The following is a 142,245-nucleotide window of genomic DNA, read 5'->3' as shown; positions in this document are numbered from 1 at the left end:
ACTCTACTGAGATATAACAGCCATTGCACACACTGGACTGAGATCTAACAGTCAGTGCACACACTGGACTGAGATATAACAGTCAGTGCACACACTGGACTGAGATATAACAGTCAGTGCACACACTGGACTGAGAAATAACAGTCAGTGCACACACTCTACTGAGATATAACAGTAGGTGCACACACCCTACTGAGATATAACAGTTGGTGAATACACACACTCTACTGAGATATAACAGTCAGTGCACACACTGGACTGAGATCTAACAGTCAGTGCACACACACACTCTACTGAGATATAACAGTCAGTGCACACACTGGACTGAGAAATAACAGTCAGTGCACACACTCCACTGAGATATAACAGTCAGTGCACACACTCTACTGAGATATAACAGTCAGTGCACACACCGGACTGAGATATAACAGTCAGTACACACACTCTACTGAGATATAACAGTCAGTGCACACACACACTCTACTGAGATATAACAGTCAGTGCACTCACTGGACTGAGAAATAACAGTCAGTGCACACACTGGACTGAGATATAACAGTCAGTGCACACACTGGACTGAGAAACAACAGTCAGTGCACACACTCTCCTGAGATCTAACTGTCAGTGCACACACTGTTCTGAGATATAACAGTCAGTAACACACACACTCTACTGAGATATAACAGTCAGTGCACACACTGTTCTGAGATATAACAGTCAGTAACACACACACTCTACTGAGATATAACAGTCAGTGCACACACTGGACGGAGATATAACAGTCAGTGCACACACACACTCTACTGAGATATAACAGTCAGTGCACACACACACTCTACTGAGATATAACATTCATTGCACACACTGGACTGAGATCTAACAGTCAGTGCACACACTGGACTGAGATATAACAGTCAGTGCACACACTGGACTGAGATGTAACAGTCAGTGCACACACTGGACTGAGAAATAACAGTCAGTGCACACACTCTACTGAGATATAACAGTAGGTGCACACACCCTACTGAGATATAACAGTTGGTGAATACACACACTCTACTGAGATATAACAGTCAGTGCACACACTGGACTGAGATCTAACAGTCAGTGCACACACACACTCTACTGAGATATAACAGTCAGTGCACACACTGGACTGAGAAATAACAGTCAGTGCACACACTCCACTGAGATATAACAGTCAGTGCACACACTCTACTGAGATATAACAGTCAGTGCACACACCGGACTGAGATATAACAGTCAGTACACACACTCTACTGAGATATAACAGTCAGTGCACACACACACTCTACTGAGATATAACAGTCAGTGCACTCACTGGACTGAGAAATAACAGTCAGTGCACACACTGGACTGAGATATAACAGTCAGTGCACACACTGGACTGAGAAACAACAGTCAGTGCACACACTCTCCTGAGATCTAACTGTCAGTGCACACACTGTTCTGAGATATAACAGTCAGTAACACACACACTCTACTGAGATATAACAGTCAGTGCACACACTGTTCTGAGATATAACAGTCAGTAACACACACACTCTACTGAGATATAACAGTCAGTGCACACACTGGACGGAGATATAACAGTCAGTGCACACACACACTCTACTGAGATATAACAGTCAGTGCACACACACACTCTACTGAGATATAACATTCATTGCACACACTGGACTGAGATCTAACAGTCAGTGCACACACTGGACTGAGATATAACAGTCAGTGCACACACTGGACTGAGATGTAACAGTCAGTGCACACACTGGACTGAGAAATAACAGTCAGTGCACACACTCTACTGAGATATAACAGTAGGTGCACACACCCTACTGAGATATAACAGTTGGTGAATACACACACTCTACTGAGATATAACAGTCAGTGCACACACTGGACTGAGATCTAACAGTCAGTGCACACACACACTCTACTGAGATATAACAGTCAGTGCACACACTGGACTGAGAAATAACAGTCAGTGCACACACTCCACTGAGATATAACAGTCAGTGCACACACTCTACTGAGATATAACAGTCAGTGCACACACCGGACTGAGATATAACAGTCAGTACACACACTCTACTGAGATATAACAGTCAGTGCACACACACACTCTACTGAGATATAACAGTCAGTGCACTCACTGGACTGAGAAATAACAGTCAGTGCACACACTGGACTGAGATATAACAGTCAGTGCACACACTGGACTGAGAAACAACAGTCAGTGCACACACTCTCCTGAGATCTAACTGTCAGTGCACACACTGTTCTGAGATATAACAGTCAGTAACACACACACTCTACTGAGATATAACAGTCAGTGCACACACTGTTCTGAGATATAACAGTCAGTAACACACACACTCTACTGAGATATAACAGTCAGTGCACACACTGGACGGAGATATAACAGTCAGTGCACACACACACTCTACTGAGATATAACAGTCAGTGCACACACTGGACGGAGATATAACAGTCAGTGCACACACTCTACTGAGATATAACAGTCAGTAGCACACACACTCTACTGAGATATAACAGTCAGTGCACACACACACTCTACTGAGATATAACAGTAAGTGCACACAATGGACTGAGAAATAGGTCAGTGCACACATTCTACTGAGATATAACAGTCAGTGCACACACTGGACGGAGATATAACAGTCAGTGCACACACACACTCTGCTGAGATATAACAGTCAGTGCACACACTCTACTGAGATATAACAGTCAGTGCACACACACACTCTACTGAGATATAACAGTCAGTGCACACACACACTCTACTGAGATATAACAGTCAGTGCACACACACACTCTGCTGAGATATAACAGTCAGTGCACACACTCTACTGAGATATAACAGTCAGTGCACACACTCTACTGAGATATAACAGTCAGTGCACACACATACTGTGTAGAGATATTACTGTAGGTGCAACCACACGGTGCTGAGATTTATGTGTCATCGGATGAGAAGCTGTCTTCAGAGGATTTGGGAAGTAAGCTTCATTGATCGGTTATTTGTTACTCCGTCCGAGTGTGGTTTTTTTAAAGTATTATTTTGCTTAAGGAGATCCTGACAATATTTTGTCTTGATGAGGAAGTTAAACAGTCTATCAGACTCAGGGCACATCAAAGTCACCAGCTCATTGATATAAACTATTCATTGTCGGACTAAGAGAGGATTGGAACAATCTGTTCCTGGGGCTGGGGACTGGAGATGGTCATTGGAAAACTCTTTGTGGAATGAGATTGAAGACCTCGAGAACTCGAACTGTTCCCATGGTGTGAGGGGAGCTGAGAGTGGAAGGGAGGCTTAGAGTGAGGGGCTGAGTGTGCGAGGCTGCGGACAGGTCCGGGGCTCCAGCGAGTTTCACCTGACAATGTCGAGACAGTGCGGACTGTTGGTTAAAAACGCTGCGCAGATGGTTCTGGTTTGTGATAATGGAGCAGAATACATGAGCAAAGGAGATATGCAGAACATTGCAGTCATTGCCGATGGAAGTATTGTGATTGGAAGGTAAGTGTTCAAAGCCTTGTGTCAAATAACGTGTTTGGAGTCAGATAATCTGAGTTACTTGGGAATGTAACTTATTTAAAACTCCTTCTGTCAGATCATTGTCTGTACCTGTCGCCTCTCCTCCCCACTGTCTTTCTTCCTTTTTCCCAGGACAGTTTAAACTGAGGCCCCTGTGGAGGTAAAAGATCCCAAAACTCTATTGCGGAGAAGAGCATATAATTTCCCCACCCCTGTCCGATAGTTATCCATCATCATTGAAACAGATTACCTGATCATTATCTCATTGCTGTTTGTGGGATCTTACTATGCATAAATTGGCTGCAGCATTTGTTATATTGCAACATCTTTCACCACCTTAGAATGAATTTAGAATTAGAACATAACAGCGCAGTACAGGCCCTTCGGCCCTCGATGTTGCGCCGACCTGTGAAACCATCTGACCTACACTATTCCATTTTCATCCATATGTCTATCCAATGACCACTTAAATGCCCTTAAAGTTGGCGAGTCTACTACTGTTGCAGGCAGGGCGTTCCACGCCCCTACTACTCTCTGAGTAAAGAAACTACCTCTAACATCTGTCCTATATCTATCACCCCTCAACTTAAAGCTATGTCCCCTTGTGTTTGCCATCACCATCCGAGGAAAAAGACTCTCACTATCCACCCTATCTAACCCACTGATTATCTTATATGTCTCTATTAAGTCACCTCTCCTCCTCCTCCTCTCCAACGAAAACAACCTCAAGTCCCTCAGCCTTTCCTCGTGAGACCTTCCCTCCATACCAGGCAACATCCTAGTAAATCTCCTCTGCACCCTTTCCAAAGCTTCCACATCCTTCCTATAATGCGGTGACCAGAACTGCACGCAATACTCCAGGTGCGGTCTCACCAGAGTTTTGTAAAGCTGCAGCATGACCTCGTGGCTCCGAAACTCGACCCCCCTACTAATAAAAGCTAACACACCATATGCCTTCTTAACAGCCCTATTAACCTGGGTAGCAACTTTCAGGGATTTATGTACCTGGACACCAAGATCTCTCTGTTCATCTACACTACCAAGAATCTTCCCATTAGCCCAGTACTCTGCATTCCTGTTACTCCTTCCAAAGTGAATCACCTCACACTTTTCCGCATTAAACTCCATTTGCCATCTCTCAGCCCAGCTCTGCAGCCTATCTATGTCCCTCTGTACCCTACAACATCCTTCGGCACTATCCACAACTCCACCGACCTTCGTGTCATCCGCAAATTTACTAACCCACCCTTCTACACCCTCTTCCAGGTCATTTATAAAAATGACAAACAGCAGTGGCCCCAAAACAGATCCTTGCGGTACACCACTAGTAACTAAACTCCAGGATGAACATTTGCCATCAACCACCACCCTCTGTCTTCTTTCAGCTAGCCAATTTCTGATCCAAAGCTCTAAATCACCTTCAACCCCATACTTCCGTATTTTCTGCAATAGCCTACTGTGGGGAACCTTATCAAACGCCTTACTGAAATCCATATACACCACATCCACTGCTTTACCCTCATCCACCTGTTTGGTCACCTTCTCGAAAAACTCAATAAGGTTTGTGAGGCACGACCTACCCTTCACAAAACCGTGCTGACTATCGCTAATGAACTTATTCTTTTCAAGATGATTATAAATCCTGTCTCTTATAACCTTTTCCAACATTTTACCCACAACCGAAGTAAGGCTGACAGGTCTATAATTACCAGGGCTGTCTCTACTCCCCTTCTTGAACAAGGGGACAACATTTGCTATCCTCCAGTCTTCCGGCACTATTCCTGTCGACAATGACGACATAAAGATCAAGGACAAAGGCTCTGCAATCTCCTCCCTAGCTTCCCAGAGAATCCTAGGATAAATCCCATCTGGCCCAGGGGACTTATCTATTTTCACACTTTCCAAAATCGCTAACACCTCCTCCTTGTGAACCTCAATCCCATCTAGCCTAGTAGTCTGAATCTCAGTATTCTCCTTGACAACATTTTCTTTCTCTACTGTAAATATTGACGAAAAATATTCATTTAACACTTCCCCTATCTCCTCTGATTCCACACACAACTTCCCACTACTATCCTTGATTGGCCCTAATCTAACTCTAGTCATTCTTTTATTCCTGATATACCTATAGAAAGCCTTAGGGTTTTCCCTGATCCTATCCGCCAATGACCTCTCGTGTCCTCTCCTTGCTCTTCTTAGCTCTCCCTTTAGATCCTTCCTGGCTAGCTTGTAACTCTCAAGTGCCCTAACTGAGCCTTCACGTCTCATCCTAACATAAGCCTTCTTCTTCCTCTTGACAAGCGCTTCAACTTCTTTAGTAAACCACGGCTCCCTCGCTCGATAACTTCCTCCCTGCCTGACAGGTACATACTTATCAAGGGCGGCACAGTGGCGCAGTGGTTAGCACCGCAGCCTCACAGCTCCAGGGACCTGGGTTCGATTCTGGGTACTGCCTGTGCGGAGTTTGCAAGTTCTCCCTGTGTCTGCGTGGGTTTTCGCCGGGTGCTCCGGTTTCCTCCCACAGCCAAAGACTTGCAGGTGATAGGTAAATTGGCCGTTGTAAATTGCCCCTAGTATAGGTATGTGATGGGGAATATGGGATTACTGTAGGGTTAGTATAAATGGGTGGTTGTTGGTCGGCACAGACTCGGTGGGCCAAAGCGCCTGTTTCAGTGCTGTATCTCTAAATAAAAATAAATAAAGGACACGCAGTAGCTGCTCCTTGAATAAGCTCCACATTTCGATTGTTCCCATCCCCTGCAGTTTCCTTCCCCATCCTACGCATCCTAAATCTTGCCTAATCGCATCATAATTTCCTTTCCCCCAGCTATAATTCTTGCCCTGCGGTATATACCTGTCCCTGCCCATCGCTAAGGTAAACCTAACCGAATTGTGATCACTATCACCAAAGTGCTCACCTACATCTAAATCTAACACCTGGCCGGGTTCATTACCCAGTACCAAATCCAATGTGGCATCGCCCCTGGTTGGCCTGTCTACATACTGTGTCAGAAAACCCTCCTGCACACACTGGACAAAAACTGACCCATCTAAAGTACTCGAACTATAGTATTTCCAGTCAATATTTGGAAAGTTAAAGTCCCCCATAACAACTACCCTGTTACTCTCGCCCCTGTCGAGAATCATCTTCGCTATCCTTTCCTCTACATCTCTGGAACTATTCGGAGGTCTATCGAAGACTCCCAACAGGGTGACCTCTCCTCTCCTGTTACTAACCTCGGCCCATACTACCTCAGTAGACGTGTCCTCAAACGTCCTTTCTGTCGCTGTAATACTCTCCTTGATTAACAATGCCACACCCCCCCCCCCTCTTTTACCATCTTCTCTGTTCTTACTGAAACATCTAAATCCCGGAACCTGCAACATCCATTCCTGCCCCTGCTCTACCCATGTCTCCGAAATGGCCACTACATCGAGATCCCAACCCATGCTGCAAGCTCACCCACCTTATTCCGGATGCTCCTGGCGTTGAAGTAGACACACTTTAAACCAGGTTCTTGCTTGCCAGTGCCCTCTTGTGTCCTTGTAACCTTATCCCTGACCTCACTACTTTCAACATCCTGTACACTGGAAGTACAATTTAGGTTCCCATTCCCCTGCTGAATTAGTTTAAACCCCCCCGAAGAGCACTAGCAAATCTCCCCCCCAGGATATTGGTACCCCTCTGGTTCAGGTGAAGACCATCCTGTTTGTAGAGGTCCCACCTACCCCAGAAAGAGCCCCAATGTCCCAATGAAGTACCTTAGACACCAATGACATAAAGGGATATGAGGATACTGTGGGAAAAAGACATTGAAGTGGGTAATCAGCCACGATGGTATTGAATGGCGGGGCAGACTCGATGGGCTGAATGGTTGACTCCTGTTCCTATGAGGTTCAGTCACTGTTGTAATATTGGTCTTTCTTTCTGCTTGCATCAACTGACGGCGGTTTTTTAACCTTGATTTACAGAGATGGGCGGATTGAGGCAGTGGGGCCCACAGAAGTTATCCAGTCTAAGTATCAGGGAGTTATCTTTGACCAGGAAATCAATGCTTGTGGAATGTGTGTCCTGCCAGGTTAGTTTCTCAGGGTAATCTTAATTAATCGTAACCTTTGGGGCAAAGACAATTCTGCACTGACTTGTGTTTTTTGTGCCATTGTAATTTTTCCTTTCTAGGTCTGGTGGATGCACATTCCCATCCCGTGTGGGCTGGAGACAGGGTCCATGAATTTGCGATGAAGGTAAGTCCGTGCAGATGAGAAGAGAGCGTGGGGCCTAGAAGAGAGCTCAAGGCCTGATCAGTAACCGCACAACGTTACTAAAATAAACAAAAACTTTCCCCCTGTTGACAGATTAACCAGTTTTTAAGTAAGCTGCACAGTAAGAGCTTTAAAAAGTCTACACGATGTTTAAAAATGTGTTCCTGGGCTGTGGGCCCATACCTGGTAGCCCTGGAGAAGGGGGTGGTGAACTGCCTGCTGGAACTGCTGCACTTCGTGTGGTGTAGCTACACCCACAGTTAGTTCCAAGATTTTGAACCAGTGACAAATGAAGGAACAATGATATATTTCCAAGTCAGGATGGTGTGTGACTTTGAGGGAAATTTGGAGGTGGTGGTGTTCCCATGCATCTGCTGCCCTTGTCCTTCTTCGTGATAAAGGTTGCGGATTTGGGTGGATTGCTAACTTTATAGAAAAAGCAGCTTGTCAAATGAGGCGAGTGACAGGGGAGAGGGAGAGACCTGGGGCAGTGCTCAGGGATCGGGGATTGGGGAGGTTGGGCAAATAATAAGCAAAGGGTGTTTTGCCATGGTGGCATGCTGGCTGGGCTAGGCCTGTCTAGCTATGCCTCACCTGTCACTGGCTGAACTTAACATGAAATATTGAGCCACTTAGGCTGAAGCCTAATATTGATAAGGGTCATTGAGAAAGGGAGGTTGAGCTGCACAATAATTGAATATATTTTTTAATTTCATGCCCTAGCTGGCAGGGGCATCATACATGGAGATTCACACTGCTGGAGGAGGGATTCATTTTACTGTGGAACACACCAGGAAGGCATCAGAGGAGGAGCTGTTTAATAGTTTGAAACACCGACTGCTGTGTATGATGAGAGCAGGGACCACTCTGGCCGAATGCAAAAGTGGATATGGTCTGAATCTGGAAAGTGAAGCGAAAATGCTTCGGGTGATCGAGCGAGCTCGAAGGGAACTCAACCTCAGCATCTCTTCCACTTACTGTGGTGCTCATTCTGTCCCGAGGTAATGTCACCTGTTGCTGAAATGGTCTTGGTTTATACCATGCTTGTAGTTTTATTTCCCACCCACAACTGGTCTGCAGGCACTGCAGTGCAATGATTGCTTTGCCAGCGTCGCTATCTTTCGGATGAGATTTTAAACTGAAGCCTCGGTTGTTCAAGAGATGTAAAAGCTCCCCTGGGTCTTGCTGTAGAAGAGGAGGGAGTTCTCTTGTCATGTGCACAGGCCAACCTTTCCTCCCTGAACCACCCCCATCAAAATGAGATTAACTTGTCAGTCATTCAGTTGCTGTTTGTGGGACCTTATTATGTGCAAATTAACTGCTGCATAAGTGACTGCACTTGGTTTGTTGTACTGGAGTACTATGTTCAGTTCCGGGCACTGCACCTTAGGAAAGATATATTGTCCCTCGAGGGGGTGCAGCACAAGTTCACCAGAATGGCACTGGGGCTAAAAGGGTTAAATTGTGAAGACAAGTTGCATAAACTTGGCTTGTGTTCCCTTGAGTATAGAAGATTAAGGGGTGATTTCATTCAGGTGTTTAACGTGATAAAAGGGATTTGATAGAGTTGATAAAGAGAACCTATTTTCTCCAGTGGGAGAATTCAGAACAAGGGGACATAATCTTAATACTAGAGTTAGGCAGTTGAGGAGTGAAATCAGAAAGCAATTCTTCGTACAAAGAGTGGTGTAAATCTGGAACTCTTGACCCAAAAGGCTGTGGATACAGACGGTCAATTGAAGCTTTCGGGACTGACAGTGATAGATTTTTATTGGTTAAGCACATCTATTTTATGCATCCAGATATCTCCTTCTTTGGCTCAGTATCCATTTCTCCTTATGTCTGTGAAACACTTTAGGACAATTTTCTAAGTTAAAGGTGCGATTATAAATGAAAGTTGTTGTCGACTTCTGTAACTGAGCCCTTCAAGTTATGCATTTATCTTGTGAGGTTGGTCTGCACTTGCTGTTCATGCTGGGTTATATGTGTAGTATACCAGTCTTCAGCTAGCTCTTTCCAATTAGTAGACTGAAACCAACAACAACGTCTACTTGTAGACCAAGAGGAAGGAGTGCTTGTTCAGCTACTGATGAATAATTGGTCTTGAATCTGTAGATGTCACTGGTGCTGAATGATCAGGTTTTCTTTCCCATGTGGCGATTGCCAGGTTTTTTGTTCAGTATGTGGATAAGATGCAATTAAAACTAACCACCCTGTCTGTAACTTCTTTATCCTTTTAGATCTTTATACATAGTTAGCATTTCCCTACCACTTCTGCAGAAATAGTAAAAGCATTTAGGGTGTGAAATTTGTGTGGTTCCCGGAGCCCATCAGGGAGTGGGTGGTGCAATTGGAATGTGCAGTTGATGATATTGGCCCCTAGCTCACTGGAAATTGGGCATGGCCTTGTCTGCATAAAACCAGTGAGCCGTGGTTGCCAGCAGGCTTCCCAATGCAACTGTCTGCCCAAGTCTTTGGGAATATCAGCTGGCTCTGACTCCAAACTGACCCCAAGGTAGGACTGGGGGTGGGGGAGTTACGAGAGGCAAATGGGACTAGTTAAGCTCAGACCGGCAGTACTGCTGTTGAGCTGGGCAGCACGTTCCTGCTCCTCCTGGTGCTGCATTAATGTAACTAAAATAAAAGAAAGACTTGCATTTCTGTAGCACCTTTCATGACCTCAGGACGTCCAAAGTGCTTTACAGCCAATGAAGTACTTCTGAAGTGTAGTCTCTTTTTTCCTGTAGGGAACACAGCCAATTTGTGCACCGCAAGATCCCACCAGCAGCAATGAAATAATGACTAGATAATTTGCTCTTTTTGTTTAGTACAGTTGAGATGTTTGGTGATGAAATAAATTCAACTATTGTGCAAGTCGAGCTTCCTTCCAAAATCACCCCATCAAAGCCTGGTGTCAGCTATGTAATCCATTGGTAACAGCCATGCTTCTGCATGGTGAATTGAAGTTCCATTCCAGAGACATGAGCACGTAATCCAGGCTGATACTCCAGCACAGTACTGAGGGAGTGCTGTACTGTCAGAGGGCCATCCTTCCAAGGAGATGTTAAACAGAGGCCCCGTCTATCCTCTCAGGTGTAGGTAAAAGATCGCACAGCACTATTCGAAGAAGAGCAGGGCCGTTCTCCCTGGTGGCCTGATCAGTATTTATCCCTCACCAACATCACCAAAGCAGATTATTTGATCATTTATTTCATTGCTGTAATTTGCTGGGAGCTTACAAATTAGTTGCTTCATTTGCTACAATACAGCAGTGACGACAATTCAAAACTTCTTAATTAGCTGTTCACTGCTTTGGAACATTCTGAAGTTATGAAAGGAGTTATATCATAGAGTCATAGACTGATACAACACAGAAGGAGGGTTCCGAAGAAGGGTCACTGACCCGAAACGTTAACTCTGCTTCTCTTTCCACAGATGCTGCCAGACCTGCTGAGTGAATCCAGCATTTCTTGTTTTTGTTACAGAAGGAGGCCTGTGCTGACTCTTTGGTAGAGCTTTCCAATTAGTTCCACACCCCTGCTCTTTCTCCTTAGCCCTGTAAATTTTTTCTCTTCAAGTATTTATCTGATTCCCCTTTTAAAATTATTACTGAACCTTCTTCTGCCACCCTTTCAGGCTGTGCATTCCAGATCAAAACAACTCTCTGCATTAAAAAAAGTCCTCACGTCACCTCAGGTTCTTTTGTCATTCACCTTAATCTGTGTCCTCTGGTTCTCAACCCTACTGCCAATTGAACACTTTCTATCTACACTGTCTGGACCCCTCATGATTTTGAACACCTCTATCAAATCTCCTCTCAACCTTCTCTTTAAGGTGAACAGCCCCAGCTTTTCCAGTCTATCCACGTAACTGAAGTCCTCATCCCTGGAACCATACTTGTAAATCTTTTCTGCACCCTCTCTATAGCCTTCACATCCTTCCTAAAGTGTGGTACCCAAAATTGGACACAATACTCCAGTTGAGACTGAACCAGTGTTTTATAAAGGTTCATCATAACTTCCTTGCTTTTGTACTCTGTGCCTCTATTTATAAAAACCCAGGATCCTAGATGTTTTATTAACCACTTTCTCAACCTGCGCTGCAAACGTCAACAATTTGTGCACATATACCCCCTTTAGAATTGTATCTTTTAGTTTAAATTGCTTCTCTTCTTACCAAGATGTAACATTTCACACTTCTCTGCATTACATTTCATCTGCCATGTGTCTGTCCATTTCACCAGTCTGTCTATATCCTCCTAAAGTCTGTTACTATCCTTATTGTTTACTATATTCTGAATGTTGTGATATCTGCAAACTTTGGAGTTACGCCCTGTATACCCAAGTCCAGGTCATTAATTTTTATCCAAAAATATAAAAGCTCCTTGGGAAATAAATGCAAGTCTTGTTTTTTTTTTCCATGACAAGATTTTGAAATGACTAAAAGCTTTTCTCATCCAAAGGCTTTAATTTTAAAATATTTAGAAGAACATGGGACCATACGATGCTTGAAATAAAGGTAACTGCTGTAAATGTGATTTTCGTACACCAGAGGGAAGACAGCCAGAGAAACAGTGGATGAAGTCATTAATGTTCAGCTCCCTAAACTGAAGGAGATGATGATGAAAGGTGAATTTCACATCGATAACATTGATGTTTTCTGTGAAAGAGGAGTCTTTGATCTGGATTCCACCAGGGCTATATTACAGGCCGGAAAAGAGATGAAACTCCACATTAATTTTCATGGCGATGAGCTTCATCCAATGCATGCAGCAGAGGTAAGGGTGGGATATATTAACATATAATTCAAATGAAAAAATTACACACCACAGCATCTGCTATATTTACATATTGTCAAATCGATGAGATTTTATGCAATAGCATTTAATTAATCTGTGATAACAACAATTTAAATCAAACTGTAAGCACAAAAACAAATGATCCAACTTGCATTTGTATAGCACCTTTAATTTAGTAAGACGTCCCAAGGCATCTCACAAATCAGACAAAATTGAACACCAAGCCACATAAAGAGATATTAGGCCTGTATAAGGGGCTCCATTCCTGTTGTGCTCTTTAGTTTATGCACATATGTTCATTTGACCCTCTATTGCCTTGAGTGTTCTAAATTGATGGTGCTATGAATTAATGTAGGGCAGCACATTCTAATGCAGCAAGGTCTGTAGCTGCCTCTCACTGTTCATCTTTTCTAATAAACAGCTCGGTGCTGAACTTGGCGCTCTTGCTATAAGTCACTTGGAGGAAGTGAGTGATGCTGGAATTGCCGCCATGGCAACTGCAAAATCATCTGCTGTGCTTCTTCCGAGCACTGCTTACATACTGAGGTATTCTACTTTACTTAAGTGTCTAAATGGGATAGTGGAGAAAAAGAGATCTGAGAGTACAGATTCACAAATAATGTAAAGTCGTAATGTAGATTAATAAGGTGATATAAAAGGGAACAAAGCACTGGGGTTCATTTCTAGAGCGGTAGAGTTGAAAAGCAGTGAAGTTATGTTAAACTTATAAAGGACCTTGGTTAGACCACACTTGGATTAGTTCTGGTCTTGATAAAGGATGTAGAGGCATTGGAGAAGGTGCAAAAAAGATGTACAAGGATTATAACAGAACTGAGAGGTTATACCTTTCAGGAAAGATTAAACAGGCTGGGATCCTTTTCCATATAAAAGGTAAGACTGAGGGGTAACCTGATAGAGGTCTGCAAAATTATGAAAGGGTTTGATAGGGTAGACATAGACAAGATGTGTCCACTTGTGTGGGAGACCAGAACTAGGTGCCATAAAGATAAGATAAGCACTAATAAACCCGACAGGGAAATCAGGAGAAACTTCTTTACCCAGAGAGTGGTGAGACTGTGGAACTCACTACCACAGGGAGTAGTTGAAGGGAATAGTATAGATGCATTTAAAGGGAAGCTAGATAAGCACATGAGGGTGGAAGGAATAGAAGGAGATACTGATAGGATGAGATGAAAAGGGGGTGGGAGGAGTCTCTTGTGGAACACAAACAACGACATAGTCCTGTTGGGCCAAATGCTCTGATATCTGTGCTGTAAAATGCTATGTAATTCTATATAAGACATGTTGCCCAGTGCATTCTGCTGCGAAGTACACACCTGTAGACATCAGGTAAAGAAAAGATCAGGCTCACTTGATTCAATAGCCCGCTGGAAGTAGTACATAGCACAGAGTCCTGCTCGACAGAGTACTACTTTGACACAGTATTTAACTCGGTGAATCTGGCGCAGTGAGGGAAGAGGTGCTGAGCTAGTCTTTTACAAAAAAGAAGCCGTCCTAGTGACTGAGCAGGAGACAGTGGGACCTGAGAGCTGAAGTCTGGAGGAATTAATTGGGAAAGCAGGGAGGTGTTTATCTGTATCACAGAGAGACTTGCTGGCAGCAGCAGCGGTGGTGGACCTGGATGTCACCATTGCTTCTATTGCCAATTACCTTAAATTTGTACCTTCCTGTTCTCGATCCTTCCACCAATGCGAACAGTTTCGCACTATCTGATCTGTCCAGACACCTCATCATTTTGAATACCTCTATTAAATCTCCTCTTACACTTCTCTTCTCCAAGAAAAACTCTCCCAACTTCTCTAATCTATCTTCATAACTGAAGTTCCTCATCTCTGGAACTATTTTTGTGAATCTTTTCTGCATTTTTTCTAACACCTTCACATCTTTCCTAAAGTGCGGTGCCCAGAACTGGACACAATAGTCCAGTTGAGGCCGAACCAGTACTTTATACAAGTTTAACATAACTTCCTTGCTTTCATACTCTATGCCTCTATTGATAAAGCCTAGGATGCTGTATACTTTATTAACTTCTCTCTCAACTTGTCCTTCCACCTTCAATGACTTATGCACATGTACACCCAGGTCCGTCTGCCCCTGCACACCCTTTAGCGTTGTACCCTTTATTTTATATTGTCTCTCCATGTTCTTTCTACCAAAATGAATCATGTCACACTTCCCTGCATTAAATTTCACCTGCCACTTGCCCGCCCATTCCACCAATCCCCTGTGTCCTTTTGAAGTTCTACACTGTCCTCCTCACAGTTCACAATGCTTCCAAGTTTTGCAACATCCACAAATTTTGAAATTGTGCCTTGTACACCAAGGTTGAGGTCATTAATATATATCAGGAAGAACAGAGGTCCTAACAGCGACCCCCTGGGGAACTCCACTATAAACCTTCCTCCAGTCCAAAAAACAACCATTAATAACTACTCTGTTTCCTGACACTTGGCCAATTTTATATGGGAAATATAAATATAAATATGGGAAATCCTGGGCACTTGGTGTGGCCTGACCATCACGTGTGCAGGAAGTGCCGTCAGCTAGAGCCGCTCGAGCTCTGGGTTTCGGAGCTTGATCGGCAGCTGGAGTCACTACAGGGCATCCGTGAGGCCAAGAGCTTTGTGGATCTTTGAATGTTTCTGGAGGTGGTCACCCTGCAGCTTAAAAATGTATGGGAGAGAGGGACTGGGTGACCACCAGAATGACAAGGAGGATCAGGCAGGTAGGGCAGAGATCCCCTGATTGCATCTCGCTCACCAGTTCTGAATACTGGTGAGAGTGATGGATCCTCTCAGGAGTGCAGGCAGAGCTAAGTCCATGACACCATGGGTGGCTCTGCTGCAGAGGGGGGAAGGAAGCAAAGTAGAAGAGTAATAGTGGTAGGGGTCCAATAGTGAGGAGAACAGACAGGTGCTTCTGTGGCCACAGACCTGACTCCAGGATGGTATGTTGCCTCACTGGTGCCAGGGTCAAGGATGTCACTGAGTGGCTGCAGTTCTGAAGGGGGAAGGTGAACAGCCAGAGGTCATGGTCCATATCGGCACCAATGGTATAGGCAGAACAGGGATGAGGTCCTGAGGCAGTGTTTATAGCTAGGAGAGAGATTGAAAAGCAGGAATTCAAAGGTAGTAATCTCTATAGGAGTATAGGTATAGGAAGTTGGAGCGAATGATTATGTGGCTGGAGAGATGGTGTAGGAGGGAGGGCTTCAGAGTCCTGAGGCATTGGGACCGCTTCTGGGGGAGAAGGAACCTGTACAAGCCGGATGGGTTGCTCCTTAACAGGACCGGGGCCAATATCCTCGCAGGAGATTTTGCTAGTGCTGTTGCGAAGGTTTTTAACTAGCTTAACCGGGGGATGGGAACCTGAGGGTAAATTCAGAAGGGAGAGAAGAAAAGTTGGAAATGAAAGGCAGAAATTTAGTAAGCATGTTTAGAAGACAGAGGAAACAAAGGCTAGAAAATACAGTTTGGCAGTGCGAAATGATCTATACTTCAATGCAGGAAGTTTAGGGAATAAGGCAGATGAGCTGAAAGCACAGATTGACACATGGGAATATGATATTATAGCTATTACCGAGACATGACTGAAAGAGGGGCAGGAATGGCAGCTCAACATTCCCAATTACAGGTTTTGAAATGAGATGGGGGATAAAAAAGGAGGGGAGGGTGTCACAATATTAAAGAAACAGTTATAGCTGTGAGGAGGGATGATGTGGTAGAAAGATCATCAAACAAGGACATATGAGTTGAACTGAAGAACAAAGAGGGGATAATCACACCACTGGGAGTGTGCTTTGAACCCCCAAATAGTCAGAACAAATATATTCCCATGAAGAAAATGGGTGAGACTCCCAAATCTAGAGCTGCTTGCATATCCAGGAGCAGACAGGGTAGGATAAAGCGAAAAGGGAAGCTTATGTCAGATACCGAGAGCTCAATACTGTATTAAATGTGTCGGGGTGAAATTAAGAAGCAAATTAAGAAAGCAAAGAGAGGGCATGAAAAGGTATTGGCAAGTAAAATCAAGGAAAGACTTTTTATAAATACATAAATATCAAGAGGATAACTAAAGAAAGAGTAGGGCCTATTAGGGACCATAAGGGTAACCTATGTGTTGAGGCGGAGGATGTTGGTATGGTTCTTAATGAATACTTTGAGCCTGTTTTCACAAAAGAGAGGGACGATACAAACATTGCAATCGGGAAAGAGCAGAGTAAAATATTAGATGCAATTGACATAGTGAGAGAGGAAATATTACAGGGTTTAACATCTTTGAAAGTGGACAAATCCCCAGGCCCAGACGAAATGTATCGTAAGCTGTTAAAGGAAATGAGAAGAAATAGCAGAAGCTCTGGCTATTATTTTCCAATCCCTTCTGGCTACAGGTGTGGTGCCAGAGGACAGGAGGACAGCTAACATTGTACCATTGTTTAAAAAGGGAAAAAGGAATAGACCATGTAATTACAGGCCAGTCAGCCTAACCTCAGTGGTGGAAAAATTATTGGAAAACATTCTGAGGGACAGGATAAATCTTCATTTAGAAAGACATGGATTAATCAAAGACAGTCAGCACTGATTTGTTTAGGGAAGGTCATGTCTGACTAACATGATTGAAGTTTTTGAAGAGGTAGCAAGCAGGGTCGATAAGAATAGTGCATTTGATGTAGTCTAATGGATTTTAGCAAGGCTTTTGATAAGGTCCCACATGGCAGACTGGTCATGAAATAAAAGCCCATGGGATCCAAGGCAAAGTGGCAAGTTGGGTTCCAAAATTGGCTCAGAGTCAGGAAGCAAGTGGCAATGGTGGGGCGTTTGATTGGTGATTTTGTGATTGGAAGGTTGTTTCCAGTGGGGTTCCACAGGGCTCAGTACTAGGTCATAGAGAGATACAGCACTGAAACGGGCCCTTTGGCCTACCATCAACCACCCATTTATACTAATCCTGCATTAATCCCATGTTCCCTACCACATCCCCTCAATTCTCCTACCACCTACCGACACTAAGGGCAATTTACAATGGCCAATTTACCTATCAACCTGCAAGTCTTTGGCTGTGGGAAGAAACCGGAGCACCCGGCAGAAACCCACGCAGTCACAGGGAGAACTTGCAAACTCCGCACAGACAGTACCCAGAACTGAATCCGGGTCGCTGGAGCTGTGAGGTTGCGGTGCTAACCACTGCCCTACCTCTTGCTTTTTGTGATATATATCAAAGGTTTGGACCTGAATGTATGGGGTATGATTCAGAAGTTTGCAGGTGATGCAAAAATTGACCATGTAGTTGCAAATGATGAAGAAAGCTGTAGACGGCAGGAATATATTAATGGAAAAATTGAGTGAGGAGGTATTGGAAAGGCTGTCTATGCTTAGGGTAGATAAGTCACCTGGTCCGGATGGTTTGCATCCCAGGTTGCTAAAGGTGATGGGGGTGGAGATAGCGGAAGGGATTGGCATAATCTTCCAATCTTCCCTAGATATGGGGAAGGTGCCAGAGAATTGGAGAGTGAAAAATGTGACACCCTTATTCAAGAAAGGCTGTAAGGACAGTCCTAGTCAGTTAGTTTAGCATCGGTGGTGGGTAAAGTTTTACAAACCATAATCAGGGAAAAAAAATCAACAAGCACTTGGAGAGGTTTGAATTAATTAAGGATAATTGAATTTTCTGATGAAGCAACAGAAAGGGTTGATGAAGGGAATGCAGTGGGTATTGTCCATATGGATTTGAAGAAAGTGTTCAATAAAGTACCACATGAAAGGCTGATGAACAAAATTGAGGCTCGTGGAATAGGAGAATCAGTGTCCATTTACACAAATGAGTAGCGCAGTGGTTAGCACTGCAGCCTCACAGCTCCAGTGACCCGGGTTCAATTCTGGGTACTGCTTGTGTGGAGTTTGCAAGTTCTCCCTGTGACTGTGTGGGTTTTCTCCGGGTGCTCCGGTTTCCTCCCACAGCCAAAGACTTGCAGGTTGGTAGGTAAATTGGCCATTATAAATTGCCCCTAGTATAGGTAGGGGAATATAGGGACAGGTGGGGATGTGGTAGGAATATGGGATTAGTGTAGGGTTAGTATAAAAATGGGTGGTTGATGGTCGGCACAGACTCGGTGGGCTGAAGGGCCTGTTTCAGTGCTGTATCTGTAAGTAAATAAAATAATTTGCTGAAGGACAGAAAACAGTGAGTTGTGGTAAATAGTCATTTTTCAGACTGGAGGATGGTAGACAGTGGTGTACCCTAAGGGTCAGTGCTGGGACCACTGTTTTTTTTTGCTATGTATAAATGACTTGAATCTTGTACTACAGAATAGAATCTCAAAATTTGCCAATGACACCAAACCTGGAGGAGTTGCAAATAGTGAGCATGATACAAACTGCCTGCAACAGGACATAGGTAGGCTAGCAAAATGCGCAGACAAGTGGCAGATAGAATTTAATACAGACAAGTGTGAAGTGATGTATTTTGGCAGAAGGGATAAGGTGAGGCAATATAGACAATGGTGCAGTTCTAAAGAGTGTGCAGGGACAGAAGGATCTGGGGGTGAATGTGTATCAATTTTGGAAGGTGGCAAGACATATTGAGAGAGTGGTTAGTAAAGCATATGGGATCTTGGGCTTCATAAATAGAGGCATTGAGTACAAAAACAGGGAAGTTATGCTGAAACTTTATAAAGCTCTGGTTAGGCCCCAACTAGATTACTGCATCCAGTTCTGGTCACCACACTTTAGAAAAGATGTGAAGGTCCCTGAGATGGTGCAGAGGAGATTTATCAGAATGGTTCCAGGGATGGGGGATTTCAGCTCCACGGTTAGGTTGGAAAAGCTGGGGTCGTTCTCCCTGGAGCAAAGGAGATTGAGGGGAGATTTGATAGAGGTGTACAAGAATATGACAGGCTTAGATAAGTTAGAGAAGGAAAAACTGTTCCCATGAACTGATGGTACAAGGACTAGGGGGACACAGATTAAAGGTTTTGGGCAAGAAGTGCAGTGGAGATGTGAGGAAGAACTTTTTTACATAGTGAGTGGGAACGACCTGGAACTTGTTGCTCACGAGGGTGAAAGCAGAGATAATCAATGATTTCAAAAGGAAATTGGGTGGGCACTTGCAGGGCTGTGGGGATCCTGCGGGGGAGTGGGACTGATTGGATTGCTCCTAGGACAGATGGCATGGACTCGATGGCCAAATAGCTTCCTTCTATGCCATAAGTAAATGATTCTATGACTTGTCAGGTGGGTGGAACAGTGGCAAATGGAGTTCAATCTGGAGAAGTGTGAGGTAATGGATTTGGGGAAGGCTAACAAGGCGAAGAGAATACACAATAAATGATAGGATATAGAATAATGTAGAGGAACAGAGGGACCTTGGAGTGCATGTCCACAGATCCCTGAAGGTGGCTGGACAGGTAGATATGGTGGTCAAGAAGGCATATGGGATACTTCCCTTTATTAGCCGAGGCATACATTGTAACAGCTGGGAGTTTATGCTGGAATTATATATAACACTAGTTAGGCCACAGATGCATCCAGTTCTGGTCACTGCACTGTAAGAAAGATTTCACTGGAGAGGGTACAGAGACGATTTACGAGGATGTTGCCTGAACTGGAGAATATTGGTTATGAGGAAAGATTGGATAGAATAGGGTTACTTTCCTTGGAAAAGAGGAGGCTGAGGGGAGACCTAATTGAAGTGTATAAAATTATGAGGGGTCTAGATAGAGTGGATAGAAAGGCTTTATTTCCCTTGATTGAGAGATTTAGGGTAAAAGGTAGGAGGTTTAGAGGGAATTTGAGGGGATTTATTTTTACCCAGAGAGTAGTAGGAATCTGGAACTCACTGCCTGAAAGGGTGGTAGCTGCAGAAACCCTCATAACATTTAAAAAGTACTTGGATATGTACTTGAAGTGCCATAACCTACAAGGGTATGGAAAGTGGAATGAGGCTGGATGGCTAATGTCGGCCAGTATGGACACAACGAGCTGAATGTAAATTTCTATGATTCTACGGAACTTACTGCTCATACTGCTTTTATTTTCAGTTTCTCTGTTCCCACAGGTCCTATACATTGTGTAAGGTATCCTTCCTTATTGAGAAGCCAGGCAGGAACCTTAATCTCAGGCCCTACTTAGACAACTAACCTGTGTGCAAGACTAGCCCAGGGTGACCCATTCTCAGATAGTCCCTCCTCTTGGAAGGAATTCTGAGCATTCACTCAGTGCCTCCTGATGTGGAGAGTCATGACCTTGTGCCACCATTCAGGTGTCAGCATCGCTGATTCAACCTCAGGGACCCCAGGCTGTACAGGAATTGAGTTCAGAATCATTCTCACAGAGATTGCCTGCTCTACCTCTTGGGTATCATGAATAGAGCATTGAGTTAATTCAGCTAAATGGTTAATCAACCCAAGGAAAACAGTGAAAGTTGCACTTAATGCTTATGGGATTAGGCTGACTGGCTTTCAGTTGTTTTCCCTTAAATATTTCATTTTTCTAACATTAATCATTCAATCCTTCTTGGTCTTCCTTTAATCCTTTTCATAATTCTTGCAACGCATTAACTTGGAGCAATGAGGAAGAAAAACAGACTCATTTATATAACAATTTTCAGGAGCTCAGGACATTCTGAAACGCTTTACAGCCAATGAAGTATTTTTGAAGTGTAGTCACTGATCTATTGTGGTAAACGTTGCAAACAATTTTCCCACAGCAAGCTCCCACAGACAGGAATGTGATCATGACCAGATAATTGAGAGACAAATATTGGCCAAGACACAGGGGACACTCCCCTGCTTTACTTTGAATAGAACCATGGGATCTTTTATATCCTGCTGAGTGGGCAGACGGGGTTTTGTTTGATTGTCTCATCCAAAAGATTGCACAACCTCTGTACTGCACTTGAGAGTCAGCCAAGATTTTATGCTTAAGTCTCTGGTGTGGGGCTTGAATATACAGCCGTCTGACTCAGATGTGAGTGCTACCACTGAGCCAAAGAGTGTGTCAGCCTTTGCTTTCTAAGTCAGCTACATTGACTTCCCTTCATATTAACCAGTCCACAGTGATTCAGTGGGTAAAGGCAGTGCTCAGATGAGCCATATAGACCAGGAGAGTCCAGGTTCAATCCTTGCATTTTGCTGGGTTAGCTGATCTCAGTGGAGATGGAATTTTGGGAGCACTACAATTGACCTTAGAGCTCATGAAAGGAGAGCAGAGGACAGGAGATCAGTAATGGTTCCCAGGTGAAGACAGAATTGAGCTCGAGTGCAATCAAAGGGCTCACCCAAAAATAGCTACTTGAACAAGATGTCAGGGGGCAGCAACAGTTGTCCCTCAACATTTTCCAATCCATTCACGGGATATATGTGTCGCTAGCAAGGCCAGCATTTATTGCACATCCCTAATTGCCCTATGAGAAGGTGGGGGTGAACTACCTCTTGAACTACTCTGTCTGTGTGGTGAAGGCGCTCCCATAGTGGGCGACACAGTGGCGTAGTGGTTAGCACCGCAGCCTCACAGTTCCAGTGACCCGGGTTCGGTTCTGGGTACTGCCTGTGCGGAGTTTGCAAGTTCTCCCTGTGACCGCGTGGGTTTCCGCCGGGTGCTCCGGTTTCCTCCCACAGCCAAAGACTTGCAGATTGATAGGTAAATTGGCCATTATAAATTGCCCCTAGTGTAGGTAGGTGGTAGGAGAATTGTGGGGATGTGGTAGGGAATATGTGGTTAATGTAGGATTAGTATAAATGGGTGGTTGATGATTGGCACAGACACGGTGGGCCGAAGGGCCTATTTCAGTGCTGTATGACTCTATAACAATGCTGGTAGGGAGTTCCAGGATTTTGATCCAGCAATGATGCAAGAACAATCAATATAGTCAGGATGGTTTGTGACTTGAAAGGAAACTTGGGGATGATGGTGTTTCCTTGCCCTTCGAGGGAGTAGTGATGGAAGGTTTGAGAGGTGCTGTTGAAAAAGCCTTGGTGAGTTGCTGCAGTGCATCTTGTAGATAGTACACAACAATGTTCCCTGTAAGCTGCATGCACGTGGAAGGTATCGTGCAGGCTGCTGACAAGTTGTCCCCTTTTAAGATACCGCGTGCATGCTGCTGCTCAAAAAAAAATTAAAGGTACCGTGCATTCAAATGAGCAGGCTGCACACAACAAAAGAGAGAGAACATTGGTACACAGTGCAGCCATGTTGCACCGGTGGTGGAAGGAGTGAATGTTTAAGGTGGATGAGCTGCCTATCAAGTGAATAGGACCTGCTATGTCCTGGATGGTGTTGAGCTTCTTAAGTGTTGTTGTAATGTCATGAGTTAGTGTCGTTGGATGCAGGAAGTGGGGGAGAGCGGTGCGGTTTGGGGGTGGATGGTTTCAGGAGCAAAAGCAGAATGAACACATAGCACCATTTACTTTTGATGGAGTATGAATAAAACCATAAGAAATAGGAGCTGGAGTAGGCCATTCAGCCCTTTGTGCCTGCTGCACCATTCAGTACGATTATGGTTGATCTACCTCCACTCCACATCCTCACCCTATCCCCATATCCCTTAAGCCCTTCAGTACACAAAAGTGATGTGAGGTTGATTGCTTGCTTACCCCAGAACATATACGAGGGAGTCCAAAACGCTAATAACAAGAGTAAAATAATCTCTGCACACAGTCCACAGTCCTAAGGATGCTGGTATTCCCATTCCATTGAATAAACAGCAACTAGCATTGTATAACTTGAAGGGCCTTATGCATGTGTGTGCCACTTGTGAAATCAGCCTTTCTTACTGCTGAAAGAATTGCCATGGGTCGCTGAGATACATTTCATTAACTCTGGCACTGTTTGCATGAGATAATAATTTATCAGGAGTTTATCAGTGTTGCCGTTTTTAAAGGCCATAATGGTTATAGGTGAGTCATTCAGTCAATGTTAGTTGGAATGACAAACATGTTTTGCTAACGTTGGCCATTTTTTGGGGCTATAATGGATATTGAATTGCTCACAGGATTAACTAATGTAAATAGGTTAGGCATTGGAGAGCAATCCTCCAGTCTGGGTAAAGCTCACTGACCTTGATGTACATATGGAAGCTTCTAGTTTGTTCCATGTGATTTTTTTGTATTGTAGGTAAATGCAGTGGGTAAATAATCACCCGAAGCTCCGTGGGTCACAATGATGGAAGGTTGCAACAGAATAGTTAAATTGGTGAGATTAAGAACAGATTGCCTAATTTGCAAGAGGCTGGCGGGCACCTATGTGGGTGCAATCCCAACACTGCCTGCCCCACTTTAGTCACAAAATCCAGCGACCACCTATAACTTCCCCAGCCCCATTGATTGCCAGTCTGTAGGGCCCAGGTTGCTTCTCTGTTCTAGACTACCCACCTCCTGGGTGATTCCCACGTGGAGACCAGTATGCCTTATCTATCTCAAACATAGCAGCTCACGGTCCTAAATTAGATAATAGGGAAGCAGAGTGTAGGGAGTCTCCACCCCCGGATTGATGCCTCACCTCCACCCCTTCCCCACCCCCCCAAACCCTGCATCATTGGCCACCTAAGGCATGGGAGGAAAGCCCCAGAAACAGTGATCCGGCACGTCTGGGTCCCTGTCATCTTCCAGTAGTTTCTACCGGAGTTACCTAGGAGTCTGGCTGACCCATCCGAGGATCTTGAATTCAATTCCTGCTTCCAGAGAATTTTGGAAGATTGCATAGTTATTAGCATTGCTTTTTCATTGCCAACCTTACTTGGTATCCTAGAGTGGGGACCATCAGTGCCCCACTTAACTAAGTCCCTGGATCCATTTAATATTTATGTACCTTGTTCCTGAATACCAGCCACTGCTACTGCTATAGCTAGGATTGTAATGTAGGTATATTGCGGAAGGTTACATCATATGACCTATTGTTTCCAACTGCCCCGCTCCCACACTTCCACCATTGGTCACTTCTCACATCCATCACCATGGCCAACAGGCTCATAGTCATCCAGTCTTGACCATCAGCCAAACAGCCTTTTTCCTATCTCCAATATTTTTATAATTAATAAATGAAAGGGTTCAAAGAAAATGAAAATAGATAACAATTTATTTTTTCATGCCTCTACGATTTTTCTCCCTGGTTGCTCCCAGGAATTACTGAAGACTCTGTGACAATCCTGGAGGTGGAGGATTAGGGACTCCCAGCTATAGCCTTTCCTTCACTATTCTCTTTTATTAGAAGTTCCTTTTCCATTCTCCCTATAAGGTAGCGGTACAGAGCCCTCACATGGTAATTATAATTCGATGTTATGGTACTGGACGAGCAACCCTGAGGTTGTGAGTCCAAATCCCACCATGGTAAGTAGAATGTAATTCAATAAAGCTGTCAGTTTGCGGGCTGCACCATGAAAACTGCCAGATTGTTGTAAAAACCCGTACTTAACCAGTTTGGCCTGCATGTGACTCCAGACCTACACCAACATGCTTGACTGAATGCCCTATGAAGTGGCCGAGCAAGCGATTCAGTCGTTAAAACCAATCACCAAGAAGGCCCACCACCATCACCTTCTCAGGGCATCTAGGGATGGGCAATAAATTCTGGCCTTGCCAACGATGCCCACATCTCAAGAAAGATTGTTTTCCTGTGGAAAATAGGATATGGATCAATTGAAGTGGGCTGTTCGCCACAGCTAATCATGAAAATACCTCTCAAGTAGAGTGAGTGGGGAGAGGAAGTGTTGTTTAAAAAGCTGAAAACACTGACAGAGGATATACAGGTACACAGCCGAGAATTCATAGAACATGAGGAAACTGGAGAATGGAGACTTTGGCTGAAGTATTTAACTGTTTATTGAGGACTAAACTGATTCATTAGTTGTATGAGAATGAAAATTGGCCCTTATTAATACAAAAGGATGTGGCACGATGTAAAAAATAGCTAACCTGAGTAACTTCACAACACTGGGAGAAACTTTACAACAACAAGCTTACATTTGTATAATGCCTTTGACAAGGAAAGGCAATCAGGCAAAAATGGAGGCCGAGCCAAAGAAGGCAATATTGGGAGGGAAGACTGAAAATTGTTCCGAGGTAGATTTAAGGAGGACCGTAAAAGAGAAATGGGACATGGAGAGGCAGAGAGGTTTAGGGAGGGACTTCCAAAGCTTAGGGGCTAGATGGCTGAAGGCACAGCCACCAATGGTGGGGAGAAGAGATGGGGATATGTGAGGCCTAAGTCGGAGAAAACTGAAGAATACATTAGAGTATTACTGGCAAATGATCTAAAACTTATATCGTTTGAAATAATGCTGATAGTTGCATTTTTAAAACATTTTTAGGCTTAAAACCCCACGAGCTCGAGACATGCTTGATGCTGGAGTGATTGTTGCTCTTGGTAGTGATTTTAACCCTAATGCATATTGCTTCTCTATGGTAAGTAAATCCATTCTTCCAGTGTTTTTGTAATTGTTTGGTAAATGGAATGATGTATTTAATGGAGAGAACAAATGAGTTCATATTTTGGATGTGGAACCTTTGAAAAGAAAGAACTTGCATTTATACACAACTGTTTACAATGGCAGGACGTTACAAAGCACTTTACATCCAATGAAGTGCAGTCAATGTTATAATGTAAGCAACCAGACAGACAGTTTGCACACAGCAAGGTCCCACAAATGACCAGATCATCTGTTTTTGTAAAGTTGATTGAAGGATAACTATTGTCCATTGTGCATTACCTGACGGCAATAATTAAATAGAAAAGTTTATTTTAAAGCCAATTTCTACATTTAAATAATAGCAGTGACTGAATAAAGGTTATGTTGTCATTGTCAAAGTTTCAGTTACGTCTGGTACTTCAAAAATAAAATGTACAGAGGACAGATCACAATATACAGAGGACAGATCACAATATACAATCACCTCCTTCAATAAACTATGACAACCAACGTTAGTTTGGAGATTTGGCAAAGCATGGTGTATCCATCTGGCCGAATTCAGCCCCTGTCACTTCAATGTGGATGGGAGTGGGAAGGAAGGTGGGTTATCCAACCAGCATTGGTTAGGTTACCAGGAGCTGGTATTAAACAGCACTGAAATCGCTTCTTCCACCATTGAACCAGGCATATAAAATTGACAGGGAGGAAAAGACCAACTAGTCCATCAAGCCTGTCCCATATGATGATGGCTTGAGCATCATGGCTAAACATTTTATCCCTCCCCCACATTCTCCTTTCCCCTCCGCTCTCCTGGGAGAAGCAGAAAAAGAGAAAAAAAACAGGGCCAATGAGGGAAAAATACTCTGGAAAAATTCCTCTCTGACTCCCTCATGCAATGGAACCATTTCAGGAGATTGCATTGTGAGGAAAACCACACCTGCCAAGAATGAGGCATATTAATTTCGTCATATGAAACATTAATTTTTCAAGTCTTACTGGGATGAAATATGGCTGTACCTACATTTTAAAAGGACAAGGGCTGGAAACATTTGCATTCTAAGTGACAGTTGCCTGGAGAAGACAATGGAACTGCTCCCTGATTCAATTAACCCAAATAGATTTTGATCAACAGACATTGAATGTGTAAAAAGCCATCATTCCATTCCCCTCCCTTCCCCCCAAGGCGGGTGTCTGCTAAGATGGAAATCCATAAACCGCAGGAGCGTTTGTCTCAAATAAAGGGTTAATCGCATGTCTAACCTGCTGGCCAACTTGGAGTTTTGAATTGTGCTCACAGAACAGTTTGGGTCAGACTGCAACTGAACTTGAAGAGGGAGCATCTCCCTGTGTCCCTGTCCCTCCCATTGAAGAAGCTAAGCCAAGACAGAAAACCATCAAAACAAGTTTGAAAGAGTGTACTGGGCCCCAACGAGACAGCAAAATCGAACTGCAATCAAAGACTTTACATCAAACGAAAAGACAGCAAATGAACTCGTTGCTTCAAACCTTTCCCTTGATACTTTCCCCTTTTCTGGCTCTATCTGCATGTTTATCGTGTATGCATGCTAACGTGGTCACATCTGGTATTTTTAGTAGTTTAACTGAATTAGAGTTTTAAGGTTAATAAACTTACATCGTTCTTGTTTAAATCTGAGAAAACCTGTCTGGTTGATTTCTTTGCCATTACAATTAGAGAGCAGTGAGCAAGGACTCACTGAGGGGAAGCTAAAAACACGGTGTTTTAAAAATTAAACCCTGTTACGGCAAAACCAGGAAAAGGCTGAGAGGAAACCCCTAGACCCCTTTCTCACCTAGTTGTAACAGCATGGACTATGTGTTATCTTTAAAGACACTTAGCTTCTATATGATGTGATCTCTGGCCCAGTCAGGAAGCATTCCAGCTCCCTCCTGAAAGCAGAGTTAACACCCACTAGCAACACATTCCAGGGGCTCATCACTCATGGGGAATAGAAGAACTGCCCACCATCCAGTCTATTCCTGCTCTTCCACAGTTTGCCTCATGTTCTCTGGTCCTCCCCAATCTGTTAAACTGGAATAATCTATCAATCGACACATAATCCAGCACTTTTGTGATTTTATCGATCTCTGTCAGGTCTCCTCTAAATTTATGCTGGTCTAAAGTAAGTGTACCAAGGTCCTTGATCCTATCTGAGTAGCTGAGTTTCATGAAGCTGGAAATCATTCTTGTAGCTCTCCACTGGACCTCTTCCAAGGCCACTATATGGCCCACTATGTGGGGGAACCAATACTGGACCTAGACTTTTAGACGCAGTTTGACCAGTACCTGTACAGTGTCAAAATGCTTTTTTAAAAACATTTTATATTGAATAATTCTATTAGTCCCACCTAAATATTCTGTTAGCTTTAGCTACAGTTTCTCTATACTCGCCATGAGCCTTCAGTGATCTCTGCATAATAACAGCAACCTCTTTTTCTCTCTGAATCTCACTGTTTTATTCCCTGCCAACCAACCAACCAACATGCCTGACTCTATATATTTATCGAAATTAAATACCATTTGCCATTGTGTTGCCCACCACCCCAATTCCCAATCCAGCGTTTCAAATTCCTGCTGATATCATAAGTCTCCATCTCGCGGTGAGACCTAGTGTGAGGAACCATATCAGAGGCTTCTGAAAGTTCAGGTGGACAATATCTACCAGATTTCCCTCATCCAATACCCCAGTGACTTTCTCAAAAAACTCATCAAATTTGTACAGCATGACCTATATTTCAGAAACCATGTTGTGAATTTCTAAATTAACATTCCCACTGATTCTTGGCTGTGGCCTCATGCTTCCCAAATTCCCACTTCCACCTGCTGCCCAGGTAGTGGATCTGGTATCGACATCTCTGGACTTCCTGGAATTGCTGTCTGCTTCAGGACTCATGCAGACCATACCCTCCCCCCTTTAATGTCAGGGCTATTGATTTTTAGCATTTAAGTAGTCTGAGGAGAGGCCTGATGGCTTCTTCCACCTTTCCTTGACAGAGTAATGCAATCACTGAGACAAAGTGCACTGAATCCCACCAATACAATTTATTCCTCTTTTAGCCATCCAGGTCCCAAGCTCTGGAATCTGCTCCCTGAACCTCTCAGCCTCTCCACCTGCCTCTCCTACTTTAAGACCCTGTTGGAAAACAAGCTTTTGGTTGCCACTCCTAATATCGCCTCTTTTGGCTCAACATCCTCTTCTATTGCCTCTGTGAAGCACCTTGGGACATTTTTCTGCATTAAAGGCACTATATTGCAAGTTGTCTTGAAAATTGCACTTTCGACAACCTTCAAATTCTGTGTCAGACATGCACAGACTGAGCTGTGGGTTAGGATAGTTGTGTCACCCACATTCAGATCGGTCTTGCAGTTTAAAGGGAATTTACAACTGTAAAGAAGAGTGAGGGCTGTGTACTATATGGATATTTCATTGATAACTTTGCTTCTCTGGTTTCCATAAACCTCAATGTTCACCTTCATTGTTACTTCCCCTGTAGCCAATGATCATGCACATGGCATGTGTAAATATGAAGATGACAATGGCTGAGAGTCTGGCAGCTGCCACCATCAATGCTGCTTATGCCCTTGGAAAATCTCAGTCTCATGGCTCCTTGGAGGTAGGAAAGCAAGGAGATATCCTCATCATTAATGCACCAAGGTATGTCATGCATTAAAATCATAAAGATATGGCTGTTAAAAATAAAAGCACAAATCATTACAAATAGTTGTTAATTGTATTTCTTATGTGTTTAATTATATGCAAGCGGAGGGCATTAATTGGTGTTTCACTTGAGCACATATAAAGAGACATTTACTGAAAATGGTAGATGGTTGAGTTAGGAGGTGCATGCTTGTAATGTTTAACTCTGTAATAAATGTAAGACTGAGTAAAGATTGGCTCCAGTACTATCCTTCATCAATTAGTTTTCCGGAGTAGTACAATTTGGAGTGGAAATTTTAGTAGCTGTTAAAGGAAAATGCAAAATTCCTCACTAATAGATTCCACACTAACAGATTCCTCACTCATTGCTTTCTCTTCACCAGGACTCTTGGGTATTGCTATTTATTTTTTCCTCTCCGCTGCTATGGACTTTGGAACTTATGCTCCTTTGCCACATTCTATGCAACTAATTCTAAACAGTTTAGACTTCAATTTAATGAATGTTTGCTGATGGAATTAAAAGAAGTAGAGGAACTCTTAATTAAAATTTGATTCATTTAAATGATCCACTAATTTAATTGTGTTAGCTCTAAATTCCCACTTTGCTGTACTATGCTCCGGAATTCGCTCCCTAATCCTCTCTGCTTTTCTACTTCATTTCCTCCTTTAATACGTTCCTTAAATCTACCTCTTTGGCTAAACCTTTGGCCATCTGCCCTATGTGACTGATGTCAAATTTTGCTTTATAATCACTCCTGTCAAGCGCCCTGAGATGTTTTATTACATTAAAGGTGCTATATAAATATAAGTTGCTATTATTGTTATTGACAGTGCTTAATTTAAACAAAGTGACTCTTGACAACGCAGTCCAGTGCCAACGTCATCAGATCTCTCCCAACTTCACACATGAGCAGAATGGACTCTTGCTGTCAGTATGGTGCTGCGCATGCACAGCCTACATCAGCACCTGGCTTTCCAGGACTAATTCGTGTCTTGCAGCGTCTGCTCACCTCTTATTCCCCATCTCGCCACTTCTCCCCCCTCAGCCACTCGCTCTTTGCTCCACAGCCCCCACCACCGCCCCACCCCCCTGCCCGTACCACCTGTCGGCCACTTGCTCCCCGCGATTGCCGCCTCTCTTCCCCACATGGGGGAAGTGGGGAGAGAGGGAGAGTGACAACATAGGCAGTGGAGGGGAGGGGAGGGGGCGGGGAGCAGAGGCAGAGCAGAGGGGAGGAAGCGGTGTGGTGAAGCAGGGAGCAAGTGGGCGGGGGGAGAAGTGGCAAGGCGGGGAGCGAGTAGACGGGTGCGGGAGGCAGCAGTGAAGAGAGTGCGATGGTAGGAGGGAGTGGGATATTGTTGGGGGTGGGACGGAAGCAGCGAGCACAGCCACTCGAAGAGGGGGCATGAAAAAACACTGGCGGGCAAGATAAAGGAAAATCCCAAGGCGTTTTATAAGTATATTAAGGGTAAAAGGATAACCAGGGAAAGAGTGGGGCCCATTATGAACCAAAGTGGCAATCTGTGTGTGGAGCCGGAGAACATAGGTGAGGTTTTAAATGATTACTTTTCATCTGTGTTCACTATGGAGAAGGACGATGTAGGTGTGGAGATCAGGGAGGGGGATTGTGATATACTTGAACATATTAGCATTGAAAGGGAGGAAGTATTAGCTGTTTTAGCAGACTTAAAAGTGGATAAATCCTCAGGCCGTGATGAGATGTATCCCAGACTGTTATGTGAGGCAAGGGAGGAGATAGCAGGGGCTTTGACACAAATTTTCAAATCCTCTCTGGCCACAGGAGAGGTGCCAGAGGACTGGAGGACAGCAAATGTGGTACCATTATTCAAGAAGGGTAGTAGGGATAAACCTGGTAATTACAGGCCGGTGAGTCCAACATAGTGGTTGGGAAAATATTGGAAAAAATTCTGAGGGACAGGATTAATCTCCATTTGGAGAGGCAGGGATTAATCAGGGATAGTAGCATGGCTTTGTCAGGGGAGATCGTGTCTAACTAACTTGATTGAATTTTTCGAGGCGGTGACTAGATGTGTTGGTGAGGGTAAAGCAGTACATGTGGTATACATCGATTTCAGTAAGACTTTTGATAACGTCCCGCATGGGAGATTGATTAAGAAGGTAAAAGCCCATGGGATCCAGGGCAATTTGGCAAATTGGATCCAAAATTGGCTTAGTGGCAGGAGGCAGAGGGTAATGGTCGAGGGTTGTTTTTGCGATTGGAAGCCTGTGACCAGCGGTGTGCCACAGGGATCGGTGCTGGGACCCTTGCTGTTTGTACTGTATATTAATGATTTAGACATGAATATAGGAGGTATGATCAGTAAGTTCGCAGATGACATGAAAATTGGTGGTGTCGTAAATAGTGAGGAGGAAGGCCTTAGATTACAGGGAGATATAGATGGGCTGGTAAGATGGGCGGAGCTGTGGCAAATGGAATTTAATCCTGAAAAGTGTGAGGTAATGAATTTTGGGAGGACTAACAAGACAAGGGAATACACAATGGATGGTAGGACCCTAGGAAGTACAGAAAGTCAGAGGGACCTTGGTGTACTTGTCCATAGATCATTGAAGGCAGCAGCACAGGTAGATAAGGTCGTTAGGAAGGCATATGGGATACTTGCCTTTATAAGCCGAGGCATAGAATATAAGAACAGGGAGGTTATGATGGAGCTATATAAAACGCTAGTTAGGCCACAGCTGGAGTACTGTGTACAGTTCTGGTCACCACACTATAAGAAGGATGTGATTGCACTGGAGAGGGTGCAGAGGAGATTCACCAGGATGTTGCCTGGGCTGGAACATTTCAGCTATGAAGAGAGACTGGATAGGCTAGGGTTGTTTTCCTTAGAGCAGAGAAGGCTGAGGGGGGACCTGATTGAGGTGTACAAGATTATGAGGGGCATTGATAGGTTAGATAGGAGGAAACTTTTTCCCTTAGCGGAGGGGTCAATAACCAGGGGGCATAGAATTAGGGTAAGGGGCAGGAGGTTGAGGGGAGATTTGAGGAAACATTTTTTCACCCAGAGAGTGGTTGGAATCTAGAACGCACTACCTGAAGAGGTGGTAGAGGCAGGAACCCTCACAAGATTTAAGAAGTATTTAGGTGACCACTTGAAACGCCATAGCATACAGGGCTATGGGCCAAGTGCAGGAATATGGGATTAGAATAGTTGGATGCTTGATGGCCAGCACAGACACGATGGGCCGAAGGGCCTGTTTCTATGCTGTATGACTCTATTGGATAATCCAGTTTTTTAATGCAAGACTTTGTCTAATGTTTTTTGCGTTAGTGTAATGGTTAGTATTCCTGCTTGTTATGTGGAAGACTGGGGTTCAGTTCCTTGATGGGAGTGTTTATAATTTTGAATTTGTCAACTGTGACTCAGAGGTCGCACTTTTTCCTCTGAGTCAGAAGGTAGGTTGTGGATTGAAGTCCCACTCCAGAAACCTGAGCACATAATCCAGGCTGTCACTCTTATGTAATATTGAGGGAATTGGCATTGTCGTCAATTTTTAGCTTTGAATTTTAATAAATTTATTTATTTCATATTCTGGATCTATATACCATTACTGACTTTAATACAAGACCACGAAAGATAAAGTTCAAAAGATGGACAGCCATTAACTGAATTGATTTTTCAATTAAAATAGTGCCAGTCATTTTCTTTTTCTTTGTCTAAATAGTAAGAAAAAACTTGCATTTCGAGAGCACCGTTCACATTCTCAGGATGGCCCCAAATGCTTTACAGCAAACAAAGTACTTCTTAAGTGTAGTCACAGTAGGCACCTTCAGGAGATAATTATCGTACAGCAAGATTCCACAAGCAGCAATGAGATGAATGACCAGTTCATATGTTTTGGTGATAGTAACTGAGAATTGAATGTTAGCCCGAACACTAGGAAAATTCCCTTGGTCTTCTCTAAACACTGCTGTGCAATCTTTAACATTCGTAATTCTGCTTGTGTTATTTTATTCTGTATCTTTTCACTGCAAAATAAAGCAGCTCATTGGTTCCTGTCAGGCCTCACCTCACCAAATGATTGCTTCAGCGAAGCTGAATCAGTACACACGAGAAAGACATGATGATCCAGTTTAGGTGAAAAGGGGGTTCCGTTGTTACGCCTGACAATCGTTCAAGGCGATACAGGCCAGTATGAGTCATGCCTACAAGAGAGTCACACCACATATGAGAGTGACTGACCCCACTGAACCTGAGAAGGTATCTATGTCAGACTAAAATAAAAGCAAAATACTGCTGATGCTGGAAATCTGAAATAAAAACAGAACGTATTGGGAATACTCAGCAGGTCTGGCAGCATCTGTGAAGAGAGAAAGAGTTAACGTTTCAGGTCTGTGACCTTTCCACCTCCCAGTGCAGTACTTGAGTACAAAATGAAGGCTGACACTCCAGTGCAATACTGGGGGAGTGCTGCACTGTCAGAGGTGCAGAGTTTCCTACATTACAACAGTAACTACAGGACTTCATGGGCTGTAAAGTGCTTTGGGGCACCTTATAGTTATTAAAGATGCTATATAAAGCATGTCTTTCTTTATAATTTGCAAAACCTACAATATTTATGCAAATGTTTTTTTCCCATTTAGACAGTGCAATATCTTAAATTCTAAAAGATGATACAATTTATACGCAATCCTTTTTTGATTTGCTTGCAGTTAACCTATTTACACTTTGCTACAACATCCACAAAGTCATTTGACATTCCCAAACTGAAGATCCAAATAAAATTCCTTTATATAGCTACACTGAGATTCATATATCTGCTGCACTAAATCCTTCTCTCTTTTTTAAAGGTGGGAGCACTTGATTTATCAGTTTGGAGGCCATCGGGAACTAATCAAGTATGTAATTACAAAAGGAAAGATTGCATATCAAAATGAAAATTGTCTGGGTTATTAACTGCTTAGGAGTCCAGTTCCTCATCTGAAGTGACGGCTGAGCTGTTCTGAAGGACGTTCATCAGGAAGATGAGCACCGAAAATAGACTTATCACCAATTTTGTTTCAAGTTTAAGAATGGTCTATGTAGAAAGACAGGCACCAGAATAAGATGAAGATTGATTGGCCTCCTGTCTCACGAGGAATACTCTAATGATTATTTATTAATTCAAATATATGTATCATTACTAGTGAGGTCTTTATTCAATATAAACCAGTAAGAAATTGTATCTAAATAAACTACCTGTATGGCAGCCGTACAGATTTCACTAGGTGAATATTTGCCTCAAGAACTTGCCAATGTTTTGTCTCAATTGTCTATTGGCTGTCTGCATTTCCATAATCACCTACAAGTGTGAGAGGCTCTGATCATACAACCAATCACACCTGGCTTCACCATCACCAACACCATTGGTTGATTCGAGTTTGTGGGTTTGGTGGGTTCCTTGGCAGGAAGTGCAGTTCAAATGTTGAAGAATGCCCCATTGGGGACTGGGCTCGCATTAGTGTTGCCAACTCTGGTTGGATGTATTTCTGGATGTTTCATCACATGACCTCCTGCCTCTAAGTGACCCATCCTGTCCAACAGCCTTTGCCCCATTTCCGATCTCTTAATCACTGCTAAAGCGTTCAAAGCAAATGAGATTTGATTGAGTTTTTTGAGGAAATGACGAAGATGATTGATGAGGGAAGGGCGGTGGATGTTGTCCATATGGACTTTAGTAAAGCCTTTGACAAGGTCCCGCATGGCAGACTGGTGCAAAAGGTGAAGTCACACGGGATCAGAGGTGAGCTGGCAAGATGGATACAGAACTGGCTCAGTCACAGAAGACAGAGGGTAACAGTGGATGGGTGTTTTTCAGAATGGAGGGATGTGACTAGTGGTGTTCCGCAGGGGTCAGTGCTGGGACCTTTGCTGTTTGTAGTATATATAAATGATTTGGAGGAAAATGTAGCTGGTCTGATTAGTAAGTTTGCGGACGACACAAAGGTTGGTGGAGTTGCGGATAATGATGAGGATTGTCAGAGGATACAGCAGGATATAGATTGGTTGGAGACTTGGGCGGAGAAATGGCAGATGGAGTTTAATCCGGACAAATGTGAGGTAATGCATTTTGGAAGGTCTAATGCAGGTGGGAGGTATACAGTAAATGGCAGAACCCTTAGGAGTATTGACAGGCAGAGAGATCTGGGCGTACAGGTCCACAGGTCACTGAAAGTGGCAACACAGGTGGATAAGGTAGTCAAGAAGGCAGACGGCATGCTTGCCTTCATCGGTCGGGGCATAGAGTATAAAAATTGACAAGTCATGCTGCAGTTGTACAGAACCTTAGTTAGGCCACACTTAGAATATTGCGTGCAATTCTGGTCGCCACGCTACCAGAAGGACGTGGAGGCTTTGGAGAGGGTACAGAGGAGGTTTACCAGGATGTTGCCTGGTCTGGAGGGCATTAGCTATGAGGAGAGGTTGGAAAAACTCGGATTGTTTTCACTGGAACGACGGAGGTGGAGGGGCGACATGATAGAGGTTTACAAAGTTATGAGCGGCATGGACAGAGTGGATAGTCAGAAGCTTTTTCCCAGGGTGGAAGAGTCAGTTACTAGGGGACATAGGTTTAAGGTGCGAGGGGCAAAGTTTAGAGGGGATGCGCGAGGCAAGTTTTTTACACAGAGAGTGGTGAGTGCCTGGAACTTGCTGCCAGGGGAGGTGGTGGAAGCAGATACGATAGCGACGTTTAAGAGACATCTTGACAAATATATGAATAGGATGGGAATAGAGGGATATGGGCCCCGGAAGTGCAGAAGGTGTTAGTTTAGGCAGGCATCAAGATCGGCACAGGCTTGGAGGGCCGAATGGCCTGTTCCTGTGCTGTACTGTTCTTTGTTCTTCGTTGAGAAAAACACTTTTTTTTTAATGCTCCTTCAGTTTCTTGCGGCAGTGTCCAAGAAATTAATCTTTGATTCCTGGAGACTCCAGGGCAAGCCTGGAGGGTTGGCAACCCTAGTAGGGTAGGAATCTCCAAATGGCAGCTCACGTGCCACACCCAGCCTCGGAAACATAGCACAATTTTTGCTCATATTTCCAATTTGTTGGTTTGTATTCAAATTCATTTTCCTAGAAATTTGGTATTGGCTGTTGATTTTAAAATCTTAACCCAGAGCAACCAATTCTATTATTAGTCACAAGGTAAAGATATGCAAAGGAATGGGAATATTTGTGAAACTCTCTGTGTTATCTTTCACTCCACGGGATGCATTAAATGTTATGCCCTCCGTCAGCTGTTGAATCAGTACTCCATGTTGAACACCATTTGGATGAACCATTAAAGGTAACAAGGGCACAGAATGTACTATGCGGAGGGAACTTCAATGTGCTTCACAAAGAGATGCTCAGTTACACCGTCACTGACCGAGTTGGTCAGTTCCTAAAGGACATAGCTGCCAGGCTGGGCTTGAGGGAGCTGGTGAGAGAATCAACACAAAGGTATAAGCTACTTGACTTTGTCCTCACCAATTTGCCCGTCACAGATGTGTCTGTCCATGACAGTAATGATAGGACTGACCACTGCACAGTTCTTGTGAAGACAAAATCCTGTTTTCACACTGAGAACACCCTCCATTGTGTTGAGTGGCAGTACCAACTCTGTGTTAAATAGGATTGATTCAGAACAAATCTAACAGCTCAGAACTGGGCATGCATGAGGCGCAGTGGGCCATCAGCAGCAACAGAATTGTAGTCCACCACAATCTGTAACCTCATAGCCCAGCATAACCCACAATCAAGCATCAGACCAACACTGGTTCAATGAGGAGTCCAGGAGAGCAAGCCAAGAGCTTACTTCAAAAGAAGGTGCCAACCCGGTGAGACTAAAACTGTGGAAGCAGCATGCTATAGACAAAGCTAAGCAATCCCACAGCCAACAGATCAGATCTAAGCTCTACAGTTCCGCCACATCCAGGCGTGAATGGTGGTGGACAATTAAACAACTAACAGGAGGAGGAGGCTTCACAATCATCCCCATCCCCAATGATGGGGGAGCCCAGCACATGATTGCAAAAGACAAGGCTGAGCTGTTCACAAATCAGCCAGGAAGGCCGAGTAGATGACCATCGCGGCCTCCTCCGGAGGTCCCCACCATCACAGATACCAGTCTTCAGCCAATTTGATTGCATTGGACACCAAGAAAAGGCTGAGCACACTGGACACAGCAATGGCTACAGGTCATAGAGATACAGCACTGAAACAGGCCCTTCAACCCACCAAGTCTGTGCCGACCAACAACAACCCATTTATACTAATCCTACATTAATCCCATATTCCCTACCACATCCCCACCATTCTCCTACCACCTACCTACACTAGGGTCAATTTACAATGGCCAATTTACCTATCAATCTGCAGTGCTTTGGCTGTGGGAGGAAACTGGAGCACCCGGCGGAAACCCATGCGGTCACAGGGAGAACTTGCAAACTCCACACAGGCAGTACCCAGAACTGAACGCAGGTCGCTGGCGCCGTGAGGCTGCGGTGCTAACCACTGTGCCACCCATAAAGTTTGTGGTGCTGACAACATCCTGTCTGTAGTGCTGAAGACTTGTGCTCGGGAACTTAGGCACACCTCTAGCCAAATTATCATACTACGGCATCGACCTGACAATGTGGACAAATCCAATCTGACCAGTTACTGCCCCATCAGTCTACTCTTGATCATCAGCAAAGTGATGGAAGGTACCGTTGATCAAGCAGCATTTACTGAACACTAACCTGCTCAGCAATGCTTGGTTTGGATTCTGCAGGGACCACTTGGCTCCAGGCTCATTATGGCCTTGGTCCAAACATGGATCAAGAGATGAATTCCAGAGATGGGGTAAATACCAGTTTATAAACAACGACAGCAAGAAAAAGACTCTCTGGTCCATCCAGTCAGTTCTATTTTGAAAGTTACTATTGGGCTGGATCTCCCGCGGGGCGGCTCATTTAAATAGCCAGGATGACCCGCCCCCCACCCCAATCATGGGGAGGGGGTGGGCTGTCCACCCTTCACCCCCAAAATACTTAGCTTTTAAATCTGACCTTCCCCCCCCACCAGACTGCACAAAGTTTAAAGTTCACCCCTTCCCACCATCCCCTACACTCATTATGTTTATTTGACCCTGCTCCCCACCCCCCAGCACTGAAAATATTAACTCCCTGCCCTCCCCCACCAGTGTCGTGCCTGCTTTTCCCAGGCGGAGAATTGAAGACCCGGGAATGCCGACCGCCGCACTGAGGATTGCGGCAGGCCTGGAAGATTTCCGTTAAGTATATTTAAACTAATTCATTTTGTTGATTTAAATATTGAAATTGAAGTCCCTTTGCCCAGCGGCGGGGGGACTGCCATGGAGCCTTTGCGTCATCAGGAGGATCGGACCGGGCCCTCCCGGTGCCCAACTCTGTGGCAGGCCTCTGGCAGAATGATCTTCCAGCTCCTCCCCCACCCCGCCACCCCAGCCACGGAGCCCGATGTTGGGGGCCCGGTAAAATCCAGCTCATTGATTCTGCTTCCACCACTTTTTCAGGCAGCGGATTCCAGATCATAACAACTCACTAAATAAAAACAAATTCTCATCTTCCCCTGGCTTCTTTGCCAGTTACATTAAATCAGTGTTCTCTGGTTACCAACCTTCCTGCCAGTGGAAACAGTTCCCCCCGCCCAACCCCATCCCCCCATCCCATCAAAACTACTCATGAACACTTCTGTTAAATCTCCCCCTAACCTTCTCTGCTCTAAGAATTCCAGCTTCTCCAGTCTCTCCACATATCTGACGTCCCTCAACCGTGGTACCATTCTGGTAAGAGAAACATTCTTTAAAGAAACAAAAACAAGTAATGAAGGCAGAATAACAAGATTGAGAAAGTTGAAGAAAATCAAAATAAGTGGCAGAGTGGGAGTAACATTTAAACTTTTTATTTTCAGTAGTGTTGAATTTTGTAATAGACCCTTACACTGTGGGAAGCAAGTGGTGCCTGGTGTCATTATTACTGTGACACCGATATATCAGTGTCACAGCAAGTAAGGTGAAAGCTCCGAAAATCGGGATCACTGAATTTCCTGCAGTTATCCCTATTCTAAGAACTCAGGAATAGTGAGACAGACTGTTGATAACTTGAGTTACTTACACATCACCTCACATAAAGAAACACAATTTTGACTATTTAACAATACATAAAATTAAAATGGATTTCAGTTAACTTGTAAACATTACTTCTAAAGATTGAACTGCACACGTGTATAAGAATAATTATACGTTACAGAAAGGTTTACACAGCATTTCTGTTCATGTCACAATTTTACAATTGATTCGGATAATGCTATTCTATCCGAGCTCGCTTGCAGGGAGACATTGGAGGCTCCAGTGTAAAGGCAGTTGGTGAAATGGGCCTGGACTCAGGCAGGTTTGCAGATCTGTATTTCTCAATGTAAGGATGTGCCACTTCCCAAACCTAAGGGGAGAAAGAACCCAATCAGCAACAGAAGCGATCAGTGACACGACCTCAAAATACAATGGAGTTGGATATTTCTTTTGGGTGAAAACTTGCCTCGGATCATAGGAACAGGAGTAAGTCATTCAACTCCCTCAAGTCTGTTCCACCTATCAATTAGATCATAGTTGATCTGTATCTCAACTCCATTTATCCAGATCTCTTAACACCCCTTTCAAGGCCAAAATTTCCTCCCAAAGTTGTCTCGATTCAGGAACCATCTCTTTAGATTGAAAATTGCACATGTCACTCGCTATTTAAAAAAGGTGAGAGAGGGAAACCAGGGAATAAAAGATCAGTTAGCTTAACATCTGTTGTCAGGAAATGACTAGACTCTATAATTAAGGACAGGGTGACTGAACACCTTGAACATTTTCAGCTGATCAAAGAGAGCCAGCATGAAACATAGAACACAGGGCGGCACAGTGGCGCAGTGGTTAGCACCACAGCTGTGAGGTTCCAGGGACCCGGGTTCAATTCTGGGTACTGCCTGTGCGGAGTTTGCAAGTTCTCCCTGTGACCGCGTGGGTTTTCGCCGGGTGCTCCGGTTTCCTCCCACCGCCAAAGACCTGCAGGTGATAGGTAAATTGGCCATTGTAAATTGCCCCCAGTGTAGGTAGGTGGTAGGGAATATGGGATTATTTAGGGTTAGTATAAATGGGTGGTTGTTGGTCGGCACAGACTCGGTGGGTCGAAGGGCCTGTTTCAGTGCTGTATCTCTAAATAAAGCAGGAGTAGGCCATTCGGCCCTTCGGGCCTGCTCTGCCATTCAAAAAAGATCATGGCTGATCGTCTAATTCAGTACCCTGTTCCTGATTTCTCCCCATATCCCTTGATCCCTTTGGAATTAAGAAATATATCTATCTGCCTCTTGAATATATTTAATGACTTGGCCTCCACTGCCTTCTGCGGTAGAGAATTCCACAGGTTCACCACCCTCTGAGTGAAGAAATTTCTCCTCATCTTGGTTCTCAATGGCATACCCCGTATCCTGAGACTGTGACCCCTGGTTCTGGACTCTCCAGCCATCGGGAACATCCTCCCTGCATCCAGCCTGTCTAGTCCTGTTAGAATTTTATAGGTTTCTCTGCGATCCCCTCTCATTCTTCTAAACTCTAGTGAATATAGGCCTAGTCAACCCAATCTCACCTCATACGTCAATCCTGCCATCCCAGGAATCAGCCTAGTAAATCTTCGCTGCACTCCCTCCATGGCAAGAACATCCTTCCTCAGATAAGCGTATCAAAACTGCACACAATACTCCAGATGTGGTCTCACCAAGACCCTGTATAACAGCAGTTAAGACATCCTTGCTCCTGTACTCAAATCCTCATGGTTTTGTAGAGTAGGTCATACCTGATGAATCTGATTGAATTTTTTAGAGGTGATTAAAGTAATGGACAGGGGAATGTCTAGGGATGTTATTTATATGGACTTCCAGAAGACATTTGATAAAGTCCCTCATCAGAGACTATTAGCTAAAGTTGAAGCTCATGGAATTGAAGGTAAATCATTGACCTGGTTAGGAAATTAGCTGAGCAGCAGGAGACAGTAGGGATAATGGGCAGGTACTTTAATTGGCAGGATATGACTAGTGATGCCCTGCAAGGATCTGTGTTGGGGCCTCAACTATTTGCCATATTTATTAATGATTTAGCAACGGGATAGAAAGCCACATATCCAAATTTGCCGATGACAAAAAGATAGGTGGTATTGTAAGCAATGTAGATGTTAATTACAAAGAGATATTGATCAATTAACTGAATGGGCAAAACTGTGGCAAATGGATTTTAATATGAGGTCACTCTGGGCCTAAAAATTATAGAACTGGGTTCTTTCTAAATGGGGTAAAGCTAGAAACAGGGGAAGTCCAAAGAGACTTGGAGGTCCAGGTACAGAAAATAATCAAAAAGGCTAATAGAATGCTGGCCTTTATATCTAGAGCACTAGAATACTAGGGGGTAGAAGTCATGCTTCAGCTACACAAAACCACATCGAGAGTACTGTGAACAGTTCTAGGCAACACACATGAGGAAAGATATATTGGCCCTGGAAAGAGTGCAGCGTAGATTTACCAGAATGATACCTGGAATTCAAAGGTTAAATGACAAGGAGTAATTAAACAAACTAGGGCTGTATTCCCTGGTTAAGGGGTGATTAGATCAAAGTTTTCAAGATATGAAGAGACCAGATAGGGTAGTTAAACAGAAACTATTTCCACTGATTGGGGAGTCTAGGACTAGGAGACAAAGTCTACAAATTAGAGCCAGAGCTTTTAGGAGTGAAATTAGGAAACACTTCTACACACAGAAGTTTGGCATTCTCTTTGCAAATGACAACTGATGCTGGATCAATTGTTAATTTTACATATGATATTGATAGATTTTTGTTAACCAAAGGTATTAAGGGATATGGGGCAAAGACGGGTATATGGAGTTAGGCCTCAGATCAGCCATGACCACACTGAATGGCAGAACAGGTTCGAGGGGCTAAACGGCCTTCTCCTGTTCCTATGTTCTTTCCTGAGTTGCAGTGCCCAGAATTGAACACAGTACTTCAGATGGGGTCAAACCACAATTTTGTATAACTACAGCATAACTTCCACCCGTAACTTCCAAAGGATCTATATGGGGTGGAGATTCAGCTCCATCGTAATATGTGCAATTAACATGGGTGTAGCACCACATTAAATAAAACTCATTCCAAAAATACTTCATTCTTGTTTATTAAATTAACCAAATGAAACTGCCTTAAAATGAAGACATTTCTGAACCAATATCTGTCCATAAATGATCGAAAAAGACTGAATTGCTGGAGCTTCACTTCAAACATGTTTCCTCAGATCAGCTGTTAAAGATTAACCAGTCTTATCTAACTTAAACACTGCAATGTGCCAACTTGCCTTTTGTTCCAACAACAACCGATGGACAACATCAATGTCTGGTGCCATGAAACGGTCTTTAATCCAAGGTCTAGAAAGCAGACAGTGTTTTTATTTCTTGTTTTTATTTCAGATTTCCAGCATCCGCAGTATTTTGCTTTTATTTTAGTGAAAAGACATTGACCATCTTAACTGGAGCCATCCCAGACAGTCACAGTTAAAATGTGACCCAAAGTACATCATTAGTTTAATCATACCTTACGACTGTGCGGACCAGATCGTAGACCTTTTCCAGGGGGGTCGTTGTTTTTAGGGGGCGTAAAAACTCGATACCCTGACAGGCTGCGAGAAGTTCTATGCCAAGCACTGAATGAAACAAAAGTACTCAATTTCAATCACCAGAAATGACCAACTTTAGACGCGTGTGAACAGTCAGAATCAAAGGTTTTAATGGATATAAGTAACTAGAAATAATATATAGTGAGGTAAGGAGGCTCCATGAATATCCCCATCCTCAATGATGGCAGAGACCAGCCCATCAGTGCAAAAGACAAAGCTGAAGCATTTGCAAACACCTTCAACCAGAAGTACCAATTTGATGATCCATCTCGGCCACCTCCTGTGGTCCCCAGCATCACAGATGCCAGTCTTCAGCCAAATTGATTCACTCAAAGAAATGGCTGAAGGCACTGGGTACTGCAAAGGCTATGGGCCCTGACAAGATCCCGGATGTAGTACTGAAGATGTGCTCCAGAACTAGCCACGCCTCTAACCAAGCTGTCCTAGTAAGGCTACAGTACAGGCATCTACCTGACAATGTGGAAAATTGCCCCGGTGTACCCTGTCCACAAAAAGCAAAACAAATCCAACCCACCCAATTGCTGTCCTATTAGTCTACTCTCGATCATCAGCAAAGTGATGGAAGGTGTCATCAACAGTGCTATCAGGTGGCACTTACTCAGCAATAACCTGCTCAGCGATACCCAGTTTGGGTTCCGCCAGGGTCACTCAGCTCTTGACCTCATTACAGCCTTGGTCTAAACATGGACAAAAGAGTTGGCCTTGCCAGTGACACCCACATCCCATGAATGAATTTTAAAAATGTCTGAATCCCTCACTGTTATCAAAGATGAATCTATATTATCAAGAGAGGAATTATCATGCCGGGAAAATTCAGGCATCTTTTATCACCATCAAACACTCCCAAGGCAGGTACAACACGAGTTAGATATAGAGTAAAGCTCCCTTTTCAGGCAGAGGGCTGCATTACGAGTTTTGCTCAGCCCAGGCGGTCAGTGAGCAAATTTCGAAAGATAAAGGCATTAAAAATTTATCTTACTCTTAAAAACAACAAATGTGCATTTTTGTGAAGAAGCTTTAAATGAGAAGACTAATTTATTGACTTACTTTCTCATCACTTTATTGAAAACTGATTTTGTGACATATCTGGCATTGTTTTTGCTTTAATAAGTAGTCAATCTCTGCCTGCACACTTGTGCAAAAGATGCAAGGGGAATATGAGGAAGCACTTTTTTACACAGCAGGTGGTAATGTCCTGGAATTCGCTGCTCACAAGGGTTTTGGAAGCAGAGACAGTCAATGACTTCAATAGCAAATTGGAATGACCACTTGAGAGAAATAGACTTGCAGGGCTATGGGGATTGAGCCAGGGAGTGGGACTGACTGCATTGCTCCGTGGAGAAAGGGCTCGATGGACAGAATGGGCTCCTTCTGTATCGTAAGTAACACTCTCCCCCCTCTCTGTCTCTCTCTCTCTCCCCCCCCTCTCTGTCTGACTGTCTCTCTCTCTCCTTCTTCCCCCCTCTCTGTCTCCTTCTCCCCCCCTCCATCCCCCATGTCTCCAGTGTTCCCCGCTCTCTGTTTCTCCCCCTCTCTCCCTGTCCCCCTTTCTCCCCCTCTCTCTCCCTGTCCCCCTATCTCTCTCTGTCTCCCCTCTCTCTCTGTTCTCTCTCGCTCCCTCTCTCTCTGTCCCCCTTTCTCCCTGTCCCCCCCCCCCGCCCCCCCACTCTCTCTCTGTTCCCGCCTCTCTCTCTCTGGTCCCCCTCTCGCTCTCTGTTCCCCCTGCCCACTCTCTCTCTGTTCCCCCCTCTCTCTCCCTGGTCCCCCCTCTCTCTCTGGTCCCCCCCTCTCTCTCTCTCTGGTTCCCACCCCCCCACCCCGCTCTCTCTGTCCCCCCTCTCTCTCTCTGTCTCCCCTCTCTCTGTCCCCCCTCTCTCTGTCTCCCCTCTCTCTCTCTGTCTCCCCTCTCTCTCTGGTCCCCCCCTCTCTCTCTCTCTGGTTCCCCCCCCCCCCCCCCCCGCTCTCTCTGTCCCCCCTCTCTCTCTCTGTCTCCCCTCTCTCTGTCCCCCTCTTTCTGTCCCCGCTCTCTCTGTCCCCCCTCTCTCTCTCTGTCTCCCCTCTCTCTGTCCCCCTCTTTCTGTCCCCCCTCTCTCTGTCTCCCCTCTCTCTCTGGTCCCCCCCTCTCTCTCTCTCTGGATCCCCCCCCCCCCCCATCGCTCTCTCTGTCCCCCCTCTCTCTCTCTGTCCCCCCTCTCTCTCTCTGTCTCCCTTCTCTCTGTCCCCCCTCTCTCTGTCTCCCCTCTCTCTCTCTGTTCCCCCCCCCCCCATTCCCCCCTCTCCTTTTCTCTGTTTCCCCTCTCACTCTGTCTCTCCACCTCTCTTCCACTCTCTCACAGTTGCAGAGAACGGAACGCTTAGCAGATGTTTGGTCAGTTCTTTTAAAAAAGATCGCTGTCAGTTTCACAGCTGACAGCTGCTGACATCGAGAACAGCCGCTTCTCAACAGACTCGGTGCTTTCTGGCAGACTTTTTAAAAAAAAGACAGAGTCTGCCGGAAAGCTCTGAGTCTATTGGGAAACGGCTTTCCTGATGTCAGCAGCTGTCAGCAATAGTTAAAAAGCTGGACCGAGAAAGGGAATTTCTCATCTCCAGTCACGGTGAGGATGAGGAACAGCCCTGGCTACAGTTTACATCCGCAGGCCGGATGGAAACATTTGGCGGGTCAGATCGGGCCGTATGTTGGGACAACCTTGATCTACACCATCCCATCAAACGCTCCCAGTGCTGTATAGCATACACTAGATATAGTAAAGGCCCATCTATACCATCCCATCAAACACTTCCAGAGCAGGTGCAGCACATGTTAGAGAGTAAAGCTTCCTCTGCACTGTCCCAAACATTCCCAGGACAGGTACTGCTAAGGTTATATACAGTAAAACTCCCACTACACTGTCCCATCAAACACTCCCAGGACAGGTGCAGCACGGGGTTAGATATAGAGTAAAGCTCCAAAAAAAAACAGGGTTAGATACAGAGTAAAGCTGTAAAAAAAAAATGGGGGTTAGGTACAGAGTAAAGCTCCCTCTACACTGTCCCCATCAAACACTCCCAGGACAGGTGTAGCACTGGGATTGGCTGGGCAATTTGGAGCACTTCCTGCCTGCAATCAGGGGGAGCAGCTGCACCTGTGCTGCTGCAACTGCACAGTGGAGAGAGGAGACTGGAGAGAGGTGAATGCAGAGTGGAGACTGCAGTAACTGGAGAGAGGTGAATGCAGAGTGGAGACTGCAGTAACTGGAGAGAGGTGAATGCAGAGTGGAATGGGGAGACTGCAGTAACTGGAGAGAGGAGACTGCAGAGTGGATTGAAACCATCAAGGAAGGCTGCAATTGTTTTGGAGAGGTGGGTGTCAGGGCACCTGAAAGACTTTAAGTATGAACTGTTTGGGGGAGGGAGAAGAGGCCTGAAGACTTGGGTGGGGCTGCCAAATCCAGTAGAGGATCCCTGTATTTGTATTGGTGTTTGCACACAGGGAGCTCCCTTCCCACCCCAACTGCCTGCTCGGGACAGCTGGAGTTGCCCGGGTGAAGACTTTCTTGTTAAAATCAGAAGAGGAGAGTACCGGGCGGCTCCAGCCGTCCCAGGCGAAGAAGCCTCCCCCAACTGGAAGACTACAAATAGTTTTGGACTAATTGTTATAAAGGTGCTCCAATTGGCAGTTGGATCAAACATCCTTTTCAGGCTTTCTCTCCCTTCCTCCACTCAGTCGCCTCAGTCACCTATCCTCCCCTTTTCCTTTACCTTCCTACCCCGATCCTCCTCTACTCCCACTCCACTTTGTTTAAAGTTTGCTTTTTTTTTGTTTCAACTGTGTAAATTTGCTTTGTTTCTTGGGGGTGGATGTGGCTCTTAGACCCCATGGCAAGCCCTCCTTCGCTGGTGGCGGGGCCTTCCCGTACATATGCTGCTGCGGCTGCTGCAGCTGCACCTGTTGCCCCGTCACCATTTGCATTAATAACAACGAAGCATGGGGTCAAGAGCTACGTCTACCCGAACATGACGATAGAGGCATGTGTGAAAGCAATGGCCGAGATTGTCAGCCCTTCGGCCATTGTTGCAACCTCTAAAAATGTACGGGAAGGCAGTGTTATTCCTGAGGACCGAGCGGGCGGTGTCCCTGGCTCTAAACAAGGGGCTCACCGTGGGCGGGACCTTTCTGCCAGTGGATCCCCTGGAGGCCACTGCGCAAAGGGTCATTTTATTTAATGTCCCGCCCTTCATTCCTGGTGAGCTCCTCCTTCCCTACCTGCACCATCTGGGGGAGGTAAAGACGGGGCTCACTCCAGTCCTGCTCAGTCTTCGGGAGAACAGCCTCCGGCATGTGTACTCCTTCCGCCGCCAGCTATTCATGCAACTGGCACGGGAGGAGGTTACAGAGGGCCATTTCAATGTAGAGTTCCAGGGGATGGCCTACCGTGTCTTCTGGACCTTGGACGGGGTGTGGTGCCATGTCTGTAAGGGGGTGGGGCACGTTCGTAAGAACTGCCCCAACCTCCCGGCTGCCAACTCCAACTCAGCGGCCCAGGGTGGCGCCGCTGCACCTCCTCCCACTCCCCCTACACCTCCACCAGATACCAGATTCAGTCGGTGCCGGAGAATGTGGTTTTCACGGCCTCCGGCAGGGAGGGGGGTGCCCATCCAAGTGGAAGGAAGACGCGGAGGAAAAATAAACATCGAGAGGCGCGTCCCCTGGACACTGTGACACAACCCAAGTCTGAGCTCAGCCCAAAGCCCGATCTCGGGGAGCCCACTTGCCCCAGGGCTGGGCTCAGGCCCGGGGTGAATAAAAGTACAGTGCGGAGGCGGAGGCCTCTGATGGCATGGAGGTGTCTGAGCCTCCGCTCCCAACTGGGAAAAAGAGGAGAAGACACCCCTCCACAGATGTAACACAGGGCCCTGAGGTGAGGGGAGCTGTCTCCTGTTTCGGGTCCCCAGGTTTCCCCTACCACCATCACCAAAGCTACAAAGTCTGGGCAGGAGCTCCCTATTCCTCAGGATGGAGGGGAGGGGGAGGCCCCTGTACATGAGGCCCCTCCTGAAGGAGCAAGTGGAGCCCTGCTTGTGGTGGGAGAGCCTGGGGACGCCGCTCATTCTGCCACTGCCACTGGGTCGGGTGCCCTGAGTGGAGGGGAGGGCGAGGCCCCAAAGGGTCGGCCCTCCCTGCTGCAGTCTTCCACCGACCAGGAGATACCCGACCCGGTTGCAATTGAAAATGTTGTCCCATCTGCTGGGCCTGTGGGTGCTGGCGGAGCGGGAGATGGCCTCCTCTCTCCGCCTCCGGTCTCGGCACCGGCTGGATTTCCGGAGTCGGGAACTTCCGTCTCCCCAGGACCGCTCATTGGCCTGGGGACGGGGGTGGAGCGGGGTCCTGAACCGCTGGCGCCCACAGGCTCTAGTTTCATAGTAGAACCCAGAGAGGACTCCTCCGCCATCGATCCTGGGGGTGGGATCGTGACGGAGGCGGGACTAGCCGGCGCGGCCGGGGCGTCCGCCACACAGTGTGTGGTGGGCGTGTCGACCGCTGGCGGTGACGACCCGGAGGAGGATGGGGACTCGGTGTGGGGCACGGAGGATGACCTTGATTCCATCGCCAGTGAGGTGGTGGAGTCCCTCGTGCCTCACACCGAGTCTCCTCTCATCCCACGGCGGAACTCCGGGATTTCCTTGCGGCTTGCAGGGGTTGCCGCAATAAAGTTCAGCTGGCCCTCGGCCGTTGGTCGAGTCTGGCGCTAATCATTCAGTCCGTCCGTACCGTCCTCAAGAAAGCGGGCAAGGGCGCGGACATGAAACTGGTTGAGAGGCACCGTTTTAATGTGTTCCTCAATGGGTTGCTGGGGGAGTAGAAGGCCAGGTGCACTTCCACTCCCTCCTCACAGTGAGGTGTTGGTGACGGGTTTTAAGTACCTTTGACATGAAGATAACCTTAGCCAGCCTCAACATCAACGGCATCAGGGGGTCTCCCTCTCTCGCTCCATCTTTCTTTCTTGCTCCATCTCCCATCTCCCTCTCTCGTTCCATCTCTCTCTCTCGCTCTCTCCCTCCATCACCCTCTCTCGCTCCATCTCCCGTTGACTTGCGGAGAATGCGCGACTGCCAGCAGACCTTTTCTGCTGCGTCCTCCACGAGGATCAATTGGGAGAAATGTTCCGGACTCCTGGTGGGTCAGTGGCGGGTGGACTCCCTGCCGGAGGAGTTGACACCTTTTGCATGGAGCACCACGCACCTCCTCTATCTGGAAGTTCACCTTAGCCCTGCTGAGGAAGCCTGGCCGGCAAACTGGCAGGAGTTGGAGGCGAAAGTCACCGCTCGGCTGGGGCGCTGGACAGGACTGCTCCCAGTGCTTTCCTACAGGGGCCGAGCGCTGGTCATAAACCAACTGGTGGCCTCCATGTTGTGGTACCGGTTGGTCACTTTGGCCCCGCCCCCTGCATTTGCCAAGATCCAGAAGAAACTCGTCGATTTCTTCTGGGGCAGGAGGAAACACTGAGTCTCTGCCACGGTCCTGAGTCTCCCGATTGAGGAGGGCGGCCAGTCGCTGGTGTGCGTCTGCACCCAGGCTGTGACTCTCCGCCTTCGGACCCTACAGATATACCTGTACGTCGCGCGTCCTCCCAGATGGTGTGCGCTGGCAACGTATTTATTCCGCCAGTGTCACTGCCTTCAAGACGACACGCAGCTCCCGGTGGAGTCCGTTAGCCGTGCCTCTCTGAGGGAGTTGCCTGTCTTTTACCGGGATCTATTCCGAGTCTGGAATATGGTCAGCTCCAGTCAGGGCGCTGCCCCGCCGGCGGAGTAGAACGCCTTGGCTGTCCGGGCGGCCGACAGCGGGGACGGTCCGGCGGGCGGAGGAGTAGCCAACCCCCCGGGACGCCCCTCACTGAGGGTGGCGAGGGGGCTCATGAGTGCGGAGCGCTCCCGGCTGAGCTGACCCTCATTCGGCCGGAACTGCTCATCAGACCCAGGCCCCGAAATGCCCTCCGTGCCATTCCAATCGGCGTGGCAGGGTTTCCTGTATGGGGTACGGGCTGCTCCTGCTCACTCTCCACTTCCTCGCCCTCGTCAGCTCACCCTGGCGATCCGCGTTGCCATCTGGCGGCGAGGGGAAACCCCGATGGAGGTCTCTCTGCGCGGGAGTCTTCCCCCTTTTACATCAGGGACCTGGGGTGGAGGGTGTTGCACAGGGCAGTCCTGTGCAATAGACTTTTAAGTAGGTTCACAGACTCCCAGGCCGCCTGTACTTTCTGCGGCCTGTAAGAGTCCGTGTTTCACATATATACAGTGTGTGCGAGGTTGCAGCCCCGCTTTGAGTATTTGAAGGGGCTGCTCCTCAAGTTCTGGCTGCACTTCAGTCCCAAGCTCCTGATCTTTGGGCACCCGGTGCAGAGGGGCGTGGGCCGGGAGGGGGATCTCCTCATCGGTCTGCTCCTGGGCCTGGCCAAGGTGGCAATTCACAGGTCCAGGCTGCGGGCCGTCGGGGGGTCCGTCCTCCCCGATTGCCTGCCCCTCTTCCGCAGTTATGTTCGCCCCCAGGTGTCCCTGGAGAAGGAGCATGCGGTGTCGGCCTGCACGCTTGAGGCCTTCCGCGACCGGTGGGCACCGCAGGGACAGGAGTGCATCATTGACGCCGAGAATAGCAATTTAATTTGAGTTTTGGTTCATTTTTCTGTTTTTAATAAAGTTATTTTTGTAAATATGTATATAAAGGGGGCCTGAGGAATAAAGGCCCCCTCGACATGAAAAATATAAAAGGGGCCTGTGGTATAAAGGCCACCTAAAAAAAAATGGGGTTGGATACAGAGTAAATCTTCCTCTACACTGTCCAATCAAACACTTCCCAGTCATGGATTAATTGCAGAATGAAGCTCCTTCAACATTATCCATGTTTAAAATGTGTTTATTCTTGGGATATGGGGATCGCTGGCAAAGGTGACATTTATTGCCTATCCCTATTTGCCCTGGGAAGGTGGTGATTAACCTTCTTGACCCAGTCATATTGCGAAAGAAAAAAAAACGGGGTTGGTTGCTAATAAAGACCCCCTCAAAAAAAAGAGCTGCTGCCTGACTGGGACTCCTGAGTGCATCAACGAGGTGCAGCTGACAGTGCTGCAGTCAGTTGCTGCTGGAGAGGGGGAGCTGAGGAGAGAGCTGCAACACTTTTGGACAACATTTGCTGCAGAGGAGGAAAGGACTTTGGAGAAATAAGGCTGTATTTGGAGGTGGGTTGTTGAGCACCAGATCTTTGTTTGATTTGGACTGTTGTGTGAGGTGGAAAAGGCCGGAACAACAAGGGGTGGGGCTGTACAATTCTACAGGGAACTGTGCAATTGCGTTGAATACACAAGGAAGCTCCCTCTCCACCCCAATTGCCTAGCCTGGGTCAGCTGAAGCTTAAGAGACGAAAGGATACAGCTAGCTCCTGGGCAGCTTTCAGCTGACCCTGGTGAAGATCCCTCCCACAACCGGAAGACCGGGAGTGTTACCCTGGATTGTTTATAGTGTTCTGTGTACCACCCTTAAAGCAAAAGTCATCGCTCACAGCCTGTCTTTCCCCTTTCCTGTATATTCTCATACTCTCCCCAAACCTACTATTTGTTTATATGTTATTTCTTGTAAACTTCTGTTTGTTTTTTTTTGCAAGCCTACAACTCGGGGTGGGTTTGGCTCTTGGACCCATGGCAAGCCCATCATCACCGGTGGCAGGGCCCTCTCATACCTATGTGGCTGCAGCCTCTGTGGCCGCCCATGTGGTCCCGTCACCTTTTCAACTAATAACGTCTAGGTATGGGGTAAAGAGCTATCCCCCCCCTAAAATGTCCAGAGAGGCTTGTGTAAAGGCAATGGCTGAGGTTGTCAGTCCCTCAGCATTGTGGCAGCCTCACAGATATACGGGAAGGCTGTGTTCTTCCTGAAGACCAAGCTTGCGATGTCCCTGGTCCTGAGTAAGGGGCTCACTGTGGGGGGAGCCTTCCTTCCTATGGACCCTCTGAAGGCAGAGCGGATAATGTTGTCAAACGTCCCGCCCTTCATTCCCAGTAAGCTCCTCCTCCCCCACCTGGGGGAGGTGAGGTCGGGCTTCACCCCAGTCCTGCTCGGTCTTCGGGAGAACAGCCTCCGGCATGTCTACTCCATCCATCGCCATCTATTTTTGCAGCTGGCAAGGGAGGAGGTGTTGGAGGCTCAATTTAATGTAGAGTTCCGGGGGCGGCCTACCGCATCTTCTAAACCTCGGATGGGGCACGGTGTCATGCCTGCAAGGGGGTGGGGCACATTCGTAAGAACTGCCCCAACCTCCCGGCCACCAACTCCACCTTGGTGGCCCAGGGTGGCACCGCCGCACCTCCTCCCACTCCCCCTACACCTCCAGCAGACACTGCTCAGTCAGTTCCGGAGGCTGTGGTTTTCACAGCCGCCGGTGGGGAAGGGGGTGCCCATCTGAGTGGAAGGAAGATGTGGAGAAAAAGTAAAAACCGAGAGGTGTGTCCCCTTGACACCGTGGCACAACCCGAGCCTGAGCTCAGCCCAAGGTCTGCTCTCGGGGAACCCACCTGCCCCAGGGCTTGGCTCAGGCCCAGCGTAACCAAGCAAAAGGAGGGTATCGAGGCGGAAGCTTCTGATGACATGGAGGTGTCTGAGCCTCTGCGTCCTAGTGGGAAAAAGAGGAGATGGCATTCCTCCACAGAGGTAACTCAGGGCCTTGAGCTGCAGGGCCCATCTGTTGGAGGGGAGCTGTCTCCTTGTTCGGGTCCCCAGGTTCCCCCTGTCACCACCACTATCAAGGCTGTAAAGCCTGGGCAGGAGCTCCCTACCCCTCAGGATGAAGTGGAGGGGGAGACCCCTGTACATGTGGCCCCTCCTGAAGGAGCAAGTGGAGCCCTGCTTGTGGAGGGAGATCCTGGGGACGCTCCTGGAGAAACCTCCCATCTGCCACTGAGTCGGGTGCCGTGTGGAGGGGAGGGCGAGGCCCCAAAGGGTCGGCCCTCCCAGCCAAAATCCACTCTCTACCAGGAAGTACCCGACCTGGTTATGGGTGAAAATGCTGTCCTGTCTGCTGGGCCGGCTCCGGCTGGATTTCTGGAGTCGGGAATTACCATCTCCCCTGGGCCTGGGGACGGAGGTGGAGGGGGTTCCTGAACCGCTGGCACCCATTGGCTCCACTTCCACAGAAAAACCCAGCGAGGACCATCGATCCTGCGGGTGGGATCGTGACGGAGGCGGGACCAGCTGGCGCGGCTGGGACGTGCACCCCACAGTTTGTGGCGGGTGTGTTGGCCGCTGGCGGTGACGACCCGGAGGAGGAGGATGGGGACTCAATATGGGACACACAGAACGACCTTGAATCCATCACCGGTGAGGCAGTGGACTCCCTTGTGCCTCCCACTGAGTCTCCTCTCATCTCCACAGCAGCACTCGGGGACTTCCTCGTGGCATGCAGGGGTTGCCGCAATAAAGTTCAGCTGGCCCTCGGCCGGTGGTCAAGTTTGGCGCTGATCATCCAGTCTGTCGATGCTGCCCTCAAGGCGGCGGGGAACGGCCTGGTCGTGAAACTGGTTGACAGGCACCGGTTTAAAGCGTTCCTCAATGGGTTGCTGGGGGAGTCGAAGGCCAGATGCACTTCCGCTCCCTCCTCACAAGTGAGGTGTTGGTGACTGGTTTCTAAGTACTTTTGATATGAAGATAACCATAGCCAGCCTCAACATCAGTGGCAGCAGGGGGGCTCACCACAGATTTCACAATATCTCAGGCCTCAGGGAAGGGAGATATGCGGTGAGCTTTCTGCAGGAAACCCACACCATTCTGGGAGATGAAGCCCCTTGGCTCCTGGAGTGGCAGGGTGGGGTCTACATGAGTCACCTCACCCCTATTTCTAATGGGGTGGCTATCTTGTTGGTCCCGACTTTTCAGCCGAGATCTTGGGGTCAAGGAGCTTGAGCCGGGCCATTTGCTCCACCTTGCCGTTCGCCTGGGTGGTGTGCCGTTCCACTTTGTGAACGTGTACGCGCCCAGGCCCAGCGCGTTGCAAGCGTGCTTCTTTGAAGAGATATCCACTCTCTTGAGCTCTAACGATAGCGGCAAGTGCATCATCCTCGGGTGGGGATTTTAACTGTACCCTCGAGGTGAGGGATCGCTCCGGTCCCCAGCGCGGCCAAGCCTCGGTGGAGAAGTTGAGGGAACTGATCAGCTCCCTCGACTTGGTGGACGTCTGGCGGAATCTCCATCCCGACTCCAGCGCCTTTACCTGGAGGTCTGGAGGAGGAGGATCCCGAATTGACCGCCTCTACATTTCGCAGGCGTACATGTCCTGCGTATCAGCAGCCTCCATGTGTCTGGTGCCATGCTCGGACCACCATCTGACGTGGGCCAAGTTCACTCCGCTCTGCACGCGGGCAGGGTCCGCATACTGGCACCTTAACAAATGGCTGCTGGAGGACGAGCAATTTCGGGACTCGTTCCGTCGATTCTGGGCCGACTGTAGAAGGAAACAGGGGGCTTCCCCTCCTTGAGGCTATGGTGGGATGTGGGCAAGATTCACATCTGTGTCTTCTGTCAGGTGTACGCGAAGGGGTCGACCAAGAGGCGGGAAGTCAAAATTGGGCGCCTGGAGAGGGAGGCGCTCGACTTGAATCAGTCTCAGTCAGGTCATCACGGATCCGGCCCTGTGGAAGATGTACAAAGAGAAGAAGGGTGCTGAGGGACCAGCTCATCGGGTCCCAAGGTGCATACATGAGGTCGCAGATCCAGATTCTGGAAGATTTGGACCGCGCCTCACCCTTCTTCTACTCGCTGGAAAAATGGCGGGGGATCCGTAAGCAGCTTGTCGAGCTGCTGGCCAATGACAGATCCTCCATCATGGATCCAGAGTGAATGGGCCTTTTGGTCCGTACCTACTACGGCACATTGTTTTCTCTGGATCCGTTCAGCGAGGATGCAAGCAGAGTTTTATGGAATGACATGCTGAAGGTCAGCCCGGAGGGTGCCGAAGGATTGGAGGCTCCGTTCACGTCGGTGGAGCTGACCAGCGCCCTCCACCAGCTCTCAAGGAGCAAATCCCTGGGGCTGGACAGGCTGACCATGGAGTTCCTAAGAATGTTCTGGGATGTCCTGGGGAGCGATTACGCGCGGGTTCTGGGGGAAAGCCTGGCGACCGGGGAGATGCCCTCTCATGGCGCAAGGCGGGCATTGTCCTGTTGCCGATGATGGGCGATCTCCGCCTGCTTGAGAACTGGCGTCCAGTCTTCTTCGTCAGCACGGATTATATGATCTTTGCCCGGGTTATGTCTACCCGCCTGGGCTCCGTGCTGGCCCACATAACACACCCTGACCAGTCCTACACGGTCCCGGGCCTGTCCATCCAGGACAACAGTCACCTGGTCCGGGACCTGATCATTCTTTCCCAGAGGACTGGTCTGTCAGTTGCCCTTCTCTCCCTCGATCAAGAGAAGGCGTTCGACAGGGTGGATCACAAATATCTTTTCAGGACTCTGCGCGCGTTCGGACTTGAGCCGCATTTTGTGGCCTGGGTCCGACTTTTGTACGCCGCCGCAGAGTGTCTGGTTAAAGTTAACGGGTCCTTGACTGCACCCCTTCGCTTTTGGAGAGGAGTGCATCAGGGATGCCCCACGTCCGGCCAATTATATACCATCTGCGTGGAGCCATTCCTGTGCCTGCTTCGCAGGAGGTTGATGGGTTTGGTTCTACGCGGGATGGGCATGCGGTTCGTCCTCTTGGCTTACACCGATGACATGCTCCGTCACAGATCCCGTTGACTTGCGGAGGATCAATTGGCAGAAATGCAGAGGAAATTCACCAGGATGTTGCCTGGGCTGGAGCATTTCAGCTATGAAGGTAGACTGGATAGGCTAGGGTTGTTTTCCTTAGAGCACAGAAGGCCAAGGTGGGACCTGATTGGGGTATACAGAATTATGAGGGGCATTGATAGGATAGATAGGAAGAAACATTTTCCTTTAGTGGAGGGGTCAATAACCAGGGGGCATAGATTTAAGGTAATGGGAAGGAGGTTTAGAGGGGGTTTGAGGAAAGAAATTTTCACCCAGAGGGTGGTTGGAATCTGGAACACACTACCTGAAGGGGTGGTCGAGGCAGGAATGCTCACAACATTTAAGAAGTATCTGGATGAACACTTGAAACACCATAGCTACACGGCTACGGGCCAAGTGCTGGAAAATGGAATTCGAGTAGAGAGGTGCATGATGGCCGGCACAGACACGATGGGCCTTTTTCTGCGCTGTATAATTCTATGACTCTATGTTCCGGACTCCTGGTTGGTCAGTGGCGGGTGAACCCCCTGCTGGAGGAGTTGACACCTTTTGTGTGGAGCACCATGCACCTCCTCTACCTGGGAGTCCACCTTTGCCCCAAGTTTTGGCTGCACTTCAGCCCCATGCTCCTGATCTTTGGGCACCCAGTGCGGAGTGGGGTGGACCGGGAGGAGGATCTCCTCATCGGTCTGCTCCTGGGCCTAGCCAAGGTGGCAATTTACAGGTCCAAGCTGCGGGCCGTCGGGGGGTCCATCTGCCCAGATTGCCCGCCCCTCTTCCGGGGGTACGTTTGCACTCGGGTGTCCCTGGAGAAGGAGCATGTGGTGTCCGCCGGTTCGCTTGAGGCCTTCTGCAACCGGTGGGCACCGCAGGGGCTGGAGTGCATCATCGATGTCGAGAATGGCATTTTAATTTGAGTTTTGTTTTATTTATCTGTTTTTAATAAAGTTATCTATCTAAGATGTATATAAAGGGGGCCTGGGGAATAAAGGCCACTAAAAATGTGGTTAGGTACAGAGTAAAAAAAAAGGGTAAAGCTCCCCCTACACTGTCCCATAAAACACTCCCAGGGCAGGGGCCTGTAATTCTGCATTCTGAACACATGTGGATCAATCTTGCTCAAATACATTTTATGTAGGATCTTTGCAGGCCGAAGATCAAGGAGATTCACATTACATAGGAATTAAAAACATTTAGTGCCAAATTGGGACCGGAAACAGGAGCGAGATATGCCAGGGACAGGGAGGCAGAAGTCTGCCTTGCGAGGGAGGAGGAGCAGCTGGGGGCTCCTCTCAGGGTGCTTCTTGTGTGGGCAGCTGCTTCTCTGCCCCTCTGCCAGTGTTGACAGATCCTCATCATCTCTGATGACAGAGGCTTGTACTGTTTCTGTGCAGGAGGCCCTCAGCTTGCCGGGGCCTTCAGGCCTAAGGCACCCACAGGACGACAGCCAAGGTCATCCCCAGCCAAGGGGCAGTAAGGTCAGCAGCCTGTCTCCACTTCAGCTGACAGCACAGTGGAAGCACCGCTTAGGAGTTCACCTAAGATGATAAAGAACTGCACAAAAATCACAGAGTTCTCACGGCGGTGAGTGTGACTCTCACATGCAAAGGGTGGGGTCTGTTGTAAGAGTGAATGTGAATAATTAGTTTCTGTTATGCATAGACTCCCTCCCTTTCTCTTCCATTTGGCCTTCAACCGTTCGCTGCAACCCAGCCTCTATAAAGAGGCCAGAGGCAGTAGAAGATGCTGCAAGAGGTCAACTCTGCAGCCTGGCCAGCTCTGCACTGCACCGAAGATCAATGAGTAAGTGCATCCTGAAGGAAGGAAGGAAGGAAGGGAGGAAGACGAAAACATGACTGCATAAAGGTCGGACTTTATTGGTCAAGCTACAACTGGCAATAAGGATCAAAGGAAAGGCAAATGTATTGGGGCATCATGAGCCTCCCTTGCACGTATCTCATGGCCGCTCTCCCGTTTTCCCTGGCGTCCTTCTTCTGGCCTGGCTTGCCATTCTCCCCCTCCGCAGCTTCATCATCCGAGGAGGCAGTCCCCTCCTCACTTTCCTCATTGCTCATTAGCTCCCCCCTCTGCAGTGCCAGGTTGTGCAATGCACAACAGTCCACCACAATAAGTGAGACCCTCACTGGGGCATACTGAAAGGCTCCAACAGACTGCTCAAAGCACCTGAATCTCATCTGGCACCGACCAATAACCTGGTCTATGAGCGCTTGAGTTGTCCCATGGCAGGCATTGTACCTTTCCTCTGCATCTGTGTGTGGTTTCCTCACAGACACCAATAACCATGTCCTCAGTGGGTGGCCCTTGTCTCCAAGGATCCATCCCTGAAGGCAGGAGGGAGGCCGGAAAAGCTCTGGCACCTGTGACTGCCTCAAAATGTAGGCATCGTGGCAACTTCCCGGGAAGCATGCACAGACCTGCAGGATCAACTGACGGTGGTCACAGACCAGTTGTTCATTGAGGGAGTGGAAGCCCTTCCTGATGGTGAAGGCCACTGGCTGGTGTGCAGGAGCATTGATGGCCACATGCGAGCAGTCAATGACACCCTGCACCTTGGGGGAATCCAGCAATGGCCCCGAACCCGATGGCTCTCTCAATTTGACTTTGGAATCCATGCAGAAGTGCACATAGTCGCCAGCTCTCCTGAAAAGGGCACTGGGTATAATGGCTTTTTCCTGATGCACTGATGGGTCACTGACTGCGAGATCCCACACACCTCCTCAGTGGATCCCTAGAATGATCCAGAGGAGTAGAAGTTCAGTGTCACGGTGACCTTCGGTGCCATTGTCATTGCGTTCCCATCAAGCTCCCTGGGGCACCAGTCGTCCTGTATCATAGCGCAGAGGTCAGTGATGGCCTCCCTGGAGAGGCGGATTTGTCATTGGCACTGCCTCTTGGACGTCTGTAGGTAGTTGAGCCTCAACCTGTAGACCCTCTTTGACGAGTACCTCATTCTGCGTGGAGGAGCCCCCTCTCTTTCTCCTCTTCTGACCCTCCTGTGCACTCACAGGCCGTTGAGGTGCTGGTGCAGGTCCCTGGCCCTCCCTCCTGTTCTGCTGCGCCTCCTCTTCAAGGGTCCCTGAAGCCTGAATGAATGAGGCCCATGATAGGTGGCCTGTCCCTAAATGCTAGTCATTCACTGCCAGTAGCCCCCAGTTCTTGTCCTCACTTGTCAGCTTTGCCAAGGTGGCACTTGCCTGTTATTCCCCCCCCTTGTAATGTCTACCCGCAGCTCAGGTACCCTTCCCCTCACTTTTCATGCAATGTGCGATGCCGTCCCTTCGTCACCCTGCCGGGCAAACAATAGTTTCCCTCCCGATGGCCTCCCTTATCAGGCAGCCATGCACTCCCACCTCCATGTTGCCTCCTTCTGAAGCCTCGTGAAACTCGTGCGCCATTTATAAAATGCAATCTCAACCATAAAGTTGCTTTCAATTGACCTCTTAAATATCTTCATTACCTGCCTGCCGTATCACCGTCGGAACTCCGCCCTCCATGTTTGCCGCCATCAATAAAATCGAGATGGGACGTCAATGACGTCAGACTTCATATCTGACATGTCCCATCCCAATTTTATGTCCCCCCATACCTCCGTTCCCAACGTTCCCATAAAATTCAGCCCTTAGAAACAGGAAAAAGCCATTATACCCAACAATTGTCCCTTTTGACTGATCTCAACTCTGCTTAACTGTCTTTTCTTCATATTACTTATTCATATTTCTCTAGAAACATATCTGATGTCTATCAACTGCATTTATATTATTTACTCGTTAGTCTTCCCTGATTATAGGTACAAACTTTCAGACTGCTTTTCCCTTTTCCTCCTGAATTCCTAATTTTTAATTGCCTCTGTCTGGTATTTTAACTCTTCCTGGTTTTGCACTGTTTTTGCCTGGATCACTAGCTCATCATGCAGTTTCCTCATCTTCCAAAGAGAAGAAGCCCAACATCCTGAGTTTTTTCTTCAGGGTTTCGATCCCAGATACCATGACCCCTGTTAATCTCTATTTCCTATCAAAGTTAAGAATATCATTATGATTAAATGACCAGAACCACACGCTAGTCTCAAGGTTGTGTCCGACCCAATGACTTATTTAAGCAACAATGCAACTGCTTCTGGCTTGGTAATGCAACCAAGAACTTTTGGCAGGAGCCACCCCATTCAGGACCCACCTATATGCCATATGTGTGCCCGACTCCCAATGATTTTGCCAAGCAAAACTCAACCTGTTTGACCTGAAGCTAAGCTTCAAACCCCATATCCTGTCAATCACTGAGTCTTACCTTCCACCTATGCAACAGCCCCTGCTCTAACTCCTATCTTATCCCCGTTGCTGCTGAAACACTTAGCCATGCTTTTTTAATCTCCAAGCTCCATTTCACCAATCCTTCTTGAAGGGGAGATGGTGGTGTAGTGGTAATGTCACTGAATGAGTAATCAAAAAGCCCAGGCCAATGTCCTAGGGACGTGAGTTCAAATCCCACCACTGCAACTGGTGGAATTTAAATTCAATTAATTAGAAAATAAATCTGGAACTGAAAGCTGGTCTCAGTAATACTGCCATGAAACTATCATTAATTGTCATAAAAACCCATCTGGTTCAATATTTCCCTTTAGGGAAGGAAATCCGCTGTCCTTACCTGGTCTGGCCTACATGTGACTCCAGACCCACAGCAATGTGGGTGACTCTTAACTGCCCTCTGAAATGGCCTACCCAGTTGGCAAGGGCCATTAGGGATGGGCAACAAGTGCTGGTCTTGCCAGTGATGCCCATAATCCCATGAAAGAATTTTAAAAAGTGCCCAGCTCAATGATCATAAATGCCAAATTATTGAGATCTGTGTTGCCCTCATCCTGCACCCTCGTGCATCATTCCCAACCTCCAGCACAAGGAATTCAAAATCCTCGTCCTCATTTACAAATCCCTCAATGGCCTCACCACCACCTTTCTGCTGGAGCATGTTCTCCATCCCAATGTCCCAGCCACACCCTTTAGTCCTCTGACTCTGGCCTCCTGTGCATTCGCTCTCTCCTCCTGTTACACCAATGGTGGCAAAGCCTTTAGTCACCTTTGTCCTACTCTCTAACCTCCCTCTCCACTACTCTCCCAACCTACAAAAGCCCCCTCAAAACCTCTCTCTTCAACTATTCTTTTGGTCCGCTCCACTACCTCCTATTACAGCTCATTGTTTGTACTGCCTGCAATTTTGGGCTCCACACGATAGGAAAGATGTTTGGGTGACGGAGAGGATGCAGTGGATTCATTATGAAGCTACCTGGTATAGGGAACTATAAATACCCTAAAGAAAGACTTTCCTCCTATTTAAACAAGAGGGAGGGAGAGGGTTGGAGATTAGCAACACAGTTAGAAATGCATTAGTGATGTGGATTCAATAGTTAGAGGTGCTAACATAATCTTTTGCAGTCCAGACCAACAGTTCTGGATGCGTTGTTGCCTTCCTGGTTTGGGGGGTATGAGATATATCACCTGGACTGGAAACAGGAAAGCAAACACCGATCATCGTGGTCCATGTGGGAGCTAATGACATTTTTTTTTGTCATTTTTAGACAATGTGTTGCTGGAAAAGCCGCATTTGTTGCCCATCCTTAATTGCCCTTGAGAAGGTGATGGGAGGCTAACACTACAGGCAGGAAGTCCCACACAGCTGACAGGTAGGGAGTTCCAGGAATTTGACTCAGCAACGATGAAAGAATGGCAATTTATGTCCGAGTCAGGATGCTGTATGACATAGAGGAAATCTTGGAGGTGATGGAGTTCCCATGCACCTGAAGCGCTTGTCCTTCTAGGTAGTTTGGGAAATGCTGTTGAAGAATCCTTGCCGAGTTGCTGCAGTGTATCCTGCAGAGAGCACACACTGCAGCCACGGATGTTTGAGTCAGTCAATGGCCTGCCTATCAAGCAAACTGCTTTGTGCTCCCTCAGTTAGTCAACTCTTCATTCATTCATTTACGCAGATGCTAAACTTTTTACTTGGAAAACATAAAAGACTAACACAACATATGAAAACTTGAAACCAATAAGGCCCATTAATTATTGCTGTTACAGGCAGGAGTGCATAGTTTGAGCATATCCACCAGTGTGCAACAAAATTACAGTCAGTGATACTTAGTCATACCTTGTTCGACATGTTCAATAACTCTCAGTGCTTTCCTGGCAGCCCATCCACCCATGGAGACATGGTCCTCAGTGGCAGCGCTGGTGGACAGGGAGTCAACCGATGACGGATGGCACAGCACCTTGCTCTCAGAGACTGAAAGTAATAAAGATTATTTCCAACACACTTGCTCCAGAAACTGAAATGGTTTCATTTAAGACTATAAGTTTCCATTTAAGAAAAAGAGGAATCTCCTTTTTAATCCTTTGTAGAATCAGGAATAAATAATTTTTGTATAGAGGAATGTTACTGTTAAAAATCATTTCCTGTCTACAAAACCTTACTTCCTTCTGTCGTGTTTTTGTCACACTTGTGTCGACAACTTCTTATTATAAACTGTTATGTCCACATTTATAATGGAAATTGCCTATGTAAACTTGTCACGCTGTAATTACACCCTCTCACCAGTGGCACTATAGAGCCTCCATTTTGCATCTCCCAGCTAACTTCTCCTGAACTCCAAATACCTCTGGGCTGCCTGGTCAATTACACCCAGCCTCTCACTCCACTTCTCCTGGTTCTTCTGTGCAACATCACAGGAATCTACCAGTATATAACCAAAAATGATTTGTTCCGATAAAATTAAAAGTCTTCTGCACTTGCTGTTCACAAACGTTACTCCCTGTTGTCACAGTTTTCTGTCAGCATTTATCATTGCAATTTGCTACATCAATATTTTCCATTTAATTCTGCTATTGTAGTTCCAGACACAGGCCATTAGGCGGCTCTGTGGAGCGAGTTTCTGAAGTCTCCCAACTCCATTGCCATTTTGTATATTAAAATAAAACTAGTGTTCATCAACTGACCATGGGCAAGATTAAGGCCTAGTAACTGTGGGCGTTGCCCCAAGTGACATCATCAGGCCTCCCACATTGAGTCTTTGCTATGAAAATGAGGCAGGAACCATGGTGGTGCCACTCCCTTATTTGCATTTAGTCACATTGTGGGTGCAAGTGCTCCGACATCCTTGGGGAAACTCGCAGGAGCAGCATAAGTTAGTGTTATCCAATCGAAATTATTGACTACCTACAGGTGATACTGTTTTAACCACAGGCAGTTATTTCAGTCGCAAACATCTCACACATACTCAAACAATACAGGTGAATACACTTCGCATGTCTATATTTACTTCACAAACATCTTCCACCATTCAGAAACCAAGTAAAATTGTGAGTCCTGCATGGTGTGTTGTCTCCTTGGTGCCAAGGTGAAGGACATCACAGAGAGGGGGCATTATATTCTGCGGGGGGAAGAAAGTGAGCCAGAAGTTGTGGTACATGTCGGTACCCACGACATAGAGAAAACAGGTATTGAGGTCCTATGGTCAAGACTTTCAGGAGTGTGGAAGGAAGTTGAAAAGTAGGATCTTGAAGGTAGTAATCTCTGGACTACTCCCACTGGCCACACACCAGCGACAGTAGGAATAGGAAGACAGGGAGGATCAATGCGTGGTTTGAGGCATGATGCAGGAGGAAGGGCTTCAGGTTCTTAGGGCATTAAGACCAGTTCTGGTGCAGAAGCATCTATTCAAAAGAGACAAGTTACACCTCAACAGGACTGGGACCAATGTCCTCGTGGGAAAGTTTACTAGTGTGGATGGGGAGGGTTTAAACTAAATTGTCAGGGGGATGGGCACCAGAATATAGAAGTAGAAAAGAGGAGTAAGGTGCATAAAGGAGTGAGAGTGTTAGTGTTATGATGGTGCTTCTTTATTTTTCAAGTTTTTTTTGAGGACTCGTATTTTAGAATTATGGACATTTGGAAAAACTGAAAAGGTTTCCATGGATGTTTTTTCACTGGGGTCATTGAAAAGAGGTCATCGGAAGGTCTTTTGGACATGGTTTGTAAACAACCCTTACTGGAAGTCACCTGTCTTCAGATAAATACCCAGCAGGGGCTTTTTGACTTGGGGGAAATGTTGACAGAGAAGTGACAGGTCAAGATTTACAGGGGTCAGGAGGCTTGACTAGAGATATTGTTTTTAGTTTCACATTGGACAGTGTGTTGGGGTGTGAACTGTTTTGAAGGCAGTTAGAATAATCCAGCCAAGAGAGCAGTCACCATCAGCAGCCTCTTCCATTACTTTGAAAAGCCTACCAGATTTTCCATCTCTTTAAGAAGCTCTTTGAAGCGAGTGTAAGAAATCGAGAAATTGATGCTGCATTCCTCCTGAAAGGCCTGCCAGAAACCCCTATTGCTGCAGTTCTTCTGGAAAGCCTGCCAAACTGATCCTCAACGTCACCTGAAAAGAACTGCTTTAGAAAGATCCCAGTGACAGCCGTCTATGCATATTTAGTATGCCATACCAAAAAGGAACACCTGACATCTTTCCATATCTTCTCTATTTTCTTCAAGAATTAGAAAGTATTTGGCCAAAGTATTTTTTGTCCTTTTTTTTGTAACAGAGCTCTAAAGAGAAAATCTCTATTTTTCTGGTTAGCCGGTGTATGTGTGTGAGGGGTTAAGGTAAAAGGGAACTTTCATATTTCAAACTGTGGGTTAATGCTTTGCTTCATTACTTGTCAAGCCTTGTTTTATAATAAATTGATATCATTGTTTATTAAAGAAATCTGATTGGTGTATGTTATTCTGGAATAAAGAGTAGAGTCAATGATTGACCACATCAGTAACTGGGTAAACATTTAAATATATGTTGTGACCTGTGGAGAAGTGGAACTAGAAAAGACAGTGCACTCCTCCCATCTCAGCTATAACATTAGATAGTACTGCAGAAGGAAGAATTACCATATTAGATAGGAGCAGATTAAGGGCCACGAGGAATACCAAGACAGGTTTAAAAAGCATGTATTGTTCCATAACAGTTTTTCCTGTCAAACTTTGCTTCCACTTTACCCTGGCTGAATCCCCTCTCAACCCATTGAAGTTAGTCCTCTTCCAATTTAGAAGTTCCACTTTAGATTGTTCCTTGCTCTTCTCCATTCCTAATCTAAACCTTACAATATGATGATCACTCTTTCCCAAGTGTTCCCCCACAGACACTTGGTCCACTTGGTCCACTTCATTCCCCAGCACCAGATCCAGCAATGCCTCCTTCCTAGTTGGACTGAGAACATACTGGCCAAGGAAGTTCTCGTGAACATATTTCAGAAATTCCTCATCCCTCCTTTCTCTTTACTCTAACATTATCCCAATCGATATTTGGGTAATTAAAGTCCCCAATATCATCACTCTATAATTCCTGCACCTCTCTGTGTGATTTACCTGCAGAGTTGCTCCTCTATCTCTCTCTCATTATTTGGAGACCAATAGAATATACCCAGTATTGTGATCATACCCTTTTTTGCTTCTCAACCATGACAAAATAATACTGGAAGCAGAGATGGTAGAGGAAATAGATGGGGTGAAAACTGATGGGCAGGATGTACTGGAAGGGCTGTCTATGCTGAGAGTGGATAAGTCGCCTGGTCTGGATGGTTTGCATCCCAGGTTGCTAAAGGAAGTGGAAGTGGAGATAGTGGAAGGGCTTGCCATAATCTTCCATTCTTCCCAAGATATGGGAGAGGAGCCAGAGGATTGGAAAGTGGCAAATGTGACACCCTTATTCAAGAAAGGGCGTAAGGACAGTCCTAACAACTATAGGCTCATCAGTTTATTATCATGGTAGGTAAGGTTTTAGAAACAATAATCAGGGAAAAAATTAACAGGCACTTGGAGAGGTTTGAGTTAGTTAAAACAGGCAGCACAGATTTGTAAAAGGCAGATCGTGTTTTACTGATCGAATTGAATTTTCTGAAGTAACAGAAAAGGTTGATGAAGGGAAAGCAATGCAGGTTGTCTATAGTGATTTTAAGAAAGCATTTGACTAAGTACCGCATGAAAGGCTGGTTAACAAAACTGAGGCTCATGGAATCGGCGGGTCAGTGTCCAATTGAATAAAAAATTGGCTAAAGGACAGAAAACAGTGAGTCGTGGTAAATGGTTATTTTTTGGACTGAGGATGGTAGAGAGTGGTGTTCCCCAAGGGTCAATGCAAAGATCTTTTTGATATATATATATGAATGACTTAATTATTGGAATACAGAGTTTCAAAATCTGCCAGTGATGCCAAACCTGGGTGCTGCAAACAGTGAGAATGATACCAATTGACTGCAATAGGCTAGTAGAATGAGCAGATAAGTGGCAGATGGAATTTAATACAGAGAAGTTTCTACTGATGCATTTTGGCAGAAGAGATAGGGAGAGGCAATATAGACTTAATGGCACAGTTCCAAATAGTGTGCAGGGAACTGGGGTTCATGTGCATAGATCTTTGAAGGTGGAAGGACATATTGAGAGCAATTAGCAAAGCATATGAAATCTTGGGCTTCATATATAAAGATATTGAGTACGAAAGCAGGGAAGTTATGCTGAACCTTTATAAAGCTCTGGTTAGGCCACAACTAGATTATTGCAATTATATTAAAGCAAAATATTGCGGATGCTGGAAATCTGAAATAAAAACAGTAAGTGCTGGAAATACACAGCAGGTCAGGCAGCATCTGTGGAGAGAGGAATAGAGTTAACGTTTCAGGTCTGTGACCTTTCATCAGAACTCTGTTCCTCTCTCCACAGGGGGGAATGTAAGGAAGAACTTTTTTACACAGTGAGTGGTAACGTCCTGGAACTTTGCTGCCTACACGGATGCAGTGATAATGAATGATTTCAAAAGGAAATTGGAAAGGCACATGAGGAAAATAAACTTGCAGGGCTACGGGAATAGAGCAGGGGAATGGGACTGATTGGATTGCTTTGCAGAGAGCCAGCATGTATTCGATGGGCTGAATGGCCTCCTTCTGTGCAGCAATGACTCTATTTAAATTAAGCCTCTTATCTCAAGGGAATACAAGTCAAGTTTATTCAATCTGCCTTGGATTGTATTTTTTTGTGTTTAGAATGCTGATCTAATTGATGTGTTTAAAATGATAAAAGCATGGCCTTTCAGGTGCGCTTGGGTCACAGTATATTGCTCCTCACTGCACCAATTGCTCCCCTGTTACTGCTCTCCCTCAGATCCTGCAACCTGCTCCGCTTCTTCCTCCTGCTGATGGCCAAGTGATCACTGATCTCTTGTTACTAACGCTCCAATAATAAAATAGCAACTAGTACAGAACCTGCTGAAATTCAGAATGATGTGACTTACCCAAGGCAGCTGCTGAGCAGTGAGCTATCATGAAGCCAGAGTTCAGACCCCCTTCATTGACCAGGAATGCAGGCAATTCACTCAGGGAGGGATTACACAGCCTTTCAATTCTCCTCTCGCTGATCGCAGCGAGCTCGTGAACACCAATCGCCAGATAGTCAAGGGCCTGTGTAAAAACAAACACAAGGAATTGCTTCTAGTCAACAGTACAGCAGTGATGCCTGATAATGGTCTAAAGGTCAAAGGTATTTTTTTCTGGCTGCTGCCTGTGATTTGGTTTTCTTTCATGATTATCAGGCCTTGTATCTGACAGAAATAAAAAGCATCCTTATCCATCGGAATACTTTTCACTATTTTAAAAACATGGTAGGATACTTGATATCTATAAGAATTACAGAATACGTCAGTGTCTTAGAGCTTTAACCACCATAGATAATAGGTAGACATTCTACAGATGTTTCGCCATGCAGGATCCAAAATAATGGACTCCACAAATCATAGAAATGTACAGCACAGGAGGAGGCCATTCAACCCATCATGCCTGTGCTGTCTTTCTGGAAGAGCTATCCAATTAGTCCCATTCCCGAGCTCTTTGCCCATAACCTTTTCCTTCTTCAAATGCTTGCCGTTTCAAATCCGTGTCTTATTCTGCTTCCCCCACTGTTTGTGTTCAGGCATTCTAAGTCCTAACAACCTTCTGGGTGACAAAGATTCGCCCAGCCTCTCTCCTCACTCTTCCTGATGATGAAAAATTTCTGACCTCCAGTGATCAACTCACCAACCAGCCAAACACTATTTCCCAATTTACTCCATCAAAACTCTTTCTAATTTTGAAAACCATTAACAGCTTCCCTCTTAATCTTCTTTATTCCAATAATATTGAGTGCAACAAATACTTACTTTCGCAGGATATTCTCCATGAAAGTTTCCGCCAGATATTGTCTCCCCTCTATCTGCAAACACCATCTTAAGTAAACAATTTAAGGTTTATAACCAGTGGCTATGACATCAGTGGGAACCCAGTACCCAGTACAAGGAAGCAAAAAATGTTACCATAGAATAAGTTGCACGAAGGCACTTAAAATAACTTTTTTCTGTTGACACAAGTAAAATTAGTCCCAAAGTTCTTGGTGAAAAAGAAAATTAGGATTAATTTAAATCCATCTTTTTTATTCAATAGACATACATAGTTAAATTCCAAAGTCTAAGCTACCAATTTTGCTGCAGATATAAACTATCTAGTACTACCACAGATAATAACATCTCTGCAGAGTTCCATATCCCTGCAGGGATCAGTTACATGATAGGTGAACTGGGATCTCACCGAGCAGATATTTGGGGAACGAAAGCAACATGGGTGATTCTTGAACTGCTCAGATGGACAGGGTCATAGAACTCAGGGACGGTCTGCAAGATGATGCTCCATTTAGTTCTGGGAAATGAAGGGAGACGATTAATCAATATGATAGTTGTACAAATGTTTATTTTCTGTTTTCTTAAACTTCTGTGTAATTTTATTCTTTGCAAGTAAATTCAAACTATTAGCTTTAGCCAGAAAGGTACGATCATTTTTCAGAGTGGGTAACCCGTGTGGGCCTCCAGCGTTCAACACTGTGGGAATTGTCAGTCCTACAGCACAATGTCCCAATCGCAGAAGTTTTAGATTGTAAGATGAGCAAGTTTTCTTATGGAAGCTGCCTTCAGTTTAAAGTAAGAACAAGGAGTGTTGGGAGAGAGCCCAGACTGTAACATTCTGGTTCCAAATAGTTAAGTGCTTCTCTTGTGCCACAAAACTAGGCATTCTCTCTGCGGGGAAGTGTTGGTGTAGTGATAATGTCACTGTGCTAGTTATCCAGAGCCCAGGCTAATTCTCTGGGGACATGAGTTTAAATCCCACCGCAGCAGATGGTGAAATTTGAATTCAATTAATAATTCTGTCTAAGTCTAACGATGGCCATGAAACCATTGTCGATTGTTGTAAAACCCCACCTGGTTCACTCATTAGGAAAGGAAATCTTCCACCCTTACCTCGTCTGGCCTAAAGATGACTCCAGACTCACAGCAATTTGATTGACTCTTAATATGCCCTCTGAAATGGCATGGCAAGCCACTCAGTTCAAGGACAATTAGGGATGGGCAAACAAATGCTGGCCTAACCAGCGATGCCTACATGCCGCAAAATGAATAACAAAAAACAAAATAAACAAGGTACAGAGTCCTATTTAACCCTAGGCTCAGCTTCCTCCCCATATCCTCTCCATCACAAAGATTTCACCTCCGTAACATCACCCAATTCTGTCCCATCTCAGCCTATCTGCTGCCGAAACCCTTATTCATGCTATTGTTCTCTCCAGACTCAAAGTTCCAATGCTCTCCTGAACAGAATCCCATCTTCCACACTCCACAAACTTGAACTTATCCAAAACTCTGCTGCCCACATCCTAACTCACATCAAGACCCGTTCATCCTTCGCCCACTGTGCTCGCTGACTTACAATGGGTTCTGTCTCAAAGTTCATATCTCATCCGGACTGAACATTGAGTTCAATAATTTCAGAGCATGACAGGCCCCCTTTTTATTTTTATTTCTGATTACTTTTTCATTTTTTCTTTTTTATTTGTTTATTTTATTTTAGTGTGTTTCCACTGTGCCTACCCACTGTTTATTTTTTCATGTTTGTGCTTGGGGCCAAGTTGTTTATTCTTCTGTCAATTAACACCCTCTCTGCACTAACACATTGTCTTTCAACACACCATTAACATACCGTTTGCCTTTGCTCCATGACCTTCTTGTCACTTATTCTCTGTCACCCTATGTCCTATCAACACCTTGCCTTTTGTTATCTCTTGCCCCACCCCTGCTTTATTTGCTTAAAATCTATTACATTTCTAACCTCTGATGAAGGGTCACTGACTTGAAACGTTAACTCTGCTTCTCTCTCCACAGATGATGCGAGACCTGCTGAGTATTTCCAGCATTTCTTGTTTTTATTTCAGGTTTTCAGCATCTGCAGTATTTTGCTTTTGTTATAATATTCTCATCCTTGTGTTCAAATCTCTCCATGGTATTGCCCCCTCCTTATCTCTGTAATCTGTTCCTGCCTTACAAGCCCTTGTGTTCCTCCAATTATGACCTCTTGTGCATCCCCGATTTCCTTCACTCGAGCATTAGTGACAGACCTTCAGTTATATAGGCTCTAAGCTCTGGAATTCCCTCCATAAACCTCTCTGCATTTCTACCCCTCTCTTCTCCTTTAAGATGCTCCTTAAAATTTACCTATTTGGTCAAGCTTTTGGTCTCCTGTGGCTCGGTGTCAAAGTCTGTCTGATAATGCTCCTGTGAAATGCCTCGGGAGATTTCACCACATTAAAATTGTTATATAAATGCAAGTTGTTGTTGTATTAATCAGTCCCATAAGTCAACCTCACATCCCCTGTGAGCTGAAGTGCACCTTTTAAAACCCAGTATTGAGACAAATGATAGTGAGACTGAGGGGTCACAATAGGTCACCCTTAATCTGTACACCAGCTCCTGTAATATTGTGCTACGACCAGGTGAGAAAGGGGTCCCCTCTCAGCCTTTTCCTGGTTTGGCCGTAACAGGGTTTAATTTTTAAAACACCATGTTTTTAGCTTCCCCTCAGTGAATGCTTGCTCACTGCTCTCTAACTGTGATGGCAAAGAAATCAACCAGACAGGTTTTCTCAGATTTAAAGAAAAGTATAAGTTTATTAACCTTAAAACTCTCCTTCGGTTAAAACTACTAAAAATACACGGCGCGCCCCGGCTAGCATGCATACGCGATAAACACACATTCCGATAGAGACAGAGAAGGAGAAAGAATCAAGAAGAATGGTTTGAAGCAATAGCTGGAGTTCATTTACTGTCTTCTGTAAAGTCTTTGACTGCAGTTCGATCTTGCCATCTTGTGGGGGGCCAGTACACGCTTTCAAACTTGTTTCGATGGTTTTCTGTCTTCTGGAAATCCAGTTGCAGTCCCTTCTTTTCGTGAGAGAGAGCCAAGGAGACACCTTCCTTCTCTTTTGTCTTCAAATTGCAGTCTGACCCAAACTGCTCTGTGAACATAATTAAAACCAAACCTGGGCCAGCAGGCCAGTCATGTGACTATCTTTTTTATAAAACAACCTGCCCAGCGGTTTTGTGGATTCTTTCAATCTTAGTAGACATCCTCAGTCGGGGGGGGGCTGGAATGCTGACCTTCACACCCTCAATGTCTGGTGATCAAAATCCATTTGGTTAATTGAATCAGGGAGCAGTTCCATTGTCTTCTCCAGGCAACTGTCTCTTAGAATGCAAATGTTTCCAGCCACTGTCCTTTTAGAATTCAGGTGTAGCCATGTTTTAGTCCAGTAAGAGTTTAAAATTTAATGTTCCAAATGACAAAATTAATATGCCTCATTCTTGGCTTGATGTGGTTTTCCTCACAATTGTCAGAGCCGCCAAAGGAATGTGCCTCTCCTTATTGAACGCTAACTGAAATGGCACTTTACTGAGACAAGGCGTAGCTTCAACTGGTTTATTTGACATAAAATGTACGAATGTACACAGTTTACACAGGCAAATCAGTCAATTTTCCTACACTGCTCCATTATGAAAAATGGTAAAGGTACAAATTTACTGGCTCTCTAAACATCCACTCACTTTCTCTAGCTAAGCCATTCAAAGCTAAGCTGGTTTAGACTTTTGAAACAGAGACACTTTCTTCTTGTTGCTGCAGCTGCCAGGAGAGAGGAAAGGAAGGGAGGAAAAGAGAGAGAGAGAGCACATTTCCAGGAACAGCCCCTTCTTACCACTGTAAGGTGGCCTTGATCCACTAAGCTGTCTATCATAGTAACTGCCCTGTGGTGAAGGCCACTCTATTAATATTAAAGAGAGAGGATCCCATCTATCTGCTTCAGCTAAAGCCCTTGTTGTGCAGATGGAATGAAATGACACTTGGGCCTGCAAATATTTCAAGCAACCATCATCCTATAATGACGAGCAATATTTGGGATTGTATATTAACTGTCCTCCCAATGAATAATCAATGAATACATCAAGTCACTACTGTTGAGACTAATTCTAGGCCGCTGACTTATTGTTGAGAAAAAAGTGCTGAATTTAACATTATCGCAATATTATAAGTTCAAAAATTCCACCTAAGGAAACGCAGGCAAAATGCAACTTGGTCTTTACTTGGCAAACAATAGGACAAGGATTATACTCATACTATGTATAAATTTAACAACAACTTCACCAATAGCAGGGCAAGGAATCTCTCTGAATTTGGCCATTAAACATAACAGTGGGTTGGGTCAAGACAGGTTATTTTGGTATACTGAAATTCATTAATTTCTGTGCTGTTGTCGCATTCTTTCCAACTATCCATAACAAGCAACATCGCGTTCCCCTAGTACATATTCCCCTTTTATTGGGTGGTTTGGCACTTTAAAATTGATTAGGTTTAGCCTTTATTGCAATACATCAAATACCACTTCCATCTTCATATATGTCTTTTACAGTAATTGTCTTAACTGACCTCTGTACCTCCTTTCAAAACTTCTTTCAGTATCTCACTGTGGTAGACCCAGAGCTGACACAGTCTGAAAGAAAAAAGCTTACACTGTGCTACATTAAACTCACAAAGGATACCGGATTATCTGTGGCGCTGTTAATTTCAGTCTCGAGGATATTTTTCACAAATGCAATAGTGTCATTCACTACCCCATGTACCTACAAAAAAAATGCATTAAATCAAGCAAATGTCAGCAACTTTTTGTTTTACTTCAGTAAGCACTCTTTTTTTTCTGAACTTTTAATATATGTGTCAGTGTTCTACCGAGCGTTCCCTGTACAAAGCAAGGATACACACAGAGGTCAGTGCTCATAATACTAATGCCCTTTGACGCACTAAAATGAGGAAAATCAGTTGCTGAGAGAATCCAGCACCAATTCTGCACCTGGTCACATGAGCTTCTTCTATCCTGTACGGAGATGTCAGCCTTGGTTCAATGATGAAACTGAACAAATAATCCAGGCTGACACTCCAGTGCTGTACTGAGGGAGTGCTGCACTGCTGGAGGTGTCGCCCTTTGGATGAACTGAGGACCACTTGCCCTCTCGAGTGGATATAAAAGATCCAAGGGCAGTATTTCAAAGAAGAGCCAAGAATTCTCCCACTGCTTTTTTTAATATAGATAAATGACTTGGATATTGGAATGCAGAGTAAAATTTCAAAATGGGAAATTAAATATGCATTTGAGGGAAATGAGCTTGCATGGCTATGGGGTTAGAGTGGGGGAATGGGACTGACTGGATTACTGTACAGAGAGCTAGCACGGACTCGATGAGCCGAATGACCACCTTCTGTGCCGTAATGACTCTATGTCTCTCTATGGTGTCCAAGCCAATATTTATCACAAAAACACAAAAATTTGCTGTAAGGAGCTTTGGGATATTCTGAGGTCATGAGTGGTGCTATAGCAACAGCAGAAACAGGAAGTACAATCAGGTAATCAACAGCATTACAGTACATGTGATCTAGTTCATTGAGGCTTTACTGTGTGTGTCAAGCACTGGCATCTGCTGCTGGTAAACCCTAGCCCGAAAGCAGTGCGACACCATCAGGTTCCAGAGAAGCGTTGGAAGCGCCTACCTGTGGGCAGCATCGTAGGGTGTAGGCATCCTGAACACGGTCACAGAATCTGTGGCTTTCTGTGAATGGAGCACAACGTTACAGGAATGCCGCAACAAACCTCCAGAAGTACGCTCGAAATCGCTATTCATGGTCTCTTACTTGGGAAGGGCTTACCTGCTATTTCCGAGGGATGGTGATCAGAACCCAACAGTGACCTAAATCGAAAGGCTACCTCCATCTGGCCAGGATGAGGACGCAATTTGTGAATGTCTAAACACACGGACAACAGCAAAATTGAGTACAGAGGTAACCAGTAGCTGAAGATTGTGTTCTATTTGCACAGAGGACTTTATAGCTTGTCATTAAAAGCATTTCATGGACCCAACTCATTGGATAGTTTCATCTCTTAGTCGGCCCACTGCGTCTTCTTGCACTCACAATGTTACAATGCACACGGACGACATTTGCCAAGTTGATTCAAGTTAGGGTATACATTCCACTCTTCACCAACTAGCAAAAAAAAAAGTGTTGTGATAAAGTGGGGAGGGGGGGGGATTCATTTTGTTACTTGCAGAAGGAATAGTATCTCTATTTATTTAAAGGACTGCACCAACACAAGATTCACAGTGGTAGAAGACAGTAGTGTGGTGAGGGTCTGTGATGTGAGGGGCCTCTGTGGTGAGGGGCCTGTGTGGTAGGGGGTGAAGGACCTGTGTGCAAGGTAATGAGGGGCCTGTGGTTGCTGAGGGGCCAGTGTGGTGGGTAATAAGGGGCTCCTGTACTGCGATATTGGTGAATTGGGTGTGGAACGGGGACTAACTAGCATCTTTATTTTAATTCATTCTGGGATGTGAGCTTCACTGGCAAGGCCAGCATTTATTGCCTATCCCTATGTACCATGGAACAGGAAGTAATAGTGTCGCTTTTCCATTATAATCCAAACAATCTTTAATAAATAAATGTTCTAGCAAAGATTAAACATTTTAATTGTTAAACACATTAAGTTGGGATAAGGACAGTGCAGAAGGTTATCTCAGTGGATATTATGTGTGTGCACTGTGTGATCTGAGGAGTCCAAAAAACCACCATAACTAAACATGCAGTAGCTCCCAGTAACCACTCACCGCTGTCAAAGGCTCTGGTAGTGCCTTTCAGAACCTCCAGTGTAAGAGCTGCTATAATGTCCGCCTGTTGGGCTATAGCCTTCGCTCTCTCCACTGCCTCAGCGCCTAGTGACGTGATCATCTGAGTCCCATTGATCAGGGCCAGTCCCTTTGTGATAAAGCAAAACACAATACTCTGCTAACATCATATGCACTGTCTCTGCAGAAGGAAGTTCAGCAGTGTCATGCCAAAACAAGACAATGGAGGAGGCAAATTAATGACCAGCATCAGTTTGAATGGAAAGATACATGTTTTCAGTACCTACACTAACAGGAAAAGTGGACACACAAGTTCAGAATGAATCATCTTGGTACTGATCACCCAGTCCCCTGGCCCAGTGCTCCCAGTACTAACGACCCTAGCTCCCCCCACACTCCCCACCACTGGTGCTGGGAATGTGCAGGAAAGAGGTGGAGCTTTGGGCGTGCCTCACACAAGGGGCTGAGAATACTAGAAGGCAGTGAAGGGCTGCTGACCAACAGATGTGCACTGAACATGAGGAGGCCAGGGTAATGGTTACATGCAGGGAGGCTCCTCTGCTAGGTACCAGCCCCAGCTTGCTCACACCCCACTATCAAAGCATAGGGAGCCTAGAACAACAGGCACTTCGCCAGGCTCGGATCTCCTCGATTAATATTTCAGGGAGCCAGCATTCCCGATATCATTGGCCCATATCTCTACTCTTGAGTTGCATCTATACTTTGCCAAGACCATCAAGGCAGAACTGCACTGCTCACTAAAATTGTGTGTGGACATTGTTGGCTGCAACCTGGATCTGATTGATACACATAGTGATCCCTGCCCTCCATTCTAACTCACTGTTACACAGTGATCCCTGCCCTCCATTCTAACTCACTGTTACACAGTGATCCCTGCCCTCCATTCTAACTCACTGTTACACAGTGATCCCTGCCCTCCATTCTAACTCACTGTTACACAGTGATCCCTGCCCTCCATTCTAACTCACTGTTACACAGTGATCCCTGCCCTCCATTCTAACTCACTGTTACACAGTGATCCCTGCCCTCCATTCTAACTCACTGTTACACAGAAGATTCCCTGCCCTCCATTCTAACTCACTGTTACACAGTGATCCCTGCCCTCCATTCTAACTCACTGTTACACAGTGATCCCTGCCCTCCATTCTAACTCACTGTTACACAGAAGATTCCCTGCCCTCCATCCTAACTCACTGTTACACAGAAGATTCCCTGCCCTCCATCCTAACTCACTGTTACACAGAAGATTCCCTGCCCTCCGTTCTAACTCAGTTACACAGAAGATTCCCTGCCCTCCATCCTAACTCACTGTTACACAGAAGATTCCCTGCCCTCCATCCTAACTCACTGTTACACAGAAGATTCCCTGCCCTCCATCCTAACTCACTGTTACACAGAAGATTCCCTGCCCTCCATCCTAACTCACTGTTACACAGAAGATTCCCTGCCCTCCATCCTAACTCACTGTTACACAGAAGATTCCCTGCCCTCCATCCTAACTCACTGTTATACAGAAGATTCCCTGCCCTCCATCCTAACTCACTTTTTGAAAGTGTTCCATTGCAACAGAGTTACTGAGGCAGGAGCTCAAAACAGCACAGTGAGATCCCCACTTTACTTCATCCAGATGCTGGAGGAAGAGGAGGAGGCTGTAACAGAAGTCTCATTAATTGGGCTAAAACAGTTGAAAGTGTGAGGTTGCATCGTCTAAGCTTGTATTCCGAGTTCGAAGATGAAGGGGTGACCTAACTGAAGTGTTTAAGATGATTAAAGGATTTGATAGGTTAGATAGCGAGAAACTATTTCTTCTGGTCGAGGTGTCCAGAACAAAGAGGCATAAACTTAAAATTAGAGCTCGGCCATTCAGGGGTAATGCTAAGAAGCATTTCCTTACACAAAGGGTAGTGGAAATCTGGAACACTCTCTGTCCCAAAAAGCTGCTTGGGCTTGAGGTAAACAGAACATTTCAAACTGAAACTGATAGATTTTTGTATTAAGGCTACAAGACCAAGCTAGGTACATGGAGTGAAGATACAGATGATACAGATAATCAAATTGAATGGTGTACAACAGGCGAGAGGGGCTAAATGGCCTCCTCCTCTTCCAAAGTGCCACTGAAATCAATGGAAAACAGTTTGGGAGGGGTGTAAAATGGTCTGCGGGTTCACTACCACTTGTTTCACACTTCTTGCCCAAAGTCAAAATTCCCCCCAGTATGTTCACCATTTTTCTTGTTTTAATGAACTGTTGCTCTGAAGTGATCGTGAATGCACAATGAGGCCCTCAGCCCTTTGGTTTCTCGGCTACTCATATAGCTGTCAGGTCAATGGTCTACAACTGCAGCCTTCAACTGCAGCCAATATTTACACAACACAGAGGTTAACATGGTTTAGCCAGAGATTTAGCAACAAGTGACACTTGTTGACTGGTCCCTGTTACAGATCAGGCATGAGAAGGTTGTAAGTGTGGGGGAAGAACGAGACATTGACCCCAGTCTGACCCCCATTTCAAATCCCAGCCATCTGCCGTGTCCCTGGACATCCCGGCTCGCAGAGAGCTAATTGGCCACAGTGGGAGTGGGGGAGCTGTCCGTTTCGGCTGATGACATAGTTATTAAAGTGCAATGCCAGGTATTTATCTCGGAGACATTTTCCAGACTGCTCATGAATAATTGGCAATAAGGAGCTGGAACTCCACATTAATGCAGACTGACCTTCCATCAGCTGTGGGAAAGGGTGACACAGGAGAATGTCAACCTCCGCACCTCCTCCCCCTGCATCTATCAACATCATCAGGGCGGAGGGGAGCGGCAGTGCTAGAACTGCCACAGCTGGAGTTTCACAATATAAAGAAAAAGGGTGAGGGAACAGGAAACTGTCCTAAATTACACCCTCCTCCCCCCCCCCCCCCCACACACACACAACCTGTGGCATTAATCCATCTTCTGACCCCAGAATCTCACTGCCCGTTTCTGAGACCGGATTGAATGATTAGGTTATAAGAAAATCACTCATTCCATTAAAATATTCCACCAGTTTGATGTTTTGATTAATCTGTCACATTGGTGACCATCTAGTTATGACCCTCAGTGTGAGGGTGTCAATCAACACCTCTCAGGTTAAAGGTGGCTTTGAGGTGAAATCTCTGGGAATGAGAGAGTGAAATGGGTTTGGATATATTAAATGGTAGACTTAATAATCAAATATCTGGGAACTCCCAGCCCCGGGAACTCTGGACTGTCTGGGCCCTGGGAACTCGGGATCACTGTAGGTGATTAATCAGCCAGCCTGGCTCACTGATGACACCTGTCACAGTAGCATTGGCACTGAGGACTGTAATTCTTCCTGCTTCTGCCCCAAGGTAACTTGGAAAGGCTGTGACCCCAAAGGATAGAGTGTTTATAGCTGAGTAACAAGGATAAGGTTTACCAGTGCTGTAGGGTTTATAAGCTGGGTGCTTTTAGCTGGTTAAATGCCAGCAGTAACCCCACCCTCACTAGGGATTTCTTAGTTATAGCTCTTACCAGCCTGAATCTAGGTCTATAGTGGGTTCCTGTGAGTATGCATTCAAGTTGGACATATGGAAACTCTACCCCATGTGGATTCTCTCAGTGGTTCCTCTGCAGTCCATTAAATGATGCCAGGGTACTTTGTAAAATTTGCTTCGCTGTGATGGTAGTTATACTGCAGCCAGTTTATAGCCTAAGGCTGGCTCCTCAAGACGGACCCACATGCCATCTGTTAAACTAAACCCTGCCGTTTGTGTTCCTTCGACAGGACTATAGTGTAGAATTGATGTGAGGTGTGCAATGCACTGGCTTACAGCGCAGGTCCCTCGGAGAACAGACACACTCATAGTTTAGGATTCTGTAGTTCCAACCAGATATTGGGATCTACTTCCATGATTATGGTTATAAGTCAGCATACACCAGTGCCAGCTGTGCCTCAGTGCCCAGCACCTTTGCCCTGAGGCAGAAGGTATTTGGGTCAAGTTGCATTCCACAGACTTGAGCACAAGTTCCAGACTAACACTCCAGTGCAATAGTGAGGGAGTGCTGCACTGTGGGAGGTGCCGCCTTTTGGATGAGATGTTAAACCAAGACCCCATCTGCCCTCTCAGGTGAATTGTCAAATATGCCCCGAGACTATTTGAAGAAGAGGAGGGGAGTTCTCCCCAGTGTCCGACCCAATATTTATCCCGCAATCAACATCACTTTAAACAGATTATCCAGTCAGTTACACGTTACTGTTGGTGAGATCTTGCTGTGCGCAAATTGGCAGCTGTGTTTGCTACATGACAACAGTGACTACACTTCAAAAGTATTTCACAGGCTGCAAAGCACTTTGGGATGTCCTGAGGCCGTGAAAGCTGCTAAATAAATGCAAGTTCTTTCTTTAAGCAAGCATCAGCTGACCAGACAGACCTGTTTGACGCCCAATATACAGAGAGAGAGAGAGATATAATGGTTCGTTGTGAAAATAGTGCCAGTTAGAGAAAGAAAGAGCAGCTGAAAATACAAACTCTGGAATTTACCTCCTTTGGTTTCAGTGTAACAGGTTTCAGTCCATGTGCTTGTAAAACCTAAAGAGAAGATGGTTCATTACTGCACCAAACAAGCGTGATGTTAAACAGGAAACACTCATCAAAATTGACGACCGTTAAGAATTTATATTAAAATGCTGCTATTAACGGCTTAAATCCACAACACACAGAAGCTTCTGGAAAATGTAGATTAGATTCGGACTGAAGGCTGGATTGTCAATTGTCCGTGGGGTTGGGACCAGGTGCGGACGGGATTTGAAAATCGTGGTCCAGGAGGTCGTCTCTGGAGCGCGATGACTCCGGGACAGTCTGCAGTTTTCAATGTGAGGGAATGAGGGGGAGTGGGTGATGGAACAGGGAAGCTGCTCACCTCCTCATGCAGGAGCTCATTAAGGGGCCAGGGTTGGGGTGGGTTTCCGCGCTGTAACTTTCAAATGGGATTTCAGCGTGCCTGACCAGTCCGGTGCCCGATAGTGCACAGCTGTCGGGAACAGGGCAACCTTTATTGTTGGAAGGTGAAATGTTTTGTGCCCACAGGGATCTTGCACCGGGTCTAGTGCAGAGCATTTTAAAAATTATTTTGGAAGCGCTGCCTCACCTCTTTATTCTGCAGTCCCGCCATGGAGCTGCCTGCTCTCATCGGCAAGGCAGCGGGAGGCCCCATCATGGCTGCAGCCTGCCTTTGCTGCTCATACTCCGCAGGCAGCTCCCGCCTCCTGCAGGCGCTCAGCGTCATTAATTGGCCGCTGAGCTCACCTTCTGCCCAGTCAGGACATTAACATCGAAGATCGCGTCACGTTAGCAACGCAGTTCAGACTGTGGGGTCAGGACCTGGAAATCATCTGGGCGTCGGGTTCCCAACCATATTTTGAAAATTGAGCCCTGAGTCCAGAATGCGATTTTATCACATTTCAGTTTCAGGAAATGGAGCTTAAAGTATTCCAGTGACATGGAATGGTTTCAGTTAACCAAGGGGCCCAGCCTAGGAGGGCAGAGGCTGGTTTGATTGGCTTCTCAATTACCCAAGAGCTTTAGAGAGCATCATAGGTCAGGTTTTTGGCCCTCTGGCTTGCTGGAACACAAAAGTACTGGCTGCAGGTATTTGAGCCCCGAGTTTAACTCTAACCTCCTGGTGCAGCGAGCAGTTAAAATGGTGGCTGGGTGCTCCTGACATATTCTCGCGTGCCCCTATTTTAACACCCATGATTTTGGCAGTGTTGGGGCTGACCACCACAAACAAGCAAGATGTCTCAATAATATTTAATTGTCAGGATCCAAAGATATCATTCAGACCCCCATACGATCGCTAATCACAGGAGTGACATTTGTGAAGGAATCACGAGGGAAAGCTGGCAACACACAGGAGCAACAAATATAGTCTTTTCTACCCACGGCTTCCCTCCCCCTTAGAACAGCACCGAGAAATCGATGATCAGAAAGAGGGAAGCACAGCAAGTTTGAACAGTAGAGATGGGGAGTGTTTGCTCAGAGAACACAGATGCCAGAGAGGTGTTCTATGTGAACAGTCCAGGACCTCTTGGGCTTCATAGAGAGTCAAGACTAGGATATGGATATATGGATTTGGCATGAAAGAATTCGGGTTTCTTGGATACAGCGTCAGTAAGAAGGAAGATGTGGGAGAAACACTTGAGCTCAGAAGAGATACAGAGGCCAAGAATCTTGACAGATGAGGGCAATCTCAGGTTGGAGTCACCAAGCGTAAACTGTAGTACAGGCTGGCTAAAGTTGGGAGAGACGTGAAATGCTTTACGTTTATTAGTTCATGGGATGTGGGCTTCACTGGCAGCGCCAGCTTTTATTGCTCATTCTTAAATGTCCTTGTGAAGGTGGTGGTGAGCTGCCTTCTTGAACCGCTGCAGTCCATGTGGGGTAGGTACATCCACAGTGCTGTTAGGAAGGGAGCTCCAGGATTTTGATCCAGTGACAGTGAAGGAACGGCGATATAGTTCCAAGTCAGGATGGTGTGTGGCTTGGAGGGGAACTTTATTCTTAATCGTTCGTGGGATGTGGGCATTGCTGGGTAGTCCGGCATTTATTGCCCGTCCCTAATTGCCCTTGAGAAGGTGGTGGTGAGCTGCCTTCTTGAACCGCTGCAGTTTTTGGGGTGCAGGTACACCCACAGTGCTATTGGAAAGGGAGTTCCAGGATTTTGACCCAGTGACAGTGAAGGAACGGCAATTATAGTTCCAAGTCAGGATGGTGTGTGACTTGGAGGGAAACTTGCAGGTGGTGGTGTTCCCGTGCATCTGCTGCCCTTGTCTTTCTAGGTGGCAGAGGTCACGTGTTTGAAAGGTGCTGTTGAAGGAGTCTTGGCAAGTTGCTGCAGTGCATCCTGTAGACGGTACTCACTGCTGCCACTGTGCCTTTGACCTACTCTTGTAGCCACAGCATTTATGTGGCTGGTCCAGTTCAGTTTCTGGTCAATGGTAACTTGCAGGATGTTGATAGTGGGGGATTCAATGATGGTAATGCCATTGAACATCAAGTGGAGATGGTTAGATTCTCTTGTTTGAGATGGTCATTGCCTGGCATTTGTGCGGTGCGAATGTTACTTGCCACTTATCAGCCCAAGTCCAGGTCTTGCTGCATCTGGACATGGGTTGCTTCAGTATCTGAGGAGTTGTGAATGTGCAATCATCAGCGAACACCCCCACTTTTGACCTTATGATTGAAAGAAGGTCATTGATGAAGCAGCTGAAGATGATTGGGTCTGGGGCACTACCCTGAGGAACTCCTGCTGAGATGCCCTGGGACTGAGACGATTGACCTCCAACAACCACAACCATCTTCCTTTGCGCTTGGTATGACTCCAACCAGCGGAGTGTTTTCCCCTGATTCCCATTGACTCCAGTTTTGCTCGGGCTCCTTGATGCCATACTCGGTCAAAAGCTGACTTGATGTCAAGGGATGGTGTTCCTTTGCGTCAAAGCTAACATGGTTTTACTAAAGGGAAATTGTTTTTGACAAATTTATCAGTTTTTTGAGGACATAACTAGTAGGGTCGATAAGGTGCCCCACACAAAAGGCTAATACGCAAGCTAAGAGCGCATAGAGCTGGGAGTAATGTATTTGCATGAAGAGAGGATTGGTTAATGGACAGGAGGCAGAATAGGGATAAACAGGGCATTTTCAAGTAAGCAGGCTGTAACCAGTGGAGTTCCCCAAGGATCAGAGCTGGGGCCTCAGGTATTTACAATGTATATTAATGACCTCGATGAAGAGACTGAGAGTAATGTATCTAAGTTTGCTGGCAATACAAAGCTAGGTAGGAATATAAGCTGCGAGGAGGACACAAGGAGGCTGCAAAGCGATATAGACAGGTTAAGTGAATGGGCAACATGATGGCAGATGGAGTATAACGTGGGGAAGTGTGGGTGATTCACTTTGGTAGTAAGAATAGAAAAGTAGAAGTGAAACTTGCAAATACGAACATATGAATTAGGAGCAGGAGTTGGCCATTCGCCCCCACGAGCCTGCTCCACCGTTCAATAAGTTCATGACTGAACTGATTACTCCACATTACCACCTACCCCCGATAACCTTTCACCCCCTTGCTTATCAAGAATCTATCTACTGCTGTGTACATAAATGTTGATGTTGAGAGAGACTTGAGTATACTGATATAAGGAATGCAGAAAGTTAGCATGTAGGTACAGCAAGCAATTAGGAAAGTAAAAGGGTCTGATGAAAGGTCACAGACCTGAAACGTTAACTCTGCTTCTCTCTCCACAGATGCTACCTGATCTGCTGAGTATTTCCAGCACTTTCGTTTTTATTTTAGGCAAGTGGTATGTTGGCCTTTATTGCAAGGAGATTGGAGTACAGGAATAAAGAGTTCTTGCTGCAATTGCATAGGGTTTTGGTGAGATCACACCTGCAGTACTGTGTGATGGTTTGGTCTCCATATTTAAGGAAGGATATACTTGCCTTGGAGGCAGTACAGTGAAGGTTCACTGGATTAGTTCCTGGGATGAAAGAGTTGCTAATGATGAGAGGCTGAGTAAATTAGGCTTATACTCTCTGGAGAAGAATGAGAGGTGGTCTCATTGAAACATAAAAGATTCTGAATTAGATTGACGGGGTAGATACTCTGAGGTTGTTTCCCATGCATGGGCAATCTAGAATATGGGGGCACAGCCTCAGGATAAGGGGCCAATCATTTCAAACAAAGATGAGGAGAAATTTCTTCACTCAAAGGGTTGTGAATCTTTGGAATTCTCTACCCCAGAGGGTTGTGGATGCTCAGTCATTGAACATATTTAAGGCTGAGATAGACAGGTTTTTGGTCTCTCAGGGAATCAAAAGATATGGGAGTGAGTGAGAAAGTGGGAGTTGAGGCAGAAGATCGGCCATGATTGCACTGAATGGCAAAGCAAGCTCGAGGGGCCCTATGGTCTACTCCTGCTCCTATGTCTTATGTTCTTATGTCTGCTTCCCTTGTTCTAGGTAGTACAAGCCACAGGTTTGGAAGGTGCTGTCGAAGGAGTCTTGGTGAGTTGCTGCAGTTCACCTTGTAGATGGTACACACTGCTGCCACTGTTTGTCAGTGGTGGAGGGAGTGAATGTTGAAGGATGGATGGGGGGGGTCAATCAAGCGGGCTGCATTGTCCTGGATGGTGTTGAGCTTCTTGAGTGTTGTTGGAGCTGCACCCATCCAGGCAAGTGGAGAGTATTCCATCACACTCCTGACATGTGTCTTGTGGACAGGCATTGGGGAGACAGGAGGTGGGTTACTTGCCGCAGAATTCCCAGCCTCTGATCTGCTCTTGTAGTCACAGTACACAGTATTTATATGGCTGATCCAGTTAAGTTTCTGGCCAATGGTAACCTCCAGGATGTTGATGGTGGGGGATTCAGCGATGGTAATGCCATTGAACATCATGGGGAGATAGTTAGAATCTCTTTTGTTGGAGATGGTCATTGCCTGGCGCTTGTGTGGTGCAAATATTATTTGCCATTTATAAGCCCAAGTCTGAATGTTGTCCAGCTCTTGCTGCATTTTTGCATGGACTGCTTCAGTATCTGAGGAGTTGCCAATGGTACTGAACACTGTGTAATGATCAGTGAACATCCCTACTTCTCGGACCTTATGTTGGAGGGAATGTCATTGATGAAGCAGCTGAAGATGGTTGGGCACAGGAAATGCCCTGATGAACTCCTGCAGTGATGTCCTGGGGCTGAGATAATTGACCTCCAACAACCACAACCAACTTCCTTTGTGCTAGGTATGACTCCAAACAGGGGAAGGTTTTCCCTCTAATTCCCATTGACTTCAATTTTACTAAGTCTCCTTGATGCCACGCCTGGTCAAATGCTGCCTTGATGTCAAGGGCAGCCACTCTCACCTCACCTCTGGAATTCAGCCTTTTGTCCATGTTTGGACCAAGGCTGTAACGAGGTCTGGAACCGAGTAGTCCCAGCAGAACACAAATTGAGCATCGGTGAGCAGGTTATTGGTGAGTATGTGCCACTTGATAGCACTGTTGACCACACCTTCCATCATTTTGCTGATTATTGAAAGTAGACTAACGAGGCAGTTAATTGGTCAGATTAGATTTGTCCTGCTTTTTATGAACAGGACATACCTGGGCAGTTTTTCCATTTTGATGGGTAGATGCCAATGCTGCAAATGTACTGGAACAGCTTAGCTAGGGGTGTGGATTGTTCTGGAGCACAAGCCTTCAGCAATACAGCTGGAATGTTGTCAGGACCCATAGCCTTTGCCGTATCCAGTCAGCTCGACCATTTCTTGATATCACATGGAGTGAATCAAATTGGCTGAAGACTGGCATCTGTGATGCTGGGGACCTCAAGAGGAGGTTGAGTTGGATCATCCACTGGGCACCATTGGCTGAAGAGAGTTGCAAACACTCAACTTTGTCTTTAGCACCTACGTGCTGGGCTCCCCCATCATTGAGGATGGGGATATTTGTGGATCCACCTCCTCCAATTAGTTGTTTAATTGTCCACCACCATTCACGACTGGATGTGGCAGGATTGCAGAGCTTTGATCTGATCCATTGGTTGTGGGATCATTTAATTCTGTTTATTGCATGCTGTTTCTGCTGGTTAGCATGCATGTAAGTCCTGTGTTGTTGTAGTTGTACCATTGTGCGCTGTCATTGTACCTTTGCAGAATGGCAAGGAGTAGGAATTTCACTTCCTCTAGAACAGAGTAAGAGTGATCAAACTGTAGTCATTCAGGCATTGTTGGTGTGGATCCCAACACACACAGATCCTACTGCCATTAACCTAATGATAAACAATTTTGCAACCTTACTTGGTACTTTAGAGTAAAAAACAGAAAACTCACGTATTTCGCATCAGCCCAGCCACTTTTTGGCGACCACATTTTGCCTTCACCCATCAGTCCCAGGGCAAGGTGAGCAAGGGGAGCGAGATCCCCACTGGCCCCAACAGTTCCCTTCTCTGGGACATAGGAGAGACAGGAAGCTACAGGAGAGAAAGAGAGAGAGAGAGAAAATGGTGCAGGATCACATATTGATAAAACATAGTCTTTTACTAAATCAATAATATATGAAATATTTCTTGCATATAAAAGACAGTAAGGTACAAAGTAAATTGGTGTTACCATTAAATGCCTGGATCATTTGATTGAGGGTTTCTAAGGAGATTCCACTGTAACCCTTGGCAAGAACATTGATCCTGAGAGCGAGCAGCATACGGGACCTCTCTGGTGACAAGGGTTTACCAACACCTGGTGGACAGACAGAGCAGATGACTGAACCAAACAGATTCTACATAGAAACACTGAACGGCTCGATAAAACACTGAGATGAATGGCCCATACCAGCTGAATGGGAACGGACAAGGTTTTCTTGGAGTTCTCTGGATGGAGAAGAGAAAAAAGATTACACTTCGGAAAAATCATTTTTATTAAAATAATAATTACTTCCACATTTTGACACAGGGTGGGGTGGAATGTATTATGTGGAGTATTATAGAATGCTTTCAGAAAAGGTGGTGAGGCCTCAGGGCCTGATCCTGATTTAACTGATCGGAACTGATTCAGCAGGAGAGTGCCAAATGCTGCCACTGGTCTTACAGTCGCTGGGTGACGCAAAAGAGGGGAAAACATCATGTCTCTTCTCACTCTTCATCACTTTCCAGTGTGTGTGGATACTGGGTGATGGCAGGCTCAGGACATGAAGAGGCCATGCAGTCCCTTGAGAATGTTCCCCCATTAAATGAGATTATGGCTGACTTTTTTTTACAAGGCTCCGTTGGGCTTGGAAATTCAGGCTCAGAGATGAGGAGCAGTCCTCTGACACTCATTGTCCAGTCACATAGGTAGAACAGACCCTTAGAGGGCATAGTCCAGGGATGAGAACTGTAGAAGCGAACCCAAGGAGGAAGTCAGCACCATTGGAAGCCGAATAAGGGAAAATTAACATTCGAAATGTTCTTAACGAAGGTGAGTTGCTATACAATGGTGTAAAAGGGAGTTTAAAAGGCTGGGAATTTCCTTGCATCTGCTTCACTGTAAGTGGGGCAGAAACCCACCTATGGGTGTCGAATATGTGTTGCACTTCCTGCAAATTTACAGGGATGAAGCAGAAGCAGCAGCAAGGAAATTGCCAGCCCAATAGTTTGAATGATGATCATCAGAGTATCTGTGCAACATAGAAGCTAATTTTAAACAAAGTCATGGAGGGAACCCATGGGATTGGGTGGAATGCCAGTTTTACAACTGGGCCAACATTACACTATACTGACTTCAACAGGCAGTAAAATCAGGCAGGGTGGAAGACGAGCATTGTAGTTGATACTGTCAGTTTGCTGGCAAGCGAGTTAGGCTAAAAGTGTTAAAAAGAATCACGATGAACTAGATCTATATGGACTACAGAGAATTAACGGGAGCAGCCATTACATCTTAAAACAGCACAACTTACTTGAGCTTACTGTGTGGGATAACAGTCCGAGCAAATTTCCCAAAGCCTGTGGTTATTCCATACACAACTGAAAGAAGAACGAAGTGTAAAGGTAATTTCCCTTCATTGTCTTGGGCTGCTGTACTTTGTTAGCACACAATAAGAGGATGTGGGAGGAATGAGAATCAAATCTGTCACAGAATCCAGTTTCCATGGCACGTCTTTCTCTTTATCAACATACCTTTATTTTCTTTCACAATATTTTCCAGAAGTAATCTTGACTGTTTGATCTTCTCTTCTGCTTCTGTAGTGAGCTGGGGGGGGGGGGGGGGGAAGTGGGGAGCAGGGACGAAATGTCAAACCTGTCATTTAGCTGTTTAGTTTTATAGAATTCCAACTGTATGAAAGCAGCACTTAGAGGTGTTATACATACACCCACCTTAATCTTGTAAAGTCCTCTTCCCAAACGAACGAGATCTTCTATTGTTAGCTGGTTTCCATCTAAACAAATATACTGAAAGATTGTGTTATTCCTTTAGAATGTTTGATTAGTGCTGAGCAAAGTACAAATACATAATCAGCAGCTTTTCACACTGGATTAATGTCAGGCTTCAGTAGACACTTCCAATTTTGATTTTCCAATTCAGAATAGTATTTCTACTCTGCTCAATATCTGGGTTTCAGCCTTGGTTTTGAGCTCTCATTAAACTGTGAATAGATACTTGTAACCTGTTAATAGGAACAAATATGTAATTGACCACTGTACTGTGTGATCATGTGTTAGGTTAGCAGAAAGAAATGTGCAATGATGTGACTGGCTACAATTATGTTACCATATCTAATGAACAAATTATCATTTTAAGTCTTTGTCGACTGTAATTTTGGAAAACTTTTCTTCCAAAAGTTTAATGGAGTGCAATTCATAGCAACTATGAAACAGGATCTGTCTCTAACAGACAACAACTGTTGCAGCCTTGAATTCACCGACTAGGGCAGTCGATGCTGATTAGCAGATTAGATACAAGCTTTGGACGAGTTAGACTTTTTCCCAACTCAGCATCAGTCAGACAGACTCCATCACTGCCCTCGTCCACCTACTCAGGCTGAATCTCAGTGTGAAACCATGGCACCCTGTTCAGCCCAAAGTTCAGCTTAACACCTCACATCTTCTTCATCACCAAGACCACCTACTTCCACTGTTGCAGCAATGGCCCCCTCCATCCAATCTCAGCCCCATCACCAAGCAAACCTTTACCCAGGTTTCTGTCACCATTACACTCAATTTTTCCAATGTGCTCCATTAACTAGTCCAGACTCTGCTGCCCATCCCTATCCCACCATAAGCCTCACTCACTTTTCAACCCTGTCCTGCTTGACCTACACTGGCTCCCAGTCCCCTAGTGCATTGACATCCTATGTGACTGTGACAAAGGCAAACTATCCCACCTTGTCCTTTTCGCCCTGTCTGCAGCCTTGGCCACACCATCATCCAGCCAGATGGGACTGCACTCACCTGGGCCCACTCTTAATTATCCAGTCGTAGCCAGAGAATCACCTGTAATGGCCTCTCCTCCCATTCCTGCAGTTATTTCCAGTCTCCCCCAAGGATCTATCCTTGGCCCCCTCCATTTCTCCTCTACATGCTGCCCCTCTGCGACATCATCCAAAAACACAGTGTCAGTTTCCACATATAGGTTAATGACACCCAGCTCTAAGTCACCAGCACCTCTCTCAACCCCTGCACTGTCAGACTACTTAGCTGACACCCAGTACTGGATGAGCAGAAATTTCCTCCAATTAAATATTGAGAAGACTGAAGTCATTGTCTTTGGTCCTGCCACATACTCTGTCCTCTAGCCACTGACTCCATCCCTCTCCCTAGCAACTGTGTCTGGCCGAACCAGACTGTTCACAACCTCGGTATCATATTTGAGCCCGAGATGATTTTCCACATAACCCCGCCAACACTAAAACTTCCTATTTCCACCTCTGTAACAAGCCCAACTCCATTCCTGCTTCAGCTCATCTGCTGCTGAAACCCTCATCTATGCCTTTGTTACCTCTAGACTTGACTATTCCAAAGCACTCCTGGCCAGCCGTTCACATTCTACCTTCTGTAAATTTAAAGGGATCCAAAACTCTGCTGCCCATGTCCTAACTCACACCCAGTCCAGTTCACCCATCACCCCTATGCTCACAGACCTACACTAGCTCCTGGTTAAGCAATGCCTCAATTTTAAAATTCTCATCCTTGTTTTATAATTCCCCCATGGCCTTGCCCCCTCCCTATCTCTGTAATCTCCTCCAGCCCTACAACCTTCTGAGAGATCCTCCACTTCTGGCATCTTGAGCATCCTCGATTTTAATTACTCCACCATCGGTGGCCGTGCCTACAGCTGGCTAGGTCTCAAGTTCTGGAATCCCCTCCCTACACCTCTTTTTTAAGCTTTTGGTCATCTGACCCAATATCTCCTTATGTAGCTCAGTGCCTAATCTTGTTTTATAACGCTCCTGTGAAGCACATTGGGATTTTTACTACACTAAAGGTGCTATATTAACATAAGTTGTTGTTTGATAATAAAAGCTGTGGTTCTTGTTGGCATAATGGAAACTGATCAGAAATTGAAGCCAACTCCTTTTTTCCAAATCATTTCCTCACACATCCAAAACTCAATCTGCATGTTTGTCAGTGCCTCCTAGGCTGGTGAAAGAGGGAAACATACAAACATACGAATTAGGAGCAGGAGTAGGCCACTTGGCCCCTCGAGCCTGCTCCGCCATTCAACAAGATCATGGCTGATCTGATTGTAACCTTGACTCCACATTCCTGCCTACCCCGATAACCTTCCACCCCCTTGCTTATTCAGAATCTATCTACCTCTGCCTTAAAAATATTCAAAACCTTTTGAGGAAGATGGTTCCAAAAACTCAGGACCCGCAGAGAAAAAATTCCTCATCTGTCTTAAATAGATGACTCCATATTTTTAAATAGTGACCCCTAGTTCTAGATTCTCCCACAAGAGGAAACATCCTTTCCGCATCCACCCTGTCAAGACCCCTCAGAATCTGATATGTTTCAATCAAATTGCCTCTTACTCTTCTAAACTCCAGCAGGTATAAGCCTAGGCTCTCCAACCTTTCCTCATAAAACAACCTGCCCATTCCAGGTATTAGTCTGTACTGCCTCCAACGTATTTACATCCTTCCTTAAATAAGGAGACCAGTACTGTACACAGTACTCCAGATGTGGTCTCACCAATGCCCTGTATAACTGAAGCATAACCTCCCTACTTTTGTATTCAATTCCCCTCACGATAAACGATAACATTCTATTAGCTTTCCTAATTACTAGCTGTACCTGCATACTAACCTTTTGTGATTCATGCACGAAGACACCCAGATCCCTCTGCATCTCAGAGCTCCGCAATCTCTCACCATTTAGATAATATGCTTCTTTTTTATTCGTCCTGCCAAAATGGACAATTTCACACTTTCCCACATTATACCCCATCTGCCAGATCTTTGCCCACTCATATCCCTTTGTAGCCTCCTTATGTCCTCTTCACAAGTTACTTTCCTACCTATCTTTGTGTCATCAGCAAATTTCGCAACCATACCTTCGGTCCCTTCATCTAAGTCATTATATAAATTGTAAAAAGTTGAGGCCCCAGCACTGATCCCTGTGGGACACACTCGTTACATCTTACCAACCAGAAAAAGACCCATTTCTGACTATTCTCTGTTTCCTGTTAGCTAACCAATCTTCTATCCATGCCAAAATGTTACTCCTTACACCATGAGCTTTTGTTTTCTGCAATAACCTTTTTGATGTGGCACCTTATCACAGAGACTGAGAAGTGTAGATGAAGTAAAATCAAATCCATGGTGAGTAAAACATGTTTACCTCGTCTGGCTCATGATATCTGGTGTATCTGGGTGAGCAGTTGGTTAAGGCATTTCAGCTTTGCTTAAATCTTTTGTTTCCAGTGCAAAGATTGGCAAATATTTATGAGGAATATTCCACTTCAGTGCAATACCCACTGCACTGTCGGAGGTGTCGTCTTTCGGATGAGACTTTACACCGAGGCCCTGTCTCCCCTCCCAGATGGATCTACATGATCCCATTCTACTATTTTGAAGAAGAGCCGGGGAGTTCTCCCCCGTGTCCTGGACAATATTTATCCCTCAACCAACATCACTAAAACAGATTATCTGGTCATGACCACACTGCTGTCCTTCCAAGTTTGTTGTGTGCAAATTGGCTGCTGCATTTCACACACCACAGGAGTGAGTACACTTCAAAACTACTTCAGTGGTTGTAAAGTACTTTGGGGTGTTCTGAGGTGAAAGGTGCTATATAAATGCAAGTCTTTCTTTCTATCAAAGGATACAGGTAAACCCTTTCGGGCTGAGACGGGATGAAGTCTGGAGACATCACATCGTCCTCCAGCACTGGGTTAAAGAGACAAAAGCTGAGATTAGTTAATTGGTTAATTCATTAGTTAAGTTTGATAGTAGCTGGACGGGGCGGGGATTCTCTCCTCTCCTCACCGACTTCGACGAAGTCATTGTCCTCCAGGACATCTTCGATGACATCGTCAGGATCCAGTAAGCCGAGCCCCTGGCAGCGTCTGACCAGGAACTGGGTGCTGCTCACACAGCTCAGGCCGCCGTTGTCCGGCTTGTTTTTGATGTAGCGGCGGAGAGCCTCCCTGCCCAGCCAGCGGACACTGGCCGAGGTGTCCTTACAGGGCACGGTCAGCCACTCCTCCCGGACATGTACCGTGTACCGGGGCATCTCCACACAGCCTCCCTGCTCCCGGCTCTGCCCGCTGAGCCCCTCGCCGATCTCTCCGATCCCTCCCTCTCCGCCGCTCCGCTCCCACTCCACCGATCCCTCCCTCTCCGCCGCTCCGCTCCCACTCCACCGATCTCTCCGCTCCGCTCCGCCGATCTCTCCGCTCCCACTCCGCCAATCTCTCCGCTCCCTCCCGCTCCGCCGATCCCTCCCTCTCCGCCGCTCCGCTCCCACTCCGCCAATCCCTCCCACTCCGCCGATCCCTCCGCTCCCTCTCCGCCGATCCCTCCCGCTCCGCTCCCACTCCGCCGATCCCTCCCTCTCCGCCGATCCCTCCCGCTCCGCTAATCCCTCCCACTCCGCCGATCCCTCCCTCTCCGCCGATCCCTCCCGCTCCGCTCCCACTCCGCCAATCTCTCCGCTCCCTCCCGCTCCGCCGATCCCTCTCCGCCGATCCCTCCCGCTCCGCTCCCACTCCGCCGATCCCTCCCTCTCCGCCGATCCCTCCCGCTCCGCTCCCACTCCGCCGATCCCTCCCGCTCCGCTCCCACTCCGCCGATCCCTCCCTCTCCGCCGATCCCTCCCGCTCCGCCAATCTCTCCGCTCCCTCCCGCTCCGCCGATCCCTCCGCCGATCCCTCCCGCTCCGCTCCCACTCCGCCGATCCCTCCCTCTCCGCCGATCCCTCCCGCTCCGCTCCCTCTCCGCCGATCTCTCCTTCTCCACCGATCCCAATCTGTTCACTCTTTAAGATTGCAAGAACGTGAAATTGAAATAGCGCGGGAAAACTGCAGGCACCGACCAATCAGGAGCCGCTCTATCAGACTCCCCGCCCCCTTGCCCACAAAGACGCGCCCACACTCACTGGCCCCGCCCACTCGCCAGTCAGGATGGCGGGAGGTGTAACATTGGAGCGGTGTTGTTGAACTGACCGCTCTTCAAATAAGGGTGCAAAGAATATATTGGTTGTGTTTTCCTCTGAGAAGCTGCGGAGTTTCCTAAGTTAGGAAAGCAGGGCCCCGAGATGTCTTTAAATAAAACCTGTGGAGAGTAAATCAGAAACATTCTTTACCACCTCTGGCTCTATTTGCTCTGTGTGTGGTTAAGATACTCATGCATTCAGCCCTGCTTCAACCTTTTCATTACATAGAGAATTATAGAACTTTACAGCGCAGAAACAGACCTTTTGGCCCAACTGGTCTATGCTAGTGTTTATACTCCACATAAGCCTCCACCCTCTCTATTTACCTCTTACTTTCAGGTAACAGACTGACATCTGAGCCAAAAGGTTGTGGGTTTAAGTCCCACTCCAGAGACTTGAGACTTGACACTCCAGTGCAGTACTGAGGGAGTGCTACACTTTTAGAGGTGCCATCTTTCAGATGAGATGTTAAACTGTGACCCTGTCTGCCCTCTTGGCAAGGTAAAAGATGCCATGGTGCTATTTCAAAGAGCAGGGATTTCTCCCTCAGCCAATATTGCTAAAACAGACTATCTGCTCATTATCACGTTGCTGTTCATGCGAACTTGCTGTGGACAAATTGGCTGCTACATCATAACAGTGAAAGCGTTTCAACAATGCCTCATTGGCTGTAAAGCGCTTTGGAGTGTCCTTAGATCATGAAAGGCGCTATAGAAATTCAAATCTTTCTTTTGTCACTGCTACTCCTGTAGCTAGGAGAAATGGACCACTACACAGAAACACACAAATCAGGAAGCTCATTCTCAACTTCACCGACTGTTGTAGAACCTGTCTGACATCCATTCCATTGAAAACAATAGGACGAAGACTGTGCAGACTCTATAAGTGGCCAAATCACTCCGCCAGATTACTATCAGGCAGTAAAGTTGAAAATGTCCCTCCGTGTGTCTCCAGTCCAGTCGATCAAAGCATCAGCTCTAACACAATCAGATGGATCACCCAGAATGACTGTCTCATAGCTCTTCTTGTAACTGCACTGAGGCCTGCAGCCTGTAGTTCTTTTCTAGGATAATGTGTCACCTCGGCAACTAAACCAGGTCAAGATCAGAGTACAGGCATTGGAAAGCTGGCCGGACACCAAGTAACAGCCAATCATTATCCAGATCTCCAGATACACCCCAATCACAAGATAAACACAGACACAACTGAAATCCCATCACAATTTCAATGCATATAAAACCATCCCGTAATACACTGTTATACAGAATAATATATGGGTAATTTAATGTGAAATAGTGAAATGTATATCAACACAATAAATGAAGCTGACCTTTGATATCATGATCTTACAACAGTTTAAATCCTTTTTTAACATGTTTACCAAAATAAGAGAGTTCAAAGAACTCATTAAAACATATTGCTTAATATAGTCTGTCTCTTGCAACATCCAGTCAGAGGTGGATTTACACTTTCTGTTGGACTCTCCAAAATAAAGAGATTGTCATTCATTCAAAGGACCAGTGTATCAGTGGATTTCCAAAAAATCTCCAAGTTAGAACTTCATTGTTGAGGCAAGTTCACCTCAGTGCGGATTCAGAAAGATCCCAGAACAGATAATCTCTAAAATTGTGCAGTACAGTTCACAAACAGTAAGGGGTCAAGTTTTTTTAACATCTAGTTTTACAGCTCCTGTTTTCATTTCTGTTTCCAGTTTTAATCTTTGTATAATTTCCATACTGCAACAACCCCATCAAGTCTGTTAGCTTTCAGCTGATGTTTATTTTTGAAGGTTTGTTTCAGTACCATGCCACCAGCCTAGACCCAGACCCTCCCACCAGACCCTGAGCACAGACCCAGACCCTCCCACCAGACCCTGAGCACAGACCCAGACCCTCCCACCAGACCCTGAGCACAGACCCAGACCCTCTCACCAGACCCTGTGCACAGACCCAGACCCTCCCACCAGACCCTGAGCACAGACCCAGACTCTCCCATCAGACCTTATCTCCCAGCTCCTAACCCCCAACCTTGACACAAACCCTCCACCACATCCTGAATCAGATCTTCCCACAAGACCCTGTTGCCAGACCCTGCTGCTGCTCCTTGCCTGGACCACCCCCCACCCCCCCACCCCCACCCCACCCTGTCCCCTGACTCTGCTCCACACCCTGCACCCAGTCCTGGACCCTGCCCCAAGAACTTGTTTCCAGACCTGGATCCAGCCTCCAGACCTGCCTCCCAGGTCTCTGACAGTGCAACATTCCATCAGGTTGAAGAATCTGTGCCTCTGATTGTAGGGAACAGTTAGGTGGTCGGGCCTCCCCTGAAGTCATCTCCTCTCTGCTGGCCACCTACTGGCTCCCTCCACAGCAAAGCCTTTGTTGCTGTTGATCCTCATTCTCATCCTCTTCCTCAGTCCAATTGAGAGCAGCCATGGCGCCACACATCATGATCATTTCCATTTGAACAACCCCAAACTGTCCAGGTAAGTCTCTCACACCAAGTATCTCAACAAACTGTGTCCCAGAGGGAACTGAGAAAGGACCTGCAAGCATTGAACCTTTGTAACATTGTGCCTGCCGACCATTAACCACCCCAATAAAGTCCCAAGCAACCATGCCTCCATTTAACTGGTGACTGTCCCAACCCTTGGGACACCCATGCAACCTGAATTCATTGCAAGTCGGGCCCCCAGTTGCATGATAGAAGTCTAATTTAAATATGTTAATGAGACTCCTGCCTCTCCACAGTGGGACACTCTGCCGTTCCGATAATAATACAAGTATGACCCAGATCTGGAAGTGGTTTCGCCACATTGCGTCTCTTTTTGAAGAGCTGTAACTGTTTCACTTTGTGATCATATTGCAAACCTTTTCCAGGCAGATCCTCGGTGAAGTGCTATTCAGTGATTATCCAGCATTATGCAGACAGGTTTGGGCTTGGGTATAAAACTTGGGGAAATGTGAGGTTATTCACTTTGGCAGAGAGAATAGAAAATCAGATTTTTTGAAATGGTGAAAAATTTGTAAATGTTGGCGCTCAGAGAGATTTGGAAGTCCTCGCACAAGGAACACAAAGTCAACGTGCAGGTACTGCAAGCAATTAGGAAGGTAAATGGCATATTGATCTTTATTGCAAAGGGGTTGGAATGCAAGAATAAGGAAGTCTTGCTACAATTGGACAGGGCTTTGGTGAGACCACACCTGGAGTACTGTGCGTGGTTTTGGCCTCCATATCTAAGGAGGTGGTACAGCGAAGGGGCACTAGTTTGGTTCCCGAGATGAGAGGGCTGTCCTGTGATGAGAGGCTGATTAAATTGGGCCTATATTTTCTGGAGTTTAAAAGAATGAGAGGTGGTTTCATTGAAAAAGACAAGATTCTGAAGGGGCTGGATAGGGTGGACACTGAGAGGTTGTTTCACCTGGCTGAAAGTCTAAAAGTAGTAGGCTTCACTGAGAGCATTGTGAATCTTTGGAATTCTCTACCCCAGAGGACTGTGGATGCTCAGTCATTGAGTATATTCAAGACTGAGATCAGGGAATCAAGGGATAAGGGGAGCAGGTGGGAAAGTGAAGCTGAGGTAGAAGATCAGGTGTAATCATATTGAATGGCAGAGCAGGTTTGAGTGGCCATATGGTCTACTCCTGTTTCTATTTCTTATGTTCTTATAATGCACCCCCATGACTAAATAACCTGCTGATGTTGAGGTTATCATGAAGAATTAATACTTGTGCAAGGTACTAGATCATCCATGTCAGTGGTCTGTGGGAGTCAGTCTCCCCGGGCCAAGGCAAGTACATGGGAAGAACATGGCATTCTATCTTCAGAGGAAAGATGGGTTTCTTTGACAGATTATGCACTATATCAGTTTAAGAGGTTAAGGTATTGTAGAGTAGGTAACCTATATACAACAAGTTACATTACAACCCTGGTCAAATGCCATTATTTCAGTGAACGAGTGGTCCATCTGTGGAACAGGCTCTCCAGGAAGACAGTGGCAGCAGGTAGTATCGATCCATTCAAAAGCAAATTACATAATTTATTTCAGAAAACAACATTTTGGGATACAGAATATAACTAATTTTAGACATGACATGTGGTAAGTGTAATCCAGCTGTAGTACTGAAGACCTGTGCTGCAGAACTAGCCGCACCCCTAGCCAAGCTGTTCCAGTACAGCTACAACATTTGGCATCTATCCGACAATGAGGAAAATTGCCCAGGTATGTCCTGCACTCTAAAAGCAGATCAAATCCAATCCGGCCAATTACCACCCCATCAGTCTACTCTCAATCATCAGCAAAGTGAAGGGAGGTGTCGTTGACAGTGCTATCAAGCGACACTTACTCAGCAACAATTTGCTTACCGATGCTCAGTTTGGGTTCCGCCAGGGCCACTTAGCTCAAGACCTCATTGCAGCATTGATCCAAACATGGACAAAAAGCTGAATTCCAGGGGTGAGGTGCAATTTACTGTCCTTGACATCAAAGCAGCATTTGACTGAGTATGGCATCAAGAATCCCGAGCAAAATTGAAATCAATGGGAACCAGGGGAAAACTCTCCACTGGTTGGAGTCATACCGAGCACAAAGGAAGATGTTTGTTGTAGGCCAATCATTTCAGCCCCAGGACATCGCTGCAGGAGTTCCTCAGGATAGTGTCCTGGGCCCAATCATCTTCAGCTGCTTCATCAATGGCCTTCCCTTCATCATTAGGTCAGAAGTGAGGATGTTTGCTGACGATTGCATGGTGTTCAGCACCATTCACAACTCCTCAGATACTGAAGCAGTCTGTGTCCACATGCAGCAAGACCTGGACAACATTCAGACTTGGGCTGGTAAGTGACAAGTTACATTCACGCCACACAAATGCCAGGCAATGATCCTCTCCAACAAAAGAGAATCTAACCATCTCCCCTCGACATTCAACGGCATTACCATCGCTGAATCTCCCACTATCAACATCCTGGGGGTTACCATTGACCAGAAACTGAACTGCAACAGCCACATAAATACTGTGGCTACAAGAACAGGTCAGAGACTGGGAATTCTGTGGTGAGTAACTCACCTCCTGTCTCCCCAAAGCTTGTCCGCCATTTGCAAGGCACAAGTCAAGAGTGTGATGGAATACTCCCTATAGTGTTGTAGTGTTTTGAAATTGTAATTGCATTGTGCTTTGTGTATACTTGGGCATGCTGTAGGTAATGCATTTTGGAAGGTCTAATGCAGGTGAGAGGTATACAGAACCCTTAGGAGTATTGACAGGCAGAGAGATCTGGGCGTACAGGTCCACAGGTCACTGAAAGTGGCAACGCAGGTGGATAAGGTAGTCAAGAAGGCATACGGCATGCTTGCCTTCATCGGTCAGGGCATTGAGTATAAAAATTGGCAAGTCATGCTGCAGTCGTACAGAACCTTAGTTAGGCCCCACTTAGAATATTGCGTGCAATTCTGGTCGCCACACTACCAGAAGGACATGGAGGCTTTGGAGAAGGTACAGAGGAGGTTTACCAGGATGTTGCCTGGTCTGGAGGGCATTAGCTATGAGGAGAGGTAGGAAAAACTCAGATTGTTTTCACTGGAACGATGGAGGTGGAGGGGCGACATGATAGAGGTTTACAAAGTTATGAGCGGCATGGACGGAGTGGATAGTCAGAAGCTTTTTCCCAGGGTGGAAGAGTCAGTTACTAGGGGACATAGGTTTAAGGTGCGAGGGGCAAAGTTTAGAGGGGATGTGCGAGGCAAGTTTTTTACACAGAGGGTGGTGAGTGCCTGGAACTTGCTGCCAGGGGAGATGGTGGAAGCAGGTACGATAGCGACGTTTAAGAGGCATCTTGACAAATACATGAATAGGATGGGAATAGAGGGATACGGTCCCCGGAATTGCAGAAGGTTTTAGTTTAGGCAGGCATCAAGATCGGCGCAGGCTTGGAGGGCCGAATGGCCTGTTCCTGTGCTGTACTGTTCTTAGTTCTTTGTTTGTTTGTTCTTGAGCCAGCAAAGGGAAAATGAAAGTAAAACAGAATAAAGAAGGCTCCATTATGTTCAACAGCTTGCTGCTGCTGCTGTCTCAGTCTCTGCCTCACATCTTTTACTAAACTCAGCTAAACCTCATTCCAGTCCTGAGAACATCGCACTCTCCACTTGCCTGAATGGGTGCAGCTCCAACAACACTCAGGAAGCTCGACACCATCCAGGACAAAGCAGCCCACTTGATCGGCACCCCATCCACTTGAGGCCTGCTACCCAACCCGAACCCAACAGGACCCGATGACATGTGTTGAGCTGGGATCAGGTCGGGTCCATCTTCCGGGGCCGGCTTTCGGGTTCGGATCGGGTCGGGCCGAGACCAGGTCGAGTCGGCTCGGCTCGGCTCGGGCCGGACACACACGGTAAGTGCTCTGCTGGTAAGTATTAAAAATTAAAAACTTACCTGAGCTGGGAGTCTGGGATGAAACTGACTCAGTGCAGTGAGTGAGTGACGTCGCTATGACGTCATCACGCATGCACTGGAGCTTCCCAGTCGGAAGGTAAGTAAACGGATGGTCGGGTCGGGCTCGGTTCGAGTTGAGTTGGAGCGGGTTCGGGTCGGGTCGGGTCCGGGGCTAAATCGGATGGACTCGGGCCGGGTTGGGCTCGGGACCGCTGTGGTTCAGTCGCTTTCAGGTCGGGTTCCTTTTTCCCGACCTGAGCAGACCTCTACCATCCACTACCTTCAACATTCACTCCCTCCACCACCGACGCACAATGGCAGCAGTGTGTACCATCTACAAGATGCACTGCAGCAACTCACCAAGTGTCCATCGACAGCACCTTCCAAACCCTCGGCCTCTACCACATAGAAGGACAAAGGCAGTAGATACATGGGAACACCACCACCTGCAAGTTCCCCTCCAAGCCACACACCATCCTGACTTGGAACTATATCACAGTTCCTTCACTGTCGCTGGGTCAAAATCCTGGAATTTCCTCCCTAACAGCACTGTGGGTATATCTACCCCACACGGACTGCAGTGGTTCAAGAAGGCAGCTCACCACCACCTTCTCAAGGGCAATTAGGGATGGATAATAAATGCTGGCCTGGCCAGCGACGCCCACATCCCAAGAATGAATCAAAAGCAAAAAATCTCCTTGGGAGGAGCAGGTGACTTTTTGACAAATGCTCTCCATCACTGGGGGGTTTCCTCACCTCATGTCTGGATCTGTTTCCATTCATTGATAGAGATTGATTGCTCTTAGTTAACAACTCTGTAATTATTGTATCATGCAACTACCAGGATGGTAGAAGATGAACTCCATGGTCTTTTTTCATTCAGCAGTTCCTAGGTTCCTAGATACCAAGCCCTTATAGTTCAGGAATGACTCGCACTGTTTCACTGCAGAAACAACAATGTGCATTCATATAGCAGCTTTAATGTAAAATTAGGCCCACGGCAGTTCACAGAGACGTAGGGCTAGAATTCCCATCCTGTGACTTACACTGCTGCTGCATCTGAACAAAGATTGTGCACCAGAGATGCTGTAAAACACTCAGTGGGTCGGGTAGTATCTGTGGAGAGAGAAACATTTCAGATCATGGGCTTTCATCAGAAAATAAATGTTACATACACAACTAGTCTCTAGAGAGAGAGAGACAAGCAGAAATGTCCTGGGTATGCTTATATTCATACGACTATATTCATATCCATTGGCCAAACGTGCAATACAACAGGTGTAAGCAGGAAGTTTCAGTACAGTTTGTTAAAAGCAGCATTCAGCCTGTACTCTGGGAGTCAAAGAGCTAAATCACAATCACTGCTTCTCCCTTTCATTTATACTCTTTGATACATCTTTCACCAATGTCCTGATTTAAAGCCTGGCTACCAGACCCGAACCCGACCAAACCCGACTACATGTTTCAGGTTCGGGTCGGCTCGGGTCTGTGTTCTGCATCCAGCATTCAGGGTTAGGTCGGGTCGGCCTGGACTGTACTGTTTTGTTTTGTATTATTTCCGTTTTAATCTATGATTTTTATCTGTCTTCAATATTTGTTATTTTTGGGCCGGGTCGGGCATTTAAAAGAAAAAAGGACTTGGGCCCGGGTCAGGTTCGGGTTGGCTGTTGTCTGGTCAGGCCTGGGTCACGTTTTAATTTTATATCCGAGCCGGGCTTTATCCTGATTATATATTGGCAGCTTTATAACCAGTCAAAAGTCATCTCTGCCCAGAGGGCAGCGGGACAGGACTACAGCCTACAGAAAAACTCAGAACTTGTCCGATCAACAACCTCTACGGAATTGGTTGAAGCCAGCGAAGGTCCAGAGTCCTGGGATTGAAGTCCATCAAGCTGGGGAAAATGTGAACCCAAGCTCTCTCTGGATGGCAGAATGGTGCAGGGCATTTCCAACGATGATGGGACAATGAATGCCACCATTGCCCTCAGCTTTTACAGCTCAGGCTCTGTTTAGGCAACAATCAGATTGTCATCCAGTGGATCACACTGATGGACAATGGCAGCTTGGAAGAAGTAAAGCTTTGTGACACCAGGCTCCTCAGAGTGCAGCTGGAGCTGGAGCGGGGTTTGATTAAACTTTGTCTGGACGCTGGTCGGCCCCACTTTTAGCTGAAGACTTTGGTAATTTTATTGGTATTGCCCCAGAAGTGACTTGAGGCATTTCAGTTCGAGCAGCTCCGGGTCACTCACCCTTAAAGGGACAACTCGGGGCAGGAACTGCAGAAACTCAGGTGCAGGTTCCGGTGACCTACACAGACCAAGAAAATGATCCCCGGGTGAGAAAGGGCCTATGTTATGGAGCATGGGCAGACGGGGTTTCCATCACCAACACACTTCCACCAGCAGGCTGTAATTGGTGACCCAATCACCCAGAGGCCTGTGGCAAGGTTCAGATCATTAATCACCATTAGATGGTGCTGTTGGTAACAATCGCACACAAACCTGAGCAGCTGCATTGATTTCATGTTCTTTTCACTCGCTTCCAAACATTACACCAGTCTGTTGAAGGATTCTCACACACATACACTCAAACTCACTCATAAACACTCACACACTCACACAAACACTTACAGTCACACACTGTTATGAGCTCCATGAGACTGTTAACATTAAAAACACAAGATATGAGCACTCAGACCAATTTAAAGAATTACACAAGATCTCATATTTTGACTTTTATTATAACAACTATACTGAAAGAAATCCCCATTAACTAAATCGTACTCTGTAAGTAGTTGATACCCCAAATTACAAAGAAAGGTATTTTCTTTACTTATTAAAATACTTGGAAATCTCACACCACACTTAGACGAAACACAGTCCTCTTTGATGGTGAAATCCTTGTGGTTCAAAGTCCCAAACTCCTCCCAGTTGCAATGGGTTGGATCTCCCAGACTTTTCTCAAAATCAATGAGCTCTTCACTCAATTCTCTGAGCACTTCCCACCTGGACGTCCGTGAATGAGGCGGTTTCTGGTGATCCTGCTGGTCTTCCATTTCTCCCCAAGCTTCAACTTTCGAAACAGGTTTAAGTATTCGTGGCTTTATGCTGTCTCAGACTTCTGTGGGCAGGTGTTCCCTCTCTATTTCTCGCTCGACTGCCACCATTGATTGTCTTGCTTCCTTACAACCCGCTCAGAGGTTGCCACCACTGGTCTTCTGTCCTTCCAGCCCGTCTGCCTTCAGAAAATCTGTTAAATTTATCTGACCTAAAAAAGTCAGTTTAGAAGTCTGATTTGAGCCAAGACACCTGAGCCTTCCATTGTTCCCGCACAACTGCCTGGTACATTTACATCCTCAGAACCACTGACTCCTTGTTTACAGACTGAAGGTCTGGGAGGATGTTTGTTGGATGTTATACCCCTGAAGTCTCTGCGTTTCAAAAAAAAGTCTTTGATCTGTATTCTCTGTTGACCTGGTAACCAAGATTTCTGTCTTATCCCTGTGCAGGTGGGATGTGAGGTCACCTGACTTCATCTTACACTTTTAAAAATCACAGTTTTTAAAACATTATCTTATTACAATGTCCAGCATTCATAACACAAACTCACACACATACTCTCAAATACTCACACTCACACAATCACATCTCAACACTCACTCATACACTCAACATACAGACACACACTCACACACACACTCTCTCACACATGCACACACTCAACACATACACTCAACGCATATACACACACTCAACACACACACACACTCAACATACACATACACACACTCCCACACACTCAACACACACATACTAAACATACACACACTCAACATTGTTAGGACTGACATGGAAGGAGTGCGCTGTCTTTTCTAGTCCGACTTCTCCGCAGGTTACAACATATGTTTTATAAATGTTTACCCAGTTACCAATTCAATCAATCATATACTCTACTCTTTATCCCAGAATAAAATACAGCACCCAGGTGCCCTCTCCATCTCAATCCTTTCACGGGTGGGAACAATTTCTCTCTGTCTACTCTGTCCAGTCTCCTCATGATTTTGAATATCTCTATCAAATCACCTCTTAGTCTTCTCTTCGCCAAGGAAAACATTCCTAACTTGTCCAGTCTATCTTTATAACTGAAATTCCTTATCCCTGAAACCATTCTCCTGAATCTTTTCTGTACTCTCTCCAATGCCCTCCAATCTTTCCTCAAGTGCGGCGCTCAGAATTGGACGCAATACTTCAGCTGAGGCTGAACTAGTGTCTTATACAAGTTCAACATTACTTCCTTGCTCTTGCACTCTACTCCCCTATTAATAAAGCCCAGGATACTGTTTGCTTTATTAACTGCTCTCTCAACCTGTCCTGCTACCTTCAATGACTTATGCATCAATACAGCTAGGTCCCTCTGCTCCTGCACCCCCTTTAGAATTGTTCCCTTTATTTTATATTGTCTCTCTTTGTTCATTCTACCAAAATTAATCACTTCACATTTCTCTGCATTGAACTTCATCTGCCACCAACTTGTCTATGTCCTTTTGAAGTTCTACACTATCCTCCTCACAGTTCACAATGCTTCCAAGTTTTGTATCATCTGCAAACTTTGAAATTGTGCCCTGTACACCAAGCTCTAGGTCATTAATATATATCAGGAAAAGCAAGGGTCCCAGCACTGATCCCTGGGGAACTCCACTATAAACCTTCCTCCAGCCCGAAAAACATCCATTAACCACTACTCTTTGTTTCCTGTCACACAGCCAATTCCATATCCATGTTGCTACCGTCCCTTTTATTCCATGAGCTACAAGTTTGCTCACAGGTCTGTTGTGTGGCACTGTATCAAATGCCTTTTGAAAGTCCATGTGCACCACATCAACAGCATTGCCCTCATCAACCCTCTCTGTTACCTCCTCAAAAAACTCCAGCAAGTTAGTTAAACATGATACCTCACCTATGCCCTCTGCCTCCATGTGTAGATCTCCTTTCTGATTTCTAATCGGCCCCACTCCTCCTTTTACCACCCTTTTACTATTTATATGCCTACAGAAAACATTGGGATTTCCCTTAATGCTAGCTGCCAGTCTCTTCTCTTGCTCTCTCTTTGCTTCTCTTATTTGCTTTTTCACTTCCCCTCTGGACCTTCTATATTCAGCCTGGTTCTCAACAGTATTTTCTACCTGGCATCTGTCATAAGCACACTGAGCGCCCTCTCAGGTTCCCATCCCCCTGACAATCTAGTTTAAACCCTCCCCAACAGCACTAGCAAATCTCCCTGCAAGGATATTTGTTCCAGTTCTGCTAAGATGCAACCCGTCCATCTTGTACAAGTCTCACCTGCCCCGAAACCGGTCCCAAAGCCTCAGAAATCTGATGCCCTCCCTCCTACACCAGTTCTCCAGCCACATATTCAATCACTCAATTCTCCTATTCCTCTGATCACTTGCACATGGGACTGGGAATAATCCTGAGATTACTGCTTTTGAGGTCCTGCTTTTTAATCTCCTTCCTAGCTCCCTAAAATCTGCTTTCAGGACCTCATCCCCCTTCCTACCTATGTCACTGGTGCCAATGTGGACCATGATCTCTGGCTGTTCACCCTCCCTCAGCAGAATGTCCTGTAGCCGTCCTGGTGTTGTAGTGGGTAGGAGATGTCATACAATGATGCATTCACTGACATTGACCACCCACATGAGGTCATTAGATTTCTTGTGGCACTGCTGCCAGGTCCTTGGGTCCGGATTCTGGGAGATAACGTCCCTAACCACCTACTCCCATTCCCTTCTGAGGGTGGTCCTTGCCTGGTCTCCAGGCTCTGCGGACCCATGGCATCTGTCCTCATGCTCACCTCCACCACTAATGCTTCCAGCTCCTCATCTGTCACCCTGGAACCCTCTCGCTGCCCTGGTCTTCACTTTGCTATTATTTAATTTGCTGCAATATTCTTCAGAGCAGCTTCCCGTTCAGAGGGACAGCCTGCCTTTAAGAAGAGCAGACTGGCTGCAACATGTGGTTGCTGAACAACACTGCTGGGCCTCCCTGTTCAGCGTACAGGCAGCCAGCAGCATTAAGAAGACAGTAGTGCTGGAACCACTCAGGCAGACTCTACAATCAGTCAGATGAGGTTGGTGCACCAAATTTACATGCTGCCCACTTTAATCTGTGCAGGTATGGGCAGGTCATGAATCATGACCCCTGTGTCCAAAAAACAGGGCAACCTAATTCTGAACCTATGTGCCTTAATTTAATCAACAAGCCTCCCATGTGGCACCTTGGCAGATGGAAATCAGGATACATAACAGCCACTGCATTTGCTTTATCCATACATGTTTTTCCTTGAAGAATTCTATTACATTTTTCCATCTTTAATTAGCCTTTATCTTCAGGCGATGACTAGTTTCATTTTGTATTATGGCTTTTATCCACGACTGATGTTGGCCTGGTGAGTCTATAGTTACCTTGTTTATCTCTTCCTCTCTTTTTGAACAGAGGTGTTGATTTGGTAACTCTCCAGTCCAAGGATAATTGGCCGATTGTGCTCTGGGCGTCTCCTATTTTCTATCTGACTTCCCTCAGCATTCTGTAATAACAGATTCATACAACACAGAAGGAGGCCATTCGGCCCATTGTGTCTGCTCCATTTCCTTAATTAATCTACACTTGTCCAAGTGACTCTTAATTTTGTCCCTGATTATCATTTCTAAAAGCTTCTTACCACCAAAGTTAAACTGATTGGCCTGTAGTTGCTGGGCTTATCCTTGCACCCTTTTTTGAAGAAGGCTGTTACATTTTCAATTCTCCACTCCTTGGGCAAAACCCCCATATCTAAGGAGGATTGGAAGGTTACAACCAGTGTCTCTGCAATATCCTTCCTTACTTCCCTCAACATCCTTGGATGCATCCCATCCAGTCCTGGCGACTTAGCAACTTTTAAGTACAGACAGCCTTTCCAGTGCCTTCTCTTTATCAGTTTTTAGCCCATCCAGTGCCTCAACTACCTCCTCTTTCACTTTGATTTTGGCAGCATCTTCTTCCTTGGTAAAGACATTTAGTACCTTAGCCATGCTCTCTGCCTCCATGATTAGATCCCCTTTTCAGTCCCTAAATGGCTACTATTTACTATTTTTATATGCCTATAGTAGACTTTTAGATTCCCTTTTATGTTAGCTGCCAGTCTCTTCTCATACTCTCTCTCTCTTTACTTCTCTTATTTCCTTTTTGACTTTCCCTCTGAACTTTCTATATCCAGCCTGGTTCTCACATGTATTATCAACCTGACATCTATCATACACACCTTTTTCTGCTTCATATTACTCTCTAACTCTTTTGTCATCCAGGGACCTCTAGCTTTGCTTGGCCTACCTTTCCCCCCTCGTGGGAATATAACTTGACTGTCCCTGAACCATCTCTTTAAAGGCAGCCCACTGCTCCGTTACAGTTTTGCCTGCCAATCTTTGATTCCAGTTTGCCTAGGCCAGATCTGTTCTCACCCTATTGAAATTGGCCCTTCTCTAATGAAGTATTTTTACTCTAGATTTCTCCTTGTTCTTTACCATAGCTAACCTGAACCTTATTATACAATGATTACTGTTTCCTAAATGCTCCCCTACTGACTCTTGATTCTCTTGACCCACCTCATTCCCCAGAACCAGATCCAGCAATGTCTCCTTCCTTATTAGGCCAGAAACATACCGATCAAGAAAATTCTGCTGAACGCACTTCAAAAATTCTTTCCCCTCTCTGCCCTTTCCCCTATTACTATGGCAGTCTATATTAGGATAATTAAAGTCCACCATTATCACTACTCCATAGTTTTTGCACCTTTCTCTAATTTCCTTGCAAATTTGCTCCTCTATATCTTTCCGAGTAGTTGGTGGCCTATAGAATACACCCAGTAGTGTAATGGAACTTTGTTCTTTCTTAACTCTAACCAAACAGATTCTGTCCTCAACCCCTCTAGGCTATCTTCTCTCTCCAGCGCTCCTCCTTTCCTTCACTATCTTTCTTGATCATCTTGTGTCCAGGAATATTTAGTACCCAGTTTTGCCCTTTTTTGAGCCACTTTTCCGTTATCACCATGACACCATACTCCCATGTGGTTATTTGTGCCTGCAGCTGACTATAGATGAATTAAAAACAGAAAGTGCTGGAAAAACTCAGCAGGTCTGGCAGCATCTGTGGAGAGAGAAACAGAGTTAATGTTTCAGGTCAGTGACCCTTCTTCAGAACTGGCAGATATAAGAAATGAAAAAGATTTTGAGCAAGTAAAGTGGGGATGGGGCAAGAGATAACAAAAGAGAAGGTGTTGATAAGACAAGGTCACAGAGAATAACTGACCAGAAGGTCATGGAGCAAAGGCAAACGGTACGTTAATGGTGTGTTGAAAGACAAAACATTAGTACAGATAGGGTGTTAACGGACTGAAAACTGAACAGCCGCAAGTACAAACATGAAAAGAAACAGTGGGTAGGCACAGTAGAAACAAACTGAACAAACTAAAATTTAAAAAATACCGAGAAAAGAAAAAATAACTAAAGATATAAGTAAAAAGGGGGGCCCGTCATGCTCTGAAATTATTGAACTCAATGTTCAGTCCGGCAGGCTGTAGTGTGCCTAATCGGTAGATGAGATGCTGTTCCTCGAGCTTGCGTTGATGTTCACTGGAATACTGCAGCAATCCCAGGACAGAGATGTGAGCATGAGAGCAGGGGGGAGTGTTGAAATGGCAGGCAACCGAAAGCTCGGGGTCATGCTTTCGGACTGAGCGGAGGTGTTCCGCAAAGCGGTCACCCAGTCTGCATTTGGTCTCCCCAGTGTAGAGGAGACCACATTGTGAGCAGCGAATACAGTATACTACATTGAAAGAAGTACAAGTAAATCGCTGCTTCACCTGAAAGGAGTGTTTGGGGCCTTGGATAGTGAGGAGAGAGGAGGTAAATGGGCAGGTATTACACCTCCTGTGATTGCAGGGGAAGATTTTTAGGAAAGGGGACGAGGTGGTGGGGGTAATGGAGGAGTGGACCAGAGTGTCGCGGAGGGAATGATCCCTTTGGAATGTTGACAGGGGAAGGGAGGGGAAGATGTGTTTGGTAGTGGCATCACGCTGGAGGTGGCGGAAATGGTGGAGGATGATCCTTTGAATATGGAGGCTGATGGAGTGGAAAGTGAGGACAAGGGGAACCCTCACGGTTCTGGGAGGGAGGGGAAGGGGTGAGGGTAGAGGTGTGGGAAATGGGCCGGACACGGTCGATGGCTCTGTCAACCACAGTGGGGGGGAATCCTCAGTTGAGGAAAAAGGAAGACATATCAGAAGCACTGTCATGGAAGGTAGCATCATCAGAGCAGATGCATTGGAGACGGAGAAACTGGGAGAATGGAATGGAGTCCTTACAGGAGGTAGGGTGTGAAGAAGTGTAGTCGAGGTAGCTGTGGGAGTCGGTGGGATTATAATGGATATTAGTAGACAGTCTATCACCAGAGATGGAGACAGAAAAGTCGACGAAGGGAAGGGAAGTGTCAGAGATGGACCATGTAAAGGTGAGAGAAGGGTGCAAATTAAAAGCAAAGTTGATAAAGCTTTCCAGTTCGGGGCGGGAGCAGGAAACTGCACCGATACAGTCATCAATGTACTGGAAAAAGTGTTGGGGGAGGGGGCCTGAGTAGGACTGGAACAAGGAATGTTCGACATATCCCACAAAAAGACAGGCATAACTCGGACCCATGCGGGTACCCATAGCAACACCTTCTACTTGAAGGAAGTGAATGGAGTTGAAGGAGAAGTTGTTCAATGTGAGAAAAAGTTCAGCCAGGCGGAGGAGGGTGGTGGTGGATGGGGACTGGTTGGGCCTCTGTTCAAGGAAGAAACGGAGAGCCCTCAAACCGTGCTGGTGGGGGATGGAGGTGTAGAGAGATTGGACGTCCATAGTGAAGAGGAGGCGGTTGGGGCCAGGAAACTGGAAATTGTCAAAATGACGTAGAGCGTCAGAAGAGTCACGGATGTAGGTGGGAAGAGACTGGACCAGCGGAGAAAAGATAGAGTCTAGATAGGAAGAAATAAGTTCAGTGGGGCAGGAGCAGGCTGAAACAATGGGTCTGCCGGGACAGTCCCGTTTGTGGATTTTGGGAAGAAGGTAGAAGTGGGCTGTCCGGGGTTGAGGGACTATGAGGTTGGAAGCTGTAGGGGGACGATCTCCAGAGGAGTTGAGGTCAGTGACAGTCCTTTGGACAGGAGCTTGATGTTCGGTGGTGGGGTCATGGTCCAGGGGAGGTAGGAAGAAGTGTCTGAGAGTTGGCGCTGAGCCTCTGCAAGGTAGGGGTCGGTACGCCAGACAACAACCCTTGTCTGCAGGTTTGATGACCATGTCGGGGTTAGGCCAGAAAGTACGGTGTGCAGCAAGTTCAGTGGGGGACAGGTTAGAGTGAGTGAGGGGGGCAGAGAAATTGAGATGACCAATGTCTCGCCGACAGTTTTCAATGAAGAGATCAAGAGCGGGTAAGTGGCCAGTGGGAGGGGTCCAGGTAGAGGGAGAATGCTGGAGGCGGGTGAATGGGTCTGCTGGTCGGGGGGAGGAGGACTGCTGGTCAAAGAAGTGAGCCCGGAGGCGGAGGCGACGGAAGAAGAGCTCATCGTCATGCCGAGCGCAAAATCCATTGAGGTGGGGACGTAAGGGGATAAAACTGAGACCTTTGCTGAGTACAGAACGTTCAGCATCAGAGAGGGGGAGGTCAGAGGGTATAGTGAATACACGGCAAGGGGTCAGATCAGAAGGGGTGGGGTCAGAGAGAAGTGACGGGGAAGGAGGTTCTGGAGGAGAATTCGTCCCCATCAGCTGCTGGAGCTTGCGTTCCTTGACATCTGAAAGAAAAAAAGTTTTTCGTTAATGCGTCAGATGAGACAAAAGATGAAATGAAACTGCGGAGTAGAACAGCTTTGAGATAAGGTGAGGCGGTGCTGCGGGAAAGAGAGGTTCAGTGTGTGCGTGTGGCGGCGCATAGCACTGAGTGTGGATCTCAGGATGCGGTGAGAGTAGCAGTCCAAGGAACATTGTATTTCTCGGAGATACCTGTAGTCCTGGGTGGATTCAAAACATGGGTGGAACTGCAGTTGGAATCCACATGGAATAAGTCGGAGCCGGAGACAGTCACTGAGGAAGGAGATGTGGCTGTGAAAACGAGTTTTGGTAGATACTTTATCAAACACAAGGAGGGAAATAGAAAGCAATGAAGGTGAACAAGGTAAAAGAGACAAACGAAAATCCCATCGGAGAGAAGAGCAGAACTTCTTCAAGGTAGGCATTCCTGGAAGAGAAGTGGCAGTGAATTAAACACTAAAATGAAAGCAAAATACTGCGGATGCTGGAAATCTGAAATAAAAACAGAAAGTGCTGGAATAGGATGAATTGTTTGGGTGGGACAGCATGAAATGAATAATGGGTGTACCCTGGCATAGAGCCATCATGAGACCCACATTTTACACTTTAAGTTTCACCAATCCTTTTCAGTGCCACTTTGGTCACTGTAGTTATCCAATCTAATGCTCTACCTCCTCCACTTGTGACCTTTAATCCCAAACATCACCCTCTTTTGTGAACAATCTGTCATTCTTTCATCCTTGAAGATTCTTTTTCTCATCTGTAATCGGTACTACCCTTCCTTTAACTATTCTATGTATATATGTTTATAAAATTCTTTGCTTATTCCCTTTCTACCTGACCTGCCTGACATTTTCAGAGCTTTGCTTAGCCTTTCTAATCTCTATTTCACTGCCCCTCCTGTACCCTACTGGACTCATACGATTAGAATTGACCCTCTCAACAACAGAGTTAGTTACTTTTTTATATTTGCTCATGTTTGGAATCGCTGCCAAGGTCAGCATTTACTGCCCATCCATAAATACCCTTGCTGGCATTGTGAGGGATCCATCACTGTAGGGAAGGATGGCAGAGATCCGGGAAAGGGGTGAGGACAGACTGAAGGCGGGGGTGAGGGCGGGGGGTGAGGGCAGGGGCTAAGGGCAGGGGCTTAGGGCAGGAGCTTAGGGCGGGGGGTGAGGGCAGGGCGTGAGTGCAGGGAGTGAGTGCAGAGAGTGAGTACAGGGGGTGAGGTCAGGGAGTGAGGGCAGGGAGCGAGGACAGGGAGTGAGGACAGGGAGTGAGGACAGGGGGTGAGGGCAGGGAGTGAGGACAGGGGGTGAGTGCAGGGGGTGAGGGCAGGGAGTGAAGACTGGAGTAAAGGTAGGGAGTGAGTGCAGGGAGTGAGGGCAGGGAGTGAGGGCAGGGGGTAAGGGCAGGGAGTGAGAGCAAGGAGTGATGGCAGGGAGTGTGTGCTGGGAGTGAGGGCACGGAGTGATGGCAGGGAGTGTGTGCAGGGAGTGAGGGCAGGGAGTGAGGACAGGGAGTGAGGACAGGGAGTAAGGGTAGGGAGTGAGGACAGGGGGGGAGGGCAGGGAGTGAGGACAGGGAGTGAGGACAGGGAGTGAGGACAGGGAGTAAGGGTAGGGAGTGAGGGCAGGGAGTGAGGACAGGGAGTGAGTGCAGGGAGTGAGGGCAGGGGGTGAGGACAGGGCATGAGGACAGGGGGTGAGGGCAGGGAGTGAGGGCAGGGAGTGCGGGCAGGGAGTGAGGACAGGGAGTGAGGACAGGGGGTGAGGGCAGGGAGTGAGGACAGTGGGTGAGTGCAGGGGGTGAGGGCAGGGAGTGAAGACTGGGGTAAAGGTAGGGAGGGAGGGAAGGGAGTGAAGACTGGGTGAGGGCAGGGAGTGAGAACAGGGGGTAAGGACAGGGAGTGTGGGTACGGAGTGAGAGCAGGGAGTGAGTGCAGGGAGTGGGGGCAGGGAGTGAGGGCAGGGAGTGAGGGCAGGGGGTAAGGGCAGGGAGTGAGGGCAGGGGGTAAGGGCAGGGAGTGAGGGCAGGGAGTGAGGACAGGGAGTGCGGGCAGGGAGTGAGGACAGGGAGTGAGGACAGGGGGTGAGGGCAGGGAGTGAGGACAGTGGGTGAGTGCAGGGGGTGAGGGCAGGGAGTGAAGACTGGGGTAAAGGGAGGGAGGGAGGGAAGGGAGTGAAGACTGGGTGAGGGCAGGGAGTGAGAACAGGGGGTAAGGGCAGGGAGTGTTGGTACGGAGTGAGAGCAGGGAGTGAGTGCAGGGAGTTGGGGCAGGGAGTGAGGGCAGGGAGTGAGGGCAGGGGGTAAGGGCAGGGAGTGAGGACAGGGGGTGAGTGCAGGGGATGAGGGCAGGGAGTGAAGACTGGGGTAAAGGTAGGGAGTGAGTGCAGGGAGTGAGGGCAGGGAGTGAGGGCAGGGGGTAAGGGCAGGGAGTGAGGGCAGGGGGTAAGGGCAGGGAGTGAGAGCAGGGAGTGATGGCAGGGAGTGTGTGCAGGGAGTGAGGGCACGGAGTGATGGCAGGGAGTGTGTGAAGGGAGTGAGGGCAGGGAGTGAGGACAGGGAGTAAGGGTAGGGAGTGAGGACAGTGGGGGGAGGGCAGGGAGTGAGGACAGGGAGTGAGGACAGGGAGTGAGGACAGGGAGTAAGGGTAGGGAGTGAGGGCAGGGAGTGAGGACAGGGAGTGAGTGCAGGGAGTGAGGGCAGGGGGTGAGGACAGGGCATGAGGGCAGGGAGTGAGGGCAGGGAGTGCGGGCAGGGAGTGAGGACAGGGAGTGACAGGGGGTGAGGGCAGGGAGTGAGGACAGTGGGTGAGTGCAGGGAGTGAGGACAGGGAGTAAGGGTAGGGAGTGAGGGCAGGGAGTGAGGACAGGGAGTGAGTGCAGGGAGTGAGGGCAGGGGGTGAGGACAGGGCATGAGGACAGGGGGTGAGGGCAGGGAGTGAGGGCAGGGAGTGCGGGCAGGGAGTGAGGACAGGGAGTGAGGACAGGGGGTGAGGGCAGGGAGTGAGGACAGTGGGTGAGTGCAGGGGGTGAGGGCAGGGAGTGAAGACTGGGGTAAAGGTAGGGAGGGAGGGAAGGGAGTGAAGACTGGGTGCGGGCAGGGAGTGAGAACAGGGGGTAAGGACAGGGAGTGTGGGTACGGAGTGAGAGCAGGGAGTGAGTGCAGGGAGTGGGGGCAGGGAGTGAGGGCAGGGAGTGAGGGCAGGGGGTAAGGGCAGGGAGTGAGGGCAGGGGGTAAGGGCAGGGAGTGAGGGCAGGGAGTGAGGACAGGGAGTGCGGGCAGGGAGTGAGGACAGGGAGTGAGGACAGGGGGTGAGGGCAGGGAGTGAGGACAGTGGGTGAGTGCAGGGGGTGAGGGCAGGGAGTGAAGACTGGGGTAAAGGGAGGGAGGGAGGGAAGGGAGTGAAGACTGGGTGAGGGCAGGGAGTGAGAACAGGGGGTAAGGGCAGGGAGTGTTGGTACGGAGTGAGAGCAGGGAGTGAGTGCAGGGAGTGAGGGCAGGGAGTGAGGGCAGGGAGTGAGGGCAGGGGGTAAGGGCAGGGAGTGAGGGCAGGGGGTAAGGGCAGGGAGTGAGGACAGGGGGTGAGTGCAGGGGATGAGGGCAGGGAGTGAAGACTGGGGTAAAGGTAGGGAGTGAGTGCAGGGAGTGAGGGCAGGGAGTGAGGGCAGGGGGTAAGGGCAGGGAGTGAGGGCAGGGGGTAAGGGCAGGGAGTGAGAGCAGGGAGTGATGGCAGGGAGTGTGTGCAGGGAGTGAGGGCACGGAGTGATGGCAGGGAGTGTGTGCAGGGAGTGAGGGCAGGGAGTGAGGACAGGGAGTGAGGACAGGGAGTAAGGGTAGGGAGTGAGGACAGTGGGGGGAGGGCAGGGAGTGAGGACAGGGAGTGAGGACAGGGAGTGAGGACAGGGAGTAAGGGTAGGGAGTGAGGGCAGGGAGTGAGGACAGGGAGTGAGTGCAGGGAGTGAGGGCAGGGGGTGAGGACAGGGCATGAGGGCAGGGAGTGAGGGCAGGGAGTGCGGGCAGGGAGTGAGGACAGGGAGTGAGGACAGGGGGTGAGGGCAGGGAGTGAGGACAGTGGGTGAGTGCAGGGGGTGAGGGCAGGGAGTGAAGACTGGGGTAAAGGTAGGGAGGGAGGGAAGGGAGTGAAGACTGGGTGAGGTCAGGGAGTAAGAACAGGGGGTAAGGGCAGGGAGTGTGGGTACGGAGTGAGAGCAGGGAGTGAGTGCAGGGAGTGAGGGCAGGGAGTGAGGGCAGGGAGTGAGGGCAGGGGGTAAGGGCAGGGAGTGAGGGCAGGGGGTAAGGGCAGGGAGTGAGGGCAGGGAGTGAGGACAGGGAGTGCGGGCAGGGAGTGAGGACAGGGAGTGAGGACAGGGGGTGAGGGCAGGGAGTGAGGACAGTGGGTGAGTGCAGGGGGTGAGGGCAGGGAGTGAAGACTGGGGTAAAGGGAGGGAGGGAGGGAAGGGAGTGAAGACTGGGTGAGGGCAGGGAGTGAGAACAGGGGGTAAGGGCAGGGAGTGTGGGTACGGAGTGAGAGCAGGGAGTGAGTGCAGGGAGTGAGGGCAGGGAGTGAGGGCAGGGAGTGAGGGCAGGGGGTAAGGGCAGGGAGTGAGGGCAGGGGGTAAGGGCAGGGAGTGAGGGCAGGGAGTGAGAGCAGGGGCTAATTGCAGGGAGTGAGGACAGGGGGTGAGGACAGAGGGTAAGGGCAGGGGGTGAGAATAGGGGGTAAGGGCAGGAAGTGAGGGCAGGAAGTGAGGGCAGGGGGTAAGTGCAGGGGGAAAGGGCAGGGAGTGAGGGCAGGGATTGAGGGCAGGGAGTGTGTGCAGGGAGTGAGGGCAGGGAGTGAAGGCAGGGAGTGTGTGCAGGGAGTGAGGGCAGGGAGTGAGGACAGGGGGTGAGGACAGGGGGTGAGGACAGGGGGTGAGGGCAGGGAGTGAAGGCAGGGAGTGAGGGCAGGGAGTGAGGGCAGGGAGTGAGGACAGGGAGTGAGGACAGGGGGTGAGTGCAGGGAGTGAGGGCAGGGAGTGAGGACAGGGGGTGAGGACAGGGGGTGAGGGCAGGGAGTGAGGGCAGGGGGTGAGGGCAGGGGGTGAGAGCAGGGAGTGAGGACAGCGGGTGAGTGCAGGGGATTAAGGCACGGAGTGAAGACCGGGGTAAAGGTAGGGAGAGAGGGCAGGGAGTGAGAACAGGGGGTAAGGGCAGGGTGTGAGGGTAGGGAGTGAGTGCAGGGAGTGAGGGCAGGGAGTGAGGGCAGGGAGTGTGGACAGGGGCTGAAAGCAGAGAGTGAGGGCAGGGAGTGAGGGCAGATAGTGAGGACAGGGGGTAAGTGCAGGGGGTGAGGGAAGGGGGTGAGGGCAGGGAGTGAGGGCAGGGAGTGAGGGCAAGGGATGAGGGTAGGGACTGAGGGCGGGGAGTGATGGCAGTGATTGAGGGCAGGGAGTGAGGGCAGGGGCTGAGGGCAGGAGGTGAGGGCAGGGGGTGAGGGCAGGGAGTGATGGCGAGGGCTGAGGGCAGTGTGAGGGCAGGGGCTGAGGGCAGGGAGTGAGCTCAGGGGGTAAGGGCAGGGAGTGAGGGCAGGGAGTGAGGGCAGGGAGTGAAGACAGGGGGTGAGGACAGGGGGTCAGGGCAGGGGGTGAGGAGAGGTGGTAGGGCAGGGAGTGAGGGCAGGGAGTGAGGGCTGGAAGTGAGGGCAGGGAGTGAGGGCAAGGGGTAACTGCAGGGAGTGAGGGCAGGGAGTGAGGGCTGGAAGTGAGGGCAGGGAGTGAGGGCAAGGGGTAACTGCAGGGAGTGAGAGCAGGGAGTGAGGGCAGGGAGTGAGGGCAGGGGGTGAGGGCAGGGGGTAAGGTCAGGGAGTGAGGGCAGAGAGTGAAGACTGGGGTGAAGGCAGGGAGTGAGGGCAGGGGGTAACTGCAGGGAGTGAGAGCAGGGAGTGAGGGCAGGGAGTGGCAGGAGGTGAGGGCAGGGTGTGAGGGCAGGGAGTGAGAACAGGGGGTAAGGGCAGGGTGTGAGGGTAGGGAGTGAGTGCAGGGAGTGAGGGCAGGGAGTGAGGGCAGGGAGTGAGGGCAGGGGGTGTGGACAGGGGCTGAAGGCAGAGAGTGAGGACAGGGAGTGAGGACAGGGAGTAAGGGTAGGGAGTGAGGGCAGGGAGTGAGGACAGGGAGTGAGTGCAGGGGGTGAGGACAGGGCATGAGGACAGGGGGTGAGGGCACGGAGTGAGGGCAGGGAGTGCGGGCAGGGAGTGAGGACAGGGAGTGAGGACAGGGGGTGAGGGCAGGGAGTGAGGACAGTGGGTGAGTGCAGGGGGTGAGGGCAGGGAGTGAAGACTGGGGTAAAGGGAGGGAGGGAGGGCAGGGAGTGAAGACTGGGTGAGGGCAGGGAGTGAGAACAGGGGGTAAGGGCAGGGAGTGTGGGTACGGAGTGAGAGCAGGGAGTGAGTGCAGGGAGTGAGGGCAGGGAGTGAGGGCAGGGAGTGAGGGCAGGGAGTGAGGGCAGGGGGTAAGGGCAGGGAGTGAGGGCAGGGGGTAAGGGCAGGGAGTGAGGGCAGGGAGTGAGAGCAGGGGCTAATTGCAGGGAGTGAGGACAGGGGGTGAGGACAGAGGGTAAGGGCAGGGGGTGAGAATAGGGGGTAAGGGCATGAAGTGAGGGCAGGAAGTGAGGGCAGGGGGTAAGTGCAGGGGGTAAGGGCAGGGAGTGAGGGCAGGGATTGAGGGCAGGGAGTGTGTGCAGGGAGTGAGGGCAGGGAGTGAAGGCAGGGAGTGTGTGCAGGGAGTGAGGGCAGGGAGTGAGGACAGGGGGTGAGGACAGGGGGTGAGGACAGGGAGTGAGGGCAGGGAGTGAAGGCAGGGAGTGTGTGCAGGGAGTGAGGGCAGGGAGTGAGGACAGGGGGTGAGGACAGAGGGTGAGGACAGGGGGTGAGGGCAGGGAGTGAAGGCAGGGAGTGAGGGCAGGGAGTGAGGGCAGGGAGTGAGGACAGGGAGTGAGGACAGGGGGTGAGTGCAGGGAGTGAGGGCAGGGAGTGAGGACAGGGGGTGAGGACAGGGGGTGAGGGCAGGGAGTGAGGGCAGGGGGTGAGGGCAGGGGGTGAGAGCAGGGAGTGAGGACAGCGGGTGAGTGCAGGGGATTAAGGCACGGAGTGAAGACCGGGGTAAAGGTAGGGAGAGAGGGCAGGGAGTGAGAACAGGGGGTAAGGGCAGGGTGTGAGGGTAGGGAGTGAGTGCAGGGAGTGAGGGCAGGGAGTGAGGGCAGGGAGTGTGGACAGGGGCTGAAAGCAGAGAGTGAGGGCAGGGAGTGAGGGCAGATAGTGAGGACAGGGGGTAAGTGCAGGGGGTGAGGGAAGGGGGTGAGGGCAGGGAGTGAGGGCAGGGAGTGAGGGCAAGGGATGAGGGTAGGGACTGAGGGCGGGGAGTGATGGCAGTGATTGAGGGCAGGGAGTGAGGGCAGGGGCTGAGGGCAGGAGGTGAGGGCAGGGAGTGAGGGCAGGGAGTGATGGCGAGGGCTGAGGGCAGTGTGAGGGCAGGGGCTGAGGGCAGGGAGTGAGGGCAAGGGCTCAGGGTAGGGAGTGAGGACAGGGGCTGAGGGTAGGGAGTGAGCTCAGGGGGTAAGGGCAGGGAGTGAGGGCAGGGAGTGAGGGCAGGGAGTGAAGACAGGGGGTGAGGACAGGGAGTGAGGACAGAGGGTCAGGGCAGGGGGTGAGGATAGGTGGTAGGGCAGGGAGTGAGGGCAGGGAGTGAGGGCTGGAAGTGAGGGCAGGGAGTGAGGGCAAGGGGTAACTGCAGGGAGTGAGAGCAGGGAGTGAGGGCAGGGAGTGAGGGCAGGGGGTGAGGGCAGGGGGTAAGGTCAGGGAGTGAGGGCAGAGAGTGAAGACTGGGGTGAAGGCAGGGAGTGAGGACAGGGAGTGAGGGCAGGGAGTGAGGGCAGGGGGTAACTGCAGGGAGTGAGAGCAGGGAGTGAGGGCAGGGAGTGGCAGGAGGTGAGGGCAGGGTGTGAGGGCAGGGAGTGAGAACAGGGGGTAAGGGCAGGGTGTGAGGGTAGGGAGTGAGTGCAGGGAGTGAGGGCAGGGAGTGAGGGCAGGGAGTGAGGGCAGGGGGTGTGGACAGGGGCTGAAGGCAGAGAGTGAGGACAGGGAGTGAGGACAGGGAGTAAGGGTAGGGAGTGAGGACAGGGAGTGAGGACAGGGAGTGAGTGCAGGGAGTGAGGGCAGGGGGTGAGGACAGGGCATGAGGACAGGGGGTGAGGGCACGGAGTGAAGGCAGGGAGTGCGGGCAGGGAGTGAGGACAGGGAGTGAGGACAGGGGGTGAGGGCAGGGAGTGAGGACAGTGGGTGAGTGCAGGGGGTGACGGCAGGGAGTGAAGACTGGGGTAAAGGGAGGGAGGGAGGGAAGGGAGTGAAGACTGGGTGAGGGCAGGGAGTGAGAACAGGGGGTAAGGGCAGGGAGTGTGGGTACGGAGTGAGAGCAGGGAGTGAGTGCAGGGAGTGAGGGCAGGGAATGAGGGCAGGGAGTGAGGGCAGGGGGTAAGGGCAGGGAGTGAGGGCAGGGGGTAAGGGCAGGGAGTGAGGGCAGGGAGTGAGAGCAGGGGCTAATTGCAGGGAGTGAGGACAGGGGGTGAGGACAGAGGGTAAGGGCAGGGGGTGAGAATAGGGGGTAAGGGCAGGAAGTGAGGGCAGGAAGTGAGGGCAGGGGGTAAGTGCAGGGGGTAAGGGCAGGGAGTGAGGGCAGGGATTGAGGGCAGGGAGTGTGTGCAGGGAGTGAGGGCAGGGAGTGAAGGCAGGGAGTGTGTGCAGGGAGTGAGGACAGGGGGTGAGGACAGGGGGTGAGGACAGGGGGTGAGGGCAGGGAGTGAATGCAGGGAGTGAGGGCAGTGAGTGAGGGAAGGGAGTGAGGACAGGGAGTGAGGACAGGGGGTGAGTGCAGGGAGTGAGGGCAGGGAGTGAGGACAGGGGGTGAGGACAGGGGGTGAGGGCAGGGAGTGAGGGCAGGGGGTGAGGGCAGGGGGTGAGAGCAGGGAGTGAGGACAGCGGGTGAGTGCAGGGGATTAAGGCACGGAGTGAAGACCGGGGTAAAGGTAGGGAGAGAGGGCAGGGAGTGAGAACAGGGGGTAAGGGCAGGGTGTGAGGGTAGGGAGTGAGTGCAGGGAGTGAGGGCAGGGAGTGAGGGCAGGGAGTGTGGACAGGGGCTGAAAGCAGAGAGTGAGGGCAGGGAGTGAGGGCAGATAGTGAGGACAGAGGGTAAGTGCAGGGGGTGAGGGAAGGGGGTGAGGGCAAGGGATGAGGGCAGGGAGTGAGGGCAGGGGATGAGGGTAGGGACTGAGGGCGGGGAGTGATGGCAGTGATTGAGGGCAGGGAGTGAGGGCAAGGGCTGAGGGCAGGAGGTGAGGGCAGGGGGTGAGGGCAGGGAGTGATGGCGAGGGCTGAGGGCAGTGTGAGGGCAGGGGCTGAGGGCAGGGAGTGAGGACAGGGGCTGAGGGTAGGGAGTGAGCTCAGGGGGTAAGGGCAGGGAGTGAGGGCAGGGAGTGAGGGCAGGGAGTGAAGACAGGGGGTGAGGACAGGGAGTGAGGACAGAGGGTCAGGGCAGGGGGTGAGGATAGGTGGTAGGGCAGGGAGTGAGGGCAGGGAGTGAGGGCTGGAAGTGAGGGCAGGGAGTGAGGGCAAGGGGTAACTGCAGGGAGTGAGAGCAGGGAGTGAGGGCAGGGAGTGAGGGCAGGGGGTGAGGGCAGGGGGTGAGGGCAGGGAGTGAGGGCAGAGAGTGAAGACTGGGGTGAAGGCAGGGAGTGAGGACAGGGAGTGAGGGCAGGGAGTGAGGGCAGGGGGTAACTGCAGGGAGTGAGAGCAGGGAGTGAGGGCAGGGAGTGGCAGGAGGTGAGGGGAGGGAGTGAGGGCAGGGAGTGAGAACAGGGGGTAAGGGCAGGGTGTGAGGGTAGGGAGTGAGTGCAGGGAGTGAGGGCAGGGAGTGAGGGCAGGGAGTGAGGGCAGGGGGTGTGGACAGGGGCTGAAGGCAGAGAGTGAGGACAGGGAGTGAGGACAGGGAGTAAGGGTAGGGAGTGAGGGCAGGGAGTGAGGACAGGGAGTGAGTGCAGGGAGTGAGGGCAGGGGGTGAGGACAGGGCATGAGGACAGGGGGTGAGGGCAGGGAGTGAGGGCAGGGAGTGCGGGCAGGGAGTGAGGACAGGGAGTGAGGACAGGGGGTGAGGGCAGGGAGTGAGGACAGTGGGTGAGTGCAGGGGGTGAGGGCAGGGAGTGAAGACTGGGGTAAAGGTAGGGAGGGAGGGAAGGGAGTGAAGACTGGGTGAGGGCAGGGAGTGAGAACAGGGGGTAAGGGCAGGGAGTGTGGGTACGGAGTGAGAGCAGGGAGTGAGTGCAGGGAGTGAGGGCAGGGAGTGATGGAAGGGAGTGAGGGCAGGGAGTGAGGGCAGGGGGTAAGGGCAGGGAGTGAGGGCAGGGAGTGAGAGCAGGGGCTAATTGCAGGGAGTGAGGACAGGGGGTGAGGACAGAGGGTAAGGGCAGTGGGTGAGAATAAGGGGTAAGGGCAGGAAGTGAGGGCAGGAAGTGAGGGCAGGGGGTAAGTGCAGGGGGTAAGGGCAGGGAGTGAGGGCAGGGATTGAGGGCAGGGAGTGTGTGCAGGGAGTGAGGGCAGGGAGTGAAGGCAGGGAGTGTGTGCAGGGAGTGAGGGCAGGGAGTGAGGGCAGGGAGTGAGGACAGGTGGGAGGGCAGGGAGTGAGGACGGAGTGAGGACAGGGAGTGAGGGCATGGGGTGAGGACAGGGGGTGAGGGCAGGGAGTGAAGGCAGGGAGTGAGGGCAGGGAGTGAGGACAGGGAGTGAGGACAGGGGGTGAGTGCAGGGAGTGAGGGCAGGGAGTGAGGACAGGGGGTGAGGACAGGGGGTGAGGACAGGGGGTGAGTGCAGGGGATTAAGGCACGGAGTGAAGACCGGGGTAAAAGTAGGGAGAGAGGGCAGGGAATGAGAACAGGGGGTAAGGGCAGGGAGTGAGGGTAGGGAGTGAGTGCAGGGAGTGAGGGCAGGGAGTGAGGGCAGGGAGTGAGGGCAGGGGGTGTGGACAGGGGCTGAAGGCAGAGAGTGAGGGCAGGGAGTGAGGGCAGATAGTGAGGACAGGGGGTAAGTGCAGGGGGTGAGGGAAGGGGGTGAGGGCAGGGAGTGAGGGCAGGGAGTGAGGGCAGGGGATGAGGGTAGGGACTGAGGGCGGGGAGTGATGGCAGTGAGTGAGGGCAGGGAGTGAGGGCAGGGGCTGAGGGCAGGAGGTGAGGGCAGGGGGTGAGGGCAGGGAGTGATGGCGAGGGCTGAGGGCAGAGTGTGAGGGCAGGGGCTGAGGGCAGGGAGTGAGGGCAAGGGCTCAGGGTAGGGAGTGAGCTCAGGGGCTAAGGGTAGGGAGTGAGCTCAGGGGGTAAGGGCAGGGAGTGAGGGCAGGGAGTGAGGACAGGGAGTGAGTGCAGGGAGTGAGGGCAGGGGGTGAGGACAGGGCATGAGGACAGGGGGTGAGGGCAGGGAGTGAGGGCAGGGAGTGCGGGCAGGGAGTGAGGACAGGGAGTGAGGACAGGGGGTGAGGGCAGGGAGTGAGGACAGTGGGTGAGTGCAGGGGGTGAGGGCAGGGAGTGAAGAGTGGGGTAAAGGTTGGGAGGGAGGGAAGGGAGTGAAGACTGGTTGAGGGCAGGGAGTAAGAACAGGGGGTAAGGGCAGGGAGTGTGGAAACGGAGTGAGAGCAGGGAGTGAGTGCAGGGAGTGAGGGCAGGGAGTGAGGGCAGGGAGTGAGGGCAGGGGGTAAGGGCAGGGAGTGAGGGCAAGGGGTAAGGGCAGGGAGTGAGGGCAGGGTGTGAGGACAGGGACTGCGGGCAGGGAGTGAGGACAGGGAGTGAGGACAGGGAGTGAGGGCAGGGAGTGAGGGCAGGGGGTAACTGCAGGGAGTGAGAGCAGGGAGTGAGGGCAGGGAGTGGCAGGAGGTGAGGGCAGGGTGTGAGGGCAGGGAGTGAGAACAGGGGGTAAGGGCAGGGTGTGAGGGTAGGGAGTGAGTGCAGGGAGTGAGGGCAGGGAGTGAGGGCAGGGAGTGAGGGCAGGGGGTGTGGACAGGGGCTGAAGGCAGAGAGTGAGGACAGGGAGTGAGGACAGGGAGTAAGGGTAGGGAGTGAGGGCAGGGAGTGAGGACAGGGAGTGAGTGCAGGGAGTGAGGGCAGGGGGTGAGGACAGGGCATGAGGACAGGGGGTGAGGGCACGGAGTGAGGGCAGGGAGTGCGGGCAGGGAGTGAGGACAGGGAGTGAGGACAGGGGGTGAGGGCAGGGAGTGAGGACAGTGGGTGAGTGCAGGGGGTGAGGGCAGGGAGTGAAGAATGGGGTAAAGGGAGGGAGGGAGGGAAGGGAGTGAAGACTGGGTGAGGGCAGGGAGTGAGAACAGGGGGTAAGGGCAGGGAGTGTGGGTACGGAGTGAGAGCAGGGAGTGAGTGCAGGGAGTGAGGGCAGGGAGTGAGGGCAGGGAGTGAGGGCAGGGGGTAAGGGCAGGGAGTGAGGGCAGGGGGTAAGGGCAGGGAGTGAGGGCAGGGAGTGAGAGCAGGGGCTAATTGCAGGGAGTGAGGACAGGGGGTGAGGACAGAGGGTAAGGGCAGGGGGTGAGAATAGGGGGTAAGGGCAGGAAGTGAGGGCAGGAAGTGAGGGCAGGGGGTAAGTGCAGGGGGTAAGGGCAGGGAGTGAGGGCAGGGATTGAGGGCAGGGAGTGTGTGCAGGGAGTGAGGGCAGGGAGTGAAGGCAGGGAGTGTGTGCAGGGAGTGAGGGCAGGGAGTGAGGACAGGGGGTGAGGACAGGGGGTCAGGACAGGGGGTGAGGGCAGGGAGTGAAGGCAGGGAGTGAGGGCAGGGAGTGAGGGAAGGGAGTGAGGACAGGGAGTGAGGACAGGGGGTGAGTGCAGGGAGTGAGTGCAGGGAGTGAGGGCAGGGAGTGAGGACAGGGGGTGAGGACAGGGGGTGAGGGCAGGGAGTGAGGGCAGGGGGTGAGGGCAGGGGGTGAGAGCAGGGAGTGAGGACAGCGGGTGAGTGCAGGGGATTAAGGCACGGAGTGAAGACCGGGGTAAAGGTAGGGAGAGAGGGCAGGGAGTGAGAACAGGGGGTAAGGGCAGGGTGTGAGGGTAGGGAGTGAGTGCAGGGAGTGAGGGCAGGGAGTGAGGGCAGGGAGTGTGGACAGGGGCTGAAAGCAGAGAGTGAGGGCAGGGAGTGAGGGCAGATAGTGAGGACAGAGGGTAAGTGCAGGGGGTGAGGGAAGGGGGTGAGGGCAGGGAGTGAGGGCAGGGAGTGAGGGCAGGGGATGAGGGTAGGGACTGAGAGCGGGGAGTGATGGCAGTGATTGAGGGCAGGGAGTGAGGGCAGGGGCTGAGGGCAGGAGGTGAGGGCAGGGGGTGAGGGCAGGGAGTGATGGCGAGGGCTGAGGGCAGTGTGAGGGCAGGGGCTGAGGGCAGGGAGTGAGGACAGGGGCTGAGGGTAGGGAGTGAGCTCAGGGGGTAAGGGCAGGGAGTGAGGGCAGGGAGTGAGGGCAGGGAGTGAAGACAGGGGGTGAGGACAGGGAGTGAGGACAGAGGGTCAGGGCAGGGGGTGAGGATAGGTGGTAGGGCAGGGAGTGAGGGCAGAGAGTGAGGGCTGGAAGTGAGGGCAGGGAGTGAGGGCAAGGGGTAACTGCAGGGAGTGAGAGCAGGGAGTGAGGGCAGGGAGTGAGGGCAGGGGGTGAGGGCAGGGGGTAAGGTCAGGGAGTGAGGGCAGAGAGTGAAGACTGGGGTGAAGGCAGGGAGTGAGGACAGGGAGTGAGGGCAGGGAGTGAGGGCAGGGGGTAACTGCAGGGAGTGAGAGCAGGGAGTGAGGGCAGGGAGTGGCAGGAGGTGAGGGGAGGGAGTGAGGGCAGGGAGTGAGAACAGGGGGTAAGGGCAGGGTGTGAGGGTAGGGAGTGAGTGCAGGGAGTGAGGGCAGGGAGTGAGGGCAGGGAGTGAGGGCAGGGGGTGTGGACAGGGGCTGAAGGCAGAGAGTGAGGACAGGGAGTAAGGGTAGGGAGTGAGGGCAGGGAGTGAGGACAGGGAGTGAGTGCAGGGAGTGAGGGCAGGGGGTGAGGACAGGGGGTGAGGGCAGGGAGTGAGGGCAGGGAGTGCGGGCAGGGAGTGAGGACAGGGAGTGAGGACAGGGGGTGAGGGCAGGGAGTGAGGACAGTGGGTGAGTGCAGGGGGTGAGGGCAGGGAGTGAAGACTGGGGTAAAGGTAGGGAGGGAGGGAAGGGAGTGAAGACTGGGTGAGGGCAGGGAGTGAGAACAGGGGGTAAGGGCAGGGAGTGTGGGTACGGAGTGAGAGCAGGGAGTGAGTGCAGGGAGTGAGGGCAGGGAGTGAGGGAAGGGAGTGAGGGCAGGGGGTAAGGGCAGGGAGTGAGGGCAGGGAGTGAGAGCAGGGGCTAATTGCAGGGAGTGAGGACAGGGGGTGAGGACAGAGGGTAAGGGCAGTGGGTGAGAATAAGGGGTAAGGGCAGGAAGTGAGGGCAGGAAGTGAGGGCAGGGGGTAAGTGCAGGGGGTAAGGGCAGGGAGTGAGGGCAGGGATTGAGGGCAGGGAGTGTGTGCAGGGAGTGAGGGCAGGGAGTGAAGGCAGGGAGTGTGTGCATGGAGTGAGGGCAGGGAGTGAGGGCAGGGAGTGAGGACAGGTGGGAGGGCAGGGAGTGAGGACAGGGAGTGAGGACAGGGAGTGAGGGCAGGGGGTGAGGACAGGGGGTGAGGGCAGGGAGTGAAGGCAGGGAGTGAGGGCAGGGAGTGAGGACAGGGAGTGAGGACAGGGGGTGAGTGCAGGGAGTGAGGGCAGGGAGTGAGGACAGGGGGTGAGGACAGGGGGTGAGGACAGGGGGTGAGTGCAGGGGATTAAGGCACGGAGTGAAGACCGGGGTAAAAGTAGGGAGAGAGGGCAGGGAATGAGAACAGGGGGTAAGGGCAGGGAGTGAGGGTAGGGAGTGAGTGCAGGGAGTGAGGGCAGGGAGTGAGGGCAGGGAGTGAGGGCAGGGGGTGTGGACAGGGGCTGAAGGCAGAGAGTGAGGGCAGGGAGTGAGGGCAGATAGTGAGGACAGGGGGTAAGTGCAGGGGGTGAGGGAAGGGGGTGAGGGCAGGGAGTGAGGGCAGGGAGTGAGGGCAGGGGATGAGGGTAGGGACTGAGGGCGGGGAGTGATGGCAGTGAGTGAGGGCAGGGAGTGAGGGCAGGGGCTGAGGGCAGGAGGTGAGGGCAGGGGGTGAGGGCAGGGAGTGATGGCGAGGGCTGAGGGCAGAGTGTGAGGGCAGGGGCTGAGGGCAGGGAGTGAGGGCAAGGGCTCAGGGTAGGGAGTGAGCTCAGGGGCTAAGGGTAGGGAGTGAGCTCAGGGGGTAAGGGCAGGAGTGAGGGCAGGGAGTGAGGACAGGGAGTGAGTGCAGGGAGTGAGGGCAGGGGGTGAGGACAGGGCATGAGGACAGGGGGTGAGGGCAGGGAGTGAGGGCAGGGAGTGCGGGCAGGGAGTGAGGACAGGGAGTGAGGACAGGGGGTGAGGGCAGGGAGTGAGGACAGTGGGTGAGTGCAGGGGGTGAGGGCAGGGAGTGAAGACTGGGGTAAAGGTAGGGAGGGAGGGAAGGGAGTGAAGACTGGGTGAGGGCAGGGAGTAAGAACAGGGGGTAAGGGCAGGGAGTGTGGGTACGGAGTGAGAGCAGGGAGTGAGTGCAGGGAGTGAGGGCAGGGAGTGAGGGCAGGGAGTGAGGGCAGGGGGTAAGGGCAGGGAGTGAGGGCAAGGGGTAAGGGCAGGGAGTGAGGGCAGGGTGTGAGGACAGGGAGTGCGGGCAGGGAGTGAGGACAGGGAGTGAGGACAGGGGGTGAGGGCAGGGAGTGAGGACAGTGGGTGAGTGCAGGGGGTGAGGGCAGGGAGTGAATACTGGGGTAAAGGGAGGGAGGGAGGGAAGGGAGTGAAGACTGGGTGAGGGCAGGGAGTGAGAACAGGGGGTAAGGGCAGGGAGTGTGGGTACGGAGTGAGAGTAGGGAGTGAGTGCAGGGAGTGAGGGCAGGGAGTGAGGGCAGGGAGTGAGTGCAGGGGGTAAGGGCAGGGAGTGAGGGCAGGGGGTAAGGGGAGGGAGTGAGGGCAGGGAGTGAGAGCAGGGGCTAATTGCAGGGAGTGAGGACAGGGGGTGAGGACAGAGGGTAAGGGCAGGGGGTGAGAATAGGGGGTAAGGGCAGGAAGTGAGGGCAGGAAGTGAGGGCAGGGTGTAAGTGCAGGTGGTAAGGGCAGGGAGTGAGGGCAGGGATTGAGGGCAGGGAGTGTGTGCAGGGAGTGAGGGCAGGGAGTGAAGGCAGGGAGTGAGGGCAGGGAGTGAGGGCAGGGGATGAGGGTAGGGACTGAGGGCGGGGAGTGATGGCAGTGAGTGAGGGCAGGGAGTGAGGGCAGGGGCTGAGGGCAGGAGGTGAGGGCAGGGGGTGAGGGCAGGGAGTGATGGCGAGGGCTGAGGGCAGAGTGTGAGGGCAGGGAGTGAGGGCAGGGAGTGAAGGCAGGGAGTGTGTGCAGGGAGTGAGGGCAGGGAGTGAGGGCAGGGAGTGAGGACAGGGGGGAGGGCAGGCAGTGAGGACAGGGAGTGAGGACAGGGGGTGAGGACAGGGGGTGAGGGCAGGGAGTGAAGGCAGGGAGTGAGGGCAGGGAGTGAGGGCAGGGAGTGAGGACAGGGAGTGAGGACAGGCGGTGAGTGCAGGGAGTGAGGGCAGGGAGTGAGGACAGGGGGTGAGAACAGCGGGTGAGGGCAGGGAGTGAGGGCAGGGGATGACGGCAGGGGGTGAGAGCAGGGAGTGAGGACAGCGGGTGAGTGCAGGGGACTAAGGCACGGAGTGAAGACCGGGGTAAAGGTAGTGAGAGAGGGCAGGGAGTGAGAACAGGGGGTAAGGGCAGGGTGTGAGGGTAGGGAGTGAGTGCAGGGAGTGAGGGCAGGGAGTGAGGGCAGGGAGTGTGGACAGGGGCTGAAGGCAGAGAGTGAGGGCAGGGAGTGAGGGCAGATAGTGAGGACAGGGGGTAAGTGCAGGGGGTGAGGGAAGGGGGTGAGGGCAGGGAGTGAGTGCAGGGAGTGAGGGCAGGGGATGAGGGTAGGGACTGAGGGCGGGGAGTGATGGCAGTGATTGAGGGCAGGGAGTGAGGGCAGGGGCTGAGGGCAGGAGGTGAGGGCAGGGGGTGAGGGCAGGGAGTGATGGCGAGGGCTGAGGGCAGAGTGTGAGGGCAGGGGCTGAGGGCAGGGAGTGAGGGCAAGGGCTCAGGGTAGGGAGTGAGGACAGGGGCTGAGGGTAGGGAGTGAGCTCAGGGGGTAAGGGCAGGGAGTGAGGGCAGGGAGTGAGGGCAGGGAGTGAAGACAGGGGGTGAGGACAGGGAGTGAGGACAGAGGGTCAGGGCAGGGGGTGAGGATAGGTAGTAGGGCAGGGAGTGAGGGCAGGGAGTGAGGGCTGGAAGTGAGGGCAGGGAGTGAGGGCAAGGGGTAACTGCAGGGAGTGAGAGCAGGGAGTGAGGGCAGGGAGTGAGGGCAGGGGGTGAGGTCAGGGGGTAAGGTCAGGGAGTGAGGGCAGAGAGTGAAGACTGGGGTGAAGGCAGGGAGTGAGGACAGGGAGTGAGGGCAGGGAGTGAGGGCAGGGGGTAACTGCAGGGAGTGAGAGCAGGGAGTGAGGGCAGGGAGTGGCAGGGGGTGAGGGCAGGGAGTGAGGGCAGGGAGTGAGAACAGGGGGTAAGGGCAGGGTGTGAGGGTAGGGAGTGAGTGCAGGGAGTGAGGGCAGGGAGTGAGGGCAGGGGGTGTGGACAGGGGCTGAAGGCAGAGAGTGAGGACAGGGAGTGAGGACAGGGAGTAAGGGTAGGGAGTGAGGGCAGGGAGTGAGGACAGGGAGTGAGTGCAGGGAGTGAGGGCAGGGGGTGAGGACTGGGCATGAGGACAGGGGGTGAGGGCAGGGAGTGAGGGCAGGGAGTGCGGGCAGGGAGTGAGGACAGGGAGTGAGGACAGGGAGTGAGGACAGGGGGTGAGGGCAGGGAGTGAGGACAGTGGGTGAGTGCAGGGGGTGAGGGCAGGGAGTGAAGACTGGGGTAAAGGTAGGGAGGGTGGGAAGGGAGTGAAGACTGGGTGAGGGCAGGGAGTGAGAACAGGGGGTAAGGGCAGGGAGTGTGGGTACGGAGTGAGAGCAGGGAGTGAGTGCAGGGAGTCAGGGCAGGGAGTGAGGGAAGGGAGTGAGGGCAGGGGGTAAGGGCAGGGAGTGAGGGCAGGGGGTAAGGGCAGGCAGTGAGGGCAGGGAGTGAGAGCAGGGGCTAATTGCAGGGAGTGAGGACAGGGGGTGAGGACAGAGGGTAAGGGCAGTGGGTGAGAATAAGGGGTAAGGGCAGGAAGTGAGGGCAGGAAGTGAGGGCAGGGGGTAAGTGCAGGGGGTAAGGGCAGGGAGTGAGGGCAGGGATTGAGGGCAGGGAGTGTGTGCAGGGAGTGAGGGCAGAGAGTGAAGGCAGGGAGTGTGTGCAGGGAGTGAGGGCAGGGAGTGAGGGCAGGGAGTGAGGACAGGTGGGAGGGCAGGGAGTGAGGACAGGGAGTGAGGACAGGGAGTGAGGGCAGGGGGTGAGGACAGGGGGTGAGGGCAGGGAGTGAAGGCAGGGAGTGAGGGCAGGGAGTGAGGACAGGGAGTGAGGACAGGGGGTGAGTGCAGGGAGTGAGGGCAGGGAGTGAGGACAGGGGGTGAGGACAGGGGGTGAGGACAGGGGGTGAGTGCAGGGGATTAAGGCACGGAGTGAAGACCGGGGTAAAAGTAGTGAGAGAGGGCAGGGAGTGAGAACAGGGGGTGAGGGCAGGGAGTGAGGGCAGGGAGTGAGGGCAGGGGATGAGGGTAGGGACTGAGGGCGGGGAGTGATGGCAGTGAGTGAGGGCAGGGAGTGAGGGCAGGGGCTGAGGGCAGGAGGTGAGGGCAGGGGGTGAGGGCAGGGTGTGATGGCGAGGGCTGAGGGCAGAGTGTGAGGGCAGGGGCTGAGGGCAGGGAGTGAGGGCAAGGGCTCAGGGTAGGGAGTGAGGACAGGGGCTAATGGCAGGGAGTGAGCTCAGGGGGTAAGGGCAGGGAGTGAGGACAGGGGGTGAGGGCAGGGAGTGAAGGCAGGGAGTGAGGGCAGGGAGAGAGGGCAGGGAGTGAGAACAGGGGGTAAGGGCAGGGAGTGAGGGTAGGGAGTGAGTGCAGGGAGTGAGGGCAGGGAGTGAGGGCAGGGAGTGAGGGCAGGGGGTGTGGACAGGGGCTGAAGGCAGAGAGTGAGGTCAGGGAGTGGGCAGATAGTGAGGACAGGGGGTAAGTGCAGGGGGTGAGGGAAGGGGGTGAGGGCAGGGAGTGAGGGCAGGGAGTGAGGGCAGGGGATGAGGGTAGGGACTGAGGGCGGGGAGTGATGGCAGTGAGGGAGGGCAGGGAGTGAGGGCAGGGGCTGAGGGCAGGAGGTGAGGGCAGGGGGTGAGGGCAGGGGGTGAGGGCAGGGAGTGATGGCGAGGGCTGAGGGCAGAGTGTGAGGGCAGGGGCTGAGGGCAGGGAGTGAGGGCAAGGGCTCAGGGTAGGGAGTGAGGACAGGGGCTGAGGGTAGGGAGTGAGCTCAGGGGGTAAGGGCAGGGAGTGAGGGCAGGGAGTGAGGGCAGGGAGGGCAGGTGAGGACAGGGAGTGAGGACAGAGGGTCAGGGCAGGGGGTGAGGATAGGGGGTAGGGCAGGGAGTGAGGGCTGGAAATGAGGGCAGGGAGTGAGGGCAGGGGGTAACTGCAGGGAGTGAGAGCAGGGAGTGAGGGCAGGGAGTGAGGGTAGGGGGTGAGGGCAAGGGGTGAGGGCAGGGGGTAAGGTCAGGGAGTGAGGGCAGAGAGTGAAGACAGGGGTGGAGGCAATGAGTGAGGACAGGGAGTGAGGGCAGGGAGTGAGGGCAGGGGGTAACTGCAGGGAGTGAGAGCAGGGAGTGAGGGCAGGGAGTGAGGGCAGGGGGTGAGGGCAGGGAGTGAGGGCAGGGTGAGGACAGGGGGTAAGGGCAGGGGGTGAGGGCAGGGAGTGAGGACAGGGCTTGAGGACATGGAGTGAGGACAGGGAGTGAGGACAGAAGGTAAGGGCAGTGGGTGAGGATAGGGGGTAGGGCAAGGAGTGAGGGCAGGGAGTGAGGGCAGGGGGTAAGGGCAGGGAGTGAGGGCAGGGAGTGATGGCAGGGAGTGTGTGCAGTGAGTGAGGGCAGGGAGTGAGGACAGGGGGGGAGGGCAGGGAGTGAGGACAGGGGGTAAGGGTAGGGAGTGAGTGCAGGGAGTGAGTGCAGGGAGTGAGGACAGGGGGTGAGGGCAGGGAGTGAGGACAGGGAGTGAGGAAAGGGAGTGAGGGCAGGGAGTGAAGGCTGGGTGTGTGTGCAGGGAGTGAGGGCAGGGAGTGAGGGCATGGAGAGAGGGCAGGGAGTGTGTGCAGGGAGTGAGGGCAGGGAGGGAGGGCAGGGAGTGAGGACAGGGGGAGGGCAGGGAGTGAGGACAGGGAGTGAGGACAGGGAGTGAGGGCAGGGAGTGAGGACAGGGGGTGAGGGCAGGGAGTGAGGGCAGGGAGTGAGGGCAGGGAGTGAGGGCAGGGAGTGAGGACAGGGTGTGAGTTCAGGGAATGAGGGCAGGGAGTGAGGGAAGGGAGTGAGGACTGGGAGTGAGGACAGGGAGTGAGGACAGGGAGTGAGGACAGGGGGTGAGGGCTGGTAGTGAGGACAGGGAGTGAGGGAAGGGAGTGAGGACAGGGGGAGAGGGCAGGGAGTGAGGGCAGGGGGTGAGGGCAGGTATTGAGGGCAGGGAGTGAGGGCAGAGGGTAAGGACAGGGAGTGAGGACAGAGGCTGAGGGCAGGGAGTGAGGGCAGGGAGTGAGGGCAGGGGGTGAGGGCAGGGGGTGAGGGCAGGGAGTGAGGGCAGAGGGTAAGGACAGGGAGTGAGGACAGAGGCTGAGGGCAGGGAGTGAGGGCAGGGAGTGAGGGCAGATAGTGAGGACAGGGGGTAAGTGCAGGGGGTGAGGGAAGGGGGTGAGGGCAGGGAGTGAGGGCAGGGAGTGAGGGCAGGGGATGAGGGTAGGGACTGAGGGTGGTGAGTGATGGCAGTGAGTAAGGGCAGGGAGTGAGGGCAGGGGCTGAGGGCAGGAGGTGAGGGCAGGGGGTGAGGGCAGGGAGTGATGGCGAGGGCTGAGGGTAGGGAGTGAGGACAGGGGCTGAGGGTAGGGAGTGAGCTCAGGGGGTAATGGCAGGGAGTGAGGGCAGGGAGTGATGGCAGGGAGTGAAGACTGGGGTGAGGGCAGGGAGTGAGGGCAGGGAGTGAGGGCAGGGGGTAACTGCAGGGAATGAGAGCAGGGAGTGAGGGCAGGGTGTGAGGACATGGAGTGAGGACAGAGGGTCAGGGCAGGGGGTGAGGATAGGGGGTAGGGCAGGGAGTGAGGGCAGGGAGTGAGGGCTGGAAGAGAGGGCAGGGAGTGAGGGCAAGGGATAACTGCAGGGAGTGAGAGCAGGCAGTGAGGGCAGGGTGTGAGGGCAGGGGGTTAGGTCAGGGAGTGAGGGCAGAGAGTGAAGACTGGGGTGAAGGCAGGGAGTGAGGACAGGGAGTGAGGGCAGGGAGTGAGGGCAGGGGGTAACTGCAGGGAGTGAGAGCAGGGAGTGAGGGCAGGGAGTGAGGGCAGGGGGTGAGGGCAGGGAGTGAGGGCAGGGAGTGAGGACAGGGGGTAAGGGCAGGGGGTAAGGGCAGGGAGTGAGGACAGGGCTTGAGGACATGGAGTGAGGACAGGGAGTGAGGACAGAAGGTAAGGGCAGTGGGTGAGGATAGGGGGTAGGGCAAGGAGTGAGGGCAGGGAGTGAGGGCAGGGGGTAAGGGCAGGGAGCGAGGGCAGGGAGTGAGGGCAGGGGATGAGGGTAGGGACTGAGGGTGGGGAGTGATGGCAGTGTGAGGGCAGGGAGTGAGGGCAGGGGCTGAGGGCAGGTGGTGAGGGCAGGGGGTGAGGGCAGGGAGTGATGTCGAGGGCTGAGGGCAGAGTGTGAGGGCAGGGGCTGAGGGCAGGGAGTGAGGGCAAGGGCTCAGGGTAGGGAGTGAGGACAGGGGCTGAGGGTAGGGAGTGAGCTCAGGGGGTAAGGGCAGGGAGTGAGGGCACGGAGTGAGGGCAGGGAGTGAAGACTGGGGTGAGGGCAGGGAGTGAGGGCAGGGAGTGAGGACAGGGGGTGAGGACAGTGAGTGAGGACAGAGGGTCAGGGCAGGGGGTGAGGATAGGGGGTAGGGCAGGGAGTGAGGGCAGGGAGTGAGGGCTGGAAGTGAGGGCAGGGAGTGAGGGCAGGGGGTAACTGCAGGGAGTGAGAGCAGGGAGTGAGAGCAGGGAGTGAGGGCAGGGGCTGAGGGCAGGGGGTGAGGACAGGGAGTGAGGGCAGGGAGTGAGGGCAGGGAGTGAGGGCAGGGGGTAACTGCAGGGAGTGAGAGCAGGGAGTTAGGGCAGGGAGTGAGGGCAGGGGGTGAGGGCAGGGGGTGAGGGCAGGGAGTGAGGACAGAGGGTCAGGGCAGGGGGTGAGGATAGGGGGTAGGGCAGGGAGTGAGGGCATGGAGTGAGGACAGGGAGTGAGGACAGGGAGTGAGGACATGGGGTGAGGGCTGGAAGTGAGGGCAGGGAGTGAGGGCAGGGGGTAACTGCAGGGAGTGAGAGCAGGGAGTGAGGGCAGGGAGTGAGGGCAGGGGGTGAGGGCAGGGGGTAAGGTCAGGGAGTGAGGGCAGAGAGTGAAGACTGGGGTGAAGGCAGGGAGTGAGGACAGGGAGTGAGGGCAGGGAGTGAGGGCAGGGGGTAACTGCAGGGAGTGAGAGCAGGGAGTGAGGGCAGGGAGTGAGGGCAGGGGGTGAGGGCAGGGAGTGAGGGCAGGGAGTGAGGACAGGGTGTCAGGGCAGGGGGTAAGGGCAGGGAGTGAGGACAGGGCTTGAGGACATGGAGTGAGGACAGGGAGTGAGGACAGAAGGTAAGGGCAGTGGGTGAGGATAGGGGGTAGGGCAAGGAGTGAGGGCAGGGAGTGAGGGCAGGGGGTAAGGGCAGGGAGTGAGGGCAGGGAGTGATGGCAGGGAGTGTGTGCAGGGAGTGAGGGCAGGGAGTGAGGACAGGGGGGAAGGGCAGGGAGTGAGGACAGGTGGTAAGGGTAGGGAGTGAGGGCAGGGAGTGAGGGCAGGGAGTGAGTGCAGGGAGTGAGGACAGGGGGTGAGGGCAGGGAGTGAGGGCATGGAGTGAGGACAGGGAGTGAGGACAGGGAGTGAGGACAGGGAGTGAGGACAGGGGGTAAGGGTAGGGAGTGTGGGCAGGGAGTGAGGGCAGGGAGTGAGGGCAGGGAGTGAGGACAGGGGGTGAGGGCAGGGAGTGAGGGCAGGGAGTGAGGACAGGGAGTGAGGACAGGGGGTGAGGGCAGGGAGTGAGGACAGGGGGTGAGTACAGGGGGTAAGGGTAGGGAGTGAGGGCAGGTGGTGAGGGCAGAGAGTGAGTGCAGGGAGTGAGTACAGGGGATGAGGGCAGGGAGTGAGGGCAGGGAGTGAGGACACGGAGTGAGGACAGGGAGTGAGAACAGGGGTGAGGGCAGGGAGTGAAGACTGACGTAAAGGTAGGGAGTGAGGGCAGGGAGTGAAGACTGGGGTGAGGGCAGGGAGTGAGGGCAGGGAGTGAGAACAGGGGATAAGGGCAGGGAGTGAGGGTAGGGAGTGAGAGCAGGGAGTGAGTGCAGGGAGTGAGGGCAGGGAGTGAGGGCAGGGGGTAAGGGCAGGGAGTGAGGGCAGGAGGTAAGGGCAGGGAGTGAGAGCAGGGTGTGATGGCAGGGAGTGATGGCAGGGAGTGTGTGCAGGGAGTGAGGGCACGGAGTGATGGCAGGGTGTGAGGGCAGGGAGTGAGGGCAGGGAGTGAGGACAGGGAGTGAGGACAGGGAGTAAGGGTAGGGAGTGAGGACAGGGGGGAGGGCAGGGAGTGAGGACAGGGAGTGAGGACAGGGAGTGATGACAGGGAGTGAGGGTAGGGAGTGAGGGCAGGGAGTGAGGACAGGGAGTGATGACAGGGAGTAAGGGTAGGGAGTGAGTGCAGGGAGTGAGGGCAGGGGGTGAGGACAGGGCATGAGGACAGGGGGTGAGGGCAGGGAGTGAGGGCAGGGAGTGTGGGCAGGGAGTGAGCACAGGGAGTGAGGACAGGGGGTGAGGGCAGGGAGTGAGGACCGTGGGTGAGTGCAGGGGGTGAGGGCAGGGAGTGAAGACTGGGGTAAAGGTAGGGAGGGAGGGAAGGGAGTGAAGACTGGGTGAGGGCAGGGAGTGAGAACAGGGGGTAAGGGCAGGGAGTGTGGGTACGGAGTGAGAGCAGGGAGTGAGTGCAGGGAGTGAGTGCAGGGAGTGAGGGCAGGGAGTGCGAGCAGGGGGTAAGGGCAGGGAGTGAGGGCAGGGAGTAAGGGCAGGGAGTGAGGACAGGGAGTGAGAGCAGCGGCTAAATGCAGGGAGTGAGGACAGGGGGTGAGGACAGAGGGTAAGGGCAGGGAGTGAGAATAGGGGGTAAGGGCAGGAAGTGAGGGCAGGGGGTAAGTGCAGGAGGTAAGGGCAGGGAGTGAGGGCAGGGATTGAGGGCAGGGAGTGTGTGCAGGGAGTGAGGGCAGGGAGTGAAGGCAGGGAGTGTGTGCAGGGAATGAGGGCAGGGAGTGAGGGCAGGGAGTGAGGACAGGGGGGAGGGCAGGGAGTGAGGACAGGTAGTGAGGACAGGGAGTGAGGGCAGGGGGTGAGGACAGGGGGTGAGGGCAGGGAGTGAAGGCAGGGAGTGAGGGCAGGGAGTGATGACGGGGTGAGTGCAGGGAGTGAGGGCAGGGGGGAGGGCAGGGAGTGAGGACAGGCAGTGAGGACAGGGGGTGAGGAAAGGGGGTGAGGACAGGGGGTGAGGGCAGGGAGTGAGGGCAGGGGTTGAGAGCAGGGAGTGAGGACAGCGGGTGAGTGCAGGGGATTAAGGCACGGAGTGAAGACCGGGGTAAAGGTAGGGAGAGAGGGCAGGGAGTGAGAACAGGGGGTAAGGGCAGGGTGTGAGGGTAGGAAGTGAGTGCAGGGAGTGAGGGCAGGGAGTGAGGGCAGGGGGTGTGGACAGGGGCTGAAGGCAGAGAGTGAGGGCAGGGAGTGAGGGCAGATAGTGAGGACAGGGGGTAAGTGCAGGGGGTGAGGGAAGGGGGTGAGGGCAGGGAGTGAGTTCAGGGAGTGAGGGCAGGGGATGAGGGTAGGGACTGAGGGTGGGGAGTGCAGAGTGAGGGCAGGGAGTGAGGGCAGTGGCTGAGGGCAGGAGGTGAGGGCAGGGGGTGAGGGCAGGGAGTGATGGCGAGGGCTGAGGGCAGAGTGTGAGGGCAGGGGCTGAGGGCAGGGAGTGAGGGCAAGGGCTCAGGGTAGGGAGTGAGGACAGGAGCTGAGGGTAGGGAGTGAGCTCAGGGGGTAAGGGCGGGGAGTGAGGGCAGGGAGTGAGGGCAGGGAGTGAGGACAGGGGGTGACGATAGGGAGTGAGGACAGAGGGTCAGGGCAGGGGGTGAGGATAGGGGGTAGGGCAGGGAGTGAGGGCAGGGAGTGAGGGCAGGGGGTAACTGCAGGGAGTGAGAGCATGGAGTGAGGGCAGGGAGTGAGGGCAGGGGGTGAGGGCAGGGGGTAAGGTCAGGGAGTGAGGGCAGAGAGTGAAGACTGGGGTGAAGGCAGGGAGTGAGGACAGGGAGTGAGGGCAGGGAGTGAGGGCAGGGGGTAACTGCAGGGAGTGAGAGCAGGGAGTGAGGGCAGGGGGTGAGGGCAGGGAGTGAGGGCAGGGAGTGAGGGCAGGGGGTAAGGACAGGGTGTAAGGGCAGGGAGTGAGGACAGGGCTTGAGGACATGGAGTGAGGACAGGGAGTGAGGACAGAAGGTAAGGGCAGTGGGTGAGGATAGGGGGTAGGGCAGGGAGTGAGGGCAGGGAGTGAGGGCAGGGGGTAAGGGCAGGGAGTGAGGGCAGGGAGTGATGGCAGGGAGTGAGGACAGGGAGTGAGGGCAGGGAGTGAGGGCAGGGAGTGAGGGCAGGGGGGAAGGGCAGGGGGTAAGGGCAGGGAGTGAGGACAGGGCTTGAGGACATGGAGTGAGGACAGGGAGTGAGGACAGAAGGTAAGGGCAGTGGGTGTGGATAGGGGGTAGGGCAAGGAGTGAGGGCAGGGAGTGATGGCAGGGAGTGTGTGCAGGGAGTGAGGGCAGGGAGTGAGGACAGGGGGGGAGGACAGGGAGTGAGGACAGGGGGTTAAGGGTAGGGAGTGAGGGCAGGGAGTGAGGGCAGGGAGTAAGTGCAGGGAGTGAGGACAGGGGGTGAGGGCAGGGAGTGAGGGCAGGGAGTGAGGAGAGGGAGTGAGGACAGGGGGTAAGGGTAGGGAGTGAGGGCAGGGAATGAGGACAGGGGGTGAGGGCAGGGAGAGAGGGCAGGGAGTGAGGACAGGGGGTAAGGGCAGGGGGTAAGGGCAGGGAGTGAGGACAGGGTTTGAGGACATGGAGTGAGGACAGAAGGCAAGGGCAGTGGGTGAGGATATTGGATAGGGCAAGGAGTGAGGGCAGGGAGTGAGGGCAGGGGGTAAGGGCAGGGAGTGAGGGCAGGGAGTGATGGCAGGGAGTGTGTGCAGAGAGTGAGGGCAGGGAGTGAGGACAGGCGGGGAGGGCAGGGAGTGAGGACAGGGGGTAAGGGTAGGGAGTGAGGGCAGGGAGTGAGGGCAGGGAGTGAGTGCAGGGAGTAAGTGCAGGGAGTGAGGACAGGGGGTGAGGGCAGGGAGTGAGGACAGTGGGTGAGTGCAGGGGGTGAGGGCAGGGAGTGAAGACTGGGGTAAAGGTAGGGAGTGAGGGCAGGGGGTAAGGGCAGGGAGTGAGGGCAGGGAGTGATGGCAGGGAGTGTGTGCAGAGAGTGAGGGCAGGGAGTGAGGACAGGCGGGGAGGGCAGGGAGTGAGAACAGGGGGTAAGGGTAGGGAGTGAGGGCAGGGAGTGAGTGCAGGGAGTGAGTGCAGGGAGTGAGTGCAGGGAGTGAGGACAGGGGGTGAGGGCAGGGAGTGAGGGCAGGGAGTGAGGGCAGGGAGTGAGGACAGGGAGTGAGGACAGGGAGTGAGGACAGGAGTGAGGGCAGGGAGTGAGGACAGGGAGTGAGGACAGGAGTGAGGGCAGGGAGTGAGGGCAGGGAGTGAAGGCAGGGTGTGTGTAGGGAGTGAGGGCAGGGAGTGAGGGCAGGGAGTGTGTGCAGGGAGTGAGGGCAGGGAGTGAGGACAGGGAGTGAGGACAGGGGGGAGGGCAGGGAGTGAGGACAGGGAGTGAGGACAGGGAGTGAGGGCAGGGAGTGAGGACAGGGGGTGAGGGCAGGCAGTGAGGGCAGGGAGTGAGGACAGGGTGTGAGGGCAGGGAATGAGGGCAGGGAGTGAGGGCAGGGAATGAGGACAGGGAGTGAGGACAGGGGGTGAGGGCAGGTAGTGAGGACAGGGAGTGAGGGCAGGGAGTGAGGACAGGGCGTGAGGGCAGGGAGTGAGGGCAGGGGGTGAGGGCAGGGAGTGAGGGCAGGGAGTGAGGGCAGAGGGTAAGCACAGGGAGTGAGGACAGAGGCTGAGGGCAGGGAGTGAGGGCAGGGAGTGAGGGCAGGGGGTGAGGGCAGGAGGTGAGGGCAGGGAGTGAGGGCAGAGGGTAAGGACAGGGAGTGAGGACAGAGGCTGATGGCAGGGAGTGAGGGCAGGGGCTGAAGGCAGAGAGTGAGGGCAGGGAGTGAGGGCAGATAGTGAGGACAGGGGGTAAGTGCAGGGGGTGAGGGAAGGGGGTGAGTGCAGGGAGTGAGGGCAGAGAGTGAGGGCAGGAGATGAGGGTAGGGACTGAGGGTGGGGAGTGATGGCAGTGAGTGAGGGCAGGGAGTGAGGGCAGGGGCTGAGGGCAGGAGGTGAGGGCAGGGGGTGAGGGCAGGGAGTGATGGCGAGGGCTGAGGGTCGGGAGTGAGGACAGGGGCTGAGGGTAGGGAGTGAGCTCAGGGGGTAAGGGCAGGGAGTGAGGGCAGGGAGTGAAGACTGGGGTGAGGGCAGGGAGTGAGGGCAGGGAGTGAGGTCAGGGGGTGAGGACAGAAAGTGAGGACAGAGGGTCAGGGCAGGGGGTGAGGATAGGGGGTAGGGCAGGGAGTGAGGGCAGGGAGTGAGGGCTGGAAGTGAGGGCAGGGAGTGAGGGCAGGGGGTAACTGCAGGGAGTGAGAGCAGGGAGTGAGGGCAGGGAGTGAGGGCAGGGGGTGAGGGCAGGCGGTAAGTTCAGGGAGTGAGGGCAGTGAAGACTGGGGTGAAGGCAGGGAGTGAAGACAGGGAGTGAGAGCAGGGAGTGAGGGCAGGGAGTGAGGGTAGGGGATGAGGGCAGGGAGTGAGGGCAGGGAGTGTGGACAGGGGGTCAGGGCAGGGGGTAAGGGCAGGGAGTGAGGACAGGGTTTGAGGACATGGAGTGAGGACAGGGAGTGAGGACAGAAGGTAAGGGCAGTGGGTAAGCATAGGGGGTAGGGCAAGGAGTGAGGGCAGGGAGAGAGGGCAGGGGGTAAGGGCAGGGAGTGAGGGCAGGGAGTGATGGCAGGGTGTGTGAAGGGAGTGAGGGCAGGGAGTGAGGACAGTGGGGGAGGGCAGGGAGTGAGGACAGGGGGTAAGGGTAGGGAGTGAGGGCAGGGAGTGAAGGCAGGGAGTGAGTGCAGGGAGTGAGAACAGGGGGTGAGGGCAGGGAGTGAGGGCAGGGAGTGAGGACAGGGAGTGAGGGCAGGGAGTGAGGACAGGGTGTGAGGACAGGGGGTGAGGGCAGGGAGTGAGGACAGGGGGTGAGTGCAGGGGGTAAGGGTAGTGAGTGAGGGCAGGGAGTGAGGGCAGGGAGTGAGGACAGGGGGTATGGGTAGGGAGTGAGGGCAGGTGGTGAGGGCAGGGAGTGAGTGCAGGGAGTGAGTACAGGGGGTGAGGGCATGGAGTGAGGGCAGGGAGTGAGGACGGGGAGTGAGGACAGGGAGTGAGGACAGGGGGTGAGGGCAGGGAGTGAGGACAGGGGGTGAGTGCAGGGGGTGAGGGCAGGGAGTGAAGACTGGGGTAAAGGTAGGGAGTGAGGGCAGGGAGTGAAGAAGGGGGTGAGGGCAGGGAGTGAGGGCAGGGAGTGAGAACAGGCGATAAGGGCAGGGAGTGAGGGTAGGGAGTGAGAGCAGGGAGTGAGTGCAGGGAGTGAGGGCAGGGAGTGAGGGCAGGGGGTAAGGGCAGGGAGTGAGGGCAGGGGGTAAGGGCAGGGAGTGAGAGCAGGGAATGATGGCAGAGAGTGATGGCAGGGAGTGTGTGCAGGGAGTGAGGGCACGGAGTGATGGCAGGGAGTGTGTGCAGGCAGTGAGGGCAGGGAGTGAGGACAGGGAGTGAGGACAGGGAGTAAGGGTAGGGAGTGAGGACAGGGGGGAGGGCAGGGAGGGAGGACAGGGAGTGAGGACAGGGAGTGAGGACAGGGAGCAAGGGTAGGGAGTGAGGGCAGGGAGTGAGGACAGGGAGTGAGTTCAGGGAGTGAGGGCAGGGGGTGAGGACAGGGCATGAGGACAGGGGGTGAGGGCAGGGAGTGAGGGCAGGGAGTGCGGGCAGGGAGTGAGGACAGGGAGTGAGGACAGGGGGTGAGGGCAGGGAGTGAGGACAGTGGGTGAGTGCAGGGGGTGAGGGCAGGGGGTGAGGGCAGGGAGTGAAGACTGGGGTAAAGGTAGGGAGGGAGGGAAGGGAGTGAAGACTGGGTGAGGGCAGGGAGTGAGAACAGGGGGTGAGGGCAGGGAGTGAGGGCAGGGAGTGAGGACAGGGGGTAAAGGCAGGGTGTAAGGGCAGGGAGTGAGGACCGGGCTTGAGGACATGGAGTGAGGACAGAAGGTAAGGGCAGTGGGTGAGGATAGGGGATAGGGCAAGGAGTGAGGGCAGGGAGTGAGGGCAGGGGGTAAGGGCAGGGAGTGAGGGCAGGGAGTGATGGCAGGGAGTGTGTGCAGAGAGTGAGGGCAGGGAGTGAGGACAGGGGGGGAGGGCAGGGAGTGAGGACAGGGGGTAAGGGTAGGGAGTGAGGGCAGGGAGTGAGGGCAGGGAGTGAGTGCAGGGAGTGAGTGCAGGGAGTGAGGACAAGGGGTGAGGGCAGGGAGTGAGGGCAGGGAGTGAAGACAGGGAGTGAGGACAGGAGTCAGGGCAGGGAGTGAGGGCAGGGAGTGAAGGCAGGGAGTGTGTGCAGGGAGTGAGGGCAGGGAGTGAGGGCAGGGAGTGTGTGCAGGGAGTGAGGGCAGGGAGTGAGGACAGGGAGTGAGGACAGGGGGGAGGGCAGGGAGTGAGGACAGGGAGTGAGGACAGGGAGTGAGGGCAGGGAGTGAGGACAGGGGGTGAGGGCAGGGAGTGAGGGAGGGAGTGAGGACAGGGTGTGTGGGCAGGGAATGAGGGCAGGGAGTGAGGGCAGGGAATGAGGACAGGGAGTGAGGACAGGGGGTGAGGGCAGGGAGTGAGGACAGGGAGTGAGGGCAGGGAGTGAGGACAGGGGGTGAGGGCAGGGAGTGAGGGCAGGGGGTGAGGGCAGGGAGTGAGGGCAGGGAGTGAGGACAGGGAGTGAGGACAGGGGGTGAGGGCAGGGAGTGAGGACAGGGGGTGAGGACAGGGGGTAAGGGTAGGGAGTGAGGGCAGGTGCTGAGGGCAGGGAGTGAGTGCAGGGAGTGAGTACAGGGGGTGAGGGCAGGGAGTGAGGGCAGGGAGTGAGGACACGGAGTGAGGACAGGGAGTGAGAACAGGGGTGAGGGCAGGGAGTGAAGACTGACGTAAAGGTAGGGAGTGAGGGCAGGGAGTGAAGACTGGGGTGAGGGCAGGGAGTGAGGGCAGGGAGTGAGAACAGGGGATAAGGGCAGGGAGTGAGGGTAGGGAGTGAGAGCAGGGAGTGAGTGCAGGGAGTGAGGGCAGGGAGTGAGGGCAGGGGGTAAGGGCAGGGAGTGAGGGCAGGGGGTAAGGGCAGGGAGTGAGAGCAGGGTGTGATGGCAGGGAGTGATGGCAGGGAGTGTGTGCAGGGAGTGAGGGCACGGAGTGATGGCAGGGTGTGAGGGCAGGGAGTGAGGGCAGGGAGTGAGGACAGGGAGTGAGGACAGGGAGTAAGGGTAGGGAGTGAGGACAGGGGGGAGGGCAGGGAGTGAGGACAGGGAGTGAGGACAGGGAGTGATGACAGGGAGTAAGGGTAGGGAGTGAGGGCAGGGAGTGAGGACAGGGGGTGAGGGCAGGGAGTGAGGACAGGGGGTGAGGACAGGGAGTGATGACAGGGAGTAAGGGTAGGGAGTGAGTGCAGGGAGTGAGGGCAGGGGGTGAGGACAGGGCATGAGGACAGGGGGTGAGGGCAGGGAGTGAGGGCAGGGAGTGTGGGCAGGGAGTG

The 142,245-nt window shown here is 50.1% G+C and overlaps 2 protein-coding genes across 3 annotated transcripts; one reads left to right on the top strand and one right to left on the bottom strand.

Moving 5' to 3' along the window:
- Positions 1 to 2,860: 2,860 nt before the first annotated feature.
- amdhd1 (amidohydrolase domain containing 1) lies at positions 2,861 to 34,991 on the top strand. Its single transcript, XM_068058775.1, has 9 exons — positions 2,861 to 3,562; positions 7,553 to 7,659; positions 7,761 to 7,825; positions 8,567 to 8,844; positions 12,395 to 12,620; positions 13,063 to 13,187; positions 25,962 to 26,055; positions 29,574 to 29,734; positions 34,570 to 34,991. Exons 1-9 carry the CDS (start codon positions 3,426 to 3,428, stop codon positions 34,673 to 34,675), a joined length of 1,299 nt encoding a protein of 432 aa, XP_067914876.1. The 5' UTR covers positions 2,861 to 3,425; the 3' UTR covers positions 34,676 to 34,991.
- Positions 34,992 to 39,645: 4,654 nt separating this feature from the next.
- On the bottom strand, positions 39,646 to 92,772 carry hal (histidine ammonia-lyase). Of its 2 annotated transcripts, XM_068058772.1 has the most exons (20): positions 92,394 to 92,769; positions 92,234 to 92,294; positions 91,747 to 91,774; positions 88,282 to 88,356; positions 88,084 to 88,156; positions 87,864 to 87,930; positions 86,762 to 86,799; positions 86,543 to 86,668; positions 86,264 to 86,403; positions 79,921 to 79,968; positions 75,349 to 75,496; positions 74,399 to 74,494; positions 74,243 to 74,301; positions 73,240 to 73,320; positions 68,489 to 68,554; positions 67,589 to 67,754; positions 62,410 to 62,544; positions 43,375 to 43,483; positions 43,139 to 43,208; positions 39,646 to 40,197 (listed from the first exon to the last, which is right to left on the bottom strand). In XM_068058772.1, the coding sequence occupies exons 1-20, from the start codon at positions 92,638 to 92,640 to the stop codon at positions 40,066 to 40,068; spliced, it is 1,965 nt and encodes a 654-aa protein (XP_067914873.1). In that variant the 5' UTR covers positions 92,641 to 92,769; the 3' UTR covers positions 39,646 to 40,065. The 2 variants fall into 2 exon arrangements, with proteins under 2 accessions (XP_067914873.1, XP_067914874.1); XM_068058773.1 differs by lacking the exon at positions 43,139 to 43,208 and having other exon boundaries at positions 92,394 to 92,772.
- Between the last annotated feature and the right edge of the window lie 49,473 nt (positions 92,773 to 142,245).

Source organism: Heterodontus francisci, chromosome 27 (assembly GCF_036365525.1).
Source record: "Heterodontus francisci isolate sHetFra1 chromosome 27, sHetFra1.hap1, whole genome shotgun sequence".
Lineage (NCBI taxonomy): Eukaryota > Metazoa > Chordata > Chondrichthyes > Heterodontiformes > Heterodontidae > Heterodontus > Heterodontus francisci.
This window is presented reverse-complemented; position numbering and strand designations above follow the sequence as displayed.

Bases quoted from the DNA above. Each gene is read 5' to 3' on its own strand.
- hal (XM_068058772.1), bottom strand. From the start codon at position 92,640: ATGCCCCGGTACACGGTACATGTCCGGGAGGAGTGGCTGACCGTGCCC. The intron at 79,969-86,263 runs GTGAGTTTTCTG...TCTTCTCTTTAG, and splicing joins GCTGGGCTGATGCGAAATAC to GTTTTACAAGCACATGGACT. The intron at 73,321-74,242 runs GTAGGCGCTTCC...TTTTTTTTGTAG, and splicing joins CCCTACGATGCTGCCCACAG to GTACATGGGGTAGTGAATGA.
- amdhd1 (XM_068058775.1), top strand. From the start codon at position 3,426: ATGTCGAGACAGTGCGGACTGTTGGTTAAAAACGCTGCGCAGATGGTT. The intron at 7,660-7,760 runs GTTAGTTTCTCA...TTTCCTTTCTAG, and splicing joins TGGAATGTGTGTCCTGCCAG to GTCTGGTGGATGCACATTCC. The intron at 29,735-34,569 runs GTATGTCATGCA...TCTTTTTTAAAG, and splicing joins CTCATCATTAATGCACCAAG to GTGGGAGCACTTGATTTATC.